General features: G+C 37.9%; 5 protein-coding genes across 9 annotated transcripts; 2 read left to right on the top strand and 3 right to left on the bottom strand.

Annotated features, from left to right (window-relative positions):
• Positions 1–11,807: 11,807 nt before the first annotated feature.
• On the bottom strand, positions 11,808–32,571 carry LOC136252009 (protein NLRC3-like). 2 transcript variants are annotated; one of them, XM_066044339.1, is made up of 5 exons: positions 32,500–32,571; positions 26,244–26,531; positions 25,787–25,864; positions 25,646–25,708; positions 11,808–15,121 (listed from the first exon to the last, which is right to left on the bottom strand). In XM_066044339.1, exons 1-5 carry the CDS (start codon positions 32,525–32,527, stop codon positions 12,195–12,197), a joined length of 3,384 nt encoding a protein of 1,127 aa, XP_065900411.1. In that variant the 5' UTR covers positions 32,528–32,571; the 3' UTR covers positions 11,808–12,194. The 2 variants fall into 2 exon arrangements, with proteins under 2 accessions (XP_065900411.1, XP_065900412.1); XM_066044340.1 differs by lacking the exons at positions 25,646–25,708; positions 25,787–25,864; positions 26,244–26,531; positions 32,500–32,571 and adding an exon at positions 24,855–24,945.
• A 7,370-nt stretch (positions 32,572–39,941) lies between these two features.
• On the bottom strand, positions 39,942–41,042 carry LOC136253832 (TNF receptor-associated factor 5-like). Its single transcript, XM_066046490.1, has one exon. The coding sequence runs from the start codon at positions 41,040–41,042 to the stop codon at positions 39,942–39,944; it is 1,101 nt and encodes a 366-aa protein (XP_065902562.1).
• Positions 41,043–45,059: 4,017 nt separating this feature from the next.
• On the bottom strand, positions 45,060–47,388 carry LOC136252012 (aqualysin-1-like). The gene is made up of 6 exons (XM_066044344.1): positions 46,899–47,388; positions 46,582–46,771; positions 46,282–46,484; positions 45,917–46,103; positions 45,469–45,677; positions 45,060–45,225 (listed from the first exon to the last, which is right to left on the bottom strand). The coding sequence occupies exons 1-6, from the start codon at positions 47,113–47,115 to the stop codon at positions 45,176–45,178; spliced, it is 1,056 nt and encodes a 351-aa protein (XP_065900416.1). The 5' UTR covers positions 47,116–47,388; the 3' UTR covers positions 45,060–45,175.
• A 4,288-nt stretch (positions 47,389–51,676) lies between these two features.
• Positions 51,677–111,380, top strand: LOC136252011 (putative ZDHHC-type palmitoyltransferase 6). Its single transcript, XM_066044342.1, has 15 exons — positions 51,677–51,940; positions 55,085–55,194; positions 55,804–55,863; positions 60,605–60,677; positions 61,198–61,268; positions 90,255–90,353; positions 90,801–91,119; positions 91,416–91,489; positions 92,601–92,667; positions 94,079–94,135; positions 94,546–94,723; positions 105,106–105,152; positions 105,612–105,686; positions 105,737–105,822; positions 111,156–111,380. The coding sequence occupies exons 1-15, from the start codon at positions 51,722–51,724 to the stop codon at positions 111,292–111,294; spliced, it is 1,674 nt and encodes a 557-aa protein (XP_065900414.1). The 5' UTR covers positions 51,677–51,721; the 3' UTR covers positions 111,295–111,380.
• Positions 111,381–113,725: 2,345 nt separating this feature from the next.
• Positions 113,726–121,386, top strand: LOC136252013 (protein lev-9-like). 4 transcript variants are annotated; one of them, XM_066044347.1, is made up of 5 exons: positions 117,285–119,126; positions 119,183–119,356; positions 120,476–120,635; positions 120,691–120,912; positions 121,184–121,386. In XM_066044347.1, exons 1-3 carry the CDS (start codon positions 119,099–119,101, stop codon positions 120,529–120,531), a joined length of 258 nt encoding a protein of 85 aa, XP_065900419.1. In that variant the 5' UTR covers positions 117,285–119,098; the 3' UTR covers positions 120,532–120,635; positions 120,691–120,912; positions 121,184–121,386. The 4 variants fall into 4 exon arrangements, with proteins under 4 accessions (XP_065900420.1, XP_065900419.1, XP_065900418.1 ...); XM_066044346.1 differs by having other exon boundaries at positions 117,285–118,861; positions 118,949–119,126; positions 120,691–121,386; XM_066044348.1 differs by lacking the exon at positions 117,285–119,126 and adding an exon at positions 113,726–114,164 and having other exon boundaries at positions 120,691–121,386.
• The last annotated feature ends 510 nt before the right edge of the window (positions 121,387–121,896 follow it).

Consider the following 121,896-nt stretch of genomic DNA (forward strand, 5'->3'; position numbering starts at 1 on the left):
CCTGTGTCACAATTACGCGATCGATTTTTATGAATAAAAAAGTATTAGTTTTCACGCCTACTAGGCAAACCGCTTAGAGCAATGAGCTGGAAATCGGTGTATAGCTGGAATAATCTTCATAGAAAGTCCTTGCAGTAGTACAGAAGAATCGGATTACAAACCACTGAGTTATGATTCGAAAACCAACTCCGTGTAGCAAATGCGAGATCGAGATACTCTAATAGAACAGTCACCCTAATAGAGCATTCGGCTAATTTATTTACTCCATTATAGAATTTTATTACATCACAAGTTATTCTGTAGGAAGTTCAGCTGCAAACAGTTAATCTTATAGACAGTTCAGCAAGAAGACAGTCACCATGTGGAGAGTTAAGCAAATATACCACATAGAGATTCAGAACATTACAAGTCACACTGAAGAAAGTTCAGCTATAAACAAGTCATGCACTGTGTGGAGAATTCAGCTACAATTAAGTCACTCTCTAGAGAATTCAGTTACACAGAATTCAGCTACACACAAGTCACTGTGGAGAGAGTTCTACTACAAACAAATTACCCTTTAGAGTGATCAGCTACAAACAAAACACTTTGCAGGGTGTTCAACTGCAACAAATCAATTACTTTTAGAGCGATCAGCAATGAACAAATCAACACAAATCTACCTGTAGAGAGATCAGCTAGAAACAAATCACCCTGAAGAGAGTTCAGTTACAAAAAAATCACCCTGTAGAGACATCAGCTAGAAACTAGACACAATGTAAGGAGTTTAGCTACAAGCAATCACCCTGTAGAGAGTTCAGCTAAAACAAATCAACCTGCAGAGAGATCAGCTACAAACAAATCACCTTATAGAGAGTTCAGCTACAAACAGATTACCTGTAGAGAGATCGGCTACATACAAATCAACCTGCAGAGAGATCAGCTATATACACACAAATCAACTTGTAGAGAGATCAGCTACAAACAAATCACCCTGTAGAGAGATCAGCTAGAAACTACACACAATGTAAGGAGTTCAGCTACAAACAAATCACCCTGTAGAGAGATCAGCTACAAACTAGACACAAAGTAAGGAGTTCAGCTACAAGCAAATTACCCTGTAGAGAGTTCATCTACAAACAAATCAACCTGTAGAGCAATCAGCTAGAAACAAATCACCCTGAAGAGAGGTCAGCTACAAAAAATCACCCTGTAGAGAGATCAGCTAGAAACAAATCACCCTGAAGAGAGGTCAGCTACAAAAAAATCACCCTGTAGAGAGATCAGCTACAAACAAATTGCCCTGTAGAGAGATCGGCTACAAACTAATCAACCTGCAGAGAGATCAGCTACACACAAATCACCTTATAGACAGTTTAGCAAGAAGACAGTCACCATGTGGAGAGTTAAGCAAATATATCACTATAGATATTCAGAACATTACAAGTCACACTGAAGAAAGTTCAGCTATAAACAAGTCATGCACTGTGTAGAGAATTCAGCTACAATTAAGTCAATATCTAGAGAATTCAGTTACACAAAATTCAGCTACACACAAGTCACTGTGGAGAAAGTTCAGCTACAAACAAATTACCCTTTAGAGTGATCAGCTACAAACAAAACACTTTTGCAGGGTGTTCAGCTGCAACAAATCAACCTTTAGAGCGATCAGCAATGAACAAATCAACACAAATCTACCTGTAGAGAGATAAGCTAGAAATAAATCACCCTGTAGAGAGTTCAGCTACAAAAAATCACCCTGTAGAGACATCAGCTAGAAACTAGACACAATGTAAGGAGTTCAGCTACAAGCAATCACCCTGTAGAGAGTTCAGCTAAAACAAATCAACCTGCAGAGAGATCAGCTACAAACAAATCACCTTATAGAGAGTTCGGCTACAAACAGATTACCTGTAGAGAGATCGGCTACAAACAAATCAACCTGCAGAGAGATCAGCTACATGCAAATCAACTTGTAGAGAGATCAGCTACAAACAAATCACCCTGTAGGGAGATCAGCTAGAAACTACACACAATGTAAGGAGTTCAGCTACAAACAAATCACCCTGTAGAGAGTTCAGCTAAAACAAATCAACCTGCAGTGAGATCAGCTACAAACAAATCACCTTATAGACAGTTCAGCTACAAACAAATTACCTTGTAGAGAGATCGGCTACAAACAAATCAACTTGCAGAGAGAACAGCTACACACATATCAACTTGTATAGAGATCAGCTACAAACAAATCACCCTGTAGAGAGATCAGCTACAAACTAGACACAAAGTAAGGAGTTCAGCTACAAGCAAATTACCCTGTAGTGAGTTCATCTACAAACAAATCAACCTGTAGAGCAATCAGCTAGAAACAAATCACCCTGAAGAGAGGTCAGCTACAAAGAATCACCCTGTAGAGAGATCAGCTAGAAATAAATCACCCTAAAGAGAGGTCAGCTACAAAAAAATCACCCTGTAGAGAGATCAGCTACAAACAAATTGCCCTGTAGAGAGATCGGCTACAAACAAATCAACTTGCAGAGAGATCAGCTACACACAAATCAACTTGTAGAGAGTTCAGCTACAAACAAATTGCCCTGTAGAGAGATCGGCTACAAACAAATCAGCCTGTAGAGAGTTCAGCTAAAACAAATCAATCTGCAGAGAGATCAACTACAAACAAATCACCTTATAGAGAGTTCTGCTACAAACAAATTACCCTATAGAGAGATCGGCTACCAACAAATCAACCTGCTGAGAGATCAGCTACACACAAATCAACTTGTAGAGAGATCAGCTACAAACAAATCACCCTGTAGAGAGATCAGCTACAAACTAGACACAATGTAAAATTACTAAGGAGTTCAGCTACAAGCAAATCACCCTGTAGAGAGTTCAGCTACAAACAAACCAACCTGTAGAGCGATCAGCTAGAAACAAATCACCCTGAAGAGAGGTCAGCTACAAAAAATCACCCTGTAGAGATATCAGCTAGAAACAAATCACCCTGAAGAGAGGTCAGCTACAAAAAATCACCTTGTAGAGAGATCAACTACAAACAAAACATTTTGCAGAGAGTTCAGCTACAAACAAATCAACCTTTAGAGCGATCAGCAACAAACAAATCAACCTGTAGAGAGATCATCTAGAAACAAATCAACCTGCAGAGTGATCAGCTACAAACAAATCAGCTTGTAGAGAGATCAGTTACACACAAATCAACCTGAGATAAGCTAAAAACAAATCAGAGTTCAGCTAAAACAAATCAATCTGCAGAGAGATTAGCTACATACAAATCACCTTATAGATAGTTCAGCTACAAACAAATTACCTTGTAGAGAGATCGGCTACAAACAAATCACCCTGCAGAGTGATCAGCTACACACAAATCAACTTGTATAGAGATCAGCTACAAACAAATCACCCTGTAGAGAGATCAGCTACAAACTAGACACAAAGTAAGGAGTTCAGCTACAAGTAAATCACCCTGTAGAGAGTTCAGCTAAAACAAATCAACCTGCAGAGAGATCAGCTACAAATAAATCACTTTATAGACAGTTCAGCTACAAACAAATTACCTTGTAGAGAGATCGGCTGCAAATTAATCAACCTGCAGATTGATCAGCTACACACAAATCAACTTGTAGAGAGATCAGCTACAAACAAATCACCCTGTAGAGAGATCAGCTAGAACCTAGATACAATGCAAGGAGTTCAGCTACAAGCAAAATCACCCTTTAGTGAGTTCAGCTACAAACAAATCAACCTGCAGTGAGATCACCCACAAAAACGCACTTGTACAGAGTTCAGTTACAAACAAATTACCCTGTAGAGAGATCAGGTAGAAGAATTCACCTTGTAGGGAGTTCAGCAACAAAGAAACCACCATGTAGAGAGTTCAGCTGCAAACAAATCACCCAGTAGAAAGATCAGCTAGAAGAAGTTACCTTGTAGAGAGTTCAGCTACAAACAAATCTCTCTGTAGAGAGATCAGCTAGAAGAAGTTACCTTGTAGAGAGTTCAGCTACAAAGAAACCATCATGTAGGGAGTTCAGCTACAAAGAAACCACCATGTAGAGAGTTTAGCTGCAAACAAATCACCTGTAGAGAGTTCAGCTAGAAACAAATCACCGCGTAGAGAGATCAGCTGGATGAAGTCACCTTGTAGAGAGTTCAGCTACAAAGAAACCATCATGTAGACAGTTCAGCTGCAAACAAATCACCCTGCAGAGAGTTCAGCTACAAAAAAATCACCCTGTAGAGAGTTCAGCTAGACGAAGTCACCTTATAGAGAGTTCAGCTACAAAGAAACCATCATGTAGAGAGTTCGGCTACAAAGACACCACCATGTAGAGAGTTTAGCTGCAAACAAATCACCTGTAGAGAGTTCAGCTAGAAACAAAATACCCTGTAGAGAAACCAGCTAGAAGAGGTTACCTTGTAGAGAGTTCAGCTACAAAGAAACCATCCTGTATATAGTTCAGCTACATTTCAAGTCACCCAGTAGAGAGATCAGCTGCAAAAAAATATCCTGTGGGGCATAATGGGCATGTAATAAATATATGTATATAATTTGTAGAATTACTAATAAAATCAAAAATAATTGAAGTACTAAAATTCTTCTTTAAGTTCTTTTCTTCTTCCTGTAGTAAAGAAAAAAACACATGGGTTAAAAAAGCCCCAAAGCCAGCCATAGGCCGGCTTTGCAGTATACAAATACAAAAAGAAGTGATATCTAATCAAAAACAGCCAAACTGTAAAAAAAGGTGCGGCCCCAAAAAGGCCATGGTGAAAAAAGATGTGAAATCCAAGGTGGCGGCCAAGAAATGGCTGTGATGGTAGGTTAATGGTTACATTTTAATAACGACAATTCAGGTGAATTTTGTGCCGCTTGGTCTTGGCACCAAATTCACCTGAATTGTTGTTATTAAAATGTAACCATTAACCTACCATCACAGCCATTTCTTGGCCGCCACCTTGGATTTCACATCTTTTTTCACCATGGCCTTTTTGGGGCTGCACCTTTTTTTACAGCTTGGCTGTTTTTGATTAGATAATATATTTACATCTGTAGCTATATTTTTGTATATTGTGTGGGAAGATCTAAGTACCAACGCATACTGCATTTTCCATACAGTACCAATTAGCTACTTAAGTGCACTGCACTAGTCTACTGCACAGTTATGCAGATGAACAAATGCAGTACACTTGGAGAAATACAGTACACTACAGTACAGTTATTCAGTATAACTATATAACAGATGTCACGAAGACACAGACACAGAAGACACTATACTGTGTGTTTAATTTACTTTCACTTACATGACACAGTGGAGTGTATTATAGCTATATAGGTATGACCAAGAGTTTATAATGATGTAGGGAGAGTAATGAATTTTGCTATACCCGATGAAAAATGAGCCCGCCAGTAAAGTAGCCCACATATCTTTGTGTCCTCTCGTAAATATCGCTGTTGATTGCCCAGATTTAACACCTTCTTAGTTTGGTTGGGTGGTCCGCATTGAATCCCTATGGCTAAACCCCATCTAGACATATCACTTTCACTATCAGTTTCGAGAATGGTGACCATGATGAAATCTCGTATTAAGACCTCACACGCAAAGTTGATATCTATGGCTTTCCAGGTTAGTTGGCTGTGTCTTTCTCTCTGTACTAAGTTTCTCAGCGCATTGTGCCATACTTTTCTCGAGTACACTGTTATTTCACTCTGTAGCTTCAGTCTCTCAACGTGCACGCATCCACTGCACTTATAATTAGCCACCAATCAACACAAATCACCGAGTCATTTGAACAATGCCATAGGACTTTACAGGCTCATTTTTCACAAGGTATAGCATAGTTTGACACTCTCCCTACACCATTATAAACTCTTGGTATAACATTTACTTTATGAGGGATTGTTGTTTGATTTGTGCAAGCTTTGTGAAAATTGAATGGGGTATTTAGATGATAGAATCACCATGCTTTCCACCTCCGGCACAGCCTGTTCTTACTACAAAGAGTTGTTGTGTACGCTACCTTTTGGCTGAAGCTTTTAATATTTGGTGAAACTAAAAATCACTTTATCAGCAAAAGGAGTACTGTATAATGTAAACTAACCTTCAGTGGCTAAACCACACAATGACCTCCTTTTCTTAAGAAACTGGATGTCTTGCACTTTGTCGTATTAAGTGTCTCTAAATTAATTAGATGTTCAGTTCTTATAACGTTCGTAATAAATGGTAAGAACAGATGAATAATGATTTTTACAATTACATACCCAAGCTAATAGTTCCAGCTATTGGTACTGAGTTGTACCATGCTTCATAGTGGAACCCCCTTATTTAAAAGTCTGGATCTGCCACTGTAAAGCATTTACTTTAAAAGCCTTCCTTAAAAACTAATGACCTTGAATACTACTACATAGCCTCAGTAATATAATTAGGGTTGTAAAATCTTGTATAACAAACTTTTTGTCTGCAATTTGACTTGATATACCGGTATGGAGGTAACAAGGAGATATTACAGCTGGCAATGTTATTGTGATATCATAGCAGCAATACAGCTGCAACTACACACTTACATTTGTTAACAATGCCATATTGTACTTGTGTCAATCAGTAATTCAGCCTCCTTGTACTAGCAAACAAGCCCAACCCATGCACTACTATGCGAAGCGACGCACTAATTATTAGAATACACATGGGGCACTTGTACCAAGGAAAGATTAGTTAAACTAAATGTAAAGAAATAAGGAAGGCCATCTACATATGCAGCTATACTATACTAGTGAACATTTTTTTTTATCCAGCTTTCTTGTTAATTCTAAATGTGCGCCTTGACTATCAATTACTGAAAACAAAGTGATCATTCCATTCTATGTTCTTCTACTCTTGTTATAGAGCATTACAAGCAAAAATCAGTATGAGAAGTGCCTCCACAATAATTCCAGTGACTAGCAAAATTACAAATGATTGTTGTGATAGCCAGCACTTGATGCCATGATGTGTTGCCAGTGATACATAGTATATAGTGGAGAAAGAAATGGTACACAAAGGAGGATAAAACTAAGTCTGTGATACATAATTATAGTGTAGCAGCTGTATAGTCATATGAGGCACATCTCAGGCCAAAGAAATGTTGAACAGTAAAAAAAATCAAGCCATTCTTTTCTTTGATGCAGTACACCAATCATTAATTATATTATATACAAAACAGCTAACACATAAATAAAATTTAGTTTACTAGACAATAAATTTGGCTATCCCATTTTGTTTTCAGCTTGTTCCATCTGTTAAACAACATTATACAATAATGAAGAGTAATACCAGAAGCAAGTCTGCAAGCAATCCAGCCACAATGGAAATCACAACTAAATTAATCTAAGAAGCAAATTTTAAGTAGTCAATCTAGCAATGTCCAGGTAGCTATGTATTATTGTATTGCTGCATGAATAGTGTGTAGAACATTTCTAATCATTATACAGCATTACAAACAAAGAACAGTGTATGGGAAATGCCTCTGAAATCAAGCCAGTCGCTACAGAAATTACAGACAATTTTTTTGTGACAGCCAGCCTCATTGAAGCCATCACTACTGTGGTTGGTGCAATGCATGTCTTGGGCCTTAACAGTGACAAAATGAAGCTTGTAGCATTAACCATAATCAAGTTATGTTTGGGTGAAGGCATCAGTTAGTCATGTAAGTCAGTTACTAGAAAACTAAACTTAATATTAAAATTCAATTGATTTTGTGGTTTCTCTGAAAGCATTTTCAAAAATGTACCTTTCAATTCTTGTTACTATGTGCTATCCATAGATACCATGAGACCAAAACGAAACAGTATTTGGATTTGTTGCCAGCTTGGCAGGGTAGTAGGTGGAGCAGCAGGTGGAGCAGCAGGTCTGGGGGTGTAGCCCACAGAAGCTAAAGCTATTTCATATGTTTAGGACTGATGTAGAGCACAAAATTAATATCTAAATCATACTGCTTTCTAAGTGATCGAGAGTTGTATAGGGGTAAGTGAAAGTCATGAGTAGTTCACAGCAGATTTGATTTTCGACAGTCCAAGAACACAAGCTACAATGCAAGTTTCATAATCAAATCAACTAGACTAGAGTGATCTGTTTTGCTGGCTGCTTTTCCCATGCAAGCACAGTGGCATATCCATACTAGTGGTCTGGAGCCCTGATGGAGCTCTGGCCAGACTGGGGATGGCTGTTTGTGGCTGTACAGCTCTGTGGTGTTGAATATATAGACTTGTGTGTAAATGTCCTTTCATTTTAGCCATTTTGAGACCTGAATGGCCCATAACTTGGCTTAATTCATCCCCACGCTTTCTTTTTAATTTTTTTAAACAGCCTCTTTCCCTCCTCGGCATTACTTCCTACCCTCTTTGGAGCTTGCCTGATACGTCAACTGGTTTAAAAACTATCTAAAATGGTGGGAAACTTAGCTGTTGCCTACTTGTACAGCAACTGTTCTAGAAGATAAGGAATTGGTGTAAAACATGTGAAATATGGACACGTAGCATCATCCATTGGTGTGCTACTGCACACTGAGTACTTAAAACTGGCATTTCTTGATACTTTTATAAGACCGATTTTCCCAGACTGGGTCACTACTTCCTATGCAAGGGTAGATTTTGGTACATCACATAAAATTTGCTGTGTTATTAAAAAACGTGGCTTCTTTTTTAGTTTGGAACGTGTTGGGTGATTTTGTTTCAAAGTTATGATCATTTATAATAGCCATGAAATTTTATAATTTGTACCCCAAGATAAACCAGCTAGTTATAGCTATAATTATTATGGACCTAAAGAATGGCATACGCAAGACTGTGTACATTTTATTTGCAAAACAGGCTGTGTCCAGGAAAGGGGGATAGTGCTGCAGATGCTAGTCAAGAGGATTCTCAACAGTGTATCAGTGTAACTGTTCTGTTAGAGTGTTTTACTGACTGCTCTACTAGAGTATATCAATCTTGCATTATTTTTTGGAGGGGAGGGGGGTTGTAAGGTTATATTTTGGGAAAGAAATCCCAAACCTCTATTATTCATAATATACAGGAGTACCATGCTGTATCATTAATTTTTACACGTGCAATTGATTTCAGAACAAATTTACCAACTAGCTATGTGCAAATCTAAATTCATACAAATTTACCTAACTTTTATGGACCAGGTTGCTTGAGCTACCAAACTTCATCACTCATGCTGTTAGGAATATGCTCAGTGCCAGTCAGGTAAAGGAAGGATCCATAATAAAACTCCTTATAAGCCAGTTATATAGTTATGGGTCCACGTGTACATTCACTGTACTGTTAGTGAATCTGTGGCCATGTATACTAAACGTCAATGGATTCTCAATTAATACATCTAAAGTGGTACAGTTACCAGTTAGTCTATAGCTACGTGCTTATGAAACAATAATGCTATTCTGTCTGCCCCAATATTACGTATTCACATGACAACAATTATACTGCAGGGTTATAATCTTACCAGCATCAGTGCTACAACTAGAGGATGGGCAATAAATGAAGTGGTAATGATTATGATGCTGGTGGTAATACTACTGATCATCAACTGAACATGCAGTAGTCTGGAACAATGATATTATTATGTGCTGATGTAGGACCAGTTTAAGTGTTTACATTAATCAAACAACACATTATTAGAAATACATGATGTCATGTTATGATAGTAGAGTATATAAGAAAAAAATTCCAAATTCCACCAGCTTGGCTCTGGTAACTAAGTTCAATCTTCTACTTCTCAGCAACAAATTCAGCAAGACACACAGATGACTTCCAACAGTTTTACTCCTACTTCAAGCAAACAAACCCAGCCATCTACTATCACCAAGGTGACAAACAGACCCAATGAAGGAGACCGTAAGTTCAATGTGGTAATTTACGGCATAGATGAAAGCAGCAAGAGAACACCTAGGTGTGAGTAATTTAATCATGACTTAATTAGATCAAGTTACCACCATAGTCACTGACACTGAAAGCAGTATAAAACCTCTATCTATAAGAGACGTATTACAACTGGGTAAATACCATGATCAATCTCAGAAACCTTGACCATATTTGTCAGATTCAATAGAGCTATTGATACATCACTGTTATTATCTAAAGCCAGTACGTTGCCCAAAGACATAAGGGTTAAACCAGACATGTCTCAAGAAGAATGGTATATTGAGTCACTTCTCTTAAAAGTAAGATGGCATTTAATTCAAAAGGGAATACAATGTAAAACAATCAAAATATGCAACAATAAACTTTTAATTTAGAACAAGTTGTATGGAGAAGTTATTAATTTAGTCTTTGTCCATTGTCGATCTTCACAAGCTAGAGTTGAGATGGACACATAACACTTTTATATGTACGTTTACACTCACTTGTCAAGTTCTGTACATTACATATAATTATTTAAATCACTTTTTACCCCATTGCCTCATAATTCATTACTGCAGCTATGAATCATATTTTTGATGCTATAGAAAGCATATAGGTTGTAATAGCAATCATTTTTCAACATGGAAAACAGTTTTAGGCAATTGATTAGTAGTATTTTTCCAAAGCAGAAACAAATTAAACGGACAAGTGATTTGGACACAACTGATACATGCCATATGAGGCTACATTTTGTGACAGGAAAAAAACAAACTCTACTAATTTAATTGGAGTAGCTATTAGTTTATTGTTCTAATAACAGAGAATCACAATTGTAAATCTTAACCATTAATACTTAGCCCGCTCCTTATGATCGCTTGCTCTTTCCATCTTTTGGTTGCCAATACAATAGTTACTACACATGTAACAAATGGGGGTGCTTTAACATCCCCCTCTTAATCTACCCTTGCACGTTACAATCATTCCTGGCAGAAAATCAAACTACTGAACAGCAATAATTATTATAATAATAGAAAATTTTGTCTACTGACTATACAAATTACAAAATTTTCTATTATTATAATAATTATTGCTGTTCAGTAGTTTGATTTTATTATAATAATAGTTAAAGATTCAGAATCGAGATGGTACATGGATTGAGCAGAATAAGTACACGTGGTTCAATGACGTAAACAGGGAAATCCTGATAAAATGGTGGTTTGTAAGTTGGCGATACTTGAGACTTTATTTAGGTAAATTTTAACACATGATTATCATAGAGGATTGGGTGAGGACTATGCATGCACAGTAGCAAAAATGGTGAGGAACCAGCTGCAGAATGGATCACACTGTAAGTAAACTTTACAAAATAGCTTGCATTTGGGCTTCCTGTGTTTAATTGTGCACCCACAATCAAAACAATCTATACCTTCGTGTAGATACACTTATGTTTGGCCTCTCAGCAGCGCCTTGTTGTTGCTTTTACAATGTTATCCACAATTTACATTCACATAGTCCTCTCAAAGCATTTCTGCAGTTTCCCACACTTGCAGGTGAGTCACCCAAGTAGAATATATTAGGTGTACCATGGGCACTTGTGATTTGCCAGAAATATATGCACTCAGGCTGCACCCTCATGCCCGTGTGTATATTTCAGACAAATCACTTGTGCCCATGGTACAACTACTACATATATATATATATATATAGGCTACTAAGTACACACTATAATTCTTTTGTGTATTGGATGGTTTGTATGACACGATTTGGCAACTCACGCAGCCAGTAGTCCCTGATAATTTGTCCATTGATGAGTTAAAGAGCACATTTCCAAACTTGTTGAAATCTAAAACTTAGCTATGAGTCAATAAGTTTCAAATTTTATATGCCCTTATGCCCACATTTGCCCAACCAGTTACTTAAAGTTGTATTCCTCAAGATATATAAATGCATGATGATAGTAACTACACATTTTCAACCAAACAGTAATATTTTAATATTTGTGACTGGGCCTGCATGCAAAAAATTAAATTTGGGAATGTGGGCACGCAGTAGCAACATCCCATCACTTGGTGGGTTATATTTCAGTGCTGGAATAGATATCTGCTTTCAGTAACTTGCACTATAAAGCCAATTAAATGTATGAAATTTCATGGCCATAGCATAACAGAATAAATTGTGATGCATAAAAATATGAAAAGATTGGCAAATTTTATGCACCCATATTCACAATTTTGCAGCCAGGCCCAGTCGCACGCAATTTTGTTTAATGCATTCAAATACAAAAAATTAATATAGAATGTAAAAGACATGCTGCTATAACTATTTACTGACAAGGTGATGTATGCATGTATTCACCAAAAAGTAATGAATAAGTGTCAGGTAATGGACATTCCAACTCTTTTACATTAATTTTCCTCCTTTTGCTGTTGATCATTTCAAGTTCTCTCTTGGCACTATCACAATTTTGTAAAAGATCAAATAATTTTAGTTTATAAATAGAATTATTGCAGTGTAGGCTCTTCAATAATTTCATATACGATTCTTCGTCTATTGTATGATCACTGCACAATTCCAGTTCCTTCAATGTAGCATTGTTGGTAATGGCTTCAGCAATTGCAGTGGCACCTTCTTGACTTATACCATTATTACTAATGTAAAGCCTTTCCAATGAAATATTCTGTGTTAAACTCTTTGCAAATACAATAGCTCCAGTGGCTCGGATTTTATTCTGACTAATGTCTAGTATCTTTAGTACTTTGTTAGTGGCAATAACTTTAGCAAATGCTGAGGCTCCGCTATCACTAATATAATTACCTTTTATGCAAAGTACTTCCAATGAAGTGTTTTTGACTAAACTGGTAGATAATGCTATTGCCCCAGCATTTCTAATTCTACTGAAATTAATGTAAAGTTTTGTGATTGTTTTGTTGATAGCAATAGAGGCAGCAAATGCTGTGGCTCCACTGTTGTATATATTATTGCTGTTCAAGTTTAGTACCTCCAGTGAGGTGTTGTGTGTCAACTTGTCTGCAATAGCTTTGGCTCCTAAAGCACCAATTTCATTTTGATGGATTAAAAATGATCGCAGTGTGTTGGATTCTTTAATTCCTTCTGAGAGAATTACAGCAGCAGCATCATCAAGTTTGTTATCACTGATATCCAGTTCTACCAAACAGCTCATCATATCTCGGATTGCTGATGCATCTTGTGAAGTAAGATGAGTGTGAGACATGTTCAATACTTTGACTGTGATTGTACTGACTATTGCAGTAGAGATATCCCTCATGTTGTGCAATTTGTTGCCATCTAAGACTATTGTGTGTGGCTGAAGTTGACTGATAATGTCTCCAATGAGAGGTGATGATACCATGGTAAGGTTATTATTGGTAAGATCTATCATTTTTATTTCTTGCTTCCTTGTTTGATCTCCACAAAGGTAATGGTGTAGTATTTGGATGCCATAATCTCCAATATTACTGTCACACAAACGTAGTTCTTTCCATTTTCCGGGTGAATGTGATAGGAAAAATCCTAGGCCCACTAACTGGAATGTGAGTACATAGCCACTGATGTTAACCTTACCATTGCAGAAAGAATTAGCCAATGCTCCACATACATAGTCATCTTGGGCCTCTTGGAAACATTGGTACAAGTAGAGAATCTTATAAGGATCTTCTAAGATGTTTTGTGAAACAGCTACACTGGCATATCCAACCTGGTTGGAGGATGACCCTTGCTCATTTGAAACAATATTGTTTTTTGATGTCATTTTTGTGTCAACTTTATAACTATTAGCATCATGCTTACCTGATACTAGAAAACCTTTATGAACTAACAAAACAGGAAGGTTGGGTTCTCTGCATGTTGCTATATGATGATGTAAACTATTACACTGTCCACTAGTTACACCACAGTACATGATCCACATGTTGGAGAGACGTACACAGTTATCATCAGGAAAACCACCTACAGATGTGGTAGTAAGGAATGAATCTTTCAGGAGAGCAAGCACCTCACTTTCTGGTAAAGTTGCTACATATGTGGCAGCAAAATATTCTTGTATTCCTAGGTGAAGAAAATTAAATGATTTTGTCATAGTGCCAATTTCACCTGGACAATAAAATCGAACACATTGTAATAGTCCATAACAAGTAGGATCCTCCTCGCACATGTCAGGTACTTCATCCATTGCAAACACAATTTTATCCTCTAGAAGACTATCAAATGCAAGTTTCCCCAGGTGTTGTAGTGTTTGCTGGACCGGCTGTGGTAATTGTTCCACTTCATTGGTGTGTTCATCTTCAGTAATCCTCTTTGTTCTTTTAAGGTAATGACAAATTGTGTGTAATACAAAACTTTGATACATTTTACAAGCCGTTGGTGGCAGGTCCTCTGGTTGACACATACAAAGAAACACAATGATGGACATTAATAAAGGAATATAGCAAATTGCATCGATGTTTGGATATTGTTGAAAGTGTATCTGTAACTTCTCTAGCTTTGAAGGAGAATCCTGTAAGGCTTCATTTACATATTGCTTTCTGCTAGTTTGGTCAAACCCAAGAATTTCAACCCTTCTGTCTATGATACTATGAAGACAAGCAGAAGCAATAGGTCGTGATGTCACTACTATCTTAGTTTTGGGCAATACTTTCTTTTCAAGTAGTTGTTTAAAGAATGATTCTGTGCGTAATTTGCTGTTCAGTTCATCAAAACCATCAATGATCAAGGTAACATCAGCTCCATTAGTGTCTTCTAAATAACTGTGTAGTTGCATTACCTTACTGGTGGACTGTACGAAATGCTTTATAAGTTGCTGTATGTTTTTTATTCTCTGTACATTAGGATCTCTCAACAACAGGAGGAATACCAGTTTGTCAGAGGTAAGCAGTTTTCCTTCAGCCCATTCAATGCAGATCTCTTTAACAAGAGTTGTTTTTCCTATTCCAGGATGACCCTCGATGAGGATACAATTAGGAACACTACCAGATTGACAGTCGAACAATTGTACAATGTCAGTAAACTGTTGGGAATTAGCCTTTTTAGGTATATCCGAAATGTCTCCTTTTGTACGCAAGAAAATGGTTTGTGTTGTTTCTTCACTTGTTTGTAAATCTTTCTGATACATGAGAGCCAATGTAGTGTAAGACTTCGTTTTAACAGGTGGCCAGGAGTCTTGCTCTTCTCCACGTTTCTTAAGTCTCATACTGCAGTATTGTACCTTCATAAATTCACTCAGCCAATCAACCACTGTAGACAAAATAGTACACAACTATGTACTATAGCAATGTATGTTGCAGCCATAATTCATACAATTAAAATAAACTGGTACGTCAATTATTTGATTTAACAAAGTGTAACAATTAGGAGTGCATCGAATCCTATGGACAATGGAGTATGTAGCCCCATAAACAGCGAAATTCATTCATGGCTGCTGTGTCAGGGGCGGTGAAGCAGGCCAAAAAGTGAGGGGGCCAGGCCAGCTATAAGTTGAAGACCAAAAAAAAAAAAAAAAGATCATTACCTGCTGACAATTGCTGCTCTCCACCAACTATATCTCCTTATTTATAACTACACATACGTAGCTAAGTAACTTGCTACACTGCTTCTCTGAATACTGTGACTGCTCTATTACAGTATCCAGATCCTGACTGTTCTATTAGAGTACCTCGATCTTTTCTTGCAAACAGTGTCCCATAAAAGTGGGGGGGGCATGGCCCCCCTGTCTCCACCGCCTATGTACTGTGTGCTATAAAAAACAACTTTATAAAATTCCTAATTTAATACATTATATGTACGTACAGTAGATGCATGCTCAAGTAGCTACGTCATGTTACCGGCATCACTAAAACGAAGCTAGGAAATGAAGCTGAATGGCACGACGGAAGAATAGTGGCACAGGCATAACGGGGTAGCCTTTCTGTATTCATAAGCAATGCGAGAATATTTGACTTGACCATTGTAAAGTTATCCTTTGACTTGACGGCCGCCGCTTGGCTGCCTTCACAGAAAACAATGAAGTGGCAGCTCATTGTGCACATCGCTGTTGCACGTAAGGAATGGATGATGTAACCAATGATATACATAGTAACACTGCACGCCATGTTTGAATTTTGCTCATTGTATTGGTAGTGTACAGAGTTATATGCTCCCTTGTCCATAGGATTCGATGTATTCCTGGTTCGATTATTGCTTACTATTTTATAATCACATATTTACCACTCAGGTCTGTTCACCTAATAGGTGAAGGAAGACAAACCTGCATTCTCCACATTACTTTTATACAGAGGTTTGTAAACATTGATTGTCGGTTTAAGTTGTGGGCACAAAAGGAAATGATTGTGGTTGTAGTGATACCATTTCTAACCGAATAACCACTTTGTGGATGCCTAAAGTAACCTGAGCCATCTTGTCATGTGGTTGAAATGTGCTATGTAGAAACGATTCCCACATTGCAAAAACGATCATTTAGTGATGTCTAGTAACTGAACTATGTAATGCTGACTCACTCAATTATTTTTAGAATGCTTACTAAACAACACGCTAAACTCAAACCCACAATGCAAAGCTTTAAGCAGCTCTATGCAGAATCTAAGGGAACTAAAGCTTGGGCATCTGGATTCAGTGGAATGGAATGGTGGAATGGAATGGAATAGTAGAATGGAATGGTGGAATGGAACAATACTTAGGTAATTTCAATTAGTGGTCACCCCTTTAAAAAGACCACCTTCTAACAAAGACCACCTCTTTACTAGGGAAGTTTTACTTTAATATCTTAATTGTTGTTTTAGAGCCCTATAAGACAGTCTTATTGATGAATTGTGTGCCACATGTTATGTCTAGAAAAGTCAGTAATATCCGATTTATGATACAATACAGTAATAGCTATATACCCATACAAAAACAGCTTGGCTATACAAAAAAAGATGTGTCCACTAAACTAAAAGCAACTGGCAACTAAAGGAGCTAATATCTGGTGAGGCCAAGAAATGAATGTTAATATATACTGGCAACTAAGTATAATTTACAATAATCTTGATCCTTTATCATTGACTTGTGCAGTTTGACTGTATTCCTAATTAATTCCCTGTAGATCTAATAGGCTAGTAAATTGGTACCTTTCTCAATAGTCCGGCATTGTAGAGGAGAATAAAGGCAGCTAAATTACTAGCCAATTAGAGTTACAGGGAATTAAATAGGAATGCAGCAAGACCGTACGAGTCAATGATAAAGGACCAAATTTTTATAAATTATAGCAAGTTATTTGCCAGTATTTCTTGGCCTCACCCAGATATTAGCTCCTTTAATTGTCAGTTACTTTTAGTTTGATGGGGATGTCATTTTTGTACAGCCAAACTGTTTTTGCAAGAGGTATATCGCTGTATTACAAATCAGATATCACTCTGGGCATGTGGCGCACAACTGATCAATAATACCATTCTATGGGGATACACTCTAAAACAACAAGATGGCAGCAATTTAAACATTAAAATAAAGCGGTATTTATCAAGAGGTGGTCTTTGTTAGAAGGTGGTCTTTATAAAGAGGTGACCATCGATTGAAATTACCAAAGTACCGTTCCATTCCACCATTCCATTCCACTGAGTCCAGATACCCCTAAAGGTTTGTAGCTGCCTCAACATCAAAGGCAGTTGTGGTCAGTATCATGATATCGCCGTAACCACAGGGCGATATTATGTACTACCCTGTGGTTAGAGAATACATAGCCTTGCAGTTTCCTTTGATCTGAGGTGTCAAAGTGGTATATACCATGCCACTTGGTATTTAACTAATACCGTATATGCCTCGTTCTCAGGCCTGTGGCCCTCGAGTATGGGCATATATATTAGGCATATCCCTTGTGCCCATGGTATAACTATTAATTACGTGCTACATGTCCATACTTTTAGTATACCACATACATACATAAATATTACAACATAATAATATGGTTTGTGGTATGTGATAGGCCACATGTGAATATTTTTTTCTCTAGTGCTTTCCTAAACATTTAAGTTATAACCTAGGTCCACCTGACCATGCACTTTATAAACATTTAGAACTTTTACTGGCTTCTTTTCAGCTAAAAGTTTTATCATAATTGCTATTCCACTGCAGACTTGTGAGAAGCTATAGCCCATGAATACAGAGAATCTGAATCTTGTCATCAAACCTTTATGTATCATGATTATAATAATGAACTATTCTCTCTCAAGTCACACAAGTAACCTAAGCTTGGATTACACATAGGAATTATTGTAGTTTGCTTTATTTTTGTGCAAAAGTTTTTCCTGATAAAAATTTTCGTGTAAGAACAATCCACACAAAAGCCATTGTTAAAATTTAGTAGCATTAACATCATTGCAGCCATTTCTTGGTCGCCACCTTTGATTTCACAACTTTTTTCACCCAGGCTTTCTAAGGTCCGCACCATTTTTTCACAGCTTGGCTGTTTTTGTGTGGATTATTCTTACACGAAAATTTTTATCAGGAAGCTGTTAAAATTTAGTAGCATTAACATCATTGCAGCCATTTCTTGGTTGCTACCTTTGATTTCACAACTTTTTTCACCCAGGCTTTTTAAGGTCCGCACCATTTTTTCACAGCTTGGCTGTTTTTGTGTGGATTTCATTTCTTTTTGTACTTTGTAAGGCCCCAAAACCAGTCTATGGCTGATCTTTGAGGTTCGTTTTTACTCACATTTCTTCTTTTCTATGCAGACACAATAATGATTATTGAAGACAGACCTATAAATGTATTCCATTGCATGATTTAATTCAATATTTGAAAATATTATTGTTACAGTAATACTCTAATAGAGAGTGCACATTTTTTGAGGACTTCTAATAGAACATACATAGAATGTTCTAGAACAATCTAGAACTTCTATTGGTAGATCTATGAAATTACAACTAGAAATTTCATTTATAAAGCAGAAATTAAGTAAGGTGATCAGCCAAGGTAGCAGTGGTTCAGTGGTTAAGGATGCAGGTGTTAGGTATGGAGGTCCCTGGTTCGAACTCTGGTAAGTGTTTTTTGACATTTTTTGCACACCTTTTTTACCCCATGGTGACTGCTTTATTAGAGTATCTCGATCCCACGATTTTACACTGGCTTGGTTTTTGCTTTATAACTTTGTCACTGTAACTCTATTGCTATTCAAACTATCAAACAGCACTGCTACAATGATCAGCCTATCTACACACCAAATTTCAAGCTATTTCTATACTTGGTTTACCCTGTAGCCGGGACAAAAGTTTGATCTTTTTTACATGTCTCCTTGAATATTCCTCAGATTCACAACAAACTTGGTACGTGAATCAACCATTACATGTTCTTCATTTGTGCCAAAGATCGAGGCAATCGAGTTACATGTTTGCATTTTATAGCAATTTTTGCAAAGTGTGCAAAAAGAAATCGAAGCCCCCGTACTGCATAAGAAGAAAACAACAAAGAAAATAAAACAAAACTTTGAATGCTCATATCTCGCAAATGGCTGTTGCAAATTTAATCAAAGTTGCTGTGTGCCGTACCCTACCTGGGGGACAGCTATAATGCAAAAATGGTGTGCTTTGGAGAAGGGGCCATGGAGCTATGCACGCATGAAAAAGCTGTTTATTTCTTCCTGTCAATATACTCACGATGTGGTTGCTGGCTTTCTTGGCCGCACGACACACTACCGTGTGTCTTGATCTAATCCAAAACAGCTAAGCTGTAAAAAAAGGTGTGGCCCCCAAAAAGCCATGGTGAAAAAGATGTGAAATCCAAGTTGGCGGCCAAGAAATGGCTGTGATGGTAGGTAAATGACAAAAAATTTTAACAACAACAATTCAGGTGAATTTGTAGTGCCTCCTCCAAGTTTTACTAGGACTCGGCAACAAATCCACCTGAATTGTCATTATTAATTTTTTTTTCCATTTACCTACGTACCATCACAGCCATTTCTTGGCCGCCAACTTAAATTTAACATATTTTTTCACCATGGATTTTGGGGGGCCACACCTAGCTGCACCTTTTTTACAGCTTGGCTGTTTTGTAATTGTATACCTGTCTTTTTTCTTTACTACAGGAAGGAAAAACAAGATGTAAAGCAGTTGTAGAGTTAAACATACATTTTTTTTATAATTGTACAATTTTTATATAATGAACTTTTTTTCAACAGGCCAACAGAATGTAACTATCCAACTTGTTGCAATTTTGGACTATATAACTTGCTTGTAGCTGAATTCTCTGCCGGGTGACTAGCTTATAGCTGAACTTTCTACTGGGTGATTTGTTTGTAGCTGAACCCTATACAGGATGATTTGTTTGTAGCTGGGGTGACTTGTTTGTTGCTGAATCTCTACTGGGTAGCTTGCTTGTAGCTGAACTCTCTAAAGGTAACTTGTTTGTAGCTGAACACTCTACTCAGTGACTTTTATGTAAATGAACTTCATACAAGTTATTTGTTTGTAGCTAACTTTGCACAAGGTGATTTGTTCGTAGCTGATCTCTCTACACAATGGTTTGTTTTTTGTATAGCTGAATTCTCCATATATAGCGTGATTTGTTTGTGGGTGAACTCTCTATAGGGTGATTTGTTGGCAGCTGAACTATCTAGAGGGTGATTTATTTGTAGCTGGACTCTCCACAAGGTGGTTTGTTTGTAGCTAAACCCTACTGGGTACTTGCTCATAGTTGAACTCTCTACAGGTGATTTGTTTGTGTCCAAATTCTCTACTGGGTGACTTTCTTGTACAGGATGATTTGTTTATAGTTGAACTCTGACATTTTGTAGCTGAATTTTGTACTTGGTGACTTGTTTGTAGTTGAACTCTGTGGCCTGTTTGTAGCTGAACTCTCAACAGAGTGACTTGCTTGCACTCTCTACAGGTGATTTGTTTGTAGCTGAATTCTCTAGTCGGTGACTTGCTTGTAAGCGAACTTTCAAAAGGGTGAATTGTTTGTTGTACAGGGTAGCTGAACTCTCTATTGATCTGTTTGTAGCTGAACTCTCTACTGGGTAATCTGTTTGTAGCTGAACTCTCTATAGGTGACTTATTTGTTGCTAAACTCTCTACAGTGTACTTTCTGTAGCTGTACTCTCTACTGTATGACTTGTTTGTAACTGAACTCTCTACTGGTTATATGTAGTTGAACTCTTTACAGAGTGACTGTTTGTAGTTAAACTCGATTTGTTTGAGTGACTTGTTTGTCTAACCACATAACTGGTATGTAACTGAACTCTCATGGGCTAGATGAACTCCTGAAGGTGTGACTTGTTTGTAGCTGAACTATCCATTCAGGCAGCATGCAGTTTATCTACAGTGTACAATTGCTGATAGCTATGAAGTCCTGTGCTTATTTCTTCAACAACAAAAACAGCGTCAAATGAATAATAACTATCATTATTGTAATAAAAGAACACAATGAAGTAACTATATGTGACTGGATCTACGAAAACCGTTCTTATCGCCCAAGACAAGAAGTTTGACTTTTTCACACAAACACAAAGCTTAACGAATGCACTATCAAGTTTAACTTCCACAGTCTACCAGAGTAAAGTGGTCTGATTTTGCTGGCTACTTTTTTAGAGCACAGTGGCGAGCCGTATGAGTGGTCTGGGGTCTTGATGGAGCCCTGGCCAACCAGGAGATGGCTGTGTGTGGCTGTACAGCTCCGCGGTGTTGGACAATGACCTGTGCTGTAAATTTCCTTTCATGTTAGCCAGTTCTGAGCCCTGAATGGCTTATAACTTGGCCTAATTCATTCCAGCACGTTTCTTTTCAATTTTTGAACAACATCTTGCCCACCTTCCAGGGCCCCCGCCTCCCACCCTTCTGGAGTTCGCCTGATACAGACAACCTCGGTTTAAAAACTATCTAAAATGGCAGGAAACTTAGCTGTTGGCTACTTCTTCACAGTGGCGTATCTACACCCGGGCATACCCGGACATTTGCCCAGGCATCAGCTCACCTTGCCCGGGCTTCAGAAAATCTTCTGGCGTGGCAGTCACGCATGAAAATACACTGCTCACAATTCGATTCTATCCACCATTGACTGTAGCGAACGTTTGCTGCATGGAAAATAAGCGCTGCGCGTTTAATCAAGAGTCTGACTCTAATAATAGCCCCATAGATTATGAGTTACTATATTTAAATCTGAAAAACAGAGATGTGCCAGCCCAAAATCTAGTGAATAGTGCCAATTTGTAGTCTCATCTAAGTGATGATAGTTTGGAGTTTGCCTGTATATAGACCGCATGAAGTGGAAAACGACTAACTGTTTGGCTACTTGATTTCAACAGGTAGCGGTCTAATTCTGAATAATCAGTGCCTGGATTTATTGTGGTACAACTACGACGAAGGAATGTCAAGGGAATAACATGAGAGAACTGCTGATGATACTTTGTAGGACAACTCAGCAGGGCATAGTAGAGTTGGCGGGTGGTTGCAGTGAATGGATGCTCCTAGTGAGTACGTAGATGAACTGGTGTCGTGACGGTTTTGTGATCCACACAAGTACGAGTCAGTGCAAGAAATGTATCGGTTCAGTAGTATTGTTCATTACGAGTTGGAAGTATCCTCTTTTGTGTGGCACATGATGCTGCAGTCCCACCTTCGATTACATGCGTCATAGCTAGAGGCTAGTATGGAGTGATGAGCTATTATATATGCAAACAGATAAGAATTAATAATTGTAGCTAGCCATGCCATGCACTTGAAAACAACAATTTGATGAATGCTCGTATGAACCCACACATATTGTTCACTGGACTAGGTGTACAGGTAAATGGGCTTGCCCGGGCATCATGTTTGGGCTAGATACGCCCCTGCTTCTTCAGTGGATGATCAGGAAGGTAAGAAATTGTTGTGAAATGTGTGAAAATTTGGTATGCGTAGCTACCACCATTGGCCAGATACAACACACTGAATATTTAAAACCAACGTTTCTTGATACTTTTAAATGGGCGATAAGACCGGTTTTCCCAGAGACAGTCACATAATTTATGTAAGTAAGTTGAACTGCTTACAAACTGATTACTCTGAGTGACTGTACTATTAGAGTATTCGATTGTGCACTTGGTACACGTAGTTGGATCTCGCATTATAACTCGGTGGCTTTTACTCCAATTTTTCTATACTACACCATGGACTTTCTATGGTGATAACTCCATCTAAATACTGGTTTTCAGCTCACTCTTCTAAGCAGTTTCACTGCTTGAAGGTTCTTAGTTTACTAATTTGTTAAGCTGCTTTACTGTAGTTGTATCCAGTTATACTGATAGTAAAATGTCAGTAACTTTAAGTATATGGAACATAATTGTTTTACTAAATTTTAAACTCTCAGTAAACATCAGCGAATGCAGGTTTACTGAAAAGCTACTAAAATTCCTAACAATTAACTGTTCCATATACTGTGGATATACCACTCTAGTAAACTAAGAAACTTCAAGCAGTGTTTACCCTAGTGAGCGTGAAAATTAATAGTTTTTATTCATGAAACTCGATCGCGTAATTGTGAAACAGGTTGGGTCTTGTGTCATATCTCCATGGTCTTTATCTTGATTCCTTTCAAACTACAAAAAGGCACTCTTACGATGGATACTCCATCTACATACACTGTAGCAAATTTCAACTCATTCCTCCAAGGGGTTTATCCTGTGGGCGTGACAGAAGTTTGACCGGCTTTATTTTTCACAAATAATCGGTCGTAACTCCTTCATCGGATTGCTACCAAACTTAATACTGAGAACCGCTACAATGAACCCTTTACGTGTGCCAAATTTCAGCCTGATCAGAGCATGCATTGGTGTTGTATGGTGGAGTTTGCAAAGTGTGTGAAAATAAGATGAAAAAAACAAAGAAATTAAAACAAACTTTTAGCTGCTCGTATCTCGGAATTGGTTATAGCACTTTTCTTCAAATTTGGTATGGTAACTCCCCTTCCTGGTGGACACGTTTGTAGCAAATTTGGTTCCAATTGGATAAAGGATCACAGAGCTATGTATGTGTGAAATCACATTTTCTTTCTTCATGCCGGCTTCTTGGGCAAGGAATTTTGTACAAGATAAAAATTATGAAACAAAATGTAAATTACAGTATCTATACCAAAATAGCCAAGCTGTGAAAAAAGCTGTGACCCTAAGTGAAAAAAATTGTGAAATCAATGGTGGTAGTTGCAATGATCTTGATGCCAATCATATTTATGACCTACTGGTCTTATCGCCTATTTAAAGTATTGAGCAACACCGGTTTCAAGTAGTTAGTCTTAGGTGTATTGTAGCTTGCCAATGGTTGAAGTTATGCGTACCAAATTTTTACATACTGTACTTAAACAAATTCCTTACCTTCCACAGCATCCACTGTACAAGTAACCTACAGCTAAGTTTCCCACAATTTTAGATAGTTTTTAGGCCAAGGCTGACTCTATCAAGTGAGTTCCAATAGGGGTGAGTGGTGGGGGCAAGAGGCTGTTACAAAATTAAAGAGGAAGACGTAGGAATGAATTAGGCCAAGTTATAGGCCATTCAGGTCTAAAAACTGGCTAAATTGAAAGGACATTAGGTCTTTATTCAACACCATGGAGCGTACAGGCACATACAGCCTTCTCCAGGCCAAAACTCTATCAAGGCCCCAGACCACATGTATGGATTATCACTATCCTTGGGAAAAGCAGCCAGCAAAAACAGGCCACTCAAGTCTAGCTGATTGTTTAATGGTGTAATTTGATAGTTTATTCATCCAGCTTTGTGTTCTTGGTGAAAAATCAAATCTGTTGTCATGGGCAATAAGACCGGTTTTCCCAGATCCACTCACGTTTAATGATGTGTGATCATCAAAAATCATCACTATTATTAACAATTATTGCAGCCACTAGCTGTTTTAATAATGAAATTAAATCCCAATAGCAAATAATTAAGGTGCATAAGTATCATATTTCCTCACCCTCGAATAGTACCGCACTATACTTTCATAATTACTCTTTACTAGTGCTCTCAAACCTTTAGTATTAATCTTCATCTTGATTTACAGAAGGCATTGTCCTGGTAAAACTTAAACGGCTGTCACATAATCGAAATTCTGGATATTAGTAAATTGACCACTTAACACGTGACGTGTCATGGTTGTGCTACAAGGACTAGAGTGAAAGAAAGGTCTTGTACAGAAGAAATAAGTAGCAACATGTTGTGATTGTTTTATAAAACTATAATGTAGAATAGCTATAGCAGTGGCAGGTTAAAATATTAGAGCGCACCCTCGAATAATACCGCAGTGCAGCACTATTCGAAGGGTTTTATCCTTATTTTTGGCAAGAAAATAGTACCTCTGGGGCACAAATCGACTAAATAAGGTAATTCTGGATGCACTTGAGGATAATGAAGCATTACCTGCATTAGGGATGTGAGAGTGTCCTGACAATTTTTCTATATAAAAAAATTAATAATAAGAAGGTAGAACATGGAGCCAAGTGGACGTGGATTTGTCAAGGTACAGTATCTGCAGGCCGGCAGGCAGAGCCCTACTGGAGCTCACCAGAAACAGTCTATCTTTGGGTAAAGATCTATCTAAATAATATTATTGGTGAAACGCTTATGTAGCTGCTATATACTTGTAAAATAGATGCTCAGGAATTGGTGAAAATTTGGTACAAATAGCTCCAACCATTGGCAAGTTACACAACTTTGAATGCTTAAAATTGGCTTATTGATTCCTTGTATGTAGGCATGACTGATTTCCCCAGAGACAGTCACATAAATATTATAGCTATATATGCATGGCCATGTTTTACAACCTGCAGGTGATTTTCTTGATATGGACTGTGATATTCCACCTTTCTGCTCATCACTGCCAGCACCTGTAACAGTCAACCAGACTTATTTAGCTGTGTCACTGAGTGTTATATCTGTATTATTAATGTATGCCATATAAATACCTGATGTAGTAGTAGCTAAAAGCTTCTGTCTTATAGCTTCTCTCTTCTTTGACTTTACCTTCTTTCTCCCCTCGGTGTCTACAGGTTTTGAATTACATGTATCAGTAGCTTGTATATAAAATTCAATACACTGTTACAGTGTAGCATTGTGTCAAAATGGTTGATACCAGAAACATACAAAACTTAAATTTTGTAGATTCATAAAATAATTTTGAGGATTCGTGATTGAAATTTTAATCTGAGCTTGTGATTATCAGGATTTACTCAGCTATATGATAGTATAACTTGTGGAGAACAAAATGATCCTCATAAAATAAAGCTACCATCAGTAACATATTTTGACCAATGTATAAAATGTTTTAATATTAAGTGTTCATCCTTGTAAATAACAGTCCCAAAATTATTATGTCAGTGCAGTACATGATAAAATATTTCCATAATTAACTTGCTAGCTCACCTTGTACCATTAACAGCTGCTCAACTGCACTGGCAACACTGTTTAATTCGATAACAGCAAGAGCTTCTATCACTTTATTCCAACTAGCTTGGTTATCAGTGTCAAGCCATTTACTAAACATCTTCCTGCAGCATGTTTTAACATCATTCTTCACATCAGATGCTTCAATTGTAGCTAGTTCTCTCTCATATTTTTGGTCTAACAACTGTAATCCTAGTTCATACCACTTGCTGGCAACGAAAGGTACTACATTATTTAGTAGGTCTCTCAGTGCAGGACAATCAGAACCTACAGTATCATAATGTAATGTATAATTGTGGCTGGGTATGGGAAAACCAGTCTTATCAGCAATGATATTATATTATTTTTAACACATGCATGAATTATGAATGTATACTATCAAATTTCACTGTCATATATATACTAAGCCAGGGTTAAGTGGTCTGCTTAAGCTGACTATATATACAGTTTCCAAGCCCGGTGGTGAGTGGTGTTCATGGGGCCTTGATGGTCCAGGAGCTCTGGCCGACCGGAGATACAGTAGTTGTGCATGGCCATATGTACATATGTACAGCTCTGCAGTGTTGAAAGACCAGCGAGTCAGTTTTAAGCCCTGAATGTCCCATAATGTGGCCTAATTCATCCCTATGCATTCTTTAAGTAACTTTTTGTTTGCCTCCTTTTTACCCCCACCCACTTCTGGAGTTTACCTGATACAGTCAACCTCAATAAAACCATCTAAATTGGTAGAAACTTAGCTGTTGACTATTTATGCACTATGTACTATATAGATGTTATATAAGGTAAAGAATTGGTGTAAAATGTTTGGTACATATAGTTCCAACCATTGGCAAGTTAAAATACTGACACTTAAGTACTTATAACTTGATATGCAAGAAAACTTGATTCCCCAGAGACGTGAAGTCACAATTTTTTATCATAAATACATGTATTTTTCCGTGCAAAACTTTTCATGACAATATTTTCATCTAAAAGTGGTTTTGTATGATTTTCACCAAGCAAATTAATTCACACTGAGGTTGGCAGAGGTTCTGATACAATACAACTGTCAGTTTTTGTGCCTATACAAACTAATTGTGTGAGTCATAGCCACAACAACTCTACAGAGCTGGAAAGATATCTGAATAGACTTTACAGAAACACTTCTAGAATAGAATTAAAGCCGCAAAAACAGCAGCCATCATGGTACAGTTTAACTACACAATTATGTAGATAGAGTCATGCAAGTCCATGCTCTTTGCCTAACAAACGTATAATTATTATATGAAAGACCCTATAAATGGTCAATATACAGTACAAGTTTGATTGTTTCTGACATTTAAGTGGCTTCTAAATTTGGCTTTGCTTAGAACCTCCAGAATACTAAGGTTGGTCCTGGACAGCATTTCCCATGGATATTGGTCTTACCAATGCCAAAGTTGCTGTCAGGCCTTCAGTGCTGGTCACTGTAAAGTGTTAATAATAAATAAATAATAATAAAATATAGTTAACTGACTGTTCTATTAATTAAATAGCTACTGACTGCTCCATTAGACTAAATGTCGATCTTTATCCAGGACAATCATTTCAAGAGCAATTTTGTATTTGTAATTTGTTCTGCCTATTTTGTGTATACTTGATGTTTCAGGCACACTTCAGGGGTGGATCCAGAGTTTAAAAAGAGGGGGTGCACATTGCTAAAAAGTTGAAGGACAAAAATAAGTCACAGCAGTAATGGCTGTCCTTTACCAAATGTATATATTATAAAGTATATAAAGATCCTTATTTATAGCTTCATAGTTAAGCTACACTGCCTCATGAACACTGTGACTGCTTTATTAGACTGCTCTATTAGAGTACTGCAACTTTGTATATATGCAATTTTTTTGAAAAGGATGAGGGGGGGCATGTGTGCCCCCTCTCTGGATCCGCCACTGCACTTTACAACTACACCTGTACAGTGCTCCCTCAGTTATCTGACTCCCTTGGGACCAAGGCAATTTCAGATAATCAAAAAGTTTGGATAATTAGAGCTACTCTAATAGAACAGCATCTTAGACAAAATATTCTAATAGAGCAGTCATTTGAACTGTTCAGATAACCAGTGTTTGGACAATGGAGGTTTTGATAATCAAGGGAGCCTGTGCCTAGACATTATTTTTGTGCATTTAAGATTAACAGTACCACCTGGACACCTCATCTTATCTGCGTACATTTGGCCTCCAATCCAAAAAAGTACATAGCTACTTTTATAGGTGATAGACTTCCATGTTTAATAAGTATTTATTCTGGGGTCGTTGGTGGAGTTCCAAAAATCTAAGACTTCCCCCACCTAAAATTGTGAGTGATACTACGTACACTGTACCTTACAGCCTGTTTACACTACAGTTCGATTCATGTGAGATCGATCCAGCTCGGTCCGGGATTGGTTGTTGAGCTGTGCAACCACTACTTTAGTAATCTCTCGTACCCATATTCCGTTTATAACAGCTGAGTGCGAAGCCGGTAAGTGGATCGAACCAGACCCACATCCCTAGCAGGTCCATCTCAGATTGGTTCGGTACGGTTCGATTCGATTCGTTACGCGTTTACATTAAGCTAGAAATTGCTCTGATTCGAAACAGTTCGAAACAGAGGGCTAGTGTAAACGGGATGTTAGGTTCAGCATTCATTTAAATTGGCACACAAAACTATCAAAATGCCTTCAGATTCAATTGCAATCTCAGGCAGTTACTGTTTAATACAATATCCCACATTAAATTTGCTGCACCCACACCCTTGAAGATTTTCTCCCAGATGGTCTAATTTTAAACATCTCTAGGCCTGAGTCAAATATGCTCAAAATGTTGCCCAAAATTCTTTCAGGAATTTCCCAAAATTTTCACCTATTATGCTTTTCAGTGTTCCCATTATGCTTGCATTGTGCTCCTAGGTTAGCAACATTTCTTACAATTTATCTTGAAACATTATTATCTGTGAATGTTCTGTTAGAGTATTTCACTACAAAGTGACTGTTCTATTAGAGAGTATTGATCTAAGGAGCTATTTACAATGCATTTGAGTGCTCCATTGTAGTTTGCAGTTTCCACTAACTGCTCTATTAGGGAGTATTGATCTACTTTCATGGAATTAAGCTCCATAGTTTGAAATATCCGCCTACTATATATGCTAGCATTATGCTGGCATAGCACTCCAGCCTATTATGCTTTTTATTATGCTGGCATATTTGATGCAGGCCTAAAAATCTCCTACATAGTGATGATCAGTGAGCCCAATTAACACTATCAGAAGTTCAACCTACAACACAAGACAGTACCATCTGTTCCACATAACAGCATACTTCACGAGTTGATGAGTATCCTGTGTATTATTGGCCTATCAGCTGGAAATTTCACGATAAACAGAACACTAACAGTTACTGTATACCATCACACAATAATTTTGTAACTATTTCCAGTTCGTACCTAAGCCATGCGAAGTAGAAATTCAACTTAAACTTTCTCCTTAGATCATGTCAACTTGCATAGCAGAAGCATTTGTGGTTTCATTTCAGAGTTCATTTCATTCTTTTTCTTTGAAATATACTCCTCTATTGCGAAGCATTAACAAAAAAAAAAACAGTTAATACAAAGCTGCATATGTCATGCACATTGTGTGGCTCTTACCCCATTTAAAATGGCAGCAAAAAGGGGTGTAGTTTTGGGCAGCATTTATAGATGTGTTTAATGAAGAGGTGTGGTCATAAAAATTCACCGCATGTGCAAACTACCAGTCATTTTTGTAAGGCACCAGAAATATGATGCAGACTGGAACTTGTCAATCAAGCAACGATAAAATGGGTGGTTTGAGGACTAAAACCATTAATAAACTCGGGCATAGAAAATAAGTTACCTTTCAAATATTAAAGCAAGGTTTTTAGGAGGTAATTTAAATTTCGCATAAACCAGCTGTACAGAAAAGTCACCCCATTATTCTTCTCCAGGAAATTCCGACTATTGATAAAGTATTACTACAAGGTTTGTATTTGGGGTAGTGATTACTTGATGCAGTATTGGAGTGCTCAAAAACACTTCGAAAATATTTGCGCCACATTGATTTTCCCAATCTTTTTGCCCTACACAAATCCAGATTACGTTACGCAAATATAGTGCCCTTGTTAAACCCGTCTATACAGCATTCTACTAATGTAATTGTGTAAACGTAGTGCTTAGGTAGTCTGCCTAGATATTACACCAATGTGTGATAATAGCAACTGTGACACTCATGCATTAACCTATACCAAGTACCAACCATAGGATCTGGATTAACCCATCACAAAAAATCAACACTCATGACACAACCTTCAGTGCCCAGTAAACAATTTCGTTATACGGTTGCAGAGATACGTAGCTATGTGTATATGTAGATTCCCCACAAAAGAGAAATCCTACTAATAAACACGTGCACTGTGTTTGATCAACAAATGTAGCAACTTTTATGGTGGTGTGCACGTGTATGTGCTCCTTTGGATCAGTGCAATAATTTTACTGAACTTTTGAAAGGTTCTCAAAACCTGGGATATATACAGTACTTTCCATGGCTCTAGCAGCAGCATCACATTGCATGGACTTAAGTGATATTAACACCTCAAACAGGTTTTACGCACTATCAAAATCTCCAATAAAATTAACTATTAATGTATGTGTTTCAACGTGATAGCATCATACAATATAATCAAGTAGCTAATAAGCAGGGTGAATGTGAAGCCGGGGTTTACATCACGCTACCAGATGCATTGTGTTTGCAATTTGCATGGTTGCCCAATGGCTTTCATGCCAAGTGTGAGTGTGTGTGGCCATGGCTTCACTGTAGATCATGCAATGAATTGTGCATCTGGTGGTTTCTCTATACTTAGAGTTTAATATAAACTCTTGCCTATACTAGCTAACTATGCCATATTGAACTTAGGGACTTCACCACTGTGACAGCTGTACTGTATGAATTATGTCATGATGCGGTGATTGAGCCAGGGTTACAACCCCTATCTGGTGAATTGCCAATGCGGAGGATGAGGTACAATATACGTCCGGATGTTGGTGTGAAAAGATGGAATCGGTCATAAGAGGGCTTTCTTTTATGTAAGAGTCTTCAATCCGACTGCTCCTAGTTTTCGTATACAGCAGTTACTTCTCCATACAGAAGATTTGAGACAGCAAATGTATGAACAATGTATGTATAGATGGGTTGCCTTTTTAAGGCGTAGTCGTTTTACCGTAAATTTTCCACATACTTTCCGAGTTCGCTAAGTCAAAAATGTATTACAGCTAATGGAGAAAATGAACGTTTTGGTTTACTTTAGCAAGCAAGAGTTAGCCAGCCTTCAGAACAGAAAGTATGTTATAGAGAAAGGTTCAAGCTTTAATAACATATCCAGCATGTAAGGTGAAGGCTGAACAAGAAGATGATTTTCTCTCAATCTCGGGTTTTTGGAAAGCAATAAAACTCGCTGAAAACATTCTTTGTAAGACTTTGCTACTACTTAGAATGATAGACTGGATGATTTTAACTCACCTGTACCTTTGAAGAATCAAAAACGTTTGTCAAACTATTTTAAAAAATGGGTATTTTGTTGACTTCTTGACCAACACTGTAATCATGCATAAAACGGAAAGTTGCGTTTGCTCACGTTACACAAGGGACACGCCCTAAATAGGCAACCCGTCTATAAGGGATGTGAAATGGACTCATTTACCCCATTGGTATTCTCTACTTTGAGGGGGGGAGAATTGGTGGCCCGGGTGTAGCCACAACTGCTTACAAGTGGTTGGCATCTCTGGTTGCTGCTCAGACAGAGAGACCAAAGCCACAGTATAGTGTGTCGTCTTGAATTAGATGTTCCAGTGAGGTCAAATTGTGGCAGGTAGCCTAGTTAGTGCATTTGACTTTAATTGCAATGTCTGAGGGTCAAATACTTCAATCCCATTGATCCCTTTATGATTATAGTCTTTTGTCCAGTACTAGCTATGGGAGTGCTGGCACCCCTGGAAAAAAGAACTATTAATACGCACCGAGATACGCACAAGTATAGCAGTCCTGACTAGTATATGAGACTATTTATGAGTGGAATCCCTGTTTAAATATTACAATTACAATTACAATTACAATTACAAACACACATGATACTATGACTAGCTAGCTCGAGGACTAATTCTCCGAGATAGTAATGACATGAAACGAAACTCACGGTACTCAACAGTACAGGGGTTTAGCTACTCACCGTATGCGTTGATCTTTCCTTGATCCATTCTCTTAATTAAAATTTGGTTAGATGGTGCCCACCCTAGCTCGAGGTAGGCGTTCCAGTATCCGAGATTTTTATAAGAAATCTCCGTATATTCTCACGCAATAGAAAATCGATATGGGGTTTGTCCACACATTAATCTCGTGCACGTTACATCTAAGTATAAAGTTTTGTGTCGTTTTGTAGTTTTGTGATGCAGCTATGCCACATTTTGAACTTAATTTGGAAGGTATGAGTCACTGGTGCTTACTTTATATGCGTAGGTAATTGGTAAAACAGGGAGGGGAGCGGGAGCGGGAGCGGGAGATTGCTTGGTAAAATCAGGAACCGGGAATCGGGAGATCACGTGTCAATCTTTGCTGTCACAAGTAACACACATACGTAGCTAGAGCGCCTGCAGTGCTGTGACGAAGAAACTAATATAAACTAGTAAATTATGAGCTTGAGGGGAAAAATAGCTATAGCTAGATAAAGTTTGCATGATGGCCGTATATTAAAGGCTTTCATTAGAGCTTTATAGTTATTAGCAGTGAATGCATAAAATTGTATTGTGTGGGTTTTTAGCACAGTAATTCACAAAGTGGCTATTTTAGTGGACATAAAATTTCTGAAAGGTAATTTCAGTGAATACATGCAGCAGTTATTTGGCATATTGGATTGTCTTACAATAATGAATGATGAGCAACAGGCCTCCAGTCCTAGCTACATGGTTCTGCCCCAGTATATACTAAAGTTCATGCACCCTACCAATCTAAAATCCATTCAACTAAATGTGATTAGACTTCCCATCATTGCCAGCAGACTTTCAATGGATAGACTGAAGTACAGTACACCAAGCATAATTATTCTCTGAGTATACAAAATACATTAATAAATCATAAAGTGTTAATTAGCTACAACATACAGTATGTAAAATCAAAGCTGCCTAAAGTAATATGCATATGACCCAGTTTTGTTCTGGAAATCATTAAGTTTAAAAGGTTGAATCCTGTGGCTTCTCATGCCATCATAATATAATGTATGACCATACCAGAAGCAAACTGCAGTAAAATGATTGTCACTACAAACAGTGCAGCCAGCTAGTTGATATCCATGACCATATATAGTTAAAACTTTTGGAATTGTCAATATTGATCTACCAGTCAAGGACTGCATGGATATCAATCGGGATCATCCAAGGCACTCGATTAAGAAATGACGATGCCATTACCTGTGGTACACCATGGCACTCATAAAATGTTTCTCTGTTTCTGCCAGTTAAATTTAATCGGTCAGTAACTGCATGGAGAGATTCATTTGGTGGTTGGCAATGAAATTCTGCACCACAGTAACCAACCATATCTCCAGCTATAGGAAAAATTTCATTAAAGTTATCTAATCCAGAGCTGAAGGAAAACGTAGAAGGGTATTTTGTTACCTCCGTGTTATGATTAGGGCAATGCTCAGAGGTACATTTAAGTTTAATTACCAGTTTCCAGATATGTGTGAACAAGCAAAGACACCTATTATTCTCACCACCAAAACAATCATATTTCAAATTATTCTCCTGAGAAATTGTAAGATTTAATCTTGATTGAAGCAAATGCAAAAATAGTGTTTTTCCTTCATCCAGCTTTCCTTTATTCATCAATACAATTGCTGCTTTGAGAGAGTTCTCAGCTTCACTGTCACCAAAGGTATCCAAGAAAGATTTGTACTGTTTGCAGTGGAGTGACAATATTGTCAGGAAGTTATCAGAAGTGCAAGTGTTGGTGTATTCATTGTGCATCCATGGAAGAGATTCTGGTACAGTACATGCACTGCAAAAAAAATCGGCATTCCGTTTGGGTATGGTAATCTCACATGCACTCAAACAATACTTATGGAACCAGTTGTCACACTTTGAACAGTTGTACATGTTGAAGTCTCGCTGCATGTGAATTGCCATATAGCGCGACAGATGTTGATCCATCAACCCATGGTGTTTGGCAGTAGCAAAACAGCTGAACCATCTCTTCTGCTTTCCCGCGATAGTCCTTTTTAACTTGTGAAATGCCATTGACTGTTCCAGTATCATCTTGTTGCAATACTGAAAATAACTGTGGCAAACCTTTAACCAAATCAATGCGCAGTTTTCCCAAATCCGTATCCGGTTGTTTGCAAATGTGCAGGAGCAAAACTGCAGTTATAATCTCGGCTTTTGCATTCTCTTTACTGCTTTGCACTCCAACATGAATGGTATTCACAACTCCAATGTTTGAACGAGTGGCAGTTCCTGCATGATAGTTTAGTTCTGCATAATCAGGGTCACTGTAACTTGATACAACCTACAAAAATATATTGCAGTAAACGCTATCTATGCATGGATATTGTTATATAATACCTCTACTCTTGGTGTTTTATCTTCCTTATCGTTTAAACGTCTCAAAAAAGCTATTTGATTACTCCTTTTCGTCTGAAGTACTGCAATCTTTCCAATGTCAAGATCAGTAACTTCCTAAAGGAATGATAAATTTTAACAGAGGCTACATATTATATGCAGGAACACATAGCACATCTTCCTCCATTGTGCATGCGCGGCCGCACTATAGCTACGTGCAACTCTATACTTGCAACGCTATACTTGCAAAATCACGCCTGCCGTTCGTAGCAAGTGAGAGATTTAGTTTGCACGTGATTACAAGTGAGATATTTAGGAGAAGTCGCACGTGATCTCCCGATTCCCGGTTCCTGATTTTACTAAGCAATCTCCCGCTCCGGCTCCCCTCCCGGTTTTACCAATTCCCTAATGCGTAGCTATAGCTAGTTAATTTGTTCAAGTTAGCGATTCTATTTCAGTAGTCTCGCGTGGCCAGACCACTTTTTCTCGGCACGGTGCTTATCGATTGCATTATAATGCAAGCGCCGAGAAAAAGCGGTCTCAATGGCCACGCGAGATTAGTTAGCGATTTTGTTTTCCAAAAAAAAACAAAAAAAACTGAAACACTTCAAAGTTGGCATAGCATTGCCATGCATAATCGAAATCACAACTACACCTTATAGGTATTGTTGCACACCTCCACTTGAGTTGTTTACCTTTATAAGTTTAACATTAAATTTAATCTTTTCCTTGAGTTGCCTATTATGTTTAACATTAATTTTAATCTTTTTCACTGAGTACTATTAATAAGATGGCCATTGGCTATGGGTATAAAACATTGATTGACAAGTGTGCAGTAAGTGAAACATATTTGCTCACCACAAAGCTAGCATACAAACATTGCTGAGATCCAATAAACCCTGAACTAAGTTACTCTCATTACATGTAAATATTGTCAGCTAGAAACAACCGCAATTTCACAACAGTCCAGGATAGCTACTACGAAGATGGCTTCCTAGTTCGATAAATCAATTCAATTGTTCCATTTTTTCCCTTAAAATGTATGGGGAGCCCTGTATATTTTTCAGTTTTAAACCAGTAAAATCACTGTGCATGCCAAACTAGCCAATTCCAAACCAACAAACTTTGAGATTGACAGTCAATAGTCCATCTATTGAGCATATAAAAAGTCTATTTCCAAAAATTGTGCTTGAATCAAGCCCAGCTCAAATGCATACCATATGTGCATCCATATACAATTACATTTCTCCAACCTTCAGAAGAGTATACAGGAAAAATATGTGGACTTAATGTAATGCAGGCTGGTGTATAGCTGTACTAACAATCCATTTTACCCAGGAAATCATAAATACTGTACTCAGTCATAATAAATAAAGTCGATACTCTCTGATAAAACAGTCAGTATGTAGTGTGTGAATGCATTTAAATATTGATGAGATGCATAGAGATGATAATATACAGTGTCAGCCTGACAGGATAATGCATAGCTATGCATTACAGAGAAATTCATGAAACCTTTGGAAAAAATATTTGATCCTATTTAACTAAGACGGCTCCATGTTAACTGGTATGAATAGCTATAGTAACTTCAACCCTCATCATGCGGCAGAAGAGTTTGAGTTGACAGAGAATTCACTGACAGAGAAGTCTGATATGTATGAATATGATTTTGGAGAAGTTGAGTTTTCTTCTATCACTATCACTGGTCTACCAGTAGAAGATGTTCAGTTGATGGCTATACAATTGATGATAGTGAAGTACACAACAGAGAAGTAAGGTCGTTGACTGATGAACTAGGATGGCATCTTGATAGAAATCACTGTCACTATAGATGGATACAATGTAATCCAATGCCATGAGTAGCTGTACTGTAGCTTTATAGATGATAATAAAAATAAATGCATGCTTGATCTCAATTTACGTCTGTAGCTACCTATCATGAGCAAATGATAACATTTTGCACTTTTCATGGTATCATTCATTCACTGGGATATATATGAATCAACAATTCAATGGAGATACATGCAAGTAATGGAGGAAGTAAGTCTCTGAAGATTGCTTGAACACATATTGTAAAAAGGCTTTCAATAATAATCAACTGGGCGAAAAAAATTTTCATAGTGGAATTTAAAGCTTGAGTTCTTCACATGGATTTTATTAGATGATATCCCACTATAGGGACCTGTGAGAAGGCTAAAGCCTGTGAATACAGGGAGTCAGAGACATGTAACTGAAATGTTGAAGAACACAGAAAACAATCACAGACCCAGTGGTGACTTGATCCTGCACAACATGCAGTCTAGGCATGCACCAGAGGAGCCACAACAGCTGGGATCTGAGATCTTCTCTGAACATAATACATTGTTACCCACACAAACATATTGGCCAGCTATTTACCTTTTGGCAAAACGTCTATACCATATATAACAGTTTTTCTATACATGTAGTACTGATTGACTTGTTGAGCTATCACCAGTTTGGTCCTTTTCTGAAGAAAACATACTCTGTGCTCCTGTAATTAATGGAAACAAGTTGATGTTGTGCTACTTCTAAAAACCAGGCGCCATGCATCTAGCTAACTTATCTGGAATTAATAGACAGTATATACTACTATGAATTAACCAACTATGTATTACTACTTTACAATAGGGTAGTTTTGGGTTGTGCAATAATATTATTAGTGAATTCTCGTATTTCGTAATTCATGAAATATTCGTAATTCGTTCAATTACGTTGCTATGCACTGCTAAGGAAGCGTTTGTTAAACAAACCGCTTTTACCAACAAATTACGCACAAAATCATCTTCTAAACTGTTTTATAGTGTGACTAACGTGTTTTTTCCCACAAATTCTCTCGACAAAGCCTCAAAGCTGCTCTTCATTTTCGTTCGCGTACGTAAGGGATACGCCCCCTTTCAACTCGAAGCGATAGGCTATTCCTGGCAGTGTACGAGGCCTGCACCATTGTTTTTCAGTTGCTAAATGCCTGAAAACCTCAAGGGGAAGGTAGTCTGAGGAAAGTCACCACACCCGTATTTCAGTCCGCCGAAAAGAAACCACCTCAGAGCAAAGTTCACCTGTGCAGAAGTTTAATACAGACTTCATTTCACTTTTACTTCTTACGTAAAAGCTGCTTTTACCGTTATTAAACGATTTTGCTCACGTGGGTGCGTACGGACAAACATAGATAGGTACAGCGGTTCTAAGAGACCTTGCGCAACAAACAAGACGTCACGTGCGGTAATTATTGTTTGAACTTCAAAAATGAATTGATTTGATTGGACGAAATCTTGTGCACGTGATTTTCACTTGTTTGTTGTCGCGCAAGGTCTCTTAGAACCGCAGTACTGTGTTTTTCAGGTTTCTGGCAAAAATCAAAGCATTAACGTGATCAAACACGTGATCCGTGCTTCGAACTAGCAAGGCTTACATAACTTGCAACATACTAGCAATACTTGAACGTGTACAATGATCGGCAAAAGGTGCGAATATTCACTTTAAATGCCTTGCAAGTTCGAGATGTTTGAATTACAGATCACGTGTTTGATCACGTTTATGCTTTGATTTTCGCAAGAAACCTGAAAAACACGGTACACACACACAATTTTACGAAAACAATTTCAGTAAACCAGGCGCACGCCGTAAAATGCAGATCAGTTACTACACTTCCACTAGTTAGACCAGTGTTCTATATATAGTTGCAGTACGGTGCGTGGGCAGATCAAAGGCTGCCACCAGTATTACAGATCAATTGTGAACTGGTTTACAAATAATTGTAGCATGGCTAAGTACCTCCTTTTGGCCACACAGTCTGGCCACTAATTAGTTCAAACACTTCAAACGAAACCATACACCAGGCCAACACAGGAAATCACAATGCAAGGCTAATAATGTCAAGGAGGTAAATCACTCTGGAATGAATGAACACACAACACTGCACTATCTGAATAAATGGAAAGTGGTATAACCGCTGCGCTGAGCCCGGTAATCTACCACACGCTGGTTCGCCAATAAATTAAGCTAACCAAGACTATTATAGCGCTGCACCACTCAACAATGAATATCAGACACTTCAGCTACACCTGTCTAAATGATGCGGAAGCTGTACAATGGCTGGAGTGATTGGCATCGACGATAGCTAGAACCTCGTGCTTGTGCATAACAAATTCGCTACCAATGAATAAACTAGCTAACAATGAACTAACTAACCATCAAGACAGTAAATAGAGAGTAAAATCGTTCCTTGTACACAGCGCTCAGCAGTGGCCAATATTAGCCTTGCGTTCTTGTTCCTTCCATGTTACAAATGGGTGCCTTTGATCTGTGTACACCCCATACCACAAATCAGTTAGAATACACCCGTTTGGTTTGTATCTGATTTGTAAACACTCCACCCTCGGGCCTTTGTAAACACTCCACCCTCGGGCCTTTGTAAACACTCCACCCTCGGGCCTTTGTAAACACTCCACCCTCGGGCCTTTGTAAAAACTCCACCCTCGGGCCTGCGGCCCTCGGGTGTCGTGCTTACAAATCAAGATACAAATCTCATAGGTGTGTTACAACTATTACCTATATATACTTTGGCATGCATTCCAAGGACCAAGTGTGTAATATTATTCCTTATTCTGACGATGATATTATTATATAGCAAGGAGAAAATCATTAGCCTTATATAGCTATACTGCTAACCTAGTCACCATGGGCAGCTCCAGGATATTTGATGACTGGCTATGGATTCTATTCCAATCCAGACCTTTTGTGATACCAGGGCCTAGTCTCATAGCATTACAACTAAATTATACAGAAAATGTGCATATACCTAGAAGCACATGTACACTTGCATGCAAACCATGCTAATTTAGCGAGGTCTAGAGGGGAATTGTGCCATTTAATGTAAGACTCACTGAAGTTTTAATATTGACAGTTAATACTGTCTGTATTACATTAGGGTGGCTGCGCAGTGTATGGTACTATGGTATCATTTGACTAAAATTTCACAAAACAACGCTTACACAAGAGAAAAGTTATAATTTAGTTTTGTGGAATTAATTCGCCACATCTATAGCATACTAATTCTGAAGAAGACACAATCATCCTTGAGATACTGACGTGTAGAAGTAATCCTGTTAAGGATTTCTTTGGAAATGAACCGATCTCTTCCATGAGCAGTACTAATCTCATTGTCATCATCATCATCTTCTTCCTTGTCTTCATCATTGTCTTTTTCTTCATCGTTGTCATCATCATTGCCATCATTCATTTCATCATTGTCATCAAAATCTTTATCATCAGTGCTGCTGTCGAATGCTTCACCATCAATGCCTTTGTTGCAGCCACCATCTACATGATCATCATCAATCTCCATATTCAGTGACAGATCCATCAGAGTATGAATGCAGTCATTTTTCTGATTCAGCAACAGCACTTCAAACCTTCTCACCAGCGGCCATGTGAGCTCATCATCATATGGACCATTCATGATGCACAGGTACACTGACAAGTGAGTTCCTATACCAGCACCATTACCAGCAGGACAAACACAGAGACACATTTTATAACCTCTGTCATGGGTGTAAAAGGGGTTACTATACCATTCAATCTGCTCTTCCTCTTTTTCTTGAAATTCAGTGAGCTTAACAATAACTGGACACATCTGACCACCTGATGTACTCATTTCTGATATCACTGCTAGCGTAACTGACCACTTCGCTGCTGACACTATTGATTCTGTACCACTGATATTAGTGGAGAGAGTTGTGTGATACATCAACACCATTAGACTGTTGATCTGCTTTAATGCAATGGCAAGTTGTAGTTTAGTACTATCTAGTTCAGATGTAGATATTGACAGCTGCTGTTGAGTAGCAAATAATTCAGCCTCATTATCTGAATACTTTTGTTCCAAATTAGCTGATAATTGTTGGTTAGTACCACTTAACTCGGATTCAGTCTCTGACAGCTGTTGTTTAGCATCAGACAGTTGGTGTTTAAGATCAGTTATCTGTTGTTGCATTTCATGCTTGGTCATAAACAGATGATCTTTCATCTTCTCTTCTTCATGTTTCTTCAAGTCTTTCCGCATCATCCGCTCTTCACATCCTACATTGAGATACTCACACCGAACAATTTCAAGAGGGCATTCTTCCCTGTGTGCTTTCATATCTTTACGAGGGACACTTCCCAGCTACAAAGAAACCACCATGTAGATAGTTCAGCTACAAACTAGTGACCCTGTAGAAAGATCAGTTAGAAGAAGTTACCTTTTAGAGAGTTCAGCTACAAAGAAACCATTTTGTAAAGAGCTCAGCTGCAAACAAATCACCTGTACAGAATTCAGCTACAAACAAATCACCCTGTAGAGAGATCAGCTAGAAGAAATTACCTTGTAGATAGTTCAGCTACAAACAAATCTCCCTGTAGAGAGATCAGCTAGAAGAAATTGCCTTGTAGAGAGTTCAGCCAAAGAAACCATCATGTGGAGAGTTCAGCTGCAAAGAAATCACCACTGCCCAAATTTCAAGGCAATAGCTCTTTCTAATCTGAAGTTATCAATTGTCAAAGTTGGCAAATTGGATGTGTGTGGAAGGCCCCTTTTTGCAAATCTGGTCACATATGTATTATATATATAATTTGTACATTTACTGATAAAATATTTAAAGTACATCTACTTCATCTTTACTTCTTCCTGTAGTAAAGAAAAAAAACATAGGTTAAAAAAGTCCCAAAGCTGGCCATAGGCCGGCTTTGGGGTATACAAATACAAAAAGAAATGAAATCTAATCCAAAACAGCCAAGCTGTAAAAAAAGTGTGCGGCCCTCAGAAAGGCTATGGTGAAAAAAGATGTGAAATCCAAGGTGGCGGCCAAGAAATGGCTGTGATGGTAGGTTAATGGTAAAAATTTTAATAACGACAATTCAGGTGAATTTTTGTGCCGCTTCACAAAATTTACCTGAATTGTCATTATTAAAATTTTTACCATTAACCTACCATCACAGCCATTTCTTGGCCGCCACTTTGGATTTCACATCTTTTTTCATCATAGCCTTTCTGAGGGCCGCACACTTTTTTTTACAGCTTGGCTGTTTTGGATTAGATAAGATATATCTCCACTACAATAATCAACACAAACACAGTCAGAGTACTACACATGAGTGGGATTTCCCTCACGCCACAAGAAATGCCAGCAATTTCTGATGTGATGATCTGCTTGGAAGAGTTGCACATAAGTGAAAACAAAATTGATGATGTTGCAGCAATACAGTTATCAAAAGGATTAATGAAAACCACCATGTTGCGAGAACTGTATCTTTTTACAAACTGTATTGGAGCTCCAGGAGCTAAAGCAATTGCAAACAGCTTACAACACAACACATCATTGGAGATACTGCACATGGGTGGTAATGCTATAGGTAAAGATGGTGCTATAGCATTTGCTAGAATGATCTCTATAAACAATTTTTGCAAGAAGAACAGCTATATACTATTATAATTCTATTGTTTATAAGGATATTGTGTACATGTGGTAATGGATTAAATGTTATTATTGCTGTGTAGACGTAGCTACTGTTGTTCATACAGTGTACATACTTTTCAATTAAAGCATCTTTGAAGCTAATTAGAAACTACGTAGCTATGCATGCATGCATCTTAGCTTTTTATGGCTGCTAGACTGAAAAAATCTTTGGTGCCCAAATAATTAGCTGTATGTAATTAATGCACACACAGCTTCAGATTAATTTTACAGGCGGATAGCTATATGTATTTGCAATTGTAAGCCCTATAGTAATCATGCAGCAGCTGGTGATTTTCGCATTTTCTTGTAAACATTTAATTAAATGAGGTCTGCATATCATAGGCCTCTTCCGTTGTACCTGATTATATAATCAAAATTATATAAGTACTTAGTTATCATTGAGTACAGTAAGGCAGAACAAATGTGTCATTGGCCAAGATTTCCTGAAAAACCGACAAACTGAACATGCAACGTTATTGCATGCTATTGGAAATGCATGATTGGTGGCATACTCTAATAGAACAGTCAGTAATTCTGATGCACTTTCTATCACTGACTGGATACATACAGAATATTATTAATTTTAAGGTTTAGTATTTGGAAATTTAATTTATGACTATATATAGGAGATCATGATGGAGCAATCACCACAAGGTATGATCATTCAGGTAACAAACTAGCATAATAATAATATTGCTAATAATGTAACAGGAAGAAAAATGTACGTCACAATTATGTATATGCATGATCACTTATTATTATGTGACAATGTAAATCCTTCAAATTCTTCATGTCACAGATAAATACAAACATAAGTAATTAGCTAACTAGTTCTGTGTTTTTTATTTTACATTTCTTCAAATTACAAATTGATATCTTCTATCCAGGTGTACTTTTAGTTTTGAGTACTTGTACGATGACGATAGCCTGAAATTAGGCACCACCAATCTGGCTTATTACTGTTTTGCTTTTGATTCAATAATGCTGCAGTGTTAAAATCAGTCTCCATAACTATCAGTTCCCAAAGCCCCAAACAGATTGCATTATAGCTTTTATCAAGAGTTAATAATAAACTCTTGCTTTTATGAATAAATAATCCTTCTCAAATGTGTGTATAATGATTGGGGTTCTCTTAATGATTGGGGTTCTCTAACAAGAATACTGTCAAATCAAATCTAAAAACTGATGGAATCAGGTATGTGTCTTACTGATTGATCCAAGTTCCAGGCATTATATATTTTACTTTTATTGCTTTGAACCCTTTAATATTATAGTACTGCAGTGTGGTAAGAGTCTTAGCCCTTTTTATTATAGATTAATACATACACTAGATGCATTATGTACTTTTGTCAGCTCTTAAAGCAAGCTTGCACTGATTATGCTAGAATAATTTGGGGCATAATAGGTAGCCAAACATTGAACACAATGCCAGCATAATAGGCACAATTTTTGTGCTAAAATTCAGCACATTTGATGCAGAATGGGATAGTAGTAAAAATCAGATTTACACCCACTTGTGAAGGAGATTAGATATACTCTAATAGAACAGTCACCATTTGCTAATAGAACATTTGCAGCTAGATGCATTTGATACTCTAATAGAGCAGTCATGACACAATTTTATATGAGCATAATTATTTGAAGCATAATGGGGCACAATGGGCATTATTGGAGCAAAATTTTGGAGCATTGCTCAAAAGCATAATAGGCAATAAATTATCTCAGGCCTACCATCCCCGACTCACTGATCTTATATCTTGAAGCAAATTACACAAGGACCTTCAAGGTGCTAAATTCTTTGCAGTATACAGCTGCAGCATACCCAAGAAACAAGTAGTATGGATGGACATACTATAGCTGTAGTCACCTACAATTATACTCTTTACCACATATACACAGTGATTTTTTAAAGAGGAGATTGTTGTAGATTTGTATCAACCGCAGACACACCACTCTTGTTAACTTTAAAGATGCTTAAACTTTAAAATAAGCACAATGCAAATATGCAGTAATTTTTTTCTGCGGATAACAAGTGCATAGCTCCTCCCCTCCCCTCCCCTAAATCTGACCCTGCATAAGTATTCATCATCACCATCTTATGCTAAGATGTGAAATTCAAGAATTTATTGGTAACTAGCTACTACATAACATGAGGCATACGATAAACAATTTATGGTGCGTGTAGTGATGACTTGCATGTGAAAGAAAGGTCTTGTGAATAAAGTAAGTATGTATTGGATTTGTTGATGTTTCGTATACACAAGACAGCTACATAGTAGAAATAATTATGTAGCATCATATGTGGTACATTTGAAGGCTTTACCTTACAACAAAAAAATGCATCCTTCAGTTACAGAATCCAAACACTTCCATATAACAGTGAAACCTCAACACCATTGCGATAAGATTATTCAGGTAGTATTACATATAAAAAGACCATTTGGTATACAAAACAATGTCAGATTATACAGGCATTCTGAGGTTTCAGCATAATTACTTAATACTTCATACAACACAACTTATAATAGCATTCACAGTGCATCACATAAACAACAGGCTGCACTCCAGGACAGATGTGAACTGACTATAGTCTAGGTAGCTGTGTATACCATATTTCTTTGGCATGTCATTTGAACTCTATTGTACAAGATTCACCAAAACTATCTAATTAAATTATCTCATTGATCATTGTTATTAATAATAAAAATGGAATTACAAAACGAGTGATATAGGTATATTTATATTAAGTTCTGTTCTCATAGAGATCAAGTGAATTTGTCTATGGCATCATAAGAGAATCTCCACTACCATCACTGTCACCATCATCATCTACAATAAAATTAACACAAATGTATACGTATAGTGATAGCAATAAGTCGTTGAACAATATGTGGCAAGATATTGGCAGGCAGAAATGCTGTCAGTACAGCCCTGCTACTAATGCTACATACCTAATACCTTCTGTACATCATGTCATGACATTAATAAAAAAAAGGAATTTGGCTTAAAGGTCACTGGAATAAACTTTCAGGTTTAGCTTCAGAGTATATAGTATGGTCATTCTAAACTTACCAACACATCTACTTCCAGTATACAGCAGTCTGTTGGATGTGTACCCCATTTCCCAGCGTGGTAGTGTACTAAAATCAATAGCATCTTCTGTGGCCATACTGACAAGATGTTTCTTGACTTCCTGAGGTGTGAAATCGGGATATTTCTCCAATACTTGAGCAGCTGCTCCTGCCACTATGCCACAAGATAGTGATGTTCCAGTAGTTGTACTACAGAGAGAAACAACATATAAAAATTGTACAATCAATAGGATAAAGCTTCTATTTTGACATGTTTAAGTTAACATTTGAAAAGGACTTCAACTATGTATATCTGTAGCTTGAAAACACACAAGACAGACACACATTTTTTATTGATTTGCCTAATGAAGCCACAACTATAGTTAGACAACCAACACTCAAGACTATGACAATGTCATACACAAGTAACACAACTATATCATTCTTACATGTATGCATCATTATCAGTTGCAGCTGTCACTAGCTGTCCAGGGGCAAACAGTGTTACACATTTTCCATAGTTGGTACCCTCCAAGAAGGAACGATACAACCCATCATGTCTGGTTGTAGCACCAACACTGATCACATCTGGTGAACTGGCAGGAGAATATCTACAGGCATTGTCCACCTGGTTCCCTATCAAACAATAGCAACTTCACACTAAATATGTATCATACAAATATCACTATGTTATAATTAGTACGCAGTTGCTGGTATATTTGCCTGTTGCTAGCTATAATGTATATCTACTGGTATAACCAAACTACCTTGGTGTCATAGGTGCATGTGTTACACATGTGAACCAGACACTTACCAGCTGCAGCTACTACTACGATACCCATCTTTGTAGCCTTCTTGATGATGTTATTAAGAGGAACAGAGTAATAGGTGTACAGTGGGAGGGCTATAACTACTCTACGAGTACTATCTGTTGACTTTACCACCTTCATAACATGGCGGATTCCATCAATGACCTTTGAAACAGTAGTGAAGAGAAAGCACTCCAAAACATCAATGCTGTAAACAAATTGGCACATTTGATAACCACATTTAGTTGATACAGATCATAAGCACACACTCAGGTAGTAGCTACAATATATGATAGAAATTATACCTGTAAACATTGGCCTTCCTGGCTACTCCAACAGTATTCCCTGCTGCCAAGCTAGCTACCATAGTGCCAAAATAAGCACTAGAGCATAGTCCACTTTTTGTGCTATACCCTCCATCAAATGCTCTACCACCAAATTCTGCATGGTCATGTTGTATTCCTTCACCAAACACATAAATATCAACTCCAGATCCTACAAAGGAATAAAGTTAATTCCTAAATTCAGGACAGCATGATCAGAGCTCTATTTCAAATACTATGTATATCTCAACTGCAAAATTGTTTAGAATGTGTAAATAGATATAGATAGATAGATTTACCATTTTCTGATGGGCAGTATTTTCCATTGAGTGGTAGTGACCGCTGATCAATTCTATCAAGATGCCATCCTAATCCAAAATCCAGTGATCTTGAGTCTCTCTTGTGTACTTCACTGTCATCAATGGCAGCCTTCACTTGACTATCTTGTACTGGTAGAGCAGACACCAGTGATATCAACAATGCTAATACAGTCAATTTCTTTACTATCGAATTCATACTTAAAAAGTTAAGCAATCAAAGCACTACTTACTAATAGTTCTACTGAATGATTGATAAGCTGCTATTGGGAGGCTGCAGTATTTATACATGCTGGCTGTGGTATATGCCAAGTGTGCAATGATATACTTTAGTCCAGGATGTGGTCGTATTACATCATCAGTGTGATGTGGACTGTTATGATATTGGTATGGCTTGTTTACACAGTCATAATGAATAAAATTTGACTGTTACCATAGCGCATTATGTACTGTACATACACCTCAACCAATTGATCAAAGCTAGGTGTCCACTTTCCAGGTGACCTTACATCATAAAAGTGCACAACATGTGAAACTAAATCTATCCATTTTACAGTGCACTGTACCATTGTGAGATGTGTGGTGTTGCTATGAATGCGCTAAACTACTTTCTAACTGTGCTTACAAGTGCAATTTTTTCAACAAAGTATGCCAGACAAAATAAAATCTGACTAAATTATAAATAGAGTGTGCCAACAAGTATATGCAAACAATTCACAAGTACTCAAGCAATAGCACAGATTAAATTCCCGCTTTGGCAATGCACATATGTGCACACTTGTCACACAGAGCTAGTGACAGTGGTCTAGAATATATTCGTAACATCCAGGATGTGTTATTAAAGGTTAAACACTTTTATCATAGTTTAAGGGTTACTATCATTGACCTTTGTGCTGTTATCTAAATCATGATATTACTCATGATACAAAGTACAACACTGCCTCATATCCTATACTATGACATCACTGGGTAGACCTGTCCAGTTGGTACATCAATAGTGTAGTGATGTAATTGATTACTACTGCCTGAAGCTGACTAGTCAGAACTCAACTTCTGTAGTGACAGGAGCGGCAAGGTAATGTTGGTGATTAAAAGTACGTATGGATTTGATTTAAAAATTAAAAGATGAGACAAACTTTGTTTCTTCTGTTTCATGCACATCGTCAGTAAATAGATATATGTATTCTGAGGCAGATTTACCCGATAATCAGTCTGGTGGGTGATATTAGCATAATATAAAATGCTCAGTATCTATCTATCCCAAGTATCCAAGTTGTCTGATATTGCAACCTTCTGCACTTTCAAGTAAATATTTGTAAAAATCTGTGTTGTTCAATGTTTGGTCCTTAAGTACTATTTACATATGTACGTACATTCATACAACTGCTTTCGGGAAAAAAATATTATATAATTTGGCACTCTGTGTCTTGTGTTCATTAGGAATCTTTTAGGACAATAAATTTTAAGGTGGTGCAACAAATCGTACTATGAAATTCGTAGAATAAAAGAAATTTGAACCCTTGTAATGGATTTCTACATACACACACACGCATACACGCACATGCACACACACACACACAACAAAGCAAAAAAGTAAAGCCTATGGCAGCAGTGCAAAACACAACTATGGCCACCCAGCGAGCCAGTACTGGGATGCCTGTGCACCACTCAGACACTTGAGTCTTGTGCACACAAATCCTAGGGCTAGTTACCCGCAGTAAGACTGTCCATGCAGGTCTCAGAGAGGTCACAGAACCTGAAGTTTCACAACAACTCCATCCGCTAAGCAAGACAAGGACAGTTGGGAGTTTGTTCCCCTGGGTACCCATTGATGTTGCAGCTGGGTGGGCTGCTTTCCCAGTTGACACCGGACTACCAGGGTAGACTGGAGCAATGTGAGTATAAGTTTCTTTCTCAAGGAAACACCAAATGGCAACAAACCTGGAATGTTTCGATTACTAGACCAATGCTACCCACACTAGTGCTGTACACTGCTGTGCAATTAACTGGATATTAACTAGTGTTGTCTAGGTCAGCCAATAACTGGTGAACACTTAGCAAACCATAAATTACCCCTGCTGACAAGTGTTAACATCATAACATAACCTCGAAGCATGTGTAAATATGTGATTGTAATAACTGTTATTGCAAGACAGGATGTTGATGGTCACTTTGGTACCACCCTAAACCTTCCAGCAGGCTTGTCCAATATACAAACAAACCAATTAACTGGTGATCACCAATTATTGGTAGGAAATTAACCAGTGACAAAAATTTGTAGGTGTACAGGACTAACACACACACGCACGCACACAACACAACACATCACATCATGCACACATACTAAACCTTCAGCTGTCACACCTCCCAGTGAATACTTGTACTGTATAATAGCTTATACACTACTCAGATACTACTAGTTGGTATGGACAAATCCTCCAGGGGTGAAGACACATACGTACATGTACTAGTACACATTTGCAAGGTAAAGATGCATTTGTATACCAGTTTTAGCACCAAGAGCATGAGGTATATATTTATCCCAGCTAGTATACACCCACATGAACAGACCCTCTACTGTGGGGGCCACAAATTATGACTTCAATGATGAGGTGGCATATTACAAACATTATCATGAAGTAGCGCAGTACTTGTCATGTCTACTATAGTGATGTAGTCCCATGAGGTACCATACTGTAAACTCCATTATATGATGTGATGTAATGCAGTTATAAATGTTTGTTATATTTGTACATATTTTTGCATATAGACTAATATTGGAACCTATTCTATAATGCATATGCGATTACACAATACAAGGGCAGGTGTGATAGCAGCCGAGGCTTAGTGTGTATAATATGTGTGTACGCGCGTGTGTGTAAGGATACTAGAGTCGTGTGACAAACTAACATAAATTTGTAGTAAACTATAGTATGTTCACGTTGAGCTGAATCCTGAAAAACAGCTAAAAGTTAAATGTGGATTTTTTCTCAACAGAGTTAACATTTCAGCCAACCAGATGATTATTGGTAATAGCAAAGGTGTCAACAACAGACACGTACGGTTTGGCTCCATTACAAGTTCGGAAAGGGGCTGTAATGGACACTGTATTTGTATGGCTTCCTCATTGGAAATGTATTGTGAAAATTTTGATTGGCCGTAAATATTATGTCAAACATTTGAACAAAAAGATTTTGAAATATTTTTAGCGGGTCAAGCAGTACTACAAATGAACCAAATTTCAAGATCGTGAGTAATTGAATCCATGAGTTATTAAACATTTTTTGAGGATTCAGCTCAACGTGAACATACTATATATACTAGATGTGACTGAACCATTTGAATTCCCAATAACAAAAAAGAAATACCATTTACCAAAAGGCTTCCATGCTTCTAACAACTCCTAGCACATTGTCTGTACTTAGCACCACTGTACTTGAAATCACATTGGCTTTTAACATCTGAAGCCTAAATGGTATCCATGCATATCAAAATTTCATTTTATACCAATGTCAACCATCAGACTTTATACTCAAACAATACAACAATGAAAAATGTGGGGTGTAACTAATCACTGGACTGGATTACTGGACTGGAACATTGGACTGGACTACTGGACTGACATATTTTGGGTTTTTACACATTCTGAGGTTGGTTTTATTGATTCCTGCTAACCAAGGGCCTTCAGAAAACTTGCAGTCTGTTACTAAAATGATGAGTATGAGGAGTGGGAGTAAGCAAAAACTGACTTCTAGTGATTTCACTTCTATTTATTATGTTCTTCTACAGTACATACACCTATACTACTTATCAGTATGCTACAGGGAATATGCTAGTTATAGTTAACCAATTGGAGATAGTAGCAAGCTTGTACAATGCTAATAAATTTGGTCACATATTATAGTACGCCAACCAGCACATGTAAGAACTAATCATGATAGCAGAAAAAACTCTACAGTTGTGTAATGAGTTTGTATATTACATGTAGGAACAAATTTAGCTACAATAGATTATCTTAGGAAGGATAGGTTGTGTCCCAGGGGTCTGAGCTATTTAGTTCAAGGATACAGTGTAAGATAGGGAGCACAAATATAGTAAAATGATTTTTGGTTAGCTACTGCTAGGTATTACAATCTCCAAAACACAATACTAAGAAGTGTATAAATGCTGTAGAACACAACAAGTAGTGAGAATTCAGTTTTTGCTTACTCCTGTAGCAGGCTGCAAGTTTTTTGAAGACCCTTGGCTAGCTAGACTCAATAAAACCAATCTCAGAATGTGTAAAAACCAAAAGTATGTCAGTCCAGTAGTCCAGTCCAGTAGTCCAGTCCAGTAGTCCAGTCCAGTGATTAGTTACACCCGAAAAATGTGTTTAACAGTCTGTGCCTAATTTCTGAAATAGGAGGCATTGTATTGAGTGATGTCATGTTTTTCAGACCCACAGTGGATACATGACAACAAAGTTGCCGGCAATATAACCCCTGGTAGAAACTATCCTTCAGTGTTCAGTCTGGTGACACAGACTGGTTATATATAAATCCTCTCTCTATGATAAGCAATTGCACCTTGATGGCTTACTGTTATTGTCCGTATACTATCTGGATACCCCTCAAATCGTCGCGACACTTTACTAGTTATTTCCAAGTGCTATACACTCTGCTCGAAGAACATAACATTCCGCCTTGCATTCCTCTGCTCCTTAGTAATGAAACAATAGCGAGGAGACAAGGCACCGAGCTTCTTAATTTCACGCGCATCTTCTTGCGCATCACATAATAAATCTTGTGTATTCTATTTTATTCGTGATGGAAAAGTTTCCTTGGGGAAGCGCTGATCAATGGGAGGAATACCTGCAGACACACTATCATTTGATCAATTCTCCCGCTAATGACCGCGGCCACACAATCTTGCACATGGCGGTGCACCGCAACTACCTCAGCTTGGTGAATTTGTTGTTGAGACTAGGGGCTGACCTCGAGGCGAAGACAGAAAAGGGTGAAACTCCATTGTTGATAGCTTGTCAGGTATACACCATAATCTGTATTGTAGGTACCTATAATTGCACTACAGTAGAAATACAGAAATATGCTTTTGAAGCGTTGTGAATACACCATCAATGCTAGGGTCCGCAACGCGAAAAATCGATATCCTCCAATCAACTACCAAACTATTGTCATGTGTTAGGCTAAGTGTAACTTGAATAACACCAGCATGGCAGCCAAGTTTGTCACTTTCGTCTGGTAGAAAACGATACAAATGTCTTAAAATCACGTAATTTTTCATTGCAGCAGTTCGTAAGGTTCTTCGTTTGCCACAATATTCACTCTCAACATTGTTCAAGTAGTCTATCATCAACTCAAGTATTGGTGGTTTGATTTTATTGGTCAGTTTCTGGTGGCAGCACGATCTGTGCAGCTTTTTGGCGACAGACAAAATGTTCCTCTGGAGCACAGGACAAGTAGAGCAGCAACTGCACCGTAGGTCAGCAATGACCAGCACTAGGTAAAGTACCTGCATGCGGAGTATGGTTATAATTGAAGCTTGTTAGCCATCTGGCTGAGCCATCTATATGCTATCTGGCTGAGCCATCTATATGCTGAAATTCGGCCAAAATGATGCGAGTTTTGCAAACAAATACCAGAATGGTTGATACATCAGTGAGACAGTCTCCAACAGCAAGGATATGAAGTTTATAAACACCTAACCATACGGCTATCTCGCCCAGTAAGCGCATAGAGTATGAAATAAGCACTCATGTGATCGAAATTCAAATCACGGAATCACCCATGAAATCGCTTTTATTTCTGAATAGGAACCATGCAGTGTGCTCCTTTTGTAAATTTTTGTTTTAATTGTTCACTCAAGCCCCAGTGTAGGTGTGTTTTATGCTGTGATGGTATTGTAGGGAGAGTCTTAGACTGATGGACTAATCGAGATACTGAACCTAATGCACACAAACTGATTGTCACTTGATTCCAAGTGATTTTAAGGTCATTGGAATAGATTATGGTTGTATTTTCCGAGATTTGAATATCGATCACTTAAGCGCCTATTTCATGCATTGGATTGCTCTATGCGTTTACTGGGCGAGATAGCCGTATTGTTAGGTGTTTATAAGCTTTGTATCCTTGCTGTTGGAGACTGTTTCACTGATGTATCAACCATTCTGGTATTTATTTGCAAAAATCGCATCATTTTGGCCGAATTTCAGCATATAGATGGCTCAGCCAGATGGCTAACAAGCTTCAATTATAATCATACTCCGCATGCAGGTACTTTACCTAGTGCTGGTCATTGCTGACCCATGGCACAGTTGCTGCTCTACTTGTCCTGTGTTCCAGAGAAAGAAACATTTAGTTTGTCGCCAAAATGCTGCACAGATGGTGCTGCCACCAGAAACTGACTAATAAAATCAAACCACTGATACTTTGAGTTGATGATAAACTACTTGAACAATGTTGAGAGTGAATATCGTGGCATACGAAGAACCCTACGAACTGCTGCAACGAAAAATCATGTGATTTTAAGACATTTATATCGTTTTCTACCAGAAGAAAGTGACAAACTTGGCTGCCATGCTGGTGTTATTCAAGTTACACTTAACCTAACACATGACAATAGTTAGGTAGTTGATTGGAGGATATCGATTTTTCGTGTTGTGGACCCTACGTACCAATGCAAGTCCCAACATGAAAATTTGGTGATACACAAGTGATTGTGAGGTTCGTGTAATATGTGTGAAGTAAGGGCTGCATACATGTGACATGTCTTCAGGTATTCTCTAAAGAGTGGTGCTCTTGGTAGAGCACTGCTCTAGTTTGCTTAAATTTCTTTCAATGTGGTAAAAGAATATCTATAATTTAAAAAATGATTTTATGTTGTTGGTAGCTAATTGCCAGCTCTACTTTACCTTGATTTAATCATGTGTATTACTTTTAGTGTTGTACCGATTCCCACCTTTTAGGCTAAGCCGATTATCCAATATTTTTTGTCTATTTTACCCATAGTTAACTGATACCTGATTGTAGGTCTCTACAAGTTATACTTATTTATACTCCACTAAAAGTACAGCTTACAATGCCAAAGCTGTGAGGTCAAAGGAGGATGGTCACTCAACATACAACATTTCCCTACTTACGTAGGTGGCCTCCCCCAAAGTTGGCTCTGAATGTGGTGCTTGGCTGGAATCTGGGTGGCCTGTGGATCACGTCATGATGGGGTTGGCTTTTTTTCTGGCCTTCTAGGTATTTGTCCCGTTTCACTTCAGGATATTTAGCTCAAAGATTTTCGTTGAGACTCCTAGGCTATGGGTAAACACCTTGAACAGGCTCTGCCTTCTGTGTACACCCTCCAGTGCCTAACTGGTAAAGTAGATAATAACAATAACATAGCCCTATGACGTACTACTACGTGTAATTACATGGCACCTGAAATTAGCATCATTTTTATGAAGCCCCTCGTCATGAGAGTTATGCATAATTTAGCGTTATTTCTTAGTTCTAAAGGTCACATAAAGTGTGGGCAGCTGAAAGAAGGGCTCTGGGAACTGTAATTTATCAATATCAATTCGCACATTAGAATATTTTGTATTGATACTGAGGTGTCGGGGTTGAATCTTTAAGATCACAAGATGTTTGACCAACTGTGAGGTTGTGCACTTACCTCAACTCAAACTGCTAATCAGAGAAGTGGGCTAGGGCTCTAACCATCACTGTTTATCATATGGTTGGCTTTGTGGTTACCACTAAACATAAGTAAACTACATAAGTGCCATTGACAACAACCTTGTAGTGGTACTGTAGCTGCTGAATAGGCTAATAGTCTGCCCATTTCAGAAGCTTAGTGCTAATGAGCACCTGATACAATTGATTTTGATTGTGGTAATAAAAACAGCTAATTATCGGCTTCTACGGATTACTATCTGATTATTGCATACTGAACATAAACAAGTGAGTACTTAGTTTGAAATTGTTACAGTTTCACAAATCTTTGAGGGTGCGATGTAACTGTATAAGGAAACTATTAAATAATTTTGCAAGTAGCTAAACATAAGTCCTGTTCTTCCCTCTCTATTCAAAGAATGACAAATTCAATGTTATGTTATGTTTTGTATATTGTACTATTGTATTGTGGCTACCTACCTACTTACATATTGCTTCACTCCATAGTCTGGCAGTTTGTATACTACTCACGCTCTGGTCACTGCTGGGGCTGACGTCATGGCAACTAATAATAAAGGCTTGTCCTGTGTTCATCTGAGTGCATCTGGTGGATTGGTGTAAGTGTCATGGTGTGTGTGCGCGCGCATGCATGCGCACATGGGCGTGTGTGTTTATGTGTTGTATATAGTGTGTGTACACGTGTATGCATTTTTAGTGTATTGCTGCTAATGTACTTGTTGTGAGCCTAATTTGTTGATAGTGTGACTAGTGGCAGCACCCCTGTGGCAAAGGTGTTGCGTTGGCTGTGCAACAGAACCTGCACACAACACAACATAACATACATACCATGCTATTGTATTGCAGAAGAGCGCTCCACCCTCCAGTTTATTTTCTTGCTTGGCCTGGCATGCTTCCCTTGACTAGGTGGGTATCTCCCAAGGAAGGGATGATAATGTTCTTTAGACAGGGAGTATTAAGTATTGTAGTGTTGTAGTGTTTGTGTGCATGTGTATGTGTTTATGTGTATATATACAGTGTCTGAGGCCATAAATAATCCACACACGCACACATACTCACACGCGTGCGGTCAGCACACACACATACACATAATGTATATTATATATATGAAGGTGTGCAGTAAAGAGGTTCTTATACTGTACACTGCATTTTTCTTTATTACTATTTTGTGAACATATATGACACTTTAATGTGTTCTTTTCTCATAGTCATCTCATCCACTACCTTGTGACTACCAAGCAAGTGTCTCTTGCTGTTAAAGATAATGAGTGAGTCACGTTAAGGTTGATAGGACTACTGTGTAGCCCCTCAATATGGACACCTCATCAACATGTACATACGTATCTATGGTCCCTTTAGTGAATAAGCACTTAGGTTTTTAGGCTGCTTTTATAAGAACAGGTCAAGCTATGAACATGTGTAAGTGTCCAGAATAGAGGGGGCCCTACTGTACTGTGTTCTATTGTATTGTGTTCTATTGTATTGTGTTGTACTGTACAGTATTGTGTTGTACTGTACAGTATTGTGTTGTACTGTACAGTATTGTGTTGTACTGTACTGTATTGTGTTGTACTGTACTGTACTGTACTGTACTGTATTGTGTTGTACTGTACTGTATTGTGTTGTACTGTACTGTATTGTGTTGTACTGTACTGTACTGTACTGTACTGTACTGTACTGTATTGTGTTGTACTGTACTGTATTGTGTTGTACTGTACTGTACTGTACTGTACTGTACTGTACTGTACTGTGTTGTACTGTACTGTATTGTGTTGTACTGTACTGTACTGTACTGTACTGTACTGTGTTGTACTGTACTGTATTGTGTTGTACTGTACTGTATTGTGTTGTACCGTACTTTACTGTAGTCTGTTGTATTGCACTGTGTTGTACTGTACTACACTGTACTGTACTGTACTGTACTGTGTTGTACTGTACTGTACTGTACTGTACTGTGTTGTACTGTACTGTACTGTACTGTACTGTACTGTGTTGTACTGTACTGTACTGTGTTGTACTGTACTGTACTGTACTGTACTGTACTGTACTGTACTGTACTGTACTGTGTTGTACTGTACTGTACTGTGTTGTACTGTACTGTACTGTACTGTACTGTACTGTACTGTGTTGTACTGTACTACACTGTACTGTACTGTACTGTACTGTGTTGTACTGTACTGTACTGTACTGTACTGTGTTGTACTGTACTGTACTGTACTGTACTGTACTGTACTGTACTGTGTTGTACTGTACTGTACTGTACTGTACTGTACTGTACTGTGTTGTACTGTACTGTACTGTGTTGTACTGTACTGTACTGTGTTGAACTGTATTGTACTGTGTTGTACTGTACTGTACTGTGTTGAACTGTATTGTACTGTACTGTACTGTGTTGTACTGTACTGTACTGTGTTGAACTGTACTGTACTGTGTTGTACTGTACTGTACTGTGTTGAACTGTACTGTACTGTGTTGAACTGTACTGTACTGTACTGTGTTGAACTGTACTGTACTGTGTTGAACTGTATTGTACTGTGTTGTACTGTACTGTACTGTGTTGAACTGTACTGTACTGTGTTGTACTGTACTATACTGTGTTGAACTGTACTGTACTGTGTTGTACTGTACTGTACTGTGTTGTACTGTACTGTACTGTGTTGTACTGTACTGTACTGTACTGTACTGTACTGTACTGTGTTGTACTGTACTACACTGTACTGTACTGTACTGTACTGTGTTGTACTGTACTGTACTGTACTGTACTGTGTTGTACTGTACTGTACTGTACTGTACTGTACTGTGTTGTACTGTACTGTACTGTACTGTACTGTACTGTACTGTACTGTGTTGTACTGTACTGTACTGTGTTGTACTGTACTGTACTGTGTTGAACTGTATTGTACTGTGTTGTACTGTACTGTACTGTGTTGAACTGTATTGTACTGTACTGTACTGTGTTGTACTGTACTGTACTGTGTTGAACTGTACTGTACTGTGTTGTACTGTACTGTACTGTGTTGAACTGTACTGTACTGTGTTGAACTGTACTGTACTGTACTGTGTTGAACTGTACTGTACTGTGTTGAACTGTATTGTACTGTGTTGTACTGTACTGTACTGTGTTGAACTGTACTGTACTGTGTTGTACTGTACTATACTGTGTTGAACTGTACTGTACTGTGTTGTACTGTACTGTACTGTGTTGTACTGTACAGTACAGTACAGTACTGTACTGTACTGTGTTGTACTGTACTGTACTGTGTTGAACTGTATTGTACTGTGTTGTACTGTACTGTACTGTGTTGAACTGTATTGTACTGTGTTGTACTGTACTGTACTGTGTTGAACTGTACTGTACTGTGTTGTACTGTACTGTACTATGTTGAACTGTACTGTACTGTGTTGTACTGTACTGTGTTGAACTGTATTGTACTGTGTTGTACTGTACTGTACTGTGTTGAACTGTACTGTACTGTGTTGAACTGTACTGTACTGTGTTGTACTGTACTGTACTGTGTTGAACTGTACTGTACTGTGTTGTACTGTACTGTACTGTGTTGAACTGTACTGTACTGTATTGTACTGTGTTGTACTGTACTGTGTTGAACTGTACTGTACTGTATTGTACTGTGTTGTACTGTACTGTGTTGAACTGTACTGTACTGTACTGTGTTTTTCTGTACTGTACTGTGTTGAACTGTACTGTACTGTGTTGAACTGTACTGTACTGTGTTGAACTGTACCGTACTGTGTTGAACTGTACTGTACTGTGTTGTACTGTACTGTACTGTGTTGAACTGTATTGTACTGTGTTGTACTGTACTGTACTGTACTGTACTGTGTTGTACTGTACTGTACTGTGTTGAACTGTAATGTACTGTGTTGTACTGTACTGTACTGTGTTGAACTGTACTGTACTGTGTTGTACTGTACTGTACTGTACTGTGTTGTACTGTACTGTACTGTGTTGTACTGTACTGTACTGTGTTGTACTGTACTGTACTGTGTTGTACTGTACAGTACAGTACAGTACTGTACTGTGTTGAACTGTATTGTACTGTATTGTACTGTGTTGTACTGTACTGTGTTGAACTGTACTGTACTGTATTGTACTGTGTTGTACTGTACTGTACTGTGTTGAACTGTACTGTACTGTGTTGAACTGTATTGTACTGTGTTGTACTGTACTGTACTGTGTTGAACTGTACTGTACTGTGTTGTACTGTACTGTACTGTGTTGAACTGTACTGTACTGTGTTGTACTGTACTGTACTGTGTTGAACTGTACTGTACTGTGTTGTACTGTACTGTACTGTGTTGAACTGTACTGTACTGTGTTGTACTGTACTGTACTGTGTTGTACTGTACTGTACTGTGTTGTACTGTACTGTACTGTGTTGAACTGTACTGTACTGTACTGTGTTGAACTGTACTGTACTATGTTGTACTGTACTGTACTGTGTTGTACTGTACTGTACTGTGTTGAACTGTATTGTGCTGTGTTGTACTGTATTGTACTGTGTTGTACTGTACTGTACTGTGTTGAACTGTACTGTACTGTGTTGTACTGTACTGTACTGTGTTGAACTGTACTGTACTGTGTTGAACTGTACTGTACTGTGTTGAACTGTACTGTACTGTGTTGTACTGTACTGTACTGTGTTGAACTGTACTGTACTGTACTGTGTTGAACTGTACTGTACTGTACTGTGTTGAACTGTACTGTACTGTACTGTGTTGAACTGTACTGTACTGTGTTGAACTGTATTGTACTGTGTTGTACTGTACTGTACTGTGTTGTACTGTACTGTACTGTGTTGAACTGTACTGTACTGTGTTGAACTGTACTGTACTGTGTTGTACTGTACTGTACTGTGTTGTACTGTACTGTACTGTGTTGTACTGTACTATACTGTGTTGTACTATACTGTTGTGTGTTGTACTGTACTGTGCCAGGTGCAGTGGAACAATTCTATGTGTACATGTATGTGTACATGCATGCACGTGCACTATAAAAGTTACATGGTTAGGAATTTGAAGTATACAACATACTGAAATGCCAGCTTTAGTGATGCACCATTTAGTTGGTAAATAATCGGAAATCGATTAATCAGCCAAATTTCAGCAATATTGGTACCAGTAATAATTGTTAGTAGATTATTTAGCCGCCTGGTGTTATTATTTTCATAACAATAAGACAAAATAATGATTTAAAAAGGCAATTTTTAAAATATATGTTGGAATCGTGGTAAGCATATGCCACTTTAGCATTAATTTCCCATATTGCCTGGGAAATATCACGGGAATGCATATGGCTTTGATGCCCAACCAGTACGATACACTTTGACTCATTATATTGAGCAACATGGAGCATTTAATTGTGGGTTTGGGTTTATAGATTAGGCTAGGCTCAGTTTCAACTAGTTGATAGTTACTAAATCCAAATGATTAGTACTAAAGATAATCGTTTTGGATACATATTTCTACCCACCACACATTAGCCATTGAGCAGACCACACAAATGACAACTAGATTTAAGTAGGTGATTAACTTATTGTACTAACTTTCTGTCCCAATAGTGAATTTAGTAGGCTTAATGTAGTACACAATTCTAAAGCTAAAAGTCGGATCCCACAATTGCAGTTTTTCTGGCACTGTGTGTAAAGTCCATTCTGATATCGGTATGGTTTATGGCTAATATCCCTGACCTTAACAAGCAGGTGGCTACATTATTATCAAGAGTAAGTAATGGAAGGTTTACTCTTGTTATTAGTACGGCTGTTGGCACTATAATCTTTGTCTTCCTAATATAGAATTTTTTCTATTGTATCTTAATTTGGGGAATTGAAGTTCCACTGTATTCCAAAAGTTGTAGAAAAAATATGGTTTTATGTGACTGCTGTATTAGAGTATTATACATATGTTGCTGTTTGCTCTAAACATGCTTTGTTTGCCAGTGCTCCCAATGCTAAACAGGCATTGTGGTTTATACATCATTTTTGTCTACAGGTTTAATACACCGTTACACTATGCTGTCCAGCAGAGGAGAACTCAAACTGTCAAGTACATATTGAAACACGAGGTACAGTATTCAAATAATGTGTTGTTACTGATGAAACAAATACCGTACACGAATTTTCAAGGTGCGTATGTAAGTTTTGCAGATTGAAAAATTTCACGGTTTTATTTTTGTGGGTCACTCGTTTTTCACTCAGGCTATCATAGTGCTAGTGTTAATTTTTGAGGAAGAAAAATTAGCGAATTGCTAAGCAACTGCAAAATCCTTGCCCACCTCAAAATTTTGTGCATATATGGTGCATGTGTGATTTTGAAGTTGTTCTCCTGAATGGTCAGTAAATTGTAGATGGTGAAATCTCTCTAAAGTACATGGTAATTTACCCCTTAAAACTATGATAGTTTTTTGTCACTTGTGGAGAGGTAGCCTTATTTCAGTTTTTCATATAGTGTAGCTTGATTATAATGTTTAGAATTTGTAGTGAGTTAGGGTGAAATTTGAACGTGTAGGTAGCACAGTGTTAATCACTCTGATTAGTATTTATCAGCGCATCACTAATTGTGTTGCAATTTTTGTAACTATTCAGGTTGATTGTCTGACGATGACTAATGCTAAAGGATTTACACCACTTCACATGGCAGCCCAAGCTTGCCACAAGTATGTAGTTAAATTATTAATGTTGTATGTTATCATAGTATTGTGTATAATCACATGACCCCCATTTGCCTGGTTAGCCACAATCTCCATTTTGTTCCACAATTGCAAACTCATGATTGGCATGTGCTGTTTTGGGCTCCGACAAGTGTCTGCCTTCTGTGTCCTACCTACACTTTTATCTTTTATCTAAAAAAAATTCTATAAATCCACCATGGACAATCATTTGTTGTTGTTTTGATAAATACAGAGACCGTTAGTTGCGAATTGGTGACCACCGATAGTTGTCATTTCAGAATACCGATTTCTTCACAGCGGTTTTGTTTTTCTTCGTGAAAATCACACCATTGTGAAGTACAACACACTAGAACTCAAATATCTATCATATCCACATGTTGTTGTAGAGTAGGTAAATGTATACTTTTGCATAGATTATCTATGATCTTTGTTTGTAATACAAATATCAGATCGACTATCAGTTATCGGCTTGTTTTGGTGGTATCCATATCGGATATCGGTACATGCCAGAAACTCATATTGGTACAGCTCTACTCTTGTGAACAATTGGTATTTTGCACATCAGTAAACACCAAGGGAAATGATATGATAGCGAGCATATTGTAAACATGTTAGCACCAAGTATTCTCCAATGTAGCACCCTTATACCAACTGTTTTCTGTAAAACATTACAGTTATACATTCAAAGGAATATCTACTGACTTCTCTGAATTGTGCACCAAATATAATGGACAAAACAATGCCTCCTGTGACAACTGGTGTGGCAACTGTTCTTATGCATTGAAGTTGATGATTTATTGTAATGCTCTATAACAGGTTGAACATAGCTTACAATGAAGCGTAATGGATACTTCACTTTTCAGACGATAATTGATATAATTTGGGCGCGCAGCACCATTTCTTTCTTTTGATGTGGTGTGCATGGGCTCACCAGTCATAATAATTGTTTACAAATACACAAAAAATTGGAATTTTCAACTAGAGTAGGGACCATAGCACATCGATAAAAAGTACTGAAACAAGTTGGAGTAGTCCATGATATTAAACCACAGTAAAACAATACGAAGTGTTATATCCCTACTGTGCTTTTCCATTATGGTATCTTGAGCACAGTAGGGATATAACACTTCTTATTGTTTACTGTAATTTAATATCATGGACTACTTCAGCTTGTTTCGGTACTTTTTATCGATGTACTATGGTCCCTACTCTAGTTGAAAATTCCAATTTTTTTGTGTGTGTATCATCGTTGAAACCGGGTCACTACTGTTGACCCGGATGACCCACTGACCCGGATTTGACCCGGATGTGACCCGGATTGACCCGGATTAATTAAAACTGAGGCGTGCGATAAGAGCTATGTTTCGAGCGTTCGATTCGTGTTGAGTAAACAGAGGCAGATCCAGATTTTTAGAATTGCAACTTCAGCTTAGCTGTAGTTAAAAAAAAAAAAAAAAAAAAGGTCATCACCTACTAACATTAGCTACCCCTCACCATAGATACCCTCAGTTTCGTGCTACATACTGCACTTACTAATAATTGGGCGTGGCTGAGCGTATGTTTGTAACGTGATAAGTGGGCGTGGCTCACGAAAGAGCTACACGATAGCGTTTATAAGTTTCTATGTCGTCAAACGGACAATTTCGTTTCTCACGTGATCCAATCCGGGTCAGACCAGGATAATTTGTAAACCCGGTCAGACCCGGATGACCCGGAGAAAATGTGACCCGGATGACCCGACCCGGTTTCAACGCTGGTGTGTATGTACTTGTATACCTTTGTTCTTTGTGTCCCATTTATTACTCCACTATCGCATACATGTTGATTGGTTTGTGGTAACCCTTTATGGCTTCAGTACATGTTATCTCAAAAGAATCATCTGTAATTTCTGTGGTGGTTGGGCTATTTGTAGAGGTACTTGTCCTACTGTTCTTCATTTGTATTACTGTACAACTGGTGAAACAAAACTGAAAACAATGTGGAAAGACCATTTCCCTTTCAGTAATTCAGAGTTGTGGCACGTTCAGTCATGTAATTAATTGTTCTATTTGTTCCTTTGATGTGGTGCTGGTTAACCGTACTGTAATTTATGTTTTAAAAAGTAAACAGACAAGTGGACCCTACTTCTGTCATGACTACATATATTTAATCCCCATCATGGCTATACTATTGACAGGCTGTATATGACTAAAGTAGGAATTGTATGTCCACTAGTTCACTGTAACTGCAACTGATAACCTCCATTGTGTCATTGCTTTTTATCATACAATGCTGGTGTATATTCACTTTCTCACAAAAGCACAAAAGAGTGTTGACCAGCAACCACCTCACAGTACCTTCATGGCACCTTGGCAGTATTGGTTAGGTATAACCAAGCACCTTCGTATGACCTGAAGGCAACTTTATGTTGTTACAAATTTTTACTTGTTAATTAATAAAATTTTCTACTGACTAACTCTAATGACTTCAGACAAGCGTAACTCTATAACGGCTAAGACTGTGGGCTTGATTTTCCACTGTTAGATGTCACTTCAGCTTGACAGGTGCTGTCCACAGTACAGTATTACAATGCATCATGGAGTTGTCTTTGTCCTCCTTTGTGTTCCATCTCTCTTAGCTAACAGCTCAAGGTGTCAATTCACAATAGCACGTGGTGGTTTCCCAATGTTTTTAAATGAGAATTGTCCGTGTTTTCTGTAGTGGCTGGATTGATTGTAGAGGCTCTTCCTGTACTGTTCTTCTTTTGTAATGTGTAAAACAGGTTGAACATAGCTGAGAACAAAGCATAATAACCATTTATTGTGTTTAAAAGTTAACATACAAGTGCAGAATTTTAAGTTTGATTAGGGATTATAGAAATTAAAAGTAGTGAAACAAGGGCTCCCACACCATACTACTACACTTACACTTGATGCATGCTTTACATTACTACCCATACCAATTAACACATAGGGTTTGTGCCACCACTGCTGGTTGGCTATTTTTGTGACAACTTAGGGCTACAAAGAAAGCTGTGGATAATAAGACACAGTCCCAACTTCCTGGAGACCTGCAGCCTGTTTTCTATACTGTCCTTGACATAACCATCTTTGGCATTTTCTGATTTCCACCTTCCATGCCTCTTAAACAGCCTATCTGGGACTCCTGCATTGGCAGCAGTAGTAGCTCCTCCCGGTCTCAAACTGTGGAGTCCAAATTCTGCTGCTGAGAATCCTAAGCTGGTTAGCTTCTTGTTGTACAGGTCACTCATGCAGGTGTAACTTATCTTACCAGATTGTCTGAGTACCTCACCATTCTTCGTCTTTTGAATCGCACGGAATAGGAAGCACTGGTCATTGCATCTTATGCCTGTCCTTTCCATATAGTGTTCCAGCATAGCTACAGGGCATGTACTGGATCTGGTCCTGGCTATCAGCACTTCATCCCCTTGACGAAGCTGGTCGTTCTTGCTTGAGGCAATGTAGACTTTTAACATTTCGCCTTCAATTGTGCAGTCACATGCCCTTAAATCCACTATCTCCTGAAAGCGGAAGAAACCCGCAAACCCAAGTAAGCAAGCAGTCGCCAGCCTTAGATCTGAGAGGGTGCCGGAGCCATTTGCATCTGCAACTATTGCCTCCAACATATCCACTATCATTGGCTCCTTCTTCACAACAGGCTTTGCCAATTTGTGTTGAAGCCCTCGTAGTGTAGCTCTTACTAAGGGGTGGGATGAAGGAGTAATCAAACCCGCGTATGAGTGCACCCATGACAGTGCATTGCAAGCCTCCTCTACAGCGGACTTAGATTTGGTCTCCTCTCCCAGGTGTTGGAGATATAAAACGAACTCATGCGGTCTAGCTGGGATCGGTGAGAGTTTGTAAGAAGCCGCCCATTTCTTCCACCTCCTGAAAGCACCAAGGTACTTCTTGACCGTGCTGTCTGCCCTGCTATGGAGGATGGTGTTAGGCAGCCTACTGGCCAGGTCCTTCAAATCAGGATGTGTAAGCTCGTCTAGTAGCTTCCAACTTCCTTGCTTAAAGACATCTGTAACAGTATAGCAGTAAAAAATGAGGAAATTAAAAAAGAAAATAATTAATATCTCTTATGTAGCTATGAGACTTGCATCACTAACTGAACACACTTAGGTTAGGGCATACAACATAACACATATTAGCCTCCAGCCGTGCCGACAGTCATACCCTTACAGGTCATACCCACCAGCCTCTTTCCTGTGGCCAAGGATAATGGAGTGTCCTTATTGGTCATACCTAACAGGCTAATTCTTTTTTGGAATGGAAAACTCATACTTAGTACCAATTATGGGTTATGGTTCCGTGACCATCAGGCTGAGGGAGGTGTGGGGGGTCTACACTTTTGGGTCATACTCCAGCTTTTTTCTGTCACATTAACTGACTGGCGCACTTATGGGTCATACATACCAGCTTCTTGCTGTGACCCCAGTTAATTGGGAACCTGCATCCCTCTTACACGCAGGACATAACTAGTAGCCCCTTGTTGTGACCAGGATACGTAGGACAAGGTGGTCATACATACCAGCTTCAGCTGTGACCAAAAATCGTTCACATTAGGACTTAGCAACCATACAATTTACTTTATCAAGTTAGACAATATCTGACATAGCAAACCTCATCAGGGCATGTTGGTCATACATACCAGCCTCAGGCTGTGACCATTTACTTTTACTACATACTCATTCTGTGTTTTCTAGTCACTTTTGTGGAACTCTAACCTAAGGGCTAATACTGGTGTATTTGGAAGACCTTTAAATAGGCTAGTACCTACACAGCCTGGTAAAATTAAGTCTGGACTATTAGGCAGCATCAAGTGCTCCACCACAAACTCTGCTGGGTCCACCCCATTTGGAAAGATTAAAGGCCAGAAAGGGGATGACATCCACTGAGGAACTAACAAAGTACCCTTCGCACCGCAGTTTTGGGCATGTCTGATAACTCGGGGGATTAGGTAGATAGGTGGAAACCACCAGTTGTTGTCCTCAGCCCAGTCACAAGTGAATGTGTCCACTGAATCTGTGCCAGGAACCCAGAACCGTGAGTTAAATCTTTCTAACTGGGCATTTACATGATTAGCAAACCTATCCACTGTGTGAGGACCATAAAGGGTGTCTAACCACTGAAAAACTGAAGGGTTTAACATATAGCCATCATAGTCTATTATACGGCTGTAGTAATCGGCCAGCTCGTTCTCCCTCCTTGGAATCCACTCTGGCTCAATTCTGATGTTGTTTCTTAAACAGGTTACAAATATGCTTATGGCTTCTGATTGGAGAGCGGCCTGCCTACTTCCATATTGGACTATTCTTACTACATTCTGGTTATCAGAAAACCAGCGAATCCGTTCATTCATTAGATTTTGCTGAAAGGAATCTAACACAAGCCTCACTGCTCGCAATTCCCGCCATGTTGAACTCTTATCTGCATCCCCTGGGGACCACTGGCCATTAGCAACTAAATTTCCATGCTCCACTATATACCCACCATAACCTGTCGAACTTGCATCTGAGTACACAACCCTGATTGCTGATGGTTTAGGCCAAATGTGTTGCCCATTAAAGTTTGAAATTTCAGTGAGCCAGAATTCTATCTCTTGTAAGGCTTCATCTGTTAAATTTACTCAGTGACACCAAGCGACTCTGCTGTTTAGAGCGGCATACAAGCTTCTGGTCATCAGTCTGGTAACCGAACCTAAGGCAAGGGACATTGAAGTGATTTTGCCGATTATACTGGCCAACTGCTTTGCTGGGAGGAGTCTCTTTTGTTTGGCTTCAGACAGCTTGGCTTTAAGAGTGGAGATCTTTTCAGCTGGTACCGAAAACTCACCAAGGGCCAAGTCTATGTAAAACCCAAGCCATTCCATTTTATAGAATGGTTCCCAAACACACTTCTCTACATTAACAATAAGCCCAGCTGATTCTAGGTCCTGTTTAACTTTTTTACTTTCAACTGTTGCCTCGGCTCTTCCTTTTACTGCTACAATTCCATCGTCCAAGTAAATAATAGCTTTTAGGCCTCTGCCACGCCAGTACCTCACTAATGGTCTCATTAATTTTGTGAATAGATAACAGGCCATGGCCAACCCAATGGGAAGGACTTTAAAGACATAATAATTCTCTACGCCATGCAAATCCCAACGGAACCCCAGATATTTACAGTGTTCGGGCCAAATATCAACATGGTGGTACCCAGACTTGAGATCAAATTTAAATAGGTACTCACCTTGTTCAAACATCAGTGCTGCTATGCGCAGGTCTTCATATTTAAAACTTTGGACATGCAAAAACTGATTCAGGTGCCTCAAGTTAAGCACCAGGCGTAGTTTAACTTCTGGGTTACCTACAACTGACAATGGGCTACACACCTCAGGCTTACTCTGAACTTTCATCACACAGCAGTTCAAAATCAAACTCTTTACTGCCTCATTTACAAACTCACAGTGTAACTGTGAAGATTGGTGGTTAGGTTGAGAAAAAGGAGAGGGAACAAACTTTAACGGCAAGCGGTAACCATTCTCTATACAGTCCAGGATGGGAGGGGGGGCATGCAGGACCTCTTGCCAAAACTGTATTTTTTGTTTGAGCCTTCCTTGGACATCTGAGATTTGGTTCAAAGTTGGAGGCACTTCCGCCTCCCATATTCTTGCCTCCCATATTCTTGCCGTGTCAACTAACAGGCCATCAGAGGGGTAGGTGTCAACTACTTCAGAGGTATCCCAAACATCAACCATACTTTGAGTATCATTTACACATTGTAAAGGCACACATGATTCAGCAGTACCACTATCAGCACCTTGTACACACATGCTTAATTCACTATACTCAGATAAGACACTTGTGACTTCAGCACTGCTTACCACAGGCTGACCAAAAGGATACTGTTTTCCCTTAAGGGGGCAGCTTGTTGCTAGGTGCCCAAAAGCCCCACATGTAAAACAAGGCCCCAGGACTTTTGGCCTGATCTGCCTCTGAGGTGTGAGGGACATCAATGGCTGAGGTGGTGTAGGTGCTGTGCCTGTTCTTGAACTGGGCCCAGCAGTATCCCACTGGGGATCCCGGAATGAATATGGGTAAGGCCGCCGTCTCCAGCCTCCTCTTCCACCACCTCGCCGTCGTTTGCTGGCCTCTTCAAACTCTCTGAATTCATGCTCAACCTCCTTTTCTGAGCGGCGAAGCTGCTTCTCATCATCCTCATTGTCCGCTAGGGGATCGCTCTGATAATGGCGGACGGTACCCCAGCCGAATCTGGAGCGGTCCGCCACTTTAATGTGCTTCTGCCGCGTTTTCAGAGCGGACGCACCTTCCTCCAATAAATCTGTTGCCCTTGACAGTGTGGCCCTCTCTCCGGAATCAGAGGGTGCCATCTTCTCCAGTTCCTTCTTCGCGGACGCGATGGATTCTTCCACCTCCTGGTTGAACTTGAATTGCATCTCATTTCCCTTCTTCCGGAACTGGTAAGATGGTCCTGAGATTTTCTGCGATAGCTCCTGTGCTGTCCTTTCTTGTGCAAGTTGAGCGAACGTCACCTCTCGCTTTACTTCGGCGATAGCTGAGGTTAGCTTCGCATCCATCTCCTGCTGGTTTTGACTGAGCTTCTCCATAAGAAGGTCGATCTTTTCTTCCACCATCTTGGATCGTGATAAATAGCGCAGCCAACTTGTTCACACACGTGGCCTAGAGTGAATTAATACACACCACACAGCATTATATATACCATGCATCACGTGACACTACTACCATATTCATGTGGGAGCTTATTTTCTTGCTAATTCACTGCGTTAAAACGCTAGAAAATACATAAGCCACCTACACCTGCAGATATACATACTAGTGGACATTTAATCCCTAATTCAGTCAAGGGTATGAGATTCAATGTCATACCCATGACATTTTATCTACAGGTATATTGTTTCAGTACTTTTTTGCTCATTTCTGTGACCCCTAATTATTCCTTACACATGTACTATAAGGGACCGCAATTATGGCAGAACCCTTCCAAAAATTGTATAACAATCTAAAGTCACCTGCAAACATACGTACTTTGTTAACCTTTACTGCTGTATTTATAGAGGTACACCCAGCTATTAATTGTGGGTTGTAATTTTTAACCACAACTTCACACTAGGTGAAAGCCTATCATTAGATAATTTTGTTACTTCATCATCTCTGTGTGGTCATTTAACAATTTTACATCATCCTGTGTCCTTAGCTCCAATACTGTTTTTGTAGTCATTAACATTTCTAATAGGATGAAAAAGCCAGCTGAGCATAACTCGACTACGGTAAGGTTCGACTATGGTTCAACATTGCTTCTGTCTGAGATGTGCCTTTTCACTCAGCCGCATCAGTTACGTACACTCTACGTCGTGGATGTACAGTACGTAACTTTGTTCTTTTTGAGTCCCATTTCTTACTCTATTACCACTTAGACTACAACAAGTTTGATACTGAAATTTGATTGGCTGAAAACGTGGTCTCTAAATCTCGTAGAGCCACGGTCATGTCCAATAGAGACCACGCTCTGAGGCGATACGAAACACGATAATTATGCGCCTGTAACATTGGCAACGCATGGGAGTTTAAATGGCTAGTAACAGCCGTACTGAATTAGAGGGAGGTGTAATGGGCTTGTTTGTACTAATCAACACTACATTATTTGCTTACAAGCAGCTGTCGGGGCACAACAACAGCAACAATGAGTTGTAGTCCAGTCGCTGAGTCCAGTACTTCGATACATAGCACGCGCCTGTAACATTGGCAACGCATGGGCGTTTAAACGGGTAGCAACAGCCACGCTGAGGTCCCGCCATGTAGGGAAGTGTAGAGGGCTTGTTTCTAGTAATTAGCCATACATTTCCAATTTACAAGCAGCTGTCAACTCAAGGTACAATAACGAGTTGTAGTCTAAATAAGTTAGACGTCAAGAACCACTGGGTTCTTCGGGATTTAGAAAACCCTCAGGCCCTTAGTAGCGCCCTCGCTGCGCTCGGGCGCTACAGCCCAGGGCCTTCGAGTTTTCTAAATTCCGTAGAACCCTGGTTCTTGACGTCTAACTATTATGTAGGTGTTGATTTGTGATAGTACATCATGGCTTCAGTACATGCTACCTCTAGAATCATCCTTAATTTTTATGGTGGTCGGACAATTGGTAGAGGTGCTTCTCATACTGTTCTTTAGTGTATAGGCCACTTTACAGTAATTCATAGTTGTGGCACGTTCAGTCATGTAGTTAATTGTTATAATGTATCTGGCGGTCTTTGGTTCTTGTTGTGGTGCTGGTTCACCATACTGAATCAAAAAAGTAAACAGACTAGTGTAATGGAAAATTTTGAAATTTTTACACTTGAGTGGAAAATTAGAAATTTTTGCACTTGACCAGGGATGATAAAAATATATGGTAACTGAACTATAAGGATATCATCTACATGTGTAGCTTATTTAATCCCTGTCATGGTTATACTATCAACAGGCTGTACATGACTAAAGTAGGAATTAAATATCTACTAGTTTACTGTGACTGCAACTGATAACCTCCCTTGTGTCATTGCTTTTTATCATACAGTGCTAGTGTATATTGAAAGTGCGAAGGAGTGTTGACCAGAAACCACCTCACAATACCTTCATGGCACCTTGGCAGTATTGGTTAGGTATAACCAAGCACCTTCGGTGTGGCAATTTTATGTTGTTACAAAATTTTACTTTTTTTACTAAAATTTTCTACCGACTGACTTCAGACAAGTGTAACTCAATAAGGACTAAGACTACAGACTTGATTGTTATGTAGATGTCGCTTTAGCTTGACAGGTACGTTTTGGCATATTACAATGCATGCATCATGGAGATACCTTTGCTCTCCTTTGTGCTCCATCTCTCTTAACTAACACCTCAAGGTGTTGATTCACGTGGTCGTTTGTAAATGAGAATTGTCCGTCTTTTCTGTAGTGGTTGGATAGATTGTATGGGCTCTTCTTGTACTGTTCTTCTTTTTGTAATGCTGTGTAAAATCTGAAAATGAAACATAATGATCATTTCACTTTTCAGTAACTAATAGCTAGGGCACTCGTTCAGACAAAAACATTAAGTCTGACAACATTTTTTGATGTGGCTCACCTGTCATTATTGTATTACAAAAATGTTTAGAAATAAGTGCAAAAATTAGGAGTTTTAAGTTTGATTAGGGATCAAGGAAATCTAAGTAATGAGGCAAGGGACTGTAGCTATTTGACAGAACATTGTGTAACATGTAACCATTTAGTTGTGGAGTTCCCCACTTTGTTAGCCTTTACTACTGTATTTATAGATACACATTCAGCTATTGATTGTGGGTTTTAATTTTTAACCACAATTTTACATTAGGTAACTGCAGCTACAAACAAGGTAAGTCACAGACCCAAAGATATACGTGCTCATGGACATTTTAATATCTACTTCAGTCGAGGGTATAGGTAATCTCCTTTTATTTATTTCTTAGACTTTTAAGGGACTGCAACTATATGGCAGAACCCTTCCAAAAAGTGTAGGTTATGTTCCATATACCAAATTATTCCTTCTTCACTTTGTTAACCTTTACTGATATATTTATAGATACATATTCAGCTATTGATTATGGGTTTTAATTTTTAACCACAACTTTACATTAGGCCACTTCAACTAAATCTTTTGTTTCTCGGGCCCGACCGACCCTATATTTTTCAGCATATAAAATAATTATGTTAATCACGTGATCACCTTGCAAAGAGTGATAACGCCACGAAGGAGTTGCAAATTTATCTTTAAGCTCTCAAATAGTAACACTAAACATCTCAACATATAGCTGTCTGCTCACAAGTGATACAGCAACGTAATGTAGCTTAGCCACCATTTGACTCGCAATATCACTCAAAATAGCCTAATTTTATTTTTATTTTACCGACCTATCAACCTTTATTTGGCTAAATTTTGCCCGAGAAACAGAAGATTTAGTTGAAGTGGCCTTAGGTAAATATATAGTGGTGTACGTATCATTAGATACAAGTAGAAGGAAAAATTAAAATTTTTAGTTATATTAGGGATCAAAGAGAAAAAAGTAGTGCTACGTATCACATGGGCTGACGGTTGCATTGTGGGAATTGTTAGGTGCTATCTTTTGATTCTATAAACCAGCACGCTTATTACAATTTAACCTTCATGAAATGATTACCAGCATTTTCTGGCTTGTTACTCTTAGTTTCTTTCTTACCGAGCGAAAGGCCGGCATTGACAACCTAGGCACCTCATTCCATGGCAGGAAGCTGTATACATCATCTGAACGAGATTTTGAGTAGAAATCATACAACTACTCACTTGTCCAGTTGAGATACTGAACAAATTCTCTTATCCCACATCACACCAATTATCGAATAGTCATTGATCACGTGATTGTATGTAGGTGATGATCTGCTCACTTCATCACAAACTATATTCTTCCAGACAAATCAGTATAGTGTACTGTATTCTTGTAGCTGTGTAGCTACATCTATGGCTTCTTTGTTGCAGTTGTGCGCAGTGACTTTATCGACTGTATAGCATTATCTGCTTAAATCAAAATTCTGAGGGGGCCATGCTGGGCTGAAATTCGAACAATCTTGTGAAAATGTTGTAAATAGTTTTACTTTGCAATGCTTTAAGCATCAATTTTTAAGGCATTAAATTGCAGAAATCCTGCAACTTCTAGGGGTTGCACCCCCAGACCCTGCTCGTCCCAGACTTCTAATTCATACTACAGCCACATCATATAGCTATATGTCAGATCTACAATTAACTACCACATTTATCCATATAAAAGGCTGGGAATTTATTTCATATAAATGATTTTGGGCCTGGCGTGCAAATGAGCCCGGTGTAGTCCCAGGAGATTATTTCTTAGAGCACACAAGGCGAAGGGTGATTGTGAACAAAGTGGTGTTGAGAGTACTTATGTAATTGACTTACAGTTTGGAATATTTACTTTGCAACAATGAAATACGAGGTGAAGTGCAGTATATAGACTCTTGTACAGCACAAGAATCCGGCGTTTATTAGAATTATAACCTAGCCTTTGGCACCCCAGCGTCTATACGGACCCAGATGTGTATTTTGTAGTTTGGGACGAAGTACCCAGCGTGTATTTGAGCCCAGGCATTCACTTGAGCTCGGCTCTAGTATGTATAAATATGGTACCTATATAGCATATAAAGTCTGAAGAAAAACAACATAGCTAGGCTAGGTGATTTGAGCATATTTATATAGCTAATAGTAAAATATCACTAAAATTGCATATCTGAGTAACTAGGATTTTTCAAAATTTTCCTAGAGGTGGGGGGAGGGGCTACAATGCTTATGCAAAGCACAAGCAACACCATGCATATCAATAGCAAATTTCAACATCCATACAATGGCCTGACTAACTCAATTTTCCTTCCCCTGGCCCTACCCTGTCATGTATTCACCTAGTGTAAAGTTGTGGTTAAAAATCAAAACCCACAATCAATAGCTGAATATACCTCTATAAATACGGCAATAAAGCTTAACCAGGCAGGATCAGATATGATGGGTGATTGTCTATGATCACACAATTTTTGGAAGGGTTCTGCCATATAGCTGCAGTCCCTTACACACTGTAATATGGATACAAAATGTTAGGGAATTTGTTTGCTCTTGGTGTCCTTAGTTCAGGGGTTGGTGTCCTATGTTTGTCCTTGGTGTCCTTTATAAAGAGATTGTTCACGATTCAGGGGTCACCTTTAAGAGGGATTTCACTGTAGTACAAGTGAAATTTTACAACTGAGTATAGGGATCATAGAAAATAGTTGTGAAATTAGGGAGGTCATCTACACCTTAAGACATGCTAGTGGACATTCAATCTCATGACTGAATTAGGAACTAAATGTCCATTAGTATACATCTTCGGGTGAGCTACCATTAATTTCTAGCGTAGTGTGCATGATCCTAATTAACTTAAAGCTCCTAATTTTTCCTTGCACTTGTTTGTTAACTTTTTGTAACATAATTATGACAGCTGAACCAGCATATACCACATCAAAGGAAATGTTTTCATCTTAACGTACACCAAAACTATCAATTAGTGAAAATGAAATGGTTATTAATTATATTACTTTGTGTCTACAGCCTTAAGCTGTCACGTATGTAACTACCACCTTATCACGTGACATGATTACGTTGTTGGACAATGTGCAAATCTTGGTTATAAGAAGCTGGTGAATAAGCTTCATTCAGTAGGCTTCATTACTTCATTGTGGCTAGGCGTTACGCAGTGGATTACTAACGAGATTAGTAACTTCTTTACTTGCAAAAGTAATAATATTATGTAACGCATTACTCCCAACACTGCTGGTAGACATGAAATTCCTACTCTTCAGTCTATGACCATATGGATTAAATATCCAGTAGTATATCTGGAGGTATAGGCAATCTTAGCTATCCCCTTGTTTCACTACTTTTTTCTCTTTGAGCTCTAATCCCTGGAACTTAAAATTCCTAAATTTTCCTTCTACTTGTTTATTTTTTTAATAACATAATTATGACAATGCATACTGCGTTAAAAAAGAATGGTACCAGGAATGCTATAAAAGTAAGTTGCATCAGACCGCATGCCCCAACAATCAATTACATAACAGAATTGGAGGTGGCCATTACTTAGCTATGCTCTGCCTTTTACACAGTGTTACAAACAAAGAACAGTTTGAGAAGCATATCTGCAATCAACCCAGTTGCTATGGAAAATACGGGCGATATGCATAATAACCAACACACCCACAGGGAAACTGTATTGCACGATCGTGAATCGACACCATGCGTTGTCAGCAAAAAGAACTGGAACACAGCGGAGGAAAAAGGCAAGCCCAGGATGTGTGTATTGTATTTCGCCAACTGCAGTACATATACATACTGCATACTGCAGTTGGCAAAAAAGCATATCTCGGGATGAAGTGACATCGAACAGTGAAGGAATCAAGCCTGTAGCCTTATCCATTGTTGAGTTATGCTTGGCTGGAGGCATCAGTTAGTTAGTTAGTTAGATAGTCAGCCAGCATAAAATTCTAAAATTTTAAATTCCATAAAAGCTTTTTGGAAGGGTTTGTGGTTGGTCTGATGACAATTCTTGGCTTGGCTGTGCCTAACCAATGCTGCCAAGCTGTCGTGAAGGGAAATTGAGGCTGGTTATAGGGTATAATGTTTTGGCTGGAAAAGGCTAGTTCTTCATGATCAGTACTACCGTACTATATGATTAGTTGAAACTTTGTTACTTCTGTGTCATTTCTATGTAGTCACATAACAACACATGTTAACTCAGTGTTTATGATGACTACCTTGTACACAACAAGTCCTTAGCTCCACTACTATCTTTGTATTCATCAATGTTTGTAGCAAGGTCAAAAACAAAATAATATTCAATATTGAGTGTGATTTTAAAACAAAAATTTCAATAGTTGATCTGCCAGTTTGCCCAATCACAGTTTAACCCACCACTGCCGCCATGTGGCGGCATGACATCATAACTCACTCTTAGAATCAACTCCATATGTAGCTTGCTATGAGTTGTAAAATGTGTTTCATAACATGGTGCACTAGTACTGAAGTGGACGTGCCCACACATGTACGTATACACCCTGGTGAGACAAACATACGTACTTAGGTAGATATGAATAGGTACATATATGTGACCATCTCAGCAAAAACCTGTCTAGTTCGCACAACTTCCAAATTTCATTTTATATTCTCAGCATTATCCAAAGAATGGTTCACCAAAATTTCAGCCAATTATGGTAAGCAGTTTTGGAATTACAACGCTAGAAAGTAGGGAAAGCAAGGAAATCGAATTGTACAGTGACTATACTAAAAATAAACTACAGGCACTTACATTAGTAGTCATAACTGTCATTTGGAGTAGTCTACAAAGTTGGGATTTGGCTTACAGTGTTCAATATGGATTGGCAGATCAGCCAAGGTATAGTTTTAACCCTGCAGTCACTTGCATACCAGCAATGATTTTGTTTACGTCTACCGCATAGTAAACAAACGCACATGACATGCACACCATTGGGGCTACAGAAATGAAACAAAGATTTCCGAACTCCCCATGAATAGGCGAAGTATATAGGTTTAATCGATTCAACACTTTCTTTCCTGAATTAAAGCTTGTGTAAAATTTTCTTTGTAACACGCATCATAATTTCACGAATTCTTTTAAATTTTGTTTTTCTCAATATGCATGCTTGTGTGAACTATCGGGTTTTCACTGAGACAGTCACATATGTGCTTATAGGAACAGTTTCAGGAAACCAGATGCACACATTGCCATCAGTTTGGGACATGAAACTGGTTTAAAATGAGCTTAAACAAGATGCTACATGTCTGTACCTAAAGTCATTGTAGACAGCAATCACAACATTTAATCTGTTTAACTTGTTAATAATAGAAACATTATCTGTTGTGACTGACGTTGAGATTTCTACTATCATGCAGTACTATAGTACTGTTTGGGAATTAATGTCCAAAACACAAGTATTACCCAACCAGCTTCACTATGTCAGCATGGTAGTATTTGGTAGGCAGAATTAAGTGACCCCTACCCTTCCAGCATATTTTTGTGTTTTTAATTTAACTACACTGTAGTAACTGACTATAATCTAATTGATGCTTTCAGCTGAGCATAACTCAACTATGATTTTATCACTGTTTGACATTGCTTCTGCCTGAGACGTGCCTTTTCACTCAACCACAGCAGTTACAATATGTGTCATGGACCTACAGTACGTAACTTTGTCCTTCTTTGTGTCCCACTTTGACACTACCAAACCGAACACTCACAGAGGTTGTCTCAATCTGGGTGGTTTAGGAAGACTGCACGGGTGTTGATTTGTGGTAACACGTCGTGTCTTCAGTACATGCTATTTCAAGAATCATTCTTAATTTCTATGGCAGTCAGCCTATTTTTAGAGGTACTTGTCATACTGCTCTTTATCTGTATTACTGTACAACTGATGGAAAAAAACTGAAAACAAAGTAGAAAGACCATTTCCCTTTTTAGTAATTCAGAGTTGAGGCGCATTTGCTTGTGTAATTAATTGTTATAATGTATCTGGTGCTCTTTCTTCCTTTGATGTGGTGCTGATTCATCATGTTGTAATTATATAACACATGTTCTGACAAAAACATCAAATCTGGTAACATTCTTTTGGTGTGGTATATGTGGGTTTACCTGTCATTATTGTGTTACAAAAAGTTAGCAAACAAGTGCAAAAATTAGGAATTTTAAGCTTGATTAGGGATCATAGAAATTAAAAAGTAGTGAAACAAGGGAAGTCACCTACACCTGCAGATATACATACGTACTAGTGGACATTTGATCCCTACTTCAGTCAAGGGTACGAGAGTAATAAATGTCATATCCCTGACATTTAATCTACAGGTATACATGATATCCCTTGTTCACTACTTTTTATTTCTGTGATCCCTACTCAGTTATATAATTTCTAATACTTGTACTATAAGGGACTGCAGCTATGGCAGAACCCTTCCAAAAATTCCATAACAATGATGCTTGTTCTCTTTAGTCAACTTTGTTAACCTTTACCACTCAATTTATGGGGTACATTCAGTTATTGATTGTGGGTTTTAATTTTAACCACAACTTTACACTTGGTGAAAGATAACACTGTAAGAGCAAGCCTATCAGTTGTGACTTCACCAGCACACCTACAGGGAAGCTGCATCACATGATCTCGAATCAACACCTTGCATTGTTAACAAAAAGAACTGGAACGTAAAGGAAAAACTGTTCAGAAAAGTCTTGCATGTTTTGGGTAACCTAAGTACATAAGAGGCCATCTATGATACTTTTCAAGTGGTAATTCCCTTTGGAAGACCATCCATCAAGTTACTACACCTCTACTGTACGCATATCAATGTGGCAACAAAGCTTGTTTAATACGGGCTTTGTTCAGCCTTTATTTCTCACATACCAGATGCTTTTTTATACCATTAAACAATTTTACTCACATACAGGTATACCCCATAGATACATAGGTAGATAGGAACAGTGTGCATGTGCTTATAGGATTAGTTTCAGGTAACTAGAAGCAACCCACAGTCAGTTTGTGGTTAGCTTTGGACGTGAGCCTGGTTTAAACAAGATGTTATATTCCATACCTAAAGTCATGGTAGACAGCATTTACTTGTTAATTTAAACTGTTACATAAACTGTCATGAGTGACATTGAGTTTTCTGCTATCATGCAGTAATGTAGCACTGTGTAAACAAATGTAATAAAATATTAGAAATTTTTGCACTTGAGTGGGGATGACAGGCTGTACATGATCCAATTAGGAATTACGGTAATGGTCAAAAAGTTCCCGTTGCATTTGCGTTGAGTTGTTCTGCATTTGCGTTGAGTTGTTCTGCATTTGCGTTGCGTTCTCTTAGCAGTGAATTTGCGTTCTGTTTGTGTTGTGTCTGCGTTCCAGTTTTCGTAGGTCTTATTACCAGTTTACGGGACATTGAAAGACGGATGGGCACCAGCTAACAAATTGACAAAACAAAGAATACAGTAGATTTACAGTCTTCTACCTGTATGTATCAGGTTAGCAATCATATAGCTATATCTTTTTGTATACATATGTACATTCCTATGATTTAGATTCGTCGAGAGCGCCTACAAGTCACCAGCCAGGAAAATCTACGAAGTAGGAACTGGACTGAAAACTACCACAAGCATACACACAAACACTATGAAATAATTTGCATGCCATATTTATCGAAAATTTGAAAAGCAATTCGTTCACTGACAGACTGTGACTGGGCTCAAAAGTCTACAAGGCTGCTGAGTCATCAACCAGGATATATCCATGAAAACTGCCGTGATTTACACGAGATACAAAATGATAAAGCTGTGAAAGCGTAAGTCCGAGCCTGAGCTGCCAAATCACTAAATGGGCATGACCATGGGGTTTAAACGGTGAGATTATTCAGTGTTTGTGAAGTGTTGTGGCAGAGCCGCTACTCGGCTACGTGAAACGAACTTTCTCATACTGATGTTACTATAATACAGAACATTAAATGAATATTTCCAGCTACATAAGAATGAAGAATTTCATCTTCAACCAGTAGTTTAGCCAGTTGGTTGTAACTCCTTTTCCCATTGCTGCTGCTCCTGGAAAAGTAAATGTTAGTTGTCTAGCTGGGTAAAAAGAAATAGACACACACGAGTTAGAAGCAGCTATATAAAGTATAGTAGTCATCAGATAGTGCTCAAGCTAGGCATAGTTTTTGTTTATAAACAGCATTCTGTCACAATTAGACAGATTACAGCTAATAAACATAATAATCTTCGACTGTTTACTAAATCGTATAGATAGGACTGTTATTATCAATGGCTTAGCAGTTACCCTACATTGTACTGTTGTAGTTTGACGGAGGTTTCCACCGTATACTCCTTTTTGCTAATGATGCGTTAGTGTGGCAGTTGTGTTCCGTAAGCATAGTGATTGCATTGTATGTGCGTTGCATTTTTTAAAACGCTAGGCAAAATGCAATGGAAACTTTTTTTGACCACTTCTGTAAATGTCTAAACCTCCTTGTGTCATTGCTTTTTATCATGCTGTACTGTATTAGTAGAGAGGCATAGCACCAAAAAATGGCCATTTTGTGTACTTTGTGATACAATTATGAAACTTTCCACACAAATTGTGCTCCTTGTGACATATGTTTTTTGATATAGAGCCATCACAGATTTTACATTTGGTGACCTTTAGAGCCATTATTTCACTGAAAATTAATCATTTTTGTCTTTTTCTCCCTGCAGCATTATTTTACACTGCTAAAACATAGTATCAAATCAAAGTTGTTGATCAAAGAACTATATTGACTTTTGTTTGAAGTTTGTATCTCATTCCACTACAAAGTTATGATCATTTTTGTAAGTCATGAAATTCTTTGCCCTTGGGTGTAAATTACTAATGGGCAAGTAATTCATAGAATTTCATGGTTAAGATAAATGATCATAACTTTGGAATGTAATCACCTATTTACTTCGAATAAAAGCCGAGTGGTTCGTTTTAGCAGCACCTTTAATTTGAAACTGTGCAAAATGATGCCTCAGGGAGATAAAGATAAAAACAATAAATTTTCAATACAAAAATGGCTATAAAAGTCACCAAAGGTTAAATATGCGATGGCTCTATATCCAAAAAAAAATGTCACAAGGAGTACAACTTATATGGAAAGTTGCATAATTGTATCAAAAATTGCACAACTATCACACTATGCCGCTCTACTAAATATTCCACTTTCTCACGAAAAAGTATTGACCATAAACTGCCTCACAATACCATCCTAGTGTCTTGGCAGTATTGGTTAGGTAAAAGCAAGCCCAAAAGTGTCTTCGTATGACCTGAAGGCAATGTTACAAAATCTTACTTTTTATTTACTAAAACAAAATTTTTGTTTACTAAAATTTTCTACGCACTGACTTCAGACAAGTGTAACTTCAGACAAGTGTAACTCCATACAGTGTAACAGCTTAGACTATGGGCTTGATGTTAGATGTCACTTCTGCTTGACAAGTGCCTATACTATTCAAGGCATACCACAGTACAGTATTACAATGCATGTATCATGCTCCTTTGTGTTCCATCTGATTCTCTCTTAGCTAGCAGCTCGACATGTTTATTGCAGTAGTGCATGGTTGCTTCCCTATATTTATAAATGGGAATTGACCATGTTTTCTGTAGTGGCTGGATTGATTGTAGAGGCTCTTCTTGTACTGTTCTTCTTTTGTAATGTGTAACAGGTTGAACATAGCTGAAAACGAAACATAATGGTCGTTTCACTTTTCAGTAACTAATAGCTAGACAAAAACATCAACATTGTTTTGATGATACATGGGTTCACCTGTCATTATTGTGTTACAAAAAAAGTTTAGAAACAAGTGCAAAAGTTGGTAATTTTATGTTTGATCATAGAAATTACTACAAGGAAAGTCACCTAGACCCGAAGATATACATGCTGGTGGACATTTAATCCCTAATTCAGTCAAAGGTATGAGATTTAATCTACGTACAGGTGTAGATGACCTCCCTTACTTCAGTACTTTTGTTTCTGTGATCCCTATTAATTATTCCTTACACTTTTGCTGATAAGGGACTGCAACTATATGGCAGAACCCTTCCAAAAATTGTGTGCAATTTGTCACACTCTCACTGACACACTTTATTAACCTTTAATGCTGTATTTATAGATGCACACTCAGCTATTGATTATGGGTTTTAATTTTAATCACAACTTTACACTTGGTAGCCAATGAGACTAGCTATATGGTGCTTTTCAAACATTAATTCTCATTGGAAGGCCATCCATCAAATTGCTACACCTCTATTATATATCAATGTGACACAAGCAAACCATGTCTGAAGAAAGTTTGTTTAATATAGGCTTCATTCAGCCTTTATTTCTTACATACTAGACAGAATATTTGACAAGGCAATATGGTGCTCCAATGGCCCAGTGTGAACACAAAATGACCCACACAACTCATGGCTTCTGTTCCAATTTTCTCAGCACTAGTCCAGCTTTGTTACTAATACCAAGAGTTTATAATATACAATATTAAGGAAGAGTGTCAAACTGCCAATATAGCCTATACAAACACACTGAGTAAAATTAGACTTTTGAAAGTTTTGATCCAACTGACACATTTACTGGTGGAAGGCAAGTGTTGAAATGTGTTGAGATGGTAAAACCTTTGTACAAACCAAGGTGTTGATATTCTATCTTACTCAGTGTATTTGCTGGAATGTACTCCTGTTGGACACTCTCTCTTTCTACTTTATATTATGAACTCTTGCTAATACACATCAAACATAAGCTGATATGCCCGGTGGTATACTACTGGTGGAGCAGTAGATGTCTGGGTTGGGTCTATTTGGCTCAGAGTCAACAAAACCCTGATACTAGATGGTTTAATACTATAAAACAATTTTGCTCACTTGTATACATCCCTGACGGACAAACAGACGTACGTATGTTGGTACATACGTAGGTAGGAACAGTGTACACGTGCTTATTGGAATAATTTCAGGAAACTAGATTCACACCCACAGTCAGTTTGTAGTTAGCTTTGGGCTGGTTTAAAAAGAGCTTACACAAGGTGTTACATGTCTATACCTAAAGTACTTAGACAACATTTAATTCGTGAAATTGTTAATAGAATCTATTACATTAACTGTCGTGACTGACATTGAGTTACAGTAGTACTGTGTAGTAGGTTTGGGATTTAATGCCCAAAACACAAGTATTATTCATGCCAACATGGTAGTATTTGGTTAGGCAGAATCAAATCCAAAAAAATTACCCAAACTCTTCCAACAAGTTTTTGTGATTTTTAATTTAACTATACTGTAGTAACTACCTATAATCTAATTGGTGCATTCAGCTGAGCATGTGGCTAAGGCTATGGACTCTATTTTGTCAGTTTTCAACATTGCTTCTGGTACTTTTTCACTTAACTGCAGCAGTTACAATATGTTCATGGACTTACAGTACGTAATTTTGTCCTTTTTGTGTCCCATTTCTTACTCCACTATCGCGTAGGTGTTGATTTGTGGTAATACAACATGGCTTCAGTCAATGCTATCTCAAGAATTATCGATAATTTCTATGGCGGTCAGACTGTACGACAAGCAGGTAAGTGGTAGAGGTGCTTGTCCTACTGTTCTTCATTTGTATTACTGTATAACTGGTGGAACAAAACTGAAAACAAAGTGACAGTTCTCTTTTCAGTACTCAGAGATGGGGCACAATCAGTCGTGTAGTTAACTTTTATAATGTATCTGGCAGCGTTTGTTCCTTTGATGTGATGCTGGTTCGCCATACTGTAATTGTTTTACAAAAAAGTTAGCAATCAAGTGAAATTAGCATTTGAGTGGAAAATTAGAAAGTTTTGCACTTGGGCGGGGTGATAGAAATAAATGTCAACTAAACTAGAAATATCATCTACACCTACAGCTATACTAGTGGACCCTGCTTCTGCCATCATGGTTATACTATTGACGGGCTGTATGTATATGACTAAAGTAGGAATTGTATGTCTACTAGTATACTGTAGCTACAACTGTAGATAACCTTCCTTGTGTCATTGAATACAGTACTACTGTACTGTGTATTAGGAGGTTTTCACTTTCCAATGAAAATTTTTTACCAGAAGCCATACCTTCATGATGCCTTGGCAGTATTGGTTAGGTATAACCAAACACAGAAGTGCCTTCAAGATGACCTTTACTTTAATTACATACTAAATACTAGTTAGACACCAAGAGCAAGGGAACTAAGCAATTTAGTAACACTGAAGGCTTGAGGCTGTAGCATCCCGAGTGCAGTGAGGGCGCTACTAAGGGCCTGAGGGGTTACTAAATCGCTTTTCCTGTAGATCACAGTGTCTATCTTATTTAGACTATATAGTGCAATTGTTTATTGTATGTACCTCTATAGCCATGACAGAAGTATGAGGTGACAGAGAAACAAAAAACAGCTGAACACTCGAGTTCCTATGACGCCCACAAAAATAATTATTCAAGGGATGGGTACCTATAGCCAGAGTAATGGCTACAGCTAGATGCAATCAGTTTATTATCTGTTCAGACTTATTTGCAGAGCACAGAGAAGAAGAGCACTACAGTATTAGTAATAAGCATTAAAGATGAAAATAAAAGTGCAATTCTGCTCCCAAGAATGAGGAATTGCTACTCGACGATTCATGACAGCGAACATTAGCCAGCTCAAGACTGAGTTGTTCAACAACATTCAGTATTACACATAATGGTCGAGTAAGATATAGAAAGACACGTACACCAAGTGCTGCAGTGTGTCTTTTGTGTTATGATTTTCTATCATGTATAAAATTTCTTGTGGGCACACAGGTGACTAAGTGATTTAGTAAACTGCTAAATGAGCTGTTGCATAGTCTAAAAATTCTACTGACTAACTTCATACAAACGTAACTCAATATCAGCTAAGACTACAAGCTTGATTTTTCTCTGTTACGTTGATGTCGTTTCAGCTTGATAGGTGCCTTTTGGCATACCACAGTACAGTATTACAATGCATGCATCACGGAGTTACCTTTGTCCTCCTTTGTGCTCCATCTCTCTTAGCTAACAGCTAAGGTGTTGATTCACAGTAGCGTGTGGTGACTTCCCTATATTTGTATTGTCCGTGTTTTCTGTAGTGGCTGGATTGATTGCAGAGGCTCTTCCTGTACTGTTCTTCTTTTGTAATATGTAACAGGTTGAACATAGCTGAAAACAAAGCATAATGACTTTTCAGTAATTAATAGTTGGGGCACACATTCAGACAAAAACAACAAGTATGATGACATTGCTTTGATGTGGTATATATGGGTTCACCTGTCATTATTGTGTTACCAAAAGTTAACAAACAAGTGGGAATTTGATTAGGGATCATAGAAATTAAAAGTAGTAAAACAAGGCAAGTCATAAACTCAAAGATATACATACTAGTGGACATATTTAATTCAGTCATGGGTATGAATCTCATACCCATGACATTTAATCCACTGACCTCCCTTGTTCACTACTTTGTATTTCTGTAATCCCTACTCAATCGTAAAATTTCTAATACTTGTACTATAAGGGACTGCAGCTAAATGGCAGAACCCTTCCAAAAATTGTGTAACAACTCATCATACTTCTACTAAATCTGTTTCTTTAACTTTACTACTGTATTTATAGAGGTACATTCACCTATTAATTGTGGGTTTTAATTTCTAACCACAACGTTACACTAGGTGAATACATGACAGTGTAGGAACAAGCCTATCATTAGATATTAGTTGTGACTTTGTTACTTCAACTCTGTGTCATCTCTATGTGGTCACATAACAATTAACATTTTACCGCACAATAGCTCCACACCCGCAGTCAGTTTATGGTTAGTTTTGGACATGAGACTGGTTTAAAACAAGATGTTACATGTCTGTACCTAAAGACGCTTAACTTGTTAACAGAAGCTATTACATTAACTGTTGCAACTGGCATTGAGTTTTCTACTATCATGCAGTACAGTTCCAAAATTGGAAATGATTGTTCTATTAGAGTATTTCAACAAAACTGTGTATATAGATGTATGAAATTATCAATACTTGAATCGCTTAAAAAATGATAATCGCAATGACAAAACTTGATGTCATAATAGACAAAACAGTTGTGTTAGTGTGGGGACTTTGTCACACACTATTCAAAATAAATATTGTCTGTAGTTTTTTACACAAGATAACAAAGGTAAGAAGTAGTACATGTACCGTGACAATGCAAAACATGCTCCAGCCAGGAAAGCAGACTAATAAATTAAATTTGCACACAAATAGGCTTATTTGTATTACATTATATGCTATATGCCTCACCTTCACCCTTTTTCGATTTGATAAATGCTATCATAGAGAAACACTATCTCGCCCAATACCTCCTTGTACAAAGACTCCATCCATTTTGTTTTGTGGCATCAGAAAATGTCATTGCGGATATTGTCCATTGTCTGATAACATTAGCGTTCAAACTACTAAGGGTCCACTGTAATGGAAATCATCCGTATTTTCCGTAGTGGCTGGATTGATTGCTGAGTTGCTTCTTATACTTTTGTTCTTTTGTAATGCTGTGTAACAGGTGGGACGTAACTAAAATTGAAGCATAATAACCATTTCATTTTCACTAATTGATAGTTTCGGTGTACGTTAAGATGAAAACATTTCCTTTGATGTGGTATATGCTGGTTCAGCTGTCATAATTATGTTACAAAAAGTTAGCAAACGAGTGCAAGGAAAAATTAGGAGCTTTAAGTTAATTAGGATCATGCACACTTTGCTAGAAATTAATGGTAGCTCACCCGAAGATGTATACTAGTGGACATTTAGTTCCTAATTCAGTCATGAGATTGAATGTCCACTAGCATGTCTCAAGGGTAGATGACCTCCCTAATTTACTACTTTTTTCTATGATCCCTATACTCAGTTATAAAATTTCTTTCATTACACTTGTACTACAGTGAAATCCCTCTTAAAGGACACCCCTGAATCATGAACAATCTCTTTATAAAGGACACCAAGGATATATGACACCAACCCCTGAACTAAGGACACCAAGGGCAAACATAAATTCCCTAACATTTTGTATCCATATTACAGTGTGTAAGGGACTGCAGCTATATGGCAGAACCCTTCCAAAAATTGTGTGACTGTAGACAATCACCAATCATATGTGATCCTGCCCGGTTAAGCTTTATTGCCATATTTATAGAGGTATATTCAGCTATTGATTGTGGGTTTTGATTTTTAAGTACAACATTACACTAGGTGAATACATGACAGTGTAGGGCCAGGGGAAGGAAAATTGAGTTAGTCAGGCCATTGTATGGATGTTGAAATTTGCTACTGATATGCATTGTGTTGCTTGTGTGAAGCGCAAGCATTGTAGAGGTATCTGGGGGCATGCATCCCCCACCCCTAGGAAATTTTTGAAAAATTAGTTACTCAGATATGCAATTTTAGTGATATTTTACTATTAGCTATATAAATATGCTCAAATCGCCTAGCCTAGCTATGTTGTTTTTCTTCAGACTTTATATGCTATATAAGTACCATATTTATACACACTAGAGCCGAGCTCAAGTGAATGCCTGGGCTCAAATACACGCTGGGTACTTCGTCCCAAACTACAAAATACACATCTGGATTAGGGCTGAGCGATACTACCGTTTTAGCGATATATCGCGATATTTTGAAAGTATCGATATCGCGATATTTTGTTATTAACTATCGTGATACCATGCCTGTACATTACTGTCATTAAAAATTCATTTGTTATGCTGTACTAGGCTCAAGAATCCTTATAAGTCATAACCTGGTTACCCCTGCAGAGAGGTGTGAAAACCATAACATAACTTCAAAGCATGTGTTACAATAACTGTTACTGTAAACAAGGTTGACAGTGGCTAGTTTGATGCTACTTTTGAAGACTTCCTGCAGGAATACTGAGCAATACACTATGCAGCACCAGCTATGATTGACATATTTGTAAGTATCGTGAACTATTCAGTATCGTGAATAGTGGCTTTAGTATCGATTGTGATACTAAAATGGCAGTATCGCTCAGCCCTAATCTGGATCCGTATAGACGCTGGGGTGCCAAAGGCTAGGTTATAATTCTAATAAATGCCAGATTCTTGTGCTGTACAAGCGTCTATATACTGGATAAACACACTTCACCTCGTATTTCATTGTTGCAAAGTAAATATTCCAAACTGTAAGTCAATTACATAAGTACTCTCAACACCACTTTGTTCACAATCACCCTTCGCCTCGTGTGCTCTAAGAAATAATCGGCCTAAATAGACACCGGGCTCATTTACACGCCAGGTCCAAAATTACTTATAGGAAATAAATGCCCAGCCTTTTATATGAATAAAGGCAGTAGTTAATTGTAGTCATACAGCATGAAACTAGCTATATGATATGGCTGTAGTATAAATTAGAAGTCTGTTCATCCCGGGACGAGCAGGGTCTGGGGGTGCAACCCCCAGAAGTTGTAGGATTTTTGCAATTTAAATGCTTGAAAATGCCTTAAAGCATTGCCAAGTAAAACTATTTACAACTTTTTTCTCAAGATTGTTCGAATTTCAGCCCAGCATGACCCCCTTAGAATTTTGATTAATTTAAGCAGATAATACTATACAGTGGATAAAAGTACAACACAAAGAAGCCATAGATGTAGCTACCCAGCTACAAGAATACAGTACACTATACTGGTTTGTCTGGAAGAATATAGTTTGTGATGAAGTGAGTGGATCATCACCTACATACAATCACGTGATCAATGACTATTCGATAATTGGTGTGATGTGGGATAAGAGAGTTTGTTCAGTATCTCAACTGGACAAGTGGGTAGTTGTATGATTTCTGCTCAAAATCTCATTCAGATGATGTATACAGCTTCCTGCCGTGGAATGAGGTTCCTAGGTTGTCAATGCCGGCCCTTCGCGCAGTAAGAAAGAAACCAAGAGCGACAAGCCAAGAAAATGCTGGTGATCATTTCATGAAGGTTGAATTGTAATAAGGGTACCGGTTTATAGAATCAAAAGATGGCACCTGACAATTCCCACAATGCAACCGTCAGCCCATGTGATACGTAGATCTCATAATCTTTACTTACTGTACAAAACAATGCAAATGCTATACTGTAAAGTAAGGTAATTGTAAGTGCTGTACATGTAGTTTTGTGCTTTAGGCTGAGTTGACTATAGGTAAGTAACTACAGTACTAATGCTATGCATTTTCAACAACACCTGTAAAATGTACATGCAGATATGATTGTCCATAGGTAGTACGTCATTACATGGAAGTAATATAGTTCAAGCCAGTCAGCTAGTTGGTCCAGCTCCAGATTATTGGCCCAGCTCAGGCCTGACCAATGGGACCGTCTCCTATGGCCCTGCAGTGTAGGAACAAGCCTATCATTAGATATTAGTTAGGATGACTTTGTTACTTCAAATGTATGTCATCCTATGTGGTCACATAACAATTTACATATTAATCCTGAAATCCACATACCTTTTTTTCTTTTTGCGAACAATGGTTAGTTCAGTAATTAAATTCATGCTTATTTTATCTTGCGTACTTTTGTGTCTTCTCACTCCAGTAACTCTATGTATATAATTGTGCCACCATGAAGCAAGAGCAAACTACATATTCTTAAGAGGGTTCGCCACACATTACAGCCACAGTATGTATTCCCTACTTCTCTAAAGCAAGTAAGTTTCTTGCCAATGACAGGAGTCCAAAATGTCTTTATAACCAAGAATACAAGAACTTAATAATGCTTCCCTCTTCTCTTCCAACGCATATCTAATAAATTAATAATCGACATGAAAGGTTCGGTGCATTTTATTTTCGCAAAGAGCTACGTTCATGGAAATTTGTGTCACACTCTTCAGATTATGTCAACACATACTGTATACATGTTCAAAGTGCAAAAATTGAAACCAAACGTGAAATTTCACTACTTAACAGGCTAGGACTGTTTATAACACAAAATGTTGTTTACAGTTGAAGCGATAATCACCAAATCTGGTTTTCCAGCATTTGAGTAAGTGCTCATGTGTATATGTATACAGACACGGGGTCAATGCTTCAAGGCATGAAAAAAGCAGCAACACACCACTCCAACCTATATAATCCTTCTCCTTACTGTTTCTCTTCATTCGTAGTGCCATTATCACTTTGAAGAATCATCTACAATGCTTGTTATTGGCATTCCAAAAGTATGCGATTACATCATCTAATTGTGCAATAGTGCTCGAGAGACCAGTTATCCCTGTTCCTCCCGTTCACTTAGGTCGTGGTTGCTACAAGATAAGTGCTGGAGCTACTAAATGCTTAACTGAAGTTACAGAGCGCTTATAATGTGATGCTATGGGTGTGTATATATCAAAACCGCCATGTGGCGGTGAGAGAGTTAAGGTTCCAACAAACTATTATCAATCGTGATTTTTAATCTTGTTCAATGGTCTGCTCATGGCTGACACATGGTATGCAAAATGCACATCCACACATTTCCCAAACAACTATTTAGTGATACGTTATATTTTTACTAGTCACATTTTTTTTACTACCCTCAGACTAAGACCACAGAATTCAATACCACAATATGAAGGCTTTATGTTGTTCAATGTAACTGATCAAAAAGTGTCATACGTTTGAACCTGCTTGCCATTATAGACACTTTCCCATTCCTCAGTCTATTGCCAGGCAATATCTACAGGTAAGTATGGCCCGGGAAATTGCATGTGAGACACCCATGCCTTAGTTATAGATACCTGATTGTGTTACATACCTGTGTGTGTATGTGTATCTATTATCTCATTTGTGAATGTTCTAGTGGATTGTGTTGGAAGCTGGTGGCAGCTGGTAATGCTGACATTGTGAATATTAAAGACAATAAAGGACAAACACCAGTGGACCTGGCCAATGAATATGGGTAAGCTGCTGCATCATTACTGTCATGATTATGATTACTGTACACTGTATGTACACTAATGAACTGTGTATGTCACTTTTGATCAAATACCTCCATCCAAACTCTGTTTAAATGTTAAGCTGTCTTTTTTTTTTATTTCTGATACGTGAATCAGCTTGGATAACTGAAGGTCTGTTACATTTTAAGTTTGTTTTAGCAATGGTTGGTTTGAGGAATCCAGTCATTGTAAATATACAGTGGAACCTTGCCATAATAAGCGGGTGGCTGCTTGAATTACATTCAATTAATATAAATGTCTCACCAAGGAAATTTAAAGTTAGCCTTTAAAGAGGAATTCTTTTTATACAAGTGGCTGCTACCTGTATGTAAGACAGGTTCCACTGTATGTACAGGAAAGTTTTGTAAACTTATTTACATGCATACATGTGTAACTGGTGTTCCTAATAGTTATGATGGATTAGCAAGGCAGATGACATCGTGGGCATACTCTAAGAAGATACAGTATTGGGGTGCAATGGCTGTATTTCTCCTACATGCCTTTGGACCAGGATTAGCATTCTTAATGGGAATGTACTGTTATGCCAAGTTGTCTACTCCTTGGGGCATCATCTTAGCACTGATTCTACTGATTGGAGGATTTCTGTATCCCATGCTAGCATTTCATCGGATTGTTCATCCTGCAAAGTGGCCATGTCCTTCAATGCATGGAGCATTCCTGTTTGGAATAACAATAACCATGGCATTTTATTATGTCCAAGTCTTACCCAATATCCTTAATATAATACATTACATGCTGTATGTGTATAGTATGTACTGCATCATCACTTGTGTGCATATGAAGTGTATTGCTTGTTGATAGTGTGTGTCTGTGTAAGCGTGTGTACATGTGTGTGTCTGTACATGTGCATGGTGTGTGTGCATTTGTGCATGTGAGGAAAACCATGTGGCCATTATTCAAGGGTAGTACTGTAGGCTTGTGTGACAGTTGTATGTACGTATTTGTGTTAATGCTTATGTACCTTTAGAACACAGTTGATTCAAATGCTTCTTAACTGTTTTGTAAGGGTTTGGCCAAATGACAAGTATCTTGCTATAACAATAATCACTTTCTCCTTCGTAATGATTTATCTGCTATAGTAAGTGAATATCAAGTCATCATTCACATGTGAAAATATGTACAGTGGAACTCCTGACATAAGTCTTGCTGAAATGCGGACACCTTGAGACTTGGCAGTTGTTTTTAGTCCCTTAGACTTAAAAGTATGTATGTTAATACTCCTGAAATTATGGGGCATTTCCAAGATTTTTTTTAAAATACGGAGTCCAATTTTGGTAGTGAGTTATAGGTGCTGCAGGGGTGCAGCCCCTAGCCACTGACAGGTTTTGAACATGAAAAGCTTTAAAGTTCATGACACATGGATAATATAAGCTATTTTTATATCCACAGAAAAATGGCTTGTAAATCTTGCAAGACCATTCTTGCAAAGAAATGCCCCTTATCTTGGAAATCTTACAAGCTGTATGTTACAAGATTCTTGCTCAGAAAATTTCCCTTCTAAAACAGTACTCTGTTATGAATGCTCTATTAGAGTAGTTTGACTGCTCTAAAGAATACATCTGGTGCTGGCTGCTCAAGTAAAGTATCTAGATCTTTGTAAAGGTTTTTCCTTGTATTTCCTTGTTTCATCTTACTCCATTTTAGAGAAATCACCATAAGTTTCCTATTACACTGCAGCTATACCGTTCTGTCCCATTCTCACGTTTGTACTACCAAACTATGATAGTCTGGTATTCCTGCTGAAATCCCACAAGTAATAATTTCAAAAAGGGGTCCAGAGGAACTCTCTCTGTAATACAACCCTGAATTAGGGCACCTCACTAATATGTGAGGACACCTTATCACGGTCCCAAGGTGGGGTTCTGCTATACATGAACATTGTGTGTGTATGTACTCTACCAATAACCATTCACATCTATTTAGAGCTCATAATATTATTTGGGAGTGTGTCTTAACTGGAGCACCACACCATCCCAGTTGTAAACTGAGTTATTGAAGTAGTCACCTCAGTTTTTTTGTATGTACAATGGGCTTTTGTGATTTCTTCTGTTTTGTTGACACCATCTATATTAGCTTGAAGGGTCTACCGTTGTGCATTGTGTCCCATGAAAGGTGCAGTATACATCAAAGTAATTCCCACTTTTTCTTAACTTGTAGAAGAATTACATGTTCACATATCTCCCATTCAGTTTGATCCGGAGAAGTGATCCAGGTGTTAACAGGCACAGCAAGCAGTCCATTGATGGGCGACTGTTGGTTAGTTACCATATCTCTTTGCATAAATGCCACGTACCAGTGTCAGCCTCAATTATATATAAGACCAAACAGTTTTCAATACACTTCCAAGTTATGTGTACTACATGTATAGCATAACCAGATTGCATGTCTACTGTATGAGGCACATGTGTACCACATACTGAGACTACAGTGCATATGTATGTATGTTCACAAATTTTGTATGTACTATAGTCAGTTCACATTCACCTGAGCCCTGTCAATGTTTGCTCGTCTATACTAAATATATGGGATATTTTTAAAGCCTCATACTCATTGCCCTATTGAAGCGCTTAAGAACTCAATCTCAATGGCTGTGTTCACCATTGTATTAGTAAGGGATTGTCCCATACTACAGAAAACTGTGTACTATGAAGCTACACAAATGTATTATTCTTTGTTAGCTCCTTGTGCAGCGTTTGTAAAACACTCACCCATTTAGTGGCTCTTAAATCTAATGCAGTACTAGATCTATCTATATATGTGACCGGATCTGCGAAAACCCGACACAATCCAGCAAGCCTAAATTTACATATAAAGCATTGAATACAAAGGGTGAAATACTTGCATATTATTGAAAAACATTCCGTAATTTTTTTGAATGCCTTTTTCTTAGTGAAGGAAGGGATAACAATAAAAACCTGGATATCTTCTTATTCGCTTACTCAAGAGCAGTTGGAAAATCTTTGTTTCGTTGCAGTAGACCCAAGGATACGCAAGTTACGAGTGTTTGTTTATGTCATGTTGAAGTGATCGTACATGATCAGTTTTTTTCACTAATTTTTCCTTTGTATGCAGTGAAGAAGGGCGATAAAAGGACAAACATACCCAGTAATTGATTCCCCTATTCATGGCGAACACGACGGTGAAAATATCAGCTCCGTACATTAATTCATTCGTACGTTACAATCGTTTTAGTAAACGCCTGTAATTATTTTCCCTATACTTGCTGTACAAATCGATTTTTTGGGTTGTTGCTCCTTGTAGGGCTGACTCTCTGAAAGTTATTGGCATATGAGGCTGAAATTTTGCCAGATGGTACACTTGGCTAAATAGATATAAATATTTAATAAGCAGGAATTCTAAAAATGCGTGATTGTGTCAGGTTTTTGCAGATCCGGTCACAAATACACTGTATGTTATACACCACAGTATGTGACTACAGTGGTCCCTTGATTATTCGACCCCCTTGGGACCAAGACATGTTCAAATAATCAAATAGTTGGATAATCAAAGTATATACAGAGCCCTGTTCAAATACTCTAATAGAGCAGTCAATTTTACTGTTCGGATAATAGAGATTCGGATAATCAAGGGAGCACTGTACATCAATGTTGTACAAATGATAATGTGATTACTGAAGTTGTACTTATCATACATACTGTCACTGTAGACAATCACAGATGTTGCCAAAGGTGAAGAAGGAGCAAGTTATTGTATCCAGTGTGAAGTGAGCACTGCACAAGTGTACCAAGCTGTGTTCACAAGAAATATCATAACTAATACATATGTTACATACACACATGTGAAAATGGTGGATCCAGAGGGCTCCCCTTGTTACCTCAAAGGTAGTGAAACAATGCTGAAAAGTGATTACAGTGAAAACTCATTTAATGGCCACCTGTATAATAAGACCACCTCATTTATCGAGGCCAAATACTTTAGTCCCAGTGGTGGCTGACTCTATTAATGAGGTTTCAGTGTATTTGCTAAACTAATATTCAGCTGCATTGTTAGAGACGTACCGTGCTTCTCAGTATGAAACAATCTTCCCCCAAACCCTTTCAAAGTCTGGATCTGCCACTGTGTGATATTATAGTCACTATGTATTGTATGTTCTGTTCCATGTGTGTCTTCCAGATTGTGGTACCAGACTACACCAAACACTGTCACATGTGTGAACACTGTGTCAGTGGGTTTGACCATCACTGTCAATGGCTGATGAAGTGTATCGGTCACAACAACCATCGGCTGTTTGTAATCCTCCTGTTTGTAGTGGCCATGGAGAATCTCCTCTTTGTCATCACAGCTACTTCATGTAAGCTACATTTGTAAATAGTGGATACTAGTGATAAACCGATACTGGTACCACTACTAGTATTGGTATCAGTACTATTTTGGCAGTGTTGGGCCTGTATTGTAATGCTGTAAATCCCAATACTAGCCAATACTTTGTACATCACTTAATCATAGCAACATGTGAGGGGTAATATAAACCATGAATTCTTTTAACCCTTAAACCCGCAGAAAACTTTTCAGAAATGCATGTTTACACAATATGGGCATGCATGGCGACACTAGGTGGGGTAACTTAATTCTTACAGCCTACAAATACGCATAGATTAAAAGTGTGTTTACTGGGCTACTTGGAGAAGGTTAAATGAACACTGTAACTACAGTGGCTTACTTGTTATGAAGCGGTGAACAGCGACGAGTCACGTCTCCGTGTTTCTAAATTCTTGCCACGTGTTTAATTTTGATTGTGGACGTGAGTCATATATGGCCTGATGCAGAATTTCATGAAGAGTTGAATGAAAGTTGTTGCAAAGCGATAGGATCAACTACCATCGAGTTATCAACCATTTTATAAAGGTATGTAAAGGGTTTGCGTGTTTCCTTACCGAAAAGTTATTTTCATGGCTAGTTTTGGCTTCACTATTTAGTGTTAGGGTAAAACCCTAGGTATCATTTTGATCCTTGCTACATCACGAGTAGAATGACATAAATTGCATAGCCGTAGGATGGACGCTTCGAAAGTTACAGCGCTTTGTGCAAAGCATGCATATTTATAAAGTGTAAATCCAGTTTTCTGGATTATGTGGGTTTAAAGGTTAAAGAAGCCAGGCTTTGGTTATTGTCCACCAAATTTCTGCCACCATTTAAAAATGCCCTACTCTAAAGCAGTGTGGAATGGGCCTTTTTGTTGAACCAAGAATTCTACAAATAACATACCTTACCTATCCAATATTTTAATTTACTACTGCTCAGCAATGTTATTGTGGTTTTTAATTGTGTTTCATAATACTTAATACAGTAGTTTGATAATGCACCCCGGTGGCTTTGTACATAGTTTAAATATGTTCACATATGTACTTGGATGCATTTATATATGCACATGGCGTTTCCTTGAGATAGTAGTATGAAAGTCTTACGTATGTATACTTAACTGTACATGAGTACATCTTCACTGATGGCTTTGCTATGTGTATATACTCTATGTCCCTATGGAGAACAAACTAGACTTTGTAAAAAAAAAATACTTCATACTGTAGAAAAAATTACATAAGGTGAAACCTGTGTACATGTGATATGGTTACCTCAGGACCAACCATAAAGTGTCCTGATTAGTACGCATGTCAATGTTTTTTTAGGCCAAGCAATTCTCTGAGACCATTACCAAGAGTCCAGATTATACAAGTGACCTTGTTTTACAGCAAGTGCCACTGTGTAACAGTAGTCATTTTGACATCATATTATGTCACCATGTCATGTCACAACTTAAAAATTAGTACACTATAAAGTCCACAGCTACCATTCCATTAAATTTAAGTGCACTTACTGTGCAAAGAAAGTAATTTAGAAGTCAATATAATCTGCTGATGTAACAGTAAATGAAATTTAGTTACTTGTGACATCACTCTAATAACTGTTATTATAAGGTTGTAAGTCTTCATGGCAACTTGGCGTTATTTGGTATTTGGAGCTTTCGTTTTTTGCATACTTGCTTGATAGTGCTAATTTGAGATGACCATTTATGGACTGGTTTCTATAAACCAATTTACTATTCACAACTTGCAGTAGGCATAATATTGTTTTTATTATTGCTTCAACCATATATGGTGCACTTATATGCTTTAGAGAATTGTTTTTACAACTGTTTTTACAGGTGTCATCTATCCCTATTGTGCAGTGTACCTAGCTACAATACATAAGCAATAATAATCCTTCGCATCTACAACACTTGTTAAGTATTGCACAGTTTATTGACTAGTAGAATTCTATCTGAAAAATTCTTGCTTACACTCATGTACCAAGCAATTGAGTTCATTACCAATAATATACGACAACGTAAACCCAGGTTCTCAACAGTAGTCAAATCAGTTAGTCACCTATAAGATCACTACACACCAACTAGCCACCATTATATGACCCCTGAGACATCATCCCTTACTAGGTTAGATCACATGTGTTGTTGGTATACACTGGTGGATGATGTGGGTACCATGTGACCATAAAATAAAATTTGTTGCTCCCAATGGACTTGGTGATATAATCGGTGCCCTCTCCCACTTAGTTAGATAATCGGTGCCCTCTCCCACTTAGTTAGACGGTAGAGTATACAGCTAGTTTCCTTTGGTTAGTTGTCTATTCAATGTGTGTTATATGTAGTGTATACCAAGAGGTACTTGTTCGTGATGCTGTTTTGGATACGGTCACGAAGAAATTTGTACAGTATTAAACAATTACAACTGAGGTTGAATTTTGGGGATGCTTGGGCTATGGAATGTGTTCCCGGAGTCATGTAATGTACCTGGAAGATATTAACTACCTCATATGATGTATACAAGCACAGTCCATCTGAAAACAGTTGTGATGGTTTACTTACAACAAAATCACATTAGGGAGAATTATGGGACCAAAATGTGGCCTCAGTAGTAAGGTGGCCTCAGTAGGGAGGTGGTCACTTTAGCTACTTTGGGACCTACTGAATGTGGCCACTGTATTGAGGTGGTGATCTTGTCTGCTTGTACATTATAGTTCCGCTGTACATAGGACAGTGAATATCGATAAGTTTAATTGCCACTTCTCAAACAAACCATTTCCATCTGTATCGTATCTTTGTCTCACTAAAAAAAATTATTCTATATTAATTTCCTGTATATGGTAATGATGTTAAGACACACAGTGCAACAAATCAGCAAAATGGCAACATCTTGTGGGCTATGTTTAACCTGTGATCATATCTATGCTACCTGTTCACAATGGTATAAAAGTTGTGTCTATTTGAAGCAGTTACAACTGAATTGAAAAGAGTCAACTGATTTTAAGAACAGTTAATTTACAAGTTCAACAATGCTGAAGATTGCAGTACTAGCTATTCTGCTTGTAACGTTGCTAGAGAGCCAAGCCTGCCCTACTGTACCGGTACTGGAAAGCTGCTGTGTGCTGAAAAATGACAAATTTGCTTTCTCTGACCAGCTTATTTCTGGAGTATACAAAATGAAGATAGAAAATGACTGTGGAGATTGCTATGCAGAGACGGATGCCTACTGTGACACAACTACCGATGATGGAGGATGGATGGTTGTGCAGAGAAGACAAAGTAGAAATTTTCCTTTCAACAGAAGGTGGGCTGACTACGAAAAAGGCTTTGGCAATCTTTCATCAGATTTTTGGTTTGGTCTTAAGTCACTCTACTGTCTTACCAGCAAAGGTCGATGGGAGATGAGAATCGACTTCAAGTTTGTTAATGGCACCAAGTCATATATGCAGTACAAGAACTTTTCAGTTGGACCACCAGAGACTGATTACAAATTAAGTGTCAGTGGATTCTCAGGTATCACTCCTACTGACCCACTGACAACACATCCTTTAGATGGGTCATCATTTACGACACTAGATAGAGACAATGATCTATCCTCCAGCAACTGTGCTAGTCAGTATGTCAGTACAAGTCAACCAACCGGAGGATGGTGGCATCGTGCTTGCTCACATGTTAATCCTAACCTTGTACCAAGAGCCAGCCAAGGGATCTACTTGATGAAGGCATGGTATCCTGTTATAATGTTTGAGATTAGAATCAGGCCACTGAACTGCATGTAAATATAAAGCACAGAACTGTCACAATTTGCATTTTAGTGTTGTAATATCAGTACAATGTTGTTCACATATATTTGAATAATACACTGTCAAGACACACGGTAGTGTGTCGTGCGGCCCAAGAAGCCGGCACGTAACACCCGTAGTATATTGACAGGAAGAAAGAAAACGCAATTTTCGCACCTCCGTAGCTCTGTGCTGCCTTGATGAAACAAGACGATTTTTGCTGTGGATACTCCCTCCACCTTCAGCACTCCACATTCCAAATTAGAGCGAAATCGCTCTAAGCGTTCCCGAGATATGCGACTTCAAAAATTGGCTTAGTTTCTTCGTTTTTTTCTTATTTTTCTTCCTCTTTTCGCACACTTACAAAAACTGCTATAAAACGCGAACGCTATATCCGATTGCCTTGAAATTTGGCACACAGAAGGGGGGGGGGGGGGGGTATAAAGGCGTATCTCTGTACCAACTTTGTCTAGGATACGATAAACAGGAAAAGAGTTATGATCGATTATTCACGAAAAATAACACCAATATGTTGTCACGCCTACAGGGTAAACCGCGTATGGGAAGAAGCTGAAAATCGGTGGGTGAATAGGTTAACTATTGAACCTCAAACCTTTTGTAGTTTGAAAGAAATCGAGCTAAAAACCAGGAAGATAAAACGAAAAAACCAACAGTGTGTAACAATTACGCAATCGAGATTAGCTAATAAAAAACGACTACTTGCCACGCCTACCAGATAAACCGCTAGGGGGAATGCTTTGAAAATCGCTGTATAGAAGGAGTAATCATCTTAGAAAGGATCTTCAATGGTGTAGAAGAATCAGACTTAAAGCCACGGAGTTACAACACGAAATCCAACTTGGTGCAGCGAGATCGAGATACTCTAATAGAGCAGTCATCCTAATAGAGCAGTCACTCTGAAGAGAATTCAAGAGATCAGCTAGAAACAAGTAACCTGTATAGAGATCAGCTAGAAACAAGTCACCCTGTAGAGAGATCAGCTACAAACAATTCACCCTGTAGAGAGATCAGCTAGAAAAATTTACCTTATAGGGAGTTCATGCAACTATGGAAAGGGATAGTTCAGCTAGAAGAAATCACCTTGTAGAGTTCAGCTACAAAGAAACTACCATGTAGAGAGTTCAGCTACAAAGAAACCATCATGTAGAGAGTTTAGCTGCAAACAAATCACCTGTAGAGAGTTAAGCTACAAACAAATCTCCCTGTAGAGAGATCAGCCAGAAGAAATTTCCTTGTAGAGAGTTCAGCTACAAACAAATCACCCTGTAGAGAGATCAGCTAGAAGGAGTCACCTTGTAGAGAATTCAGTTACAAAGAAACCATCATGTAGAAAGTTCAGCTACCAACTAGTGACCTTGTAGAGACATCAGCTAAAAGAAGTTACCTTATAGAGAGTTCAGCTACAGAGAAACTATCATGTAGAGAGTTCAGCTGCAAACAAAACACCTGTAGAGAGTTCATCTACAAGCAAATCTCCCTGTAGAGAGATCAGCTAGAAGAAGTTTCCTTGTAGAGAGTTCAGCTACAAAGAAACCATTATGTAGAGAGTTCAGCTGCAAACAAAACACCTGTAGAGAGTTCAGCTACAAACAAATCTCCCTGTAGAGAGATCAGCTAGAAGAAGTTTCCTTGTAGAGAGTTCAGCTACAAACAAATCACCTTGTAGAAAGATCAGCTAGAAGGAGTCACCTTGTAGAGAGTTCAGTTACAAAAAAACCATCATGTAGAGAGTTCAGCTACAAACTAGTGACCTTGTAGAGACATCAGCTAAAAGAAATTACCTTGTAGATAGTTCAGCTACAAAGAAACCACCATGTAGAGAGTTCAGCTGCAAACAAATCACCTGTAGAGAGTTCAGCTGCAAACAAATCACCTGTAGAGAGTTCAGCTACAAACAAATCTCCCTGTAGAGAGATCAGCTAGAAGAAGTTTCCTTGTAGAGAGTTCAGCTACAAACAAATCACCCTGTAGAAAGATCAGCTAGAAGGAGTCACCTTGTAGAGAGTTCAGTTACAAAGAAACCATCATGTAGAGAGTTCAGCTACAAACTAGTGACCTTGTAGAGACATCAGCTAAAAGAAATTACCTTGTAGATAGTTCAGCTACAAAGAAAGCACCATGTAGAGAGTTCAGCTACAAACAAATCACCTGTAGAAAGTTCAGCTACAAACAAATCTCCCTGTAGAGAGATCAGCTAGAAGAAGTTTCCTTGTAGAGAGTTCAGCTACAAACAAATCACCCTGTAGAAAGATCAGCTAGAAGGAGTCACCTTGTAGAGAGTTCAGTTACAAAGAAACCATCATGTAGAGAGTTCAGCTACAAACTAGTTACCTTGTAGAGACATCAGCTAAATAAATTACCCTGTACAGAGTTCAGCTACAAAGAAACCAGAGTTCAGCTGCAAGCAAATCACCTGTAGAGAGTTCAGCTACAAACAAATCTCCCTGTAGAGAGATCAGCTAGAAGAAGTTACCATGTGGAGAGTTCAGCTTCAAAGAAACCATCATGTAGAGAGTTCAGCTGCAAACAAATCACCTGTAGAGAGTTCAGTTACAAACAAATCTCCCTGTAGAGAGATCAGCTAGAAGAAGTTTCCTTGTAGAGAGTTCAGCTACAAACAAATCACCCTCTAGAAAGATCAGCTAGAAGAAGTCACCTTGTAGAAAGTTCAGTTACAAAGAAACCACCATATAGAGAGTTCAGCTACAAACTAGTGACCTTGTAGAGACATCAGTTACCTTGTAGAGAGTTCTGCTACAAAGAAACCATCATGTAGAGAGTTCAGCTGCAAACAAATTACCTGTAGAGAGTTCAGCTACAAACAAATCACCCTGTAGAAAAATCAGCTAGAAGAAATCACCTTGTAGAGAGTTCAGTTACAAAGAAACCATATTGTAGAGAGTTCAGCTACAAACAAATCACCCTCTAGAAAGATCAGCTAGAAGAAGTCACCTTGTAGAGAGTTCAGTTACAAAGAAACCATCATGTAGAGAATTCAGCTGCAAACAAATCACCTGTAGAGAGTTAAGCTACAAACAAATCTTCCTGTAGAGAGATCAGCTAGAAGAAGTTTCCTTGTAGTGAGTTCAGCTACAAAGAAACCATCATGTAGAGAGTTCAGCTGCAAACAAATCACCTGTAGAGAGTTCAGCTACAAACAAATCTCCCTGTAGAGAGATCAGCTAGAAGAAGTTTCCTTGTAGAGAGTTCAGCTACAAACAAATCACCCTGTAGAAAGATCAGCTAGAAGAAATCACCTTGTAGAGAGTTCAGTTACAAAGAAACCATATTGTAGAGAGTTCAGCTGCAAACAAATCACCTATAGAAAGTTCAGCTACAAACAAATCTCCCCGTAGAGAGATCAGCTAGAAGAAGTTACCTTGTAGAGAGTTCAGCTACAAACAAATCACCCTCTAGAAAGATCAGCTAGAAGAAGTCACCTTGTAGAGAGTTCAGTTGCAAAGAAACCATCATGTAGAGAATTCAGCTGCAAACAAATCACCTGTAGAGAGTTAAGCTACAAACAAATCTTCCTGTAGAGAGATCAGCTAGAAGAAGTTTCCTTGTAGTGAGTTCAGCTACAAAGAAACCATCATGTAGAGAGTTCAGCTGCAAACAAATCACCTGTAGAGAGATCAGCTAGAAGAAGTTTCCTTGTAGAGAGTTCAGCTACAAACAAATCACCCTGTAGAAAGATCAGCTAGAAGAAATCACCTTGTAGAGAGTTCAGTTACAAAGAAACCATATTGTAGAGAGTTCAGCTGCAAACAAATCACCTATAGAAAGTTCAGCTACAAACAAATCTCCCCGTAGAGAGATCAGCTAGAAGAAGTTACCTTGTAGAGAGTTCAGCTACAAACAAATCACCCTCTAGAAAGATCAGCTAGAAGAAGTCACCTTGTAGAGAGTTCAGTTGCAAAGAAACCATCATGTAGAGAATTCAGCTGCAAACAAATCACCTGTAGAGAGTTAAGCTACAAACAAATCTTCCTGTAGAGAGATCAGCTAGAAGAAGTTTCCTTGTAGTGAGTTCAGCTACAAAGAAACCATCATGTAGAGAGTTCAGCTGCAAACAAATCACCTGTAGAGAGTTCAGCTACAAACAAATCTCCCTGTAGAGAGATCAGCTAGAAGAAGTTTCCTTGTAGAGAGTTCAGCTACAAACAAATCACCCTGTAGAAAGATCAGCTAGAAGGAGTCACCTTGTAGAGAGTTCAGTTACAAAGAAATCATCATGTAGAGAGTTCAGCTACAAACTAGTGACCTTGTAGAGACATCAGCTAAAAGAAATTACCTTGTAGAGAGTTCAGCTACAAAGAAACCATCATGTAGAGAGTTCAGCTGCAAACAAATCACCTGTAGAGAGTTCAGCTACAAACAAATCTCCCTGTAGAGAGATCAGCTAGAAGAAGTTTCCTTGTAGAGAATTCAGCTACAAACAAATCATCCTCTAGAAAGATCAGCTAGAAGAAGTCACCTTGTAGAGAGTTCAGTTACAAAGAGACCATCATGTAGAGAGTTCATCTGCAACCAAATCTCCCTGTAGAAAGATCAGCTAGAAGAAGTCACCTTGTAGAGAGTTCAGCTACAAAGAACCATCATGTAGAGAGTTCAGCTACAAACAAACCTCCCTGTAGAAAGATCAGCTAGAAGAAGTTACCTTGTTGAGGGTTCAGCTGCAAACAAATCACCTGTAGAGAGTTAAGCTACAAACAAATCTCCCTGTAGAGAGATCAGCTAGAAGAAGTTACCTTGTGGAGAGTTCAGCTACAAAGAAATCACCTGTAGAGAGTTCAGCTACAAAGAAACCATCATGTAGAGAGTTCAGCTGCAAAGAAATCACCTGTAGAGAGTTCAGCTTCAAAGAGATCACCCTGTAGAAAATTCAGCCACAAACAAATTGCCTTGTAGAAAGATCAGTTAGAAGAAGTTACCTTGTAGAGAGTTCAGCTACAAAGAACCATTCTGTAAAGAGCTTAGCTGCAAACAAATCACCTGCACAGAATTCAGCTACAAACAAATCACCTTGTAGAGAGATAAGCTAGAAGAAGTTATCTTGTAGATAGTTCAGCTACAAACAAATCACCTTGTAGAGAGATCAGCTAGAAGAAGTTATCTTGTAGATAGTTCAGCTACAAACAAATCACCCTGTAGAGAGATCAGCTAGAAGAAGTTACCTTGTAGATAGTTCAGCTACAAACAAATCACTCTGTAGAGAGGGCAGCAAGAAGAAGTCACCTTGTAGAGTGTTCAGTTACAAAGAAACCACCATGGAGAGTTCTGTAATAAATATATGTATTATATATATAATTTGTACATTTACTGATAAAATCAGAAATATTTAAAGTACATCTGCTTCATCTTTTCTTCTTCCTGTGGTAAAGAAAAAAAAGACAGGTTAAAAAAGTCCCAAAGCTGGCCTATGGCCGGCTTTGTGGTATACAAATACAAAAATAAATGAAATCTAATCCAAAACAGCCAAGCTGTAAAAAAACAGTGCGGCCCTCAAAAAGGCTATGGTGAAAAAAGATGTGAAATCCAAGGTGGCGGCCAAGAAATGGCTGTGATGGTAGGTTAATGGTAAAAATTTTAATAACGGCAATTTAGCTGAATTTTTTACCAAGACCAAGCGACACAAAAATTCACCTGAATTGTCATTATTAAAATTTTTACCATTAACCTACCATCACAGCCAATTTCTTGGCCGCCAACTTGGATTTCACATCTTTTTTCACCATAGCCTTTTTGAGGGCCGCACTGTTTTTTTACAGCTTGGCTGTTTTGGATTAGATAATAATATCTAACATACATACATGGTATTTTCACTATTGCAATGATTTATTGCATACTCTAGTGACCTAAAACATGGTATATACCATAGAGCCCTGTACGCTATACTGTCAAGAGTAGTAAGTCCTTTAAGAGTCTTAATGATCTGTACTTACATAAAAGGGACCATTTTGATAGTGATGTACATGTTAGTGCGGGTAAAAAGCTACACTTACAAACCTTGATTAAAAGCTATAAAATGCATCTGAATAACATGGTTTCATTTTCTGTATTACGTTTCATCCTCGTTATGCTGTGGTATTGTTTCCATGGTTGTGTAATCTGACAAAATGGAAGTTCACATATGTACATGTACGTAACTACACTAGAGCTACTTCAACTAAAAATTTTGTTTCTTGGGGCCAACCAACTGTTTGTTTTTTGGTACATAACATTTATAGTCATCACATGATCACCTTGCAAGTAGAGGTACGCCACAAAGGGTTTGCAAGCTACCTTTTAAATGCATCACAAACGAGAAATGCTAAATATTTTGCCATATAGCAAGCTACTGATGAGTAGCACAGCAATCATAATGTACCTTAGGTACACAGATTGTTCTTCAGCTAGCAAACTTCATTTTTTTTGCTGGCTTGCCGACCCTGTACTTAGCTTACTTAGTTGAGTTTGATCCGAAAATCATAAAATTTGGTTAAATGTATTTGTATTTTTGTGAACAAATTGTGCTCAATAGTTGGTATATTGAAACTGTATACGCCATTATATGTGCACATGAATTTGTAGGTATTATTCAAGTTCACTCGACTTATCATCCATTAAAACTCTTAGAGGTATGTACTTGTTTATATAAATACTTAAGATAGTACTTATTGGTATGAATATAAAAGAAAGTTGTGTGTATATATATTTATAGGTAGTGTGCATGGTGCGTGTGTGCTGTGTATAGTGAGGGTGGTGAGAATTCATTTAGTACCATTGAATAGTTGAAGTAGTGAATGTGCAAAGTGTACTGTTTGTTCTATTAGAAAATTTTTAATTACGTAATTTGTAACTACACATCAACAACTTGTAAGGCATGTACAAATATCTGAGTGCTTTATATCTCTTTGTCTGATAGTACTGCCTACCGTATTGATACTTACTTAAAGGTTGCTACAGTGTAACTATTCTTCATCATTGAAAATAATTTTGAACCATTTATAAATGAAAATCACCTTTTGTGCCACAAAAAGCATCAACAGATATGTGTTTGTATGGATTTTGCTGTTATACTTATTACTTTTTTTGAGGTGACTGCCACTGAAGAGCCATGGTTGTTTGTCTTGATAATTGCAAATATTTGTACTGGAATGATAGCCTATATGGTATGAGTGATGTGTGATGAGCTGCAGTGTAAGATGTTCCCTTGTTGCAGAATTTGGCATTTCAGTTGAAGTATATTTCCCTCCTTGGCACAACATACTTTGATACAAGTGGAAATGTAGCGTACAAGAAGAAAAGGTTTGTATACTTGTTGGTGGAATTTTTTAAGACACAAGCTATTGCTTGTTTGTGCTTATAAAAGGTTGGAGGAATATACTTCATACGTTTGTATAGTCTTTCATCTCAATTGTTACATTTCAAACACTGCCTCAGGACCATTTGATGTTTCAGTATGCTTTGCATACTATGATGTGTTTACTAGCCATAAGTAATCATTCATCACTGAATGAACTACAGTGTAGCTGTAAATCTGGTAACTGCTCTGTTAGAGAGTTTGGGATTTCAAAAGGTGTTGTGACAATTTTAGTTAGTTTTTGATTACTAATGACATTTCTACGGTAGCTCAAATGGTAAGGCATTGGCTTGGTAATTGAAAGGTTCCAGGTTTGATGTCTGGGATGGGAACTCGCTGTTACTATTGTTTGCTTGAGCAACCCATTGCTTCAACCACCCAGCTGTAAAAATATTTATTATTAGGGCACAGCTGAAGAACAGCCTACTTGGTGGATGCTGTGATCCTTAAAAAACTTCCATGTTAAAAATAATAATGGTTGAAATTTTGAAAACTAATTGCTTTACATTTCTATTCCTAATGTTGAGTATGTGGTTTGTTATTCCATTACGGAGTAATAGTGGTCCATTAATCTATTAACTTGTGATGTCAAGCATTATCAGTTTACATACATTAATGATGTCATGGGTAATATTGTCCTGATATGATTATCTTTATATGTGACCGGATCTGAGAAAACCCAACGCAAGCCTAAATTTAAAAGTATTGAAAACAATGGGTGAAATATTTGCGTATTATTGAAAAATTGCATAAATTGTTTGAATGTCACTTTCTTATTGAAGGAAGGGACTAACAATAACATCAAGTCGTACAAGTCACCAACTTCCCATTTCAATATTAAAAACTATCTACAATTTAGCTCATCGAACACTAGATTTGGTTCATCTGCAAAGTTGGTTCACCACAGGTGCTCCACTAACTTAACTCATCATTTCTACTTTCACCGTATACCCTGCCTGTGGAACTCTCTACCTACAGTGGTTCTAACAGCTCAAATAACATCTTTCAAGCACAAATTGTACATCTGTATGTGGAACCACTTCATACAAGAGTTTAATGACAACGATGTGCATATACCTTCCACTACCTCTGTCCCTGTAGCCAGTGTGTTAGAATGACAAAACCTCCACTTTACGACAAACTACCATAACTTTACCTCCCCACTTTTCCTATAAGAAACCAATCAGTTCTGTAACTAATTAATTATCTAATTTTATCCTAGTGTACTTTAGGTTTTGTAGTTAATTAATTTTATGTTAGTGTAATTTAGCCCTTGCCAGTACTTGCCATTGGCTTTCAGTACCTATGTGCTGTAAAATATTAATTTAATAGTAATAATTATACAACCAAGTACTAAAGATAATATGAAATGCGGTTAAATTACGTCATTAATAATGAATGAATAAATAATAAATGTTGTTTGAGAAAACTACGAGGCCTAGAGACATGAACTAAGTGGGGATATATTCGCTTGTGAATGAAGGCACAACCGTATAATAAGTATGCCCGTTCGTGCTGATGACTTTACCGTACGTGTAATTCTATACAACACCCAGCATCACACCCTTGTTTAATTACAGATTGCGCGAAGGAGAAGATTAGTAAGGCCACTCCAAATGAGAGTGTAGTTTCCCATCCTCCACCCACATTACGTCTTATTGCATGTCATTATTTTTCCAAAACCACTTCCTGTGCTGCTTTCAGGAAACTTCTCATGGAGCCTTTTATTTTGCATTGCTAAAAACACTGAAACCTAAAAATTAATGGTTCTGGTGGTTGCTACGTTGCAAAGAAGCCATTTTCATTACCTTGAAATCCATTCAAGATCAAGATACTCCAATAGAGCAGTCACATCTTTAATAATGAATAGTGATAATAAGCCTCCCGCCCGCACCGAATAACGAAAACATCAGGATGGGAAACTACAGTCTTATTTGGAGTGGCCTAAACGTCCACGGAGTGACTACAGCAGAGCCAGAGGCTACCTTACACGAAACAACAAGATTACAAGTATGTTTAAATGTTTGTAACTGTATTTTGTATGCAGGATATGCGCTCCAGGTGTCATGCAGTGAACAACCACTGAGCTGATGACCAGTTGGGATACCAGCTGATGCACTCGTAAATAACCAGCTGGAACAACAAGGTAATGAGTAATGTAAAACTTGTAGTTGTATTATACATCTTCATCCTTCATCTGGCTTGCTAGCGGCTGGAATTATTTTTCCACTCAGCTTAACTACTACTCTACTGTGAGTCTGTAATAAACAAGAAGCCGATGCAGTGCTGCGTATACAACAATGTGTAACTATCTCCTGTATGTTGTGCATGGCTGTATGCATAATATTATAGACTGTGATCACTGTACCAATGCCACACCGCTGATATACTGGCACATCACCAGTGGCCTCTAGTTACAACAGAGTCTGTTGTGCCATATTGGCTTGATTGAGATCAATTGTGCTTTCACCACATCCCTTGTTCTGCATAGCCTTACTTCACTGCTGAGTCATCTTCAGAGACACATCACACCTACAATATATAGCTACTTTCAATATAGCTAACTTAACTTGGTTTTTGTGTAGGTTGTGTTTTAGTATTGTGGTTTTCTGATGCCAGTTAAACTCCCTTGCCTGTGTACGTATGCATATGTATCATTTCCACCGGTACACACACACTGCTCTGAGTGTTGCCTATGGCACTGTCTATACTTGCCTAATGGGTAGGTTTCAACGTTGGTGTATGTACTTGGTTGTATGTGACGCGATCCTAGTAATTATACAACCAAATACTGAAGATAATACAAAATGCGATTGAAATTACATCATTAATAATGAAATAAATAAATAATGAAATAAATAATTAATAATAAATAATGTTTGAGAAAACTACAAGGCCTAACGCTTCACACTCACCCGGAATAGAATCCATGTTGTTTGAAGAGACAATCGTATAATGAGCGGGTGTTCTCATGGAGATATGGCGATTCTATTTAACGCCGATCAAAACAGTTAGCACGTGACACCCACTAGACAAGCGAACTGCTGTTCATTTGTGTTTGAAAGTGGGCGACAGTGACTATTTCGATTGGAAGATGAGTGGTTGCTACTCCTGCTTAATAACAACATGATTGGAAGTTGCTACTAATCACTGGAGGTTAGCTTGTGTTGGTTAAAACACTTTGATAGTCTTGTTTCTTAAGTCTCGTGTAACTAGGCTACCTTCACTCATGTATGGGATGGAAGAAAGCCTCACCTGGCAGGCCATTGTGTGAAGAAGGTGCAGTTTCCAGCTGGTAAGTTTGTGTGATGATGCATAGCTCTCCACCTGAAGCCTCACGTCTCCATGGTCAGATAATCACTGATTGTAATGCACCTATCAATGGTTTGCCCAACTACTATGAACACAGGCAGAAGTGGGGGCTAGGCGGGGATTATTGGGGGAATTGACCTCAAACCGTGCCCCAGGTGGTGGGGTATTTGATGCTATGAGGGCACGTAGCTGGGTGTTTCGTGGTTCTTTTACTGGGGGAGACATCAAAAGTAGCCCCAGGTAGTGGGGATAAGAATTTTTAAATGTTCAAATCCCCACCTATCCCCCACCTCTGCCTATGTTCATAGTAGTGGGGCAAAACATTGATATGCGCATAATTGCATACTAATACATCCCTAATATGTATATGTGCCAGTCAATTCCTATAGAATTGTATTATTGTGCATCTTTTCTACCTGCACACACTGTGTTGGCCATGCACTGTTTGTACATGCCCCACTAGTAGGTTGTCCCGTTGGTGATTGTACTTGGTTGTATTTGCCCTGGGCCAAGTAATTATACAACCAAGTACTAAGAATAATACGAAACGTGGTTAAAATTACATCATAAATAAATAATTAATGTTTGAGAAAACTACAAGGCCTAGAGACATAAACTAACCTGGGATCGATTTGCCTGTGAACAAAGGCACAAACATATAATCGTTGCGCCCGTTCGTGCTGATGACTTTACCATACGTGTAATTCTATATAACGCCCAGTACCACACCCTTGCTTAATTACAGATTGCGTGAAGGAGAAGATTAGCAAATGTCCCTGAAGTGACTGCAGGAGAGCGAGAGGCCACTTTACACGTAAACAAGAAGATTACAAATAAGTTTTTATGTTTGTAACGTCTCAAGTCTCCATGCCAGCTGCCAGTCACATAAAATATTATGTAGTACAAGAAAACATCAAAACACATGCCACGCTCTCTACAATATAAAATACAAGTAAACAATCTTGTCTTGTGCAGCTGGCATGGTGAACTTCTTTGTGTTGGTGTCAGGCAATTCAATACATGCTTAATCTTTTTTTGCCTTCACCTGGCTTAGCTACTAGGTTCTGGCTGGCTTGGCTGTCTTCCTTTATCTGGTTCATCTGGCTTGCATACTCCTACAGTATTGTGTAGCTATCTCCTGCAAGTTGTGTATGCATAATTATAGTGTGTCACCCGTCACTGTGCCATTGCTGCTACACAACTGATGAACCTTATTTAGCTCTAGTTGATGTTGATACTTTACTGTATATTGGCTAATAATTTTTATCTGTTGATGTTGCCTATAATGTATTGCTGCATACAGTACTGCAATAATGTATAGTTCTCTCCTGTATGTTTTGTATCCATAATTACATATACTGTGTACACATCACTGTGCCATTACCACACCAATGCTGTACTGGCACTTAGCTACTGGTGGCCTTTAGTTACGATGCCACTATTGCGTTGCCTCTGTCACTACTGTGACATATTGAGATGATTTGGGGATTGTGCCTTCACCACCTAATAGCCTCACCAGGGGGCTGTCAGGAGCATTTGTTTACATCATGTCGAAGTAATCATACATGATCAATTTCTCTCCACAAATTTTGCCTTTGTATGCAGTGAAGAAAGATGATAAAAAGACAAACTTACCCTTATTCATGGCAAACATGATGGTGAAAATGTCAGCTCTGTATGTCAGTCCATTCATAAATTAAAATCATTTTAGTAAATACCTGGATTTATTTTCCCTATACTTGCTGTACAAATTGATTTTTCTGTTATTGCTACTTTATAGGGCTGTAACTCCAAAAGTTACTGGCATATGAGGCTGAAACTTAGCCAGAGAGGGCTAAGTAGATTATAAATATTTATTAAACAGAAATTCAAAAAATTCGCAATTTGTGTCAGGTTTTTGCACACATGTATGTACATAATCTGCTTGTAATAGAGTTATGGTATGATATTTTGTGTTTGTGCGTAGGTCATCACAGAATGTGACATTTAAGCAGAGAGTCAATAATATTTTAGTATTCCTTACCAACTACAACCAGTGGTACCAGGTTATGGCAAGGAACAAGACAGTCTCAGCTAAACTTAGTTCAACGTACCACCATATATAGGCATGTTATATACAGATAATTTATAAGATAAAGTAAACAATATATACGTAGTTTGTTGTTATTACTCTAATATGTAATTGGTTTGGTATGTGGTGCTTGATGTACTGCTGTATTCTTGCGTGTTACAGCATATCTCAAATTTTAGTGGTGAAAGTCACTGCTGCAGTGCTATATAGTGATAGAGCTAGCCTCTCTTTCCAGACAGTCCCCACTACTGTACATATCTTAGGAATTGTCTGTAACTAAGAAATGTCTACTAACTAAAGTAAAATTACCTAAACACAACAGTGTTGACTGTGCAGTTGTAATCACTGCACTTCAAATGCAGATACCATGGGACCTCATTATATGTGTCAGTTTAGTCACAATAAACTTCACTTTTCAAAGAAAAAAGATTGTTTGGATAATAAAGACCATTCTCAATCATGTGTATAAGAACATTGTGTTCAAATACTCTAATAGAGCATACTCTTGTAGGTTATGGACATTGTAACAAAGTACTCTATCTGAGCGGTCATTTCTGTTTGGGATTGGTCAATGAGGAGTTGGCCTACTGTTTCAGTGCTATGAGACTGTAGTTACAAGGTACTAAAAGTGACTTGGGTTTTTATTCAAGCTGCAGCTTTTAACAAATAAATTTCAGTAAGATCACAGCATACAGTTTGTATATGTTCTGTTGGAGTATTTGATACCGGCCTGTTGAACCAAATTACACGTACATTTAGGCACATATGTATCATACTTGTTTTAGTATATTGCTAGTAACTGTTTACATATGGGCAATGCCCTGCCATTATGACATCTGTGTACTACTTTAGGAAGCCTTTTCATTTATGTACAGAAGTCTGTTAAATTACTCTAATTGAGCATACACTTTAATAAAACAGCACATTTGATGATGAAAGAATCAGTTATTTAGATATTCAAGGGGGTTGATCATTTCATCAAAATAATAAATATCGAGGTTTAAGATTCCAGTCCTATTGTATCAGATGACAACATTAAACAGCTAGTACTGTAACAGAGTACCTGAGCACTTTTAGTTTAGCTGTAGCATGTAAAATAGAGCTTATTGTTGTGTTAGTGTATGTATTTGATACTGACCTATGATGCACAGTTGCAGTGTACATGGGTGCATGAGCCAATTGTATTGTGGTGTGTGTCTAAATATACTGATTAGATAGGTTCTTCATCAGTATACTGAAAGTATCAGAGTACAAGGGAGATGTGAATATTAATGAAATGGTGGGTTCAGTGGACATGTTGGCACTGTTGTTTACACAAGAGAGAATGGTCACATTTAATGAAGTGTCAGTGTTATCAACAAAGTGTGTAATGTGACACAGAGTATCATGTTGCTAGGTCTGGTTTCACACCTGAAGGTACAGTCTACATTGATTAATACAACATCTTGTAAGAGACTATGTGCCTACGGGACTAATGAGACTTAAGTAGTATTGCTATGATCTCATCAAGTATTTCACCATTATCAGTTTCATTCAGTAAAATGATCAAAGCATTATGAATATTTGGTTGATCAAGGTGTACACCAAGTCCCCTAATAACAGAAATCTGTGTGTCAATGTCATCATGATCAAGACTGGACAGTAAAGCATCAATGGCTAATTTAGAGCCAGTGTTACCAATGTTATCAGCAATTACGTACAAAGGGTATAATAAAGATTTGAAAAACTTTATAAAACTAAGATGTGATGAAATAATTATTACAAAACCATTAGAGTCTAAACTCCTTAAGTCAGGACACCTTTCTATAATGGCATTTTAGTGCTATAGTATGCTAGAATTTCATTGGTGAACCTTTATTGTAAAGATTGTGACATACGTTGAGTCAACACTCAATAGTACATGTACTTATGATTTTGAAGTACCCAACACATCTGTGCACTCTAGACCTTGTGACGTAAGGCAAGTCACCTATAACCACGTCCAGACGATGGTTACACTTTGTTGATACAACACACACCACAGGTTGTACATCAGCGATAAATTAAATTAGCTCTACAGTGAAAAGCACTAATGTGTCCAAAGGAAAATAAAATTATGCAGCCATGTTAGACAGACGTAAAAATTTTCCCACAAGTAACCTACAATGCATGCGACACTGTTTTAAAATGGCTGCTTTATTTAGCAAACTTACGTGCATGTTAACAGCAAAAATAGTGTTCCAGTACTATCTAACTCTGTCTTTAGTCAGTATTGAAACAACTAATTCAAAAAAAGTCCCTATGAGAGAAAATGGACCACAAATCTAAAAAATTAATGACTCCCGTGCTATTCAGTATTGAGGACTGTGGTCTGATTTTGTCTTAGGGTAGGTAAAATTACTTACATTACCAAAACATAGACAGAATAAATACAGGAAATATTGGTATTACTCTGTGGTTGAAAATCTTTTTTTATTTTCAGTGAAAATCTTCCTTGTGTTCCGTAGAAGGTCAATAAAAGTGTTGACAGGAAACCAACATCTACGTCAACATGGTGAAGTTGTGAATATAGGTTATGTAGTTGGGAATTTATCTATAGACATATTGCAGCTTGAGCAATCAACTGTTAAAAGAAACTGTGAGGTAACAGAAGTTACAGATATGGCTTCATCCTTTGTTTATTTTACAACAAATCTTGTTATGATTCACACTGGCTTCTTAGCAACTGCTGAATCCTTTGAAACTTAACCTGTCACCACACAATCTGACAGTGATACATGATATGTTCTATGCATTGTATTCTGGTGGCATATCAAGTTAAACTAGAATTGTCTTCAGACAACACACATGTCAATCAGGTTGAGGAGAAGCAGTAGTAGTGTCCCTAGATCTAGAGATGATAGACCATTGGGTCAATGTTTAGAGGTTAGCCATGGTGTATTGATGTATTGTTCACCAAAAATGTTTGGCCTCTTACCCACTGTATTCTGAAAAGAAAGAACTGGCTCAATTTCAGAAAACTGATACAGTGACATTATAATTATACTTAGCTATAATATCCTCATCAAGTATATAGCTTACGGTAAGAAATACACCAAAGACCACAAAAAGTTAGCAATAATTATATTTTGGGTACTCTGCCTGGTAATTTTTCTGCTGAGTTTATACTGTTTATGTCTTGTAAAAACCCCATGCATGTCCCTATAATTTCATTAACTGTATGCTATGTCAATTGTTGTGTACCACATCAAAAAGTTTTGAAATAAAAAAAAAAGAAGCCTGGTAACCTGGTCAATTTTGAGGTGTATGTAGGACCAGAAATATTATTAACTTTGCACGGCCTAGTGGCTATCATGTATGATATACAATATTCACCATATCAAAATGTATATTATACCTTTTGTCCATATTTTTTATTTACACTTGGCTGCTATCCATGAGCTTGTCACATTTCACCCAGTTTTTCCTTAGAGGGAAATGGTGTTTAGTCATTAGTGGTTGGTAAGCTAATGCTATTCACACCTGTTAGTACTATATTTTCCCATCAACATTGTGGGGGGTATGCTGACCAGTTTACTGCAGAGTCAGTAAACAGACTGATGAAATTGGTATAAAAATAAAACGCAAAATGTCTTAATAAGTTTACGTTAATTAGTGCTTCCTGAAGCCATGTTTACATCCTGCAGAAATCTCCTTGACAATTCGATATTACACCTACCATATTTGTACTTGTGGCTGAGTAAGCTTTGAGCTCTGTTCATTTCCTGGTCATATAGTGATTGAAATGACTTGTCTGTGGTATCCTTAGTAATGATAGTATTCATGTTGAGTGTGATGATTGATGATGATGGTGACCAGTTTCACATACCCTGTATGGCATGTTAGGCCTGGCCTTATGTGCATGAAAACCCATGAGTGGAAGAACAGGAATGGTTTCATGAAGGATCAACAGGTTTCCGAGGAAGAATATAGAGACAGGAGATAAGGTGGAAACTCCTGATTTAATATTTCCTCGTAGCTACTTTCAGGAGAATTTTATCCATAATTCTAATCAAGTGTAAAATTGGTCAATACATTGCTACACTTTTTGTCTTACATCATTTGCTGTCCACAAATCTGTAGCATCTACAGCCCAATATCTGTATACTTGTTATCATTATTCAGTGCATGCTATAGTCAGTTTTAATTTCTTTGCTTCATTATGTTGTAAGTTTTAGTTAAATACTTTCATAGTTGGTATGTACAGTATAAGGCTAACAAAATTTGCAGTATCGAGTTCAAGAGTTATGGTGTTCAAGACTATATGTATAATTGTTACGTACGTACATCCCTGTTTTTCAAATTACCACATCTTATAAAGATAAACGCAAGGATCAAATTTCTTAAGGAAGTGTTGCTTGTGCTGTTATGAATTTTTATGACATGCCTTTCCTGGTGGTTGCTTTTATTACATGTACATACATGTATCTCTTGATAGCACGTACCAACACTTCACCATAGCTATATACATCATGTGCATGTAGTTCTTGGGGTATTCATTGTAACTTAGAACATTTAACCTACAATGTTGTTGTCGTGTCTCTATTGGTATCCTTGAGTATGTAATTCTTGCAACTCCTTTTATAAAAAGATCATGCTATTTACCCTTCATGTACAGCTTCTCTCCAAAGATGATATGTTGCACTTAATGGTGATGTTGCTTTTGCCAAAGGTAACTACTGAGTGTTGACCATATAGCTACTACTAGATCACAATCAAAAATCTTATACATCATATATACAACACAATTAAAAGTATCTATTGGATCGGTCTAATAGGACAAGTCCATATAAGAATTTAAAAATGTCAGCTTTAGTAGGGACCATAGCACATTATTAAAAAGTACTGAAACAAGCTGGAGTAGTGCACGATATTAAATTACAGTAAAACAATAAGAAGTGTTATATCCCTACTGTGCATTTCCATTATGGTATCTTGAGCACAGTGGGGATATTATTGTTTTAATATTGTGCACTACTCCAGCTTGTTTCAGTACTTTTTATCAATGTCCCTACTCTAGTTAAAATTTCAATTTTTTGTGTACTTGCTTGTTACTTTTTTCTGTAAAATAAAATTATGACTGGAGAACTCATGCATACCACATCAAAAGAAAGAAATGGCACCTCATACCCAGCTATCAATTATCATCTGAAAAGTGAAGTATCCATGAGGTTTCATTGTCAGCTACGTATGTTCAACCTGTTACACAGCATTACAAATCGAGAACCGCTCAAAAAGTACCTCTGCAATCAAAGTAGCTGATATGAAAAATACGGACGATTTCTGTTATGAAGGGAAGCCATCACATGCTACCACCAAATAGACGCCTTTCGCTGTCAGCAAAGATGAATGGGACACAAAGGAGGATACTGGCAAGTCCATGAAGAATGTATTGTACTTACAGCAGTATGCCAAAAGGTACATGTCCGGCTGAAGCAACGTCAAACAGTAAAAAAATCAAGTCTGCAGCCTTACCTGTTATCGAGCTACACTTGTCTGAAGGCGACAGTCAGTCAGTTACTTAGTCAGTCACTAGAAAATTCAATTCAATATTTTTTTAAATTTCATAGCAACTTGTTGAAAGCATTTTAGGTCAATCTGAAGGCTTGTTTGGGTTTGTAACCAATACTGTTTCATCATTGTCAGGGATAAGTGAAACAGGTTTTTGGGAGATGTTTTTTTATGGGCCATGCCCATACCTTTGTGATCCCTACTATACAGTACTATCATACTGCATGATGAGATGAACATTTCAGTTAGTGTGGTCATGGTCATCTATATCTAGCTCATAATCTAGTTTTGTATAGTATAGTGATAGATACATAGTATCAGCCACACAACTAGTTTAGTGGCCCTTTTCTCTTTACCAAGGTAGCTACCGTTGCTTTCTATTTGGGGTTATTATATTGCCTGAACTTAGATCACCTCCTGGTTTATCACTGAGTGTATGACACTTGGCTGTTGTCCTAGCTGAGAAGAGGTTATAAAATATACTGCATGGGTTTTCCCTTGTCCTGCTTTAATTTTGTCATATGAATTTGTAGACTCCCCTTGCTAGGGGTATACTGCCTTGTATTGTAAACTCCTACATTCACCCTCCAGTGCTCAACTGATAACTTTAATTGTAGTAATACAGTTTTCATGGCTCAACTTGGCATCAACAAGTCCATGAAATCATTTCTAAAGCCTGTAATAGACCACTAGTATGGTGTATCATTTCCTATAGCCATACACCAACAAACCATAAAATTATTACGGGGTATATAAAATTTCAATATTAGTAGTTGCTGGCATGTTTATCTCATGCTTAGAGGTGCATGCATTCACAATCTCAAATATAACTTTAATACTAATAGTTGGGTCTACAATATAGTCATTAGACTGTTGTTCACAAACTACTTCTAAAATAAGAAAGTGGTTAAATGTATAAGCACTCAACGATTGCTGAAAATAATGATGAATTAGATGTGATGTGGATATAACATTATTGTAGTGAAGAAGTTTATGAAATCACTAGAAGTTTTCTGCGCTTACGTATTTTAACAGGTATAACAGCACATAACAAGGGTAATAAGCCCTCCTGCACAGGGATGCCAATATCACAGAAATTGAATGTTATATTGTACAAACGTTTTGGTCTATTTCTCTTATGTTAGTTTTTATCTGTAATATATACAGGGAATAAAATTGGCAAATTTTTGGCATAATAGTGAGCTCATATAATTATGTAGTACAACTGGTGTGCACTACGATACACTGTGGTCAAAGAGTGCATACAGCATCCACTTGCCAATGCCATTGGCTTCTATATACACAAGATGGCATCAGCAATTAATATTATGAGACAGTGCTAACCATTTTCTGCTATAATGTCTGCAAATAACATCATGTATGACATCTGTGTTGAGGTGATATCATGGCCGATCACATGTTGAATACACCTAAACAGCTTTTATATACACCTGTATTGTACACAGGTGTCTTACCAGAAAAAAAACCATTGCAAAAATAATTAAGGCATTCTCCAGGTGAAATTTCATGCAGAAGACATTAAAGCTAGGCCTTTTCACCTTCAAGCGATGACATTACAAGAGTTCAATACCTTCAGGTCAAATGTGGTACAGTAGAATCTCTGTTATCCAAACATTGATAGTTCCAATAGAGTAGTTGAAGAGTTATAAATAATATTATTATTCACAAAAAAAATACAAGTTATGGACTTTTTAGGCCTAGAAATTTCTAGTAATTATAAGATTCCACTGTATACCAATGGACACACTAACTACATTGAGATTACTATGTAACTATTCTGTTGGCTAAGTAATGTTATTAAGCTTCACTTTTATGCAGTATTGTCTATAGATATTCTTTATTATGTACATACGAAGCTTTAAATTATTAAACTACGTTTTTCTCTGAATCAATAATGCACCCATAAGGGTGATTTTCCAAAATCCAGTCACATACAACCACCACTCTTCCATTTTAACTCTCAACCTTCTTGGCATCTCTCATACAGCTCCAATACACAATTGCTGGTACTCAAGGTCCTCAGGAAACTGACAGTATAACAATTCCACCCCGTAAGCATCCCTATGAATCACGTGATCTCACGTGAGATCGATCTTATCCATTGTAATTATTCTCTGCTGTGCTACATAATTATACAGGATGTATATTGATGATTGATAATGGAGAAGCTACTGTTACTCACTCCATTAATGATGGAGCTACCCTTGTAATAGAGTACACGTGTGTATAGTGGATATCACTTTTCTCTTAATAATAACAAATTAAACAGAGTTTGCATCAATGGAAACATGCCATCCAAGCCACCACCTTGTAAACGTTAGTCAAACTGTACTATTTTATTATACAAGGTATAATGTGTTTTAATTCTTTAGCAATTACATGTCGTCCATTTGAACCTATTGCCAATGGAAGGATTGAAGTGACTGGGCTGATGTATGCTTCAGTGGCACATTTTACCTGTGATCCTGGATATTATATCACTGGCTCCGCAGTACGTAGTTGTGACACAGATGGTGAATGGAATGGAATAGAAGGAGTTTGTAAACGTAAGCACCAATAATTGTTTAACTGTTTTGTGTAACATTGTGTTCATTCATGTATATTTACAATGACATCTCCAATTGTGTGTTTCTTCAGGCAAATGTACACTTTCACAGTCCATTAAGTGTAATGATGGAATGCGATCCACCCAACTAAATCAGCATCTGTGACCGGATTTGCGAAAAGGGGTCTTCCACGCACACCCAATTCTATAAACTTGGAGAACCATAACTTAGTGTTTAAGAACGATGCAAATCTCCATCTATTAACCTATGTTGGTGCTCACCTATGATCAAATTTCAAGTCAATAACTGTTCCCAATCTCAAGTTATGAATTGTCATGGTTCATAATTTGGATGTGTGTGGAAGACCCTTTTTGGCAAATCCGGTCACATTTGCTGATGTTGGAGAAGTGGTTTAGTATAGTGTACCCAGTGGATATGGATTAATTGGGGACCCTCCCATCTGTCAACCTGACTCAACATGGAGTGCACCTTAGGGATGCGCCGATTTTGCTTGGAAAAATACTTTGGTAAAAGCAAAGAGCAAAATGCTGGAAAAATAGGTGGAAAATTGGAAAAATGGGCACCAAGGAATGGCATTTTGTATGAAAAAGATCGAGATACTCTAATAGAACAGTCACGCATGGTATTAGGATAACATGAGTTCCTAGGAAATGGTGACAAAAGATCGAGATACTCTAATAGAGCAGTCACTAGGTACAAAATATTCTAATAAAGCAGTCACACATGCTTGCAAACTTGAGATACTGCAATTAATTTTTACTGATGCTCAGCAAAATAGAAAAAATCCGAGCAAAATATTGAGCAAAATAGGTGAAAAATAAAAAAATTGCTGGAAAGAAAAATAGGTGGGAAAAAAAGCAAAATAGGCTCATCCCTAGTGCACCTCCCAATTGCTTGAGTAAGTACAAACTACTCTTACTGTTGGCTATGCATACATATTGGATGTTTTTAAAAATAAACCTTTGGCAAACTTAAAAGAAATTCTAGGTCTTAGTAATCACAAATATCTGACAATTGTTTTTGTTCTTAAGGACTGCCTGTTATACATTTTAAATCATGTCTGAAATTCTAAATTAATGTATATCTTTGTTTTTACAGAACTCTGTGATGAAAGACAAAACATACCTAATGCAGTAGTCACCATAAAACCATGACATCAAGAGTTATACTCACAAAATCACATGTAATCAAGGATATCAACCTGATGTTCAAAAGTGCCACTTTGGAACATGGACCCCAATCTTCAGATCCTGTAAACGTAAGGATTTTGTATTGCCTTTGTAGGAGTAGTTGTCATTTATAAATCTATTTAGGAGGATGTAGTGATATTGCTTTGGCCAATGGCAGTACCACAATGATGCTTGACAACGAGTTTGCTCTAATGGAGTGTGATAAAGGTTTCCACTTGGATCCTCCACTAGTGTTGATATCATGTACAGAAGGAATGTGGCAACCATCCATTCCTACTTGTGTATCTGATCAATAAGGCTTGTGCTGCATTGGCCTCTGCTCTAATTTCTCATTCATTAACGGTTGTGAGTTTTATATTTACATAAAACCATAAGATTATGAGTTTTCAAACTTGTGTATCTGGAAAATCTGCAAGACTGGTTTTGTGAGACTGGGTTGGCAAGAAATACGTATAGCTGGGACAATAAGTCGGTTCATTGATTCATTCTTTATGTATTCATCCTCTAAATTGTATTCCGTTTCACAATGACTACCACCAGTGTATACATAATGTGTGTATATATTGTAGAGACTGTGATAAGTAACGTATTTAACATTTTATGTTTATATTTGAAGACTTGTAAATCCAGTGATGGAGCAAAGTTTTTTTTCTTTCTATACTATAACTGGTTCACTTCTTAATAGTGTTACATGTATGTTGTATGTATAAATAAGTAAACTGTTATCTACCAGTACTCATGCTTTGATTTTGTGATATTGGTATGTGAATTTTGTAATACTTCTTAATCAGATTTTCAATAATTTTTTGTTAAGCTCAATCAGGTGTATCAGTTGCATTTTTGAGGTGTTAAAATATGATTGGTTATAACTTGGAACTTTAAAAGACTAAAAAAAAATTAGTTCTAGTTGATTGGCATTGGGTGAAATGCAGTATTGATCAAAACTACAGAACTGGTGCTCACATACACCAGTATTGGTCCAGTAATCATAACCACTGATTATTCACACAGAGAAAAATAGCATCATCTGACCAGCTGCTCTGTGACATGACATATACAATGTAGTTAACACATACACGGCGTTATTGTGAAGGAACCATGACCACTTAATAAAATGGAATGTTTCATGCTATATGTCAGTATTTGTGTGTATTTTTTGATAGAAATGAAGCAGTAGTAAATGTTACTTTCTTTTTAAAAATGCTACTGCTGTAAAAAGATAAAACAAAACTTTTGAAAAATGATTTCAAGTCTTTAGGATGATACAACTTGAGAAGAATGGAAAACAGAATCCCGTAGGCCAGTCTCATACAAGATTCTTAAATCAAG

The sequence above is a fragment of the Dysidea avara genome, chromosome 4, assembly GCF_963678975.1.
Source record: "Dysidea avara chromosome 4, odDysAvar1.4, whole genome shotgun sequence".
Lineage (NCBI taxonomy): Eukaryota > Metazoa > Porifera > Demospongiae > Dictyoceratida > Dysideidae > Dysidea > Dysidea avara.

Excerpts from the sequence above, each read along its gene's own strand:
- LOC136252009 (XM_066044339.1), bottom strand. The coding sequence starts at position 32,527 with ATGGATCAAGGAAAGATCAACGCATACG. Across the intron at positions 25,865-26,243 it reads GCAGCTGTTAATGGTACAAG|ACACCGAGGGGAGAAAGAAG; the intron begins GTGAGCTAGCAA and ends CAAAACCTGTAG. Across the intron at positions 25,709-25,786 it reads TTTAGCTACTACTACATCAG|GTGCTGGCAGTGATGAGCAG; the intron begins GTATTTATATGG and ends TGACTGTTACAG.
- LOC136252013 (XM_066044345.1), top strand. The coding sequence starts at position 119,099 with ATGCCATCCAAGCCACCACCTTGTAAAC. Across the intron at positions 119,127-119,182 it reads CAAGCCACCACCTTGTAAAC|CAATTACATGTCGTCCATTT; the intron begins GTTAGTCAAACT and ends TTAATTCTTTAG. Across the intron at positions 119,357-120,475 it reads AATAGAAGGAGTTTGTAAAC|AACTCTGTGATGAAAGACAA; the intron begins GTAAGCACCAAT and ends TTGTTTTTACAG.
- LOC136253832 (XM_066046490.1), bottom strand. The coding sequence starts at position 41,042 with ATGAAAGCACACAGGGAAGAATGCCCTCTTGAAATTGTTCGGTGTGAG.
- LOC136252011 (XM_066044342.1), top strand. The coding sequence starts at position 51,722 with ATGGAAAAGTTTCCTTGGGGAAGCGCTGATCAATGGGAGGAATACCTG. Across the intron at positions 60,678-61,197 it reads AGTACATATTGAAACACGAG|GTTGATTGTCTGACGATGAC; the intron begins GTACAGTATTCA and ends GTAACTATTCAG. Across the intron at positions 94,136-94,545 it reads GTTATTGTATCCAGTGTGAA|ATTGTGGTACCAGACTACAC; the intron begins GTGAGCACTGCA and ends TGTGTCTTCCAG.
- LOC136252012 (XM_066044344.1), bottom strand. The coding sequence starts at position 47,115 with ATGAATTCGATAGTAAAGAAATTGACTGTATTAGCATTGTTGATATCA. Across the intron at positions 46,772-46,898 it reads ATACTGCCCATCAGAAAATG|GATCTGGAGTTGATATTTAT; the intron begins GTAAATCTATCT and ends ATTCCTTTGTAG. Across the intron at positions 45,226-45,468 it reads TACTGGAAGTAGATGTGTTG|ATGATGATGGTGACAGTGAT; the intron begins GTAAGTTTAGAA and ends ATTTTATTGTAG.